Source organism: Protopterus annectens, chromosome 1.part2, assembly GCF_019279795.1.
Source record: "Protopterus annectens isolate FY-2018-M chromosome 1.part2, PAN1.0, whole genome shotgun sequence".
NCBI lineage: Eukaryota > Metazoa > Chordata > Ceratodontiformes > Protopteridae > Protopterus > Protopterus annectens.
In genome coordinates, this window is record NC_056727.1 from 264206002 (window position 1) to 264350180 (window position 144179).

A 144179-nucleotide genomic window follows, 5' to 3' on the forward strand; every position below is an offset into this window, starting at 1 on the left:
AGGGAATATTCAACCGGAAAACCCTACGTGAACTACCTAGTCTCTCCTTGCTCAGCCTCACAGTGTAGGTGACAATCTACAGTTAATTTAGGTATTTAACTAAATTGTGAGTGCTTTAAAGTTGTACTAATTGTAAAAGCCAGCACACCCGTGGACCTACCCCATAGGCCATCTATTAAGCTATTAATATACTACTTTTTTCCTCCCTTTACCTCCTATATTAGGGAATCTCATGTAATTTCCTATATATACCACTAGAGGGCAGCAGAACTCAAGGCATGTAAAGCTGTTTCTTACTGCCAGCCTAACTCCTCTAGCCCTGCATACTAGCCTCTCTCAGTTACCCCTGTTAGTACTCTTACTACAGGTAACTAACCCCCACCCCTTGAAGGATTGTAAAAAGGAATTTAACCTTGTTAGCCTTAAATATAAATAAACCAAACTGCTTATTCTGTTATCACTTACTACCCCAGTTATAGAACTACTTAATTGACTCTCTAAATAACCTTACTTTTCCTGCTATAGAACTCTTTAATTTTTCCTCTTCCCCTACACATCTATACTAAAAGCTCACCCCCTTATGTCTTATGTTAAGTAAATAAAGAAAGTGCGTCTTCCTACTCAAAGCTTGTAGAACACAGTCTCACTGTATAACTGATTGCCCCCCAGCCTTTCATACCTACTACGTAACTCCTTAAATGTTTTTTTGACTCTCTTCCTGCTAAGTGTTACACCCTCCGCTAAGTAGCCTGTTTTTCCGCTCCCCCTACATTGTTCCGGTACTCTTGTGTCCTTCTCCCTCACAATTAACTAAGCTAAACCTATAAATACAGGTTAGGACTTCAGGTGCCATTTTTAAATTTCCTTGCCATAATTAATAACCCTTGTCCTCTGGGCGGTGTGCGGTCCATAAGTGTGTTTTCTTTGCTTGTTGTGAAATGATCTGTATAACTGAACAATTTTAAAGTGTTACTGATAGCCACATAGGCTCTATATAATTTAAACTGTGCTAACATTGTTAAGTTATGCTGCCATTGTTGAGTGTACTGTCCCACGTGGAGTGCAATCTGGCTTGAGGGTTTCATCTGTTTTGTTTTGCATTTTTCTGAGCTAATGTACACTACAAAGAGCTCCAGCTAGGTTTGTCAGAGTATATAATTGGTAATTACTGTCTGTTAGCTGTCCTCGTTGTGATCTTAACCAGTCACTCTTCTTTCTTGAGCCCTGGTGTAGGGTAGCACTCTAATATGCTAAACATGAAATAAGAGGATTTATCTCCTTTGCAGCCACTGTACTTATTAACCTGGGAGGTTTTATTTGAATATTGCTTACAACCTACCGAGTGCTTCTAATTGGTTTGTCTGGTTATAAATTGGTATTACAGAAGCTGGCGTCTCTCGCTGAGCTCTAAATCACTTGTACTCCTATCTACTGCTACCCAAAAAGGCTCTTTAACTAAGGTTTTTTACTACAACCTACCGAGAGCTTCTTCTAAGAAGGAATGGTTATTTTTAATGTTGTTTATGGACCATAGCATTACTTGCTACCCGGAGAGGTTCTTTTAACTAAAGATTTTCTCTTACAACTTACCGAGAGCTTCTATAAGGCAGGAGTGGTTATTTTAATGTTGATTATGGACCATAGCGTTACTCGCTATGTCCTAGACCATTTGTGTTGCTATCTTCTGCACTGACACCAGGACAACACTGTAACATATTAAATACTTTAAAGGGGTTATTTAAGTGTAAAGTTTAGTACATAGCGCTACTTACTGTGACCTTAAACTAGTCGCACTCCTATCATATGCCCTGATATAAGGATATCACTATAATTACAGCAATGTACGTTACGGGGGGGGGGTTCATCTGCAGCTACTCTACCTGCTAACCAGAAAGGTTTTTATTGCTTTTAGCCTACTTTATAGTGCTCAGGATCTGAGTGCTGTAGTCTTTCACCTAATTTCAACTTTGGATATTTTTTAGACACATAAATGTGGCTTGGTGTTTCCAATCTGGCTAGTATTATTTGACCTGCTTGCTGCAATTGGTCATGCATTTTAAACTGGTAGCTGTGTTCTGAATACCGCTTTCTGGTCTATGTTATGTGAAATGCATTTGGGGACAATACTGCTGTTTTAGCACATGTATCGTCTAATTTTATTGTCTGATGCTAAATGTACTTGATTACATTATTGCTGTGCTAGCCTATACAAATTACACAGCTATAAACCTCCATATGCTTTCCGTGTAGTGAAGACTAACTATTCTATTTAACTGGTTGTGAAAAGATTTTGCATTAATGTCTGGGCTGAATGTGCAGTAGTCCACAGAAAATGTACTACTGAATATAACATTATTTCATGTATATGAAGGTTGTACAAACTGTAAACCTGTTGGGTTCATTTTTTTACCTTTAACTAATTCTTTCATAGGAATTAGGATTTACTTGCATGTGACTATAATTGTTTCTTCTTTTTCCCTATGTGCCACACAATCAGATGTTTAGGTATCTAATGCTGCCTATCTGCATTTTCACTGTACTGACCTGCACTCCTTCCTTACCATCTCACCTCCCACCTCTGCATAGACTTTAACCTAGTTGCCATCTTATAATCTTACTTTATTTCTGTCTCTTTTTCAGCTTTTCAGCCTTGTGCTTGAGTTACAGGCTGCCCCTTTTCAGCAACCTAGCAAGGCAAAGAAATCCTATCTGAACAGGAGGGAATATCCAACCGGAAAACCCTACGTGAACTACCTAGTCTCTCCTTGCTCAGCCTCACAGTGTAGGTGACAACCTACAGTTAATTTAGGTATTTAACTAAATTGTGAGTGCTTTAAAGTTGTACTAATTGTAAGGGCCAGCACACCCGTGGACCTACCCATAGGCCATCTATTAAGCTATTAATATACTACTTTTTTCCTCCCTTTACCTCCTATACTAGTGAATCTCATGTAATTTCCTATATATACCACTAGAGGGCAGCAGAACTCAAGGCATGTAAAGCTGTTTCTTACTGCCAGCCAAACTCCTCTAGCCCTGCGTACTAGCCTCTCTCAGTTACCCCTGTTAGTACTCTTACTACAGGTAACTACCCCCACCCCTTGATGGATTGTAAAAAGGAATTTAACCTTGTTAGCCTTAAATATAAATAAACCAGACAGCTTATTCTATTATCACTTACTACCTCAGTTACAGAACTAATTCATTGACTCTCTAAATAACCTTACTTTTCCTGCTATAGAACTCTTTAATTTTCCCTCTTCCCCTACACATCTATACTAAAAGCTTACCCCCTTATGTCTTATGTTAAGTAAATAAAGAAAGTGCTTCTTCCTACTCAAAGCTTGTAGAAGACCGTCTCACTGTATAACTGATTGCCCCCCAGCCTCTGTCAGCTGTGACCCGCTCCGATCCCCTACCCTACCCTACCCCCAATTCCCACACACCCCAGTGGTCCTAAACTTATACTTCTTAAACCACACCCTCTCTCCCAATCACCCAATCCCTTTCACCATCCTTCTCACAAAATTAGCCACACCCACACATCTTTTTTCTACCAGTGACTATAACCCTTTTACAATATCCCTTTCCTTCTAGCTAACAAGTATTAATTCCCTTCTCTAAACGCTCTTCTTATCCAATACCACCTTTTTTAATTTTAGACGTAACTCCTAAATCTTCTTATACATATCTCTACAAGATGCCTTTAGTAGTAAAAACTAAAATGACCAAACCAATACTCTTAGCTTTAATTTCAATTGCTCTCACCTCCACCTACCTCATCACCTCCTTTGAAAAACTGTACTATTACCATTTTAATTACTCTCCAAAACAAACAGCTATATATACTCCCATACTCCCTAATATTCAAACTAATATCACTTTTGTTCCCACCTATCTACTATCTAAATACCATAGATTCTCCCACATTAAATACAATAAACCCACAGTAAAGAAAGTAAAATATATAACCAACTTTATAAATACTCCTACAATCAAACTAAGTAATCCCTCCTTAAAAGACGCTGACATCCACCCTAACCCTGGCCCTACCAATCCTGCTACCCTAATAACCCACCCTAAACGACCAAACTCTTTCCTAACAGGACACCTAAATATCCGCAGTATTAAAAACAAAGTAGCCCATTTCCACACCCTTCTAGATATTCACTGCTTTGACATCTTCTGCCTGACAGAAACGTGGTTAAAACCAGACATCATAGACAATGAAATCATTACCCAAGGATATAATATATTAAGACAAGACCGAATAAAAAGCAAGGGTGGTGGAGTAGCAGTTCTATTCAAAGATGGAGTTCAAATCTCCACTTTACCATACAACCAACCTCAGCATAGTAAGGCAGAAGTCCTTATCAACAGATTTCAAATCAACCCAAATAAATCTTTATATATCATTTGTATCTACCTACCCTCCAGTAATAATATCAATACTATAGAGGATATTCTAAGCTGGGTGTCCTCAACCTACCCCCGAGAAACAATAATACTTGGTGATTTTAATACTGACTGGAAAGTTGTTAACGCTGATAATCCTACCTCCCATATCAACCTTCATGGCTTTAGTCAAACTGTCACCTCCACAACTAGAATCAATAAACCAAATAATAAAGAGAGCACCTTAGACTGGATACTTATAAATAAACAGAAACTAGCTTACAAGGTAGGAACTCTGCCAGATGATGTAAGCGATCATTCTTTGACCTACATCCCAAGTCAAAAAAATGATATCTCTAACCCCCCCACATATAGGATTGCACGTACCAACAAACACTTTAACCAAGTACTATTCCAAAATGAACTTAGAGCCTGTGACTGGAAACCTTTAAAAACCCTACCACTTGAAGAAGCTGTTAAATACCTAAACTCTAAATTCTTATCAATCCTAGATAAGCACGCACCCAAACAGTCCATTAGAATGAAGTCCAAGCCTGCCCCCTGGCTTTCTAAAGAAACCAGACAAAAAATTTTACTTAGGAACAAGTCTTGGGCTAAATGGAGAGCTAACAAAAATATCTCAGATGAACAAACTTTTAAGCATTTAAGAAATATTATAAAAAAGGCAATACTTACAGACAAAAAGAATTACTACTGTAAATTACAGCAAAATCACCAAAACAATCCCCAAAAGTTCTGGTCTAGTATAAATAAACTCCTGTTCCCAGGCCACTCACGTACACCTACCCCATCTCACACCGAACAAAATACCCCCCACCAAACTGCCAATACCTTCAATACCTTCTTCACAGAGACCATACAATCACTAGCCAGTCAACAAGTTCCTGACAACTCAAGCCTCCCCACCACCATACCTGGCACTCTACCAACATTCCATCTGCAACCCATCTCAACCACTCTCATCTATAAGTTCATCCAAAAACGTAAACCTTGTACTCCTTCTGCTGACCAGCTACCATCTGAATACCTGCAAAAAGCAGCCAAAGTAATTTCTTATCCCATATCCATCCTCATAAATAGAACCATTAAAGAAGGAATTGTTCCAGATATCTGGAAAATCTCCCATATTATCCCCCTACACAAAGGGGGTACCTCTAATGATTATTCTAACTACTGGCCAATAGCTGTATTATCGCCCTTAGTTGTGGAAAAATGCTTTCACCAACAACTATTAAACCATTTATCTCAACATAACATCATAGCAAACTGTCAGCATGGCTTTAGGCCATCCCATAGCACCACAACTGCCCTATTATCCTTTACAGAAGCCATCAATAGAAATGGTAATAAAAACAACCTCTCTTCTGCATTCTTTATTGACCTCTCAAAAGTGTTTGACATGGTAAACCATGCCCTTCTTATCAACTTTCTTGAATTCCTTTCCCTTGACTGTCTGGCAGTGAAATGGTTCATATCCTACCTTACCAATAGGCAACAGGCAGTTATCTGGGAAAATAATATATCATCCCTTCTGCCTGTCACACTCTGAATCCCTCAGGGCTCTATTCTAGGTCCACTTCTTTTCTCACTGTTTATCAACGACCTCCATGTAGCCATTCCACAAGCCACCTGCATTCAATTTGCAGATGATTCTACACTAATATGCTCAGCAAACTCCCCAACTGATCTACATTCTCTTACTCAGAATGTTTTCAACATAGTTGAAACATGGTTCACAAAATGTTGCCTCCTGCTCAATGCCAAAAAAACTAAACTCCTTCTCTTCACACCCACCAGTAAATCCTCCCTCATAGATTTCTCTGTCATCTCCAGTAATGGCACAACTATATTCCCCGATTCTACTACTAAATTGCTAGGAATAACTATTGACAATAACCTTACATTTGACAGCCACATAAATAACACCATAAAAACTGTCAACAGAAAAACAGGCTCCTTATATAGAATTAAACCTTTCCTAACACCAATAGCCAGAACTAAGATTGCACACTCCCATTTAATTTCAACTCTTCTGTATGCCTCACCAATATACACTAATCTAAAGAAAAATAATCTCATCAAACTAGCTAATTCCTATAATAACATCGCCAGATTTGCCTCCGGAAATCCTTGTAGAACTCACCATTGTCTGAATCTAACGCAGCTAGGCTGGCTTGAATTTCAAAACCAATTGAAACTCTCCCAAGTCACCATTGCCCACAAGATATTTTATAAACCTAACAGCACCCCTATACTTTCCAATCTCATAATCGCCTACAAAAATCTAAATTCTCTTTGCTCTTCCAGCAAGCTTCTTGCTAGCATAAGCAAGTCTTACAACATGGCTGGAGTTTCTCTGTTTTCCAACTCTGTGGGAAAAAACTGGAACTTACTACCTAATGACCTAACTTTAATTTCTTCACTGCCTCTCTTTAAACAAAACCTCAAAAGACACCTCAAATCAAACTGGCTATGCCCCTGCAGCAACCCTGATTAATCTTCTCCTTCACTACAGATACTTCTCCTCTTGAACCTCTACTTATTTCACATTCATTGAAGTAGGACTGTAACTGCTTAACAGAATACATCATACTGGTGTAATCTATCCTGCTTGATGCTCTGAAAGTGTCTATCCTGTTTGATGTACTGACAGTCTACATGTATCTTACTGCATATTGAATTGTCCTGTACATATTGTCACCTTTACTATTGTAAATACCTACTTTACTTTATTAATCCTATTGTATTTTTTTAGTATTCTTATTACTTCCTTTACTTTTAATAATCTTCTATTGAAATCCTTTCATTTACTATGTATTAATATTGATATTTAATTTTTAATTTTAAAATTTCAATTTTTATTTGTTGCCACTGGAACTTTTCTCCCCGGGCCTCTACTGAAAATGGAAATATACCCAGTTAGACTAGCCCGGTTAACAAATGTAAAATAAAATAAAATAAAATAAATAAATAAATAAAACAAAAACATCTACTACATGCCAGTAAATACATATCTGTTACATACCTTTCCTTTGTATGTGTTTGTATTTGTCAGTCCCGTGTGTTTTGTAATTTTTTTTTTATATCTTATTTTTTTTTCAATATATATTTTTTCAATATATATATTTTTTCTTTTTTAATATATTATTTCTTTTTCAATATAAGTTTTTTTTCTTTTTTTTTCAATATATTATTTTTTATTCAATATATTTTATTTTATACCTTTTTTATGTTGCTGTTGTCTGTCTGTCTGTCTCTCTCTCTCTCTCTCTCTCTCTCTCTCCATACCTGCAATGAAATGATTGCATGTGTGGACAGCAAGTACAGACTGCTTTTATAGGTATCTGCACATGTGCATGTGATGGCCTCTGCACCAATTGGTGGCCACCATTTGGCAAGTGCATGCAGCCTGCTGTGTGGTACTTGCAGTACTCACTGTCATAGCAACCCAATGCTATAAATTGCTAAGTCAGGTAGGCATAGCCCTTTCAGCTTTCCAAAGTGGGGACCATGCTTGTTTGCTGTGGACACCATTGTGTAAGTCAGAAGGTTGGTATACTTCTTATATCTGATGCTAGGGGTGTAGCCAGTGATTTGAATGTTGTACTCAGACCTGAATGTTGCCACTTCCAGTACACAGTTGTCAGTGTAGAATTGTACTCATCCCTACAAATGCTAACACAAGATACATGGGAGCATGTAGTTTCTTTTCTACTTATACAATTAGCTGCCATACATACGTAGTTATTGAGATGTTTTCATTTGGCACATGAACTGTTTGTGAACTGCTATACTGTGAATATTAATGTACTCACTTCTGCACAGTTTGTGCTTTTTTTGTTGACATTAGCACAGGATGCTCATGAAAACTGGACAATTCCAGTACTGAGTATACCTACCTACATCCTTGCTGGACCTTGGACACACAGGTATTTTGTATGTTTGGGTGGGGATTGTCCTGCTATGATACTGTGTGGGGGTTGTAAAGTACTGCTGTAACATTATTTACTGCTAGAATGGCTGGTTCTGTTATCACAGTCATGTAATGCAATTCCACAACAACTGCTGGTGAAGGTCCACAGAACACGTTTTGTGTTATGGCATTCCTATCTTTCCTTTACGTTCACTCATTCTGATGCATGATATATCTATTTTAGCAACAACTTGCTGTATATCTACTGTGGCTTAGTGGTACTTCATGCAGTCTAGTATGTCCAGGGTTCGAGACTGACAGTGGTGTTTTATTTTGCTGCTGAGCAGAACAAGGACCCTTACATGCAGGGTGACTAAGGCACTTTTAAGCAGTTGTAAGCGGGTTTGCATGACGGTTAGCAATACTTAGCTAAGCACACACAAGTGCACACTTGCGCAAACCCACTAACTACGGCTTAAAAGTGCTTACTCCCGCTAACCCCCGCGCTAATTTCTTTGAAAGAAAAGAAAATGGGAAGATAGGAAAGTGGTGAAAAAGGGGTCACAAAGAGGGAAAGACAGTAGGGAAAACAGCTCGGGATGTGCAGGACGGGTGTAGGGAAGGTCCATAGCTGCCCATTTCTTTAACAGTAACAGCTGTGCATATACTAGAAATTTGGAGGGAAATTTGAAACCTTCCACCCCTGAGAGAAGGTTGAGCACAACAAAGTATGTTGTACTGCCAATTAAATTTCAGTTTATGTGTCCAGCGGACATGTGTGCAAAATGGACAGCTATGTATGGGGGCGTAATTTTTTTGTGGGAGCAGATTGCCCATTTTTTTTTTCAGGTGAGAGTGGAATGTGGGGTAGGGGAAGTAGGTATATTTGGGGAGGTAGGTTGGGGAGGTAAACAGACAAGACAAACAAGATGCATACAGGGGCGAAATATGACACATGAGGTGGGTGAACACCATTGATGGGGAAGGATGTTTGGAAATCGCAAGCCCATGAGCCCACAGATGGCAACAGTGGAACTGAGATCCCCACCCATGGGCAGTCACCACTGCACCTTCACAGCCCAGAGGGTGACTCTCTGGGGGCTGTGTAGGAGGGGCAGGCTCACCCATGAGCCACGCCACTCTTGCCTCGAGCTGGCGTAGAGGATCAGCGACTGAACGCTTGATTTCCCTAGGCACCACAGCCTGGACCATTCAGAGGGTGATAGGTGGCCTTCCTCCGGCCATGCTTGCATGGGGGAGACGAGCCCCATCCCCTGCAGCATTTCCACCCAAAGGTGGCACATGGCCAATGAAGGAGGAGGTCCCGGGCTGGGCACCGGACTTGCTGGTACCAGGTACCATCGCCAGCTGAGGTGGGACATGTGGATCTGCTGGGACCGGCCTTCCCATACGTTCTATGTTTAGGTGGATTTAATGACAATATGGGTTAATAATAGCCAAAAGCATTCCAAATTAGTTGTAACAGCATGCAGTAGTTTTCCCATTAACCCAACACACCAGAGTTCCAACAGTTGAACAGCAAGCATAACACATGCATATATAGAACAACAGTGGACATTACAACAGCATGCAGGATTGATTGGTGGCAACAGGCCAGTAAGATTATGGTATGTGAACAGGGCACATGCATCAAAGTAAATGCAGATATTTATAAACCAATAGGACATATGTCCCAACAAATGTTTTGAGATTGGACATACCCATTGAGGTGTGGAATTGCATTGTTTATGCACATACAGTAGGGTGTAAAAAGATACCTCCATTAACAACTTATATATACTTATAGTTTACACTACATTCCTATTGACTGCAGTTATATATCCCCTACATGTATTATTACACTAGGCAATGACCATTAAATTGTGAAATGGGTTTTGCTAGTTCTTTATATACCTGACCTGTATCTGACATACAAACTGTCCAGGATGCAGATGTTACTGCTACGTATTTATATATTTCATTTATATTTATATATCTACATATCTGGATGTGTTCAGGTGACATTATCAGGTATATTTTAACAGCCCCCTACATTTCTAGCAGCACACTGACATTTCTAGGGAACACAATAACAAGCTACTCATGTGCCAGATTAACCTGTACATGCCGGCCATGAACCAACAGTTGAGGACTGTATATATGCTAAACAGCTACTGGCACTCCCTTCATTCACTTTATATGGGCCTACCCAAGTGTGGGTTGACTGCGCTTAATACAACAGTACTATTTCTATAATGCAAGGGTACAACAACATATCGAAGAAAGTGACACGGACACACTCCAGGAATTATACCTTTATTAATTACATTACACACTTTTCTAGTGGCTCTCTCATTTATTTGATATATCAGTGCATGCAGAAGACTTTTATTCAAGAAATATTATACCTTTGTTAATGGGTTACAACACCTTTTCATGCTGTCTCACTTATTTTATATTACAGTACATGCAGTGAAATTATTTAAGACTTAGTATACCTTTATTAATGGGTTTTGACACTCTTTTTCAGGCTCTCTCACTTATTTTATATAACAGTACATGCAGAGAAGTTATTCAAGACTTATTATACCTTTATTAATGGGTTACAACACTCTTTTTCAGGCTCTCTCACTTATTTTATATAACAATACATGCAGAATAATTACTAACCTGCCTGGTGGTGCAACCTTAGCAGCCTATCTGCATAGGCTTGCTGATTCGCAGCACGGACACCTGCAGCTGTGAAATAAATTCTTACATACTTCATTCCATAGCTATATACTCAGTAGTGGGGCATTTTCCATTTCACGGGCCTCCTGTATCCGCTGGTTCAGTCGGTCCTCCTTGCGTCTCTCTTCAGGTCTGAGTAGTGGTGTCTAACCTGCTCACCAGTCCGAGGGACACCTGTGGCACTGGTGAGATCATGTGCTAGATGGTTCCAGGCTTCCGCTTTGTACTCAGTGCCTTGAACCTGGCCCTGCAGGAGTCTTGCATCATGATGATGGACGAGGAGCCAAACCATTACTTTTGACTCCTCAATACCCCACCGTTGCACTCGAAAATGAGAGCCCTCTCCAACACCAGCCATGCTGACTGTAGATGAGAGTTACAACCGGTTATGGCAATTATTCCCACCTATGGAGCTTAAATATGCCTCATTTCCCACACTTATTTGTGATTGACCGGTTTTGAAAAATCTCAGCTAAAAGCAAACCTGCTTAGCAATGGGTAAACCTCCATTGATATGTATGAGTGTGTTGGAAGTGCATCCATATGAAAAGCTGTCATGGCTTAGTGGTTTAGTACTGTGATTATGGTGCACAGTATCCCGGGTTCGAGGCCTGTCATTGCTTTTTATTTTACTACTGGCCAGACCGGCTAGGAGGTGTGACTGTGTTTAGCCGACTTTGCTCAACTTTGCCCAACGTTGCTCGACGTTGCACCAGTTAGCGCGGTGTGCAGCTCTGCGCAAACATGTTTTGTTTGCGCTAGTTGGCATGATGCGCAGCTCTGCGCAAAGCCATTGCGCTAGTTAAAGCAGTGCTAAGCTATAAGAAATTATATTTAACTGTGCTTAATACTGGTAAACTTTGCTTAGCAGTGCTTCACATTGCTTAAGATACGTTACTTATGCATTCATCAGTATGCATGACCATTTCACCTTCATATATATATATATATATATATATATATAAAATATCGTTCTCTACTACATAGGCCATTTCAATGCATTTTACTAAAATTTAAAAGGTAAATGTCAGGAATTATTTTTATGCACACATTTCCTACAGAAAATGGAAAGGGGAGTGGTGGGACTCGAACCGGGAATGCCTCCTCTTTGTGCGGAGGCTCTACCACTACGCTATTGCTATTTGGCTTAATTTGCATATAAGTAGTTTATTATCCTCTTCGATGTCTAAACTGCTAACTGTAGCTAAGCAATGGGCAATGTCATACTCTTAGGCTGCAGTTTCCGTGTAAGACTTATTTATTCTTACACGGAGGATTACTGAATCCTGGCCTTTATCACAGTCCTTTATATATCAAAATTGCCCCAATTAACAATTAACCAAATTTAAATAAATTAAGACATCACACCAATCATAAAGTGACAAAGCACCCAAATACAATGCATATAAAAAACCCACTACATAGCATTCAACATTTGAATAATGCACATTGAATAAAATTGGTTATCCAACATTAATATTTGCTTCTTGATTTAAGCCATTAGGATATAAAATTCCAAAATTAATAATAAACTTAGCTTCAACCTGAAATAATTTATTTAAATAATCTTCTCCTTGGTTAAAAAGGGGTTTGGCCAAAACACAAAAGAAAAAACTTGCATCAGAACCACCATGTGTTAAATTGAAATGTTGGGCCACAGGATTTTCTAACCTAACATTTCTGATGTTCTGTGACTAGGATAAGCAATATTCCCTTTCTAAATTTGCAAGACAGAGTAGAAAGGACGATATACAGTTTGTTGAAATGCAAGTATTTTTCTTTTCTGTATTGTGATGCATTTACTGAGCTAATATAATTTGTCAAATGGTGTCGGTATACAAATTGCTTGCTCCTGCATGAAACTTTATTTGTGAGTCATTTCCACTTCACAGTCCTGCAAATGCAATAATATGCATTCAAGACAAATGCATTCAAGACAAAGTAACTGATTTGTCCTGGATTCTGTCATTAGTAATTAAGGAAAAGGTGAAAAATATGCATCAGATACCTACACTGTGGCAACTGGGTCTTGATAGTCAATACATCTATGATCTATTTTCATACCTCTCAACTCTTTATATTTTTCAGAATGTCTAGAGTTTTGCCTTATACTTTCAGTCTAAAATTTGTGGTTTTCTGGCAAATCATTAACAAATGGCTTCACTAGATAATGACAGGGATTTGAATATTATATTTCATATCCATCATAAAATGCATGTTAATGCAAAACGTTGGTATTCTATCAAGTTTTTAAGTTTGCAAGAACCTATTTTTTGGTCCTTTATTCCCCCATTCGTTTTGGTTTAGTCCAGATTTCTTGCACTAAGAATCCCAACAGGTATGTTTATATTTTAAGCAAAAAACAAATTATTTTAGTTTAAATTATGTAAAATAAATATGTTAAACTAAATTAGGGAAAACTAGACTGATGTGTATAATTTACCAAGCTTAAAAACACTATTAAAATGATACAGAATGAAAACACTGTTTTCTTTTAATTTTACTTCATATTTTTATGTATAATGAGGACATTTTTTCATATGGCCATTGTGTGGGATTGCTAGACTGAGTTGGCGTTGTCAAGCTGTATCTTGATGGAATTATACACAGATGGCTACTTGTTCATTTTTTCCTACTTGACCTGCTTTGCTACTGTTTCTTTTAGAACAAGGAATGTTTTTGATTAGCATATAAAATCACAAAAGGATTGTTGGAGAATTTTTTATAGGAAATTATTGCTATTTCTTCTAATTATCCTTGGCTGCAGGAAGAAATAGTTTTTAATCTAAGATTTTCATTCTGCTGTCCATAGTTCACAGTTTATATAGATGTCTTGCATTTTGAAGGAAATATCCTAATTAAGCTTGTCATCTGTGTCACATGAAACGTGCTGCTTCACTGTCAGCAATTGTTGTTTTTTTTATAGTCTAAAAATTGTCAGAGTTCAGACACAAACCTAGTTTTGTCTTTAAACTGACTATAAGCAAGCTGAGATTTCCTTTCCACATGTAAATATATATTTGAAAGAGCATAACAACAACTGTTTTACTTAGATGCTGCATAGGGAAATCAATATCTCTCTGAAAAATAACTATCACCATTTAAAAATCTGAGAATGTTTTTGTATTGCATATTGACTACTGCAGGCTTTTTCACAGCTATGAAGTTCCACAAAAAAATTATTTTAAATTTTACATGACATTTTCTGTAATACATTGTTTAAAGCTGAGCTAGGTGCAAAAATATTTGATTTGCTATTTAGAAACAGATCTTCCTATTATATACTGCAACATTCCAACATAAAAATACAGCTCAGTATTGATTTTCTAATGGGGACAAAAGTATATATCTCCTAGTGTTTGAGGTTTATATTTAAGCAAATAATTATGTTACTGAAGATGAAGGTATTTTGCTTCTAAAAAAAACAAACATATTATTGTTAAAAAGAGAGTACAATAAAAAGAGCACTTATGGTGGTATACTGCTTCATCATCTTAACCTACATTGGGATCAATAACCCACTATGAATAAAAATGAGGTGCCTCTCAGATTCGTGTTTGATGTGTGAAAGCTTCACTGGTTACAAGGGAGTGGTGTATCCTGCTTGCTCTGTCTGAGATGATTTCATGTCATTGAAATAATGAAGCATGCAAGATAACCTGATGTGGTTTCATTAGAACATATGCATGAGGGCTGATGTGCCAAAGAAGACAGTTATTATCACGTTGTATGTCCTTCCAAAGCATCAGTTATTTGTTCTTCCATATGTTATTTCGCAAAATATAATGACACAAACATAACTCATACATTTGAGCAGACTGGGCTTTCTGAGCCTAAAGCACCAATCTCTGACTGTACTGCAGTGTGAGAAAAATCAGACCCGAATTAGAAATAAGAATAAACTAAATGCATTTGTTTCTATCATAGGTAGGTACTAGGCTATTGGCCCTAGGGCCTATATAAGCCTAGCCAAAAAAGGTACCCTGGCTTTCGCCACCCAAGAAAATTATTTTCCTGTGTTCTGGCCATTGCTGTCTCAGGTGATTGAAGCTTCATTTTTTCATTTCCAAAAAGGTAAAGTGCATAGTTGCACTACATAAAGTGAAGGCTAGAATACAGTATGTTCTGAAAGACCAGTACAGGTAACTGTGTGAGGCTATGCAGTTTTCAAAGCTTTAAAATCACATACTTTATAATGTATGTTACTTTTTCTCTGACAGAACAGTGAGCACATAACTCAAATGCAGTAGTAATTTCAATTCACAAGGTTCATAAATAGGTACAAGCCATGCAATCTAGGAGTTGATTAAGGGGCATCATCCAATTTCTCTATTACCTCAGAGAACGATCTGGTTAAGTGACATGTTTAGAGTCATACAGTAGGCAAATTAAGGCTGAGGAAATCAAATCCTGAAATAAGGAAAGTACTCAATAACAGATCATAACCTTAATCTTTTGTGCTGTGGACAGAACTGAAAAATGAAGTGGCCCAATAAACACACTCCTTTCATTGCATAAACCCAAAATCCTGACATTGGCAAACATTTCAAAAGTTTTGCATGAGTACCTTGCATTCCAGTGCACAGTGTTTTCAGACCTGGTCATCTGGTCCTTTAACCACCAATGCAAAAACATCTCTCCACCTTACCAAGAAAGGAGCTTGCAGCCCTATGCCTTTTTACTGACTGGGGGCATACATCTTCCATCAATGCAATAAGCAACAAACAACTTTTATAGCCATCCAAACAAAACAACCAAGTTTTACTACCATTCCAGTCAAAATAAAATAATAATTTTTTATTTCCATTTCAGTTTAAGTACTAAAATGTTGTTACACATTTTTAATCCTGCTTCCATATCACAATGCATAGTTATCCAGCTAAATGTCATGATATTCATATACAGTTTAATTCACTATACTGACACCAGCATAGGTGGTAAAATTATTGTTTGGTCTGTACTATATAGAAAGTCTACCATCATGTTCCCTGTAAGAGAGGAAATTTACTGGATGTCTGAGATTTCAGCTTTTATAAGATAAATTTGTTTTCAGTTTTATTTTATTAACTTCCATCAAGAAAAAGACTAATCAGGATCCATTAAGAGCTCAAACATGAGCCATATAGCCTGCAGCAAAAAAGGCCTGCTTCCATGATGTGGTATTTTGTGCTTCAGAGATACATTAGCCACAGTGAAGGAAAGCCCTCATTGTGGGCTAACTTGCATTTCTCTGAATCATGAAGACAGATGTACCTCCCCATGTTTACTCTTCCCTACTCAGTTTGCTATATTCAAACACATACACACACACACAGATACACAGGCACACAAACACACATGCACACATTCTCACACACACACACACACACACACACACACACACACACACACACACACACACACACACACACACACACACACACACTACAGACTCCATATTTGTCCATAAATTGTCTGAACATCCCCAATGTTTCTTTTACCTGCCCTTGTAAATCAGAAAAGATTATAGCCATACATTGATGCTAGACATTATGGTTTCCTATAACATTTCTTACTAAATATTCCCTAGTGTTTTAGTCCAATCCCTGTAGAGTTAAAGTGCCATTAAACCAAAAGAGAATTACGTCTGGTGTGTGCGGGATCTCCCCAATTCCTGTACTGTCCAGGCACAAGATAGAGAATTATTCTTGGTGCCTAGTGGTTCCCTCAGATCCTAATACTGTTAAAGTGCCATTAAGGCAAAACAGATTTATCCCTAGTGGTCCTCCTAATCCCTTTACCACTAAAGTACTAGAATTATCCCTAGTGTCTAGTGGATCCCCCCCACCTCCAATCCCTGTTCTAAGTGTCACACAGCCACAACTTTTAAGAGTTACCCCTGCTGCTAGTGGTTCCTCCCAACCAATGTTGCAGGGTCTGCTTGATAGGCTAGGGGTGTGTGTTGAAGTATGACAGCCAACCCCCCAAACACACACACACACACACACACACACACACACACACACACACACACACGCACACACAAAGTTCTAAAGAATAAGGGAGCATAAACATTAGGTACTATGCACATAAAAAATACTCAGTTACTACAAGTACAGATAACATGGAGATTAATCTTACATTGTGAAAATATCCTGGAAGGAATTAGTCTCCATACTGTATACTGGGGACGGTTGTATTGACATTGGGGATCCTAATGATATGATTACCTTTCCTACTGCAAATAGTTGGAATAAACAGAAAATCTACTAGTAATAAGAGAGGGCTTAGGGACAATAATCTGAGAGGGCTGACCATGAAGTCACTGAAATGGTTTAGAAAACCTGCAGAAGAGCATTAGGTGGCTCAGGTAGTGCTAATGTTAATGGAAACTCAGAAGTTATACTTACTGAGAATTTGGAAGATGTCTTAACACTCACCTATAAAGTAAACAGACACTAATCCATACTTTAAGTAAACAGACACCAACTCATAATTTAAGTAAACAGACACCAACTCATAATTTAAGTAAATGGACACAAACACATACTTTAAGTAAATGGACACTATCCTGTACTTTAAGTAAACAGCTACTAACTCATACTTTAAGTAATAGACACTAACCAATACGTTAAGTAAACAGACAGTATTCCTAAAGGATTCAGTGATTAGAAGTATAAAAAATATACTGCCAAAAATAGATATGGACTCACTCATGGTTATCTCACTATCAGGGGTTAGAATGAAGGGCATCAGTACAGCTTTGTACAGACTATTTAGGGAAACAACAGGTATTATGGGCAGGTTATAATTGTCTGTGGTACAAATAATATTACAAGAACAAATACGTTTGAGTTTTTGAGATAAAATAAAACAAAAATGTTTGGTTAAGTAAGGAAAAATGTTTTTCACTTGTAATGACAAACATAATCCCCCTCTTTACAATTTTAGAAGCCTCTGAAGAATGTGGCCCATGCATTTACCATCTTAATAAGAAGAGAATGCTTAGGAACCTATGTTAAAAAAATAACAGTTTAGAAAGATATGGTAATGCATGACAACTCTTTTTTGCAAAGATAATCTACATTTGAGTCACACTGGGAAGAGGATCATCCTGGGTAAACTAATTAAGCAAATACAAATTGTTTATAAAGAAGGTAGATGGGATGGTAGATAGAGGCCAAAAAGAATGCACATATTTTTCCCCCTGAACAATGCTAGGTTTAAACAATAAGTTATATTTTTGGAAGCTAGAGGTATTGGTGAAGACTTGGGTGTAGACCCTATAACTGAAACTTGGTTCTGAAACCTAAACAGGCTCTTATCGATTAATGGATATAGTAGCCTTCATATTGTAGAATCAATAGGAATGGAAGTAGAAAATCAATCTATTCAAACATTTGCACCATCTACTTTTGTTACTTAAGAGGCCTGGTGTTGAATTATAGTTTGTTAAGATCATATGGAATGGTTCATCCATGAAAATATGCTTGTTCGATCAGCCCCATAATCAGTCAATGATTAAGTGAGGAAATTTAAAAGAGCATTGGTCTGGATTCTTTACTGACAATCTTGCCATAATAGCTGGAGATCTGAAAGAAACAAGTACTGATTGAAAGGACTTGTCCTCATACAATGGTCCTTTAACTGACATCATAGTGTGAGGTAGTACATGTGGCTGTTTTCAAATTGCCAACAAACCTACAAAAATAATACTATTCTGAATGTGATATGAGTGATGGTGAGAATCAGGATCTCTTCCCTTTCAATTTTACCTGAACTTTGTGGTTCAAAACCATTTCTCTGTAAACTGCGTAATAAGTGGTTACATGCAGAATAAGAAATGTATAGTAGATAATATAAAGCTTATTATAGAGCAGATTTGCATTCTATAAATAATCTGAGAGAAGAGAAACAGGGAGATAGTATGAGGCTACTAGATATTGCAGATTCCTGGAATTGTTTTATAATGTTATAAATAGAAATGTGGTTAGGTTCATATCAGAATTAAAGGAAAGGAAAATAGGTTTGATATGGTAGATGAGGCAGTTAGAAGAGCTAAGAAACAAGATATATATATATATATATATATATATATATATATATATATATATATATATATATATATATATATATAGAGAGAGAGAGAGAGAGAGATTATGAAGAAAATATAAGTCCCATCCCATGAATAAATACCATAAGAGCAAAGTGGAATTAAGAAATATCTGTTAGGAAAACACTCTGTATCTCTGTGAAATATCTTGCTATATATATTACAGATAACAAGAAGGCATTTTCAAGGACATAACTCAGTATAAATAAGCAATCAAGGTGTAAATATTTTTGAAAATAACTGTTTAGTAACAGAGATTAGTGCCTCCCTTAAATTGTTTAGAGACAAGATTACTGGCAATCAACCATTAGCCAATATTTGCAATGATGCAGATGAATTTGAAGACGATGATATGTGCCCTGTAATTACCCTATGAATCTTAGAAAAGAAGAAGAAACATTAGGGGTAATAAAAACTGCAACTTCAGCAGGACCAGATGTCCTGAATTAATACTATTTTGGTAAATATTGTTGATCGTTTAAGTGGATGCTGACTTCTTCTAGTTCATGAAACCTTAAAGAGCAGTTATGTCCTGGAATTATGGAGGGAGGCAATTGTTGTGCCTATTCCAAAGGGAGTTGCTAATTCCCTGGACAACTATAGACTCATAAGCTTTACCTGCATTTTGTGTAAGTTCTTTAAGAATAGTCATAGAGCTGTTAGATAACAAAGTAGCCATGCATAAAGTCATTTCTCAACACGGCTTTACAGGAAATAGATCATGTATCAAAAACTCTTTTAACTTCTGCTAATATGTTTGTAAAGTTAAGGATCATAGCTTGGCAGTGGACATAGTTTATCTTGATTTGACAAAGGCATTTGACACTATCCCTAACAGTCAAATTATGAGCCTTTTGTCCAAATACAAGGTGAACTTAATTCTATGGAGGTAGATAGCTAATTGGCTTGAGAACAGAACTGCAAAATTAGAATAGGTGCTAATTATTTAGATAGTTATAAAAATAGGTCAGGAGTTCCCAAGGGCTTGTACTTGGTCCCCCACTGTTTATTAGTGTTATGTCGGGATGTCCACTGGTAAAAGACATTGCTGCCAGTAAGTTTTCAGATGACATGAAAATGGGAGCTATAGTAAACTCTGTAAATGATCAGTTTAAACTACAGAATGTGTTGGACAAGCTTATTCACTGGGCTAAATTCAATAATATGGAATTTTATGCCAAAAAATTAAAATGATACATTTAGGCAAACCAAATAATTGTTATCCTTATGCAACTGGCAATCACATACTAGAGGAGGCAGAAATTGTGTGACACCTGGGAGTGCTGGTAGATGTTTACTTTTGATCCATACATGAATTGTATCATTAAGTAGTGTTACTTTAAAATAACAACAAAAGCACCATCAACAGCAGGGCAGCTGCAGTATTTTTTCATCCACAAATCTATTATAAGCCCTATCTTGGAATATGGAGTGACCATTTGCATTTATAATAAGAAAGCTATAAACAGGTTGGAAAGAATCCAAAGTTGTTTCCCAAGGCAGCCTTACTCTGTGAAGCATCTAAGTTACAGGGAAAGATTAAAAACAAATCTCTATGTTCACAATCAAAAAACAGACTTGCAAGAGAAGATTTAATTTTGATTTATAAAAAGTAATGACAATGATATGTATAGAGCTACAACAGGGATTTAATGTTTTCTCTCCATAATTTAACTTTAGGAATACAAACCATTTAGTAACGGTTTCATGAACGAATTTTAAATTCCTTGCTTTGACTTTCAGTATCAGAGCTGGAAGGTGTTGGAATTATGTATCACTGAATTTAAGAGGCTTGGATTCCTTGGTGTCCTTTAAGAAAGAACTAGCTTGAATGAGGGAAAGTGTATTTGACCCTAGATTTGTAAGGAAGTGGACTCTTTGAAGGACTAAATTAAGGCTCAGAGTCTAGAACTTAAAACACTGAAATGCATGAAACAGCCTCCTCCCCATCTGATGGCATTCACACACACACTCATCACTTACCAGTCACCCATTCACACACACACACACACACGCTTGCCGACGCATGCACGCACTGCACATGCACACACACACACACACACACACACACACACACACACACACACACACACACACACACACACACACCAATGCAACCCAACACTGCCCCCGCCTCCAGTCCTACCTGTCAGGTAGGCACACACACTCATACACCCACACATGCAGCTCCTTGCATACACTCATGCACTCACCTCTTCACCCTGTCTTATCACTAAACTCCAAAGTACTTGCCTCTACCATGATGGATGAACATGGGCCATGTTTACTGCTGCAATGTGCAAGGAGTATTCACACTAATCTACATGGCTGATTGCTCAGCATGTAGACGCCTTCAGGCAGGCAGTACTTTTGGGGGGGGGCATATTGCTAATTAGCATATGCCTCTTCCACAAAATACCTTTTTAGCATGTAGCATGATTGTGGAGGCGGCCCAATGTAGCACTGCATGTGTTCATACAGAAATCTGAGTAACAAAATGTTGCTGGAAGGTGTACACCTTATATGCACTTCTCAATAAGCTTTAAGAATCCAGCCCAAAGTTTTATAATAGCCATCAAAAGGAGACTTGGGGACATATATTAGACCAGGCCAAATGACTTTAGAACTCATTACTGGGGTGAGCAAGGGTGACACACATCTTGTATTTTGATCATAGGTAGGTTGTGTATTATTCAATCATGTTGCATTATATTGCTAGAAGCTTTCAGAGTAAGGACAGGAGATGGGTATATACATGAGGCTGCTGTTTCTGCAGTGTCCCTGTACTTTCATTAACTGTGGTGGCAAATTTAATCTAAAAATACTTTAACAATAATTAAAACATAAAAATGTGCTCCTAGAAGGCTTCCACTATGACTCATTTTTTTACAACTTGTTAAGAAGCAAACTCACTGAGCACAACTGATTGGGAAATCAACTCAACAAAAGATGTACATCTATACATTTTTAAAGAGGGATAAGCCCCCCTTGCACATCCCAAGTAGGGGTCAAGCCTTCCCTGAATTTTATATACCACCCTCCTAGTTGCACAAACATGAAAAGGGAAGAAATCTTCTGAAAGAAAGGAATTATTATTGGTGCATTGCTAAAACCACATCACCAGTGTCTCCGGTGTCTTCCCATGAAAAACACCATAGTAGAGACTGAGAAGAAGTTCACAGAGTTGTGTTTCATGAATTAGAACCTCATCAGGTTTGTTGTCAATGACCTCTAAAACAGCTTCCTAGAAGAACAGATTGTTAAGCACCTGCCTAACATTCCTATTATGGCCAGGTTTGCCCATTTCTTTAATTGCAACATTGTTTCCAATATACTGAACAGAATAGTCTTTGGCTGCTCAGTTCTATGGGTATCATCTATTTTTGGCATCCACTTCCTGCCGCAGAGTAAGAATATTCTAAATTTAATAAGCTCCCAATTATTACAATGCCCGTTAAAGTAAAACGTCATTGTATATAAGTGAGTACATGAATTTGGGAAAGGACTTTTAAAAAAGGAAAACAATTAACTTCTACAAGCTATAAATTTGTTATGTCAGTTTTTCAAAAACAAAAACATCAACCTTCTAAAAATGAGTGTGAGATGAAAACATAATTTCATAGTTTCACAGCTTGGCTCATTCCACGTTTAGGCCACAAAGCCATCAAAGAATACAGGATTCATAATCCATGCATAATAATGATAATAATAATTCCTTTATTATCATCTAACCTTATTTTGAAAGCAGTGAATGATATTGTCATATGTATATTCAGTGACAACTTATTACATAAGTATAAAATATAGAATACATTGAGATAAATTAGTGCCCCTTTTCCTAGACTTGTTTCTATAAAATGTAATAAAAATGGACCTTTGGGTCTGTTGTTGTCTTGTTCTGTTTTAATTCAAACCTAAAGCCATGCTGAATTGAACATTACTGACAACTTTACATGTAAGATATAACTTGACCATAAGAGATCTATACCTTTAACCGAGTAACTGTAATTTCTGAAGACTCATTATATGCTTTTAGGAATTCATCTGAATAATCATCATATTCTACAGATCTCCTATTGTTAAATGACAAAAGGCCAAGTTGTACTCAAGAATAAGCCTCAAAATCTAAGCCAACTATATTAGAAGTAGTGACTATAGTAACAGATATAAAACAACTGGACTTGAGATCTTTAGAATAGGGCAGGAGCAAACTACATAGGAAACATAGAAATTATGGGAACAATACATACAGGGGAATGAGGTTTAAAAGAAGGCAGGACTTAAATAAGATATGTAATGTCTGACTGAAAATGAGGGGCAGATTATAAGTGCAACTGGGAGTGTGTCAGTATGGTTTGTGATGTAAAATAGTTGCAACTGGCATTGTGTCAGCGTGGTTTGTGTTCATTTATGTAAACAGATGCCCTAAGCAGACCATCTCAAAAAACTCCAGCTTTACTCTGTCGCATATTGCCTACTCAGAGGCGATCTCTGCCTGACATACAAAGCTATGTAAAACCCAGAGCTGTTGGACATGCTCCACGTAAAGAAATCCCAATCTCTCTGAGCTACATGCTCCAGGGACATAAACCTTGTCACCACAATAAACAAAATATGCTGGAGGGATAGATTCCTGTCCCAGAGACTTCCCATACTACCTATCTATATCAAACAAAGCTCCTCATTAGCACTCTTCAAGAAAAATCTTGATGATTTGATGGGAGATAGGAAATTCTCCCTAGGGATCACTTCTGTGGCTCTGCTTGACAGGGGCACAGGAAAATAATTTTCTTGGGTGGCAAAAGCCAGGGTACCGTTTGGCTAGGCTTATATAGGCCCTAGGGCCAATAGCCTAGTACCTACCTATGAACCTATGAACCTAAATGTATGAGTGCCTTTGTCATACGTGATGATTTAATAAAATGTTTCTTATTATAAAAGAGCAGGAACTGAATAATTTATGTTATGTTGCTTAGGTTATATGATATATAGTAATTTATGTGAAGTATAATGTCTGTAAATTTGAACTTGTTAATACAGTTTGATTACATTTATATAAATGTAAATTTACCTTTGTCACAAGTGATAATTCAATAAAGGTGCTTAAAAATAAGCATAACTATATATATAAACACAAAGAATGGTGAGGCGTCTTTTATTTTATATTGTTAGAAATAGCAGCCCTAATTGCTTTAATGCCTTATTCTTAGTGTTTGACACATGCAGTTTAAATTTTAGTCCTTGCTCTATTTGATTAATACAGTCTACAATTTCAAGCTGGTGAGTAACATTCAGACATACCAGAAATCAGACTAGAATGTTACCTTATATGATGATTACTCTCTTGTCATGAATTAAAAACAGGTGCCAACATTCCACAAACACCAGCAATCGTTAAAAGTGCTGTTAACTTTATGAGACAGTCAATATTTTAGATTCAGGGTAAAATAATCATTAAGACATGCATTGCCAAGAAAACGAACATTTCCGGCTCTTTGATGTACATAATTTGTGCCCACAGTTAGTTGCGAAGAGGGAAGAGTTCTTAAGTGTCGTAATGTCTGAAAAAAACAAAAGGACAGACCATCAATCATAAATTACATCTGGTTGCATTTCTTTTCTACATTTAACTAATCTTATTTGATTTATCTGCCCAATACATATCAGAGTAGTTGACCTGAGCTAATATTTTCTTCGATCCTATATAAACACTGACTAATAACTTGACCTTCTGAAGTTTTAGGGCTGTACATTTATGCAAACACCACACACACACACACACACACACACACACACACACACACACACACACACACACACACACACACACACACACACACACACACACGTCTGTCTCTGTGGAATATTTGTCATATTAAGCATCTGAGCTGCTGAAGACATTACACACAAATGATACAGTATAAATTACCTTTGCATTCCTTGTCAAAAAAGAACATTCTGGCATTTGGCAACATCCCACACTCTCACACCTTTATAGACTACTGATGGGCAGCATCTAAATGTTGATAAAACTCTCACATCAAACTCAATAAGCAACTGTGAGGGCAAATTAGATCAAACAAAGCCAACACTGAAGTTAAGATAGCCTCCCAGGTGAAAGATACCTATAAAGCATTCTTCAGCTATGTCAGAAACCTCAAAGGCAGTACACAGCGATGTGCTGAACTGGTGGTTAATGATGGCATATTCACCAAGCCCGGATATAGTATACCTGTTAGAAAACAAAGTTCCAACTTTCACTCCCTCTTACCCTCAACCATCCCCAAGAAATACCCTCAAAGATAATCCCTCCAACTCTAAACTAGCGAACATGTCCCCACTGTGCTTGCTAAAGCCAAGAACACCAGGAACACAGCTTCAAGTGAGTCCCAGCAACATTATGGCATGCCTCTTGAACAGTATAAAATATGACTTATCAGGACTCCTGGAGTCAGTATTTAATTATATTCTTAAAACAGGTGGTGTGACATAGGAATGAAGGACTGTGATATTCATCTACCTTTACAAGGGAGGACCTTTAACAGATCCTGTAAACTACAGAAATAGTAGTTTGACTACTCTTATTATCAAAACAGTGGAAAGAAGTATCACAGAAATTATCAACAAGGACATAAGGGACCTCAAAACACTGGATCTATCCCAGTTTGGCTTTGTCAAATGAAAGTCATGCTTACTGAACCTGGTGGACTTCTTTGAAAAGGTCACTAAGGCGATGGAAAAGGGGAAAGTGGTGCATGCTGCCCAGCTAGATCTGACTAAAGTATCTGATACAATACCACACTTGAGCATGGTTAACAAACTTATGGAACTAAGCATAACCCCCTTTATAACACCCTGGATAGCTAACTGGCTCATGGCTAGGACCCAAGAGGTTAGGACTGGGGCTCTGTGTTGGGCCTGTTCTGATCTGGCATCTTCTTCTTGGAGGTCAAAGCCAATGTCAAAGGCCTCTGGCTGACCAAATTCCCAAATTATTGCAAACTGAGAGCAATCTTTGAATCCTTCCAAAATGAAAACACCCTTTAGGAAGGTCTAAAAGATACAAGCACTCTGTCAACACTATGGTTTAAACTCAATGGCAAGAAATATACTGTGGTACCTTTTTGGAAGCTGGCTACCCAGGATATGTATGTCATCAATAAAACACCCCTAAAGGTTGATTCACTATTCAGGGATCTGGGAACTCATGTAGATAGTAACCTAGCCATCGACTAACATGTGTCCATAGTAATAAAAAAATCCTTCTATGTTGCTCAAATCATATGTAAGGGCATGGCATCAAGGTCTAGAAATGTCATCATGACACTGTACACAGCTGTCATCAGGTCCATCGGAGTTTAATGCCACCTTTGGTGTGTACCTGACCAGACACATGCAACAACTGGAATTTCCACAGAGGTTTCTTACAAAAAGAATACAATATCATATGCCGATCACCTGAATGCCTTGTCTCTTTACTTGGTATAATACATACTTGGTATAATACAGATCTCTGAGAGATGATCTTTGCCTGGTGTACAAGGCATCCCCGGACCCTGTTTTGATGAACAATTTGCACGTCTACAAAACAACAGCATCAGAACTAATAAATCAAAAGACCCCATCCATGTGAAGCAGAATTCCTCTTTAACCCTATTTAGTGCAACTTGGAGCAATGGATAGGTAATTGGAAATTCACCCTTGGTCAGACACGTATGTATGTGATGGACAGAGGTAGTTAGTAAATCCTCCCTATATAAATCAAATTTGTGGGTCACATTTGGGTTGCATGGTTAAGCTTATTAGGACCCTAGTGGTTGTTAGGCTAGTATACATCTGTGAACTTATAAATAGTAAAAGGCCTTAGACTTCTTGTAGATAATTATCTTTCATTTGATACCCTTACAGTTGCTACCATCCATAAAACAAATGGAGTTGTACTCATGATCTTCTGTGGGAGTTGAGAGACATGCCAGAGAAGTAATTGCACCCTTTATATACAGCTCTTATAAAACCAACTGTAGAATAGTATATTGTGTTTTGTATCTTATTAATACAAAGTCTACTACAACTTCTGTTCCTATTGTTCTTAATATTGCACTTATAATCCTCAACATACAGTGGGTACCCATGTACTATGATTTCTTATACAAAGAATAAAAAGGATTTAAGTCTTGTCTTACAACCAAAAGCTACATAATTTCTGTTTCTGTTTCTCTCTCGTCTCTGCATTTACTTGCCTTCCTAGGAGAGCTGTATGCCTGACATACAGAGCATTAAAGTATCCCTTACTATTTGAACCCCTTTCTTAGAGTACCCACTTGTGACTTGATCACAAAATGACACTCGACCTCAATAAAAATTAACAAACCAATAAAACTCATAAACAAAAACAAACCAAAAATGAAACACTGGCAACTGATTCAGGCAAATAAAACAGTAGACTCCAGATGAAATAATGGATAAAATAAAGTGTTTTTCGTCCAGTATATTAACTTGAACTTCCTCAGCTGAAGAAGTTCAAGTTAATATACTGGATGAAAAGTACAAAAAATTAACAAACCAAACCAAATTGTATGACTGAGAATGCAGGAGCGTATCAAATCACAATGGCCACCACAAGTAGAATCCCATGAAGAAGACAACTCAAAACCAGCTACAAAAGACTTTAATAAATAAACTAAAGTAGTAAAAGCATCAAAAGTCATGAATAATGTTAAGGACTTTCATCCAGTACGCTGTTATAATGGACTTCATCAGAACAAAATAGTAGTGTATCAAGTGGTTTAAATACAAATATGTTACAAGCAGTAAACTTGAATTAAAGTCACAAGCACATTAAAACATTAAATAATAAGTGAGTAGTAGGTAAAGGCTCAGTATATGCAAAAAAAAATCCTAGCAAGGAAAATATGACCTGTGCCTGTACAGAATATAAATAAATGTCATGTGACACATAAGCTGATTAAAGTTTGGTGGCCCTCAGTTTTAAAACAAGGTGGACAGAAATACATTCATTAATGCCTGGTTTACAGCTTGTGTCAACCTGTTATGAAAACACTCTTCTTCTCGAACCTTGGGGTTTTCTGGCTTTACTATCCTGTTGACCATCAAACAAGATGGCTGGATTCATTTTCCGAGTGAACATTTTTAGCTCTGACAGAGTATCCACAAGATTGAATTCCTGACTTGGAATAAAAGTGAAGCCCTTTTCAAATAAGGAAAAGTGATCTAAAGTGCTATCAAAGTTTTCATACCACCCAAGCATCTACTCATTCACACTTTTGAGAAGGCTTGCGAAACTCAACTTGTACCGACTACAAAAGAAAGTCAGGTTCACCCCTTTTAGGAATTTATCTATTGGAAAAAAGGATACTTTCTATTCCCTCAGAAACAACAGATCCATTAGGGTCATGAAATCTGACAAAGGGGGTGACACAGTGATATCTGACTACATTGATTATGTAAGCAACATGTTTACCATTCTTCATGATTCTGACACATACATGCAAGTGTCTTTAAATGAGGTTAACATTGCCTACAGAAGAATCAACATTCACCTCCAGGACCTGTTGTTGCAAGGAGTGATTAATGAAGATTTTTTTAAATTTTCTCCACACCAACTCAGTGACCACAACTGTCTTTGGAATACCAAAAGTGAATACAAATATGTTTGATCCCCCTGTGAGGCCAATTGTAGCAGCACAACAGTCTAAAACTTAGTCACTAGATGTTTACATTGACTGTGCATTAATGCCCATTTTTCTAACACCCCACACCTACTCAAGGATTCTTGGGATTTTTTAAGCAGTTTCTAAGTTTTGTTGTGACTGCCTGGAGTTTCTCATCATTGCTGTTGTTGACCTATTCACTTGTATACCCCAGAGCCTTGGCTTGAAATTCTTTGGTGAAACTCTCCTTTAATACACCTTTCTATCAAGGAAGGACATTACATTGTTCGCTGACCTCATGGGTCTTCTTTTAGACAACAACTTTTTATTTTTTTAGAGTGAATTTTACAGAAAGATCCAAGGGGTAGCCAATTTTCCAATTTAGTATTGTGCCACTGGGAAACTCTTTTTGTCTACATAGACAATGAATATTTTCATTACTGCAAAATGTATCTCAAGGTAACTGGATGATATTTTCATAATATGGAATGGACCCCAAAAATGGTGGAATAATTTATGGGGTTCTTAAACTCTACCACTGAATTATTGCACTTCAGTTACACCTACAATGAGGAATTGATAAATTATCTAGATGTTATGATCTACAACAGCGAAGGTAGATTTGTATCCAACATTTACCATAAACCAACCTTCATTAACTCCTATTTGCACTGCACAAGTTTTTATCCTCACAAACAAAAGATCAGATTAGTGAAAAAACAACTAGTTGGGCTATCCTGCATGATTTCCAATGATACTCTTTATCTAAAGAAGATTAATATACTGAAGAGGATGTTTTTAGAAAGGGTTACCCAGGTCCCCTCTTGGACAAACTTATTAAAGAAGTGTCACTGCAGAGATCCTCTGGGTTTAGAACCTTATTAGGCCACACCTTGGAGTTCCTGACTTCCAACAATTTACTTGGTGACAGGAGGACCCCCCAATTCTTGTGACAGGCCCTTGTTCTAATATTTCAAGGACATACACAGAAGATTTTAGTATCATTCACATTAACTGAAATATTTTTAAAACCAACATGGATATTTTCAGGAAATTGAAGGGCAGCCACTCTTTGTCCACAAAACCAGTAAACGTTTAAAGAATTTACTAGAAAAACCTTCAGCCACCCAGTATGAGAACTATGGGGATAGAAAGGGTACCATCACATGTTAGAGATGTGCCTATTTCTCCTATATATTGGAAAGAGATGGTATATCTTTGGACAATACTTTGGGACACAGTGTCCAGTTATGTAGCGGCAACTACAATAACAGTAAAGTTGTATACTTAGCAAAATGTGACACCTGCCCCACATTCTATATTGGTAAAACTGAATGAGCTCTCAAAAAGAGAATTTATGAACATTTATATGATGTAAGAACAAAAAAACTTAAAAAATGTCCTGTATAAACATTCTATGTCATGTGAACAATTCAACAAGTTTTCATTTGGGATTTTTGATACAGTGATGCCCAGTTTGAAGAGTGGTATATGGGTAATTAGCCTGGGGTATAGGGAATTCTACTGGCAAATCAGGTTAGATGCAAGCTGTAAACCAGGCATTCTTCTTCTTCTTCTTTTTGCTTCTCCCATCAGGGGTAGCCACAGCAGATCACCTGTTTCCATTTCTTCCTGTCCTCTGCATCTTGCTCTGTCACACCAACCACCTGCATGTCCTCTCTCACCACATCCATAAACCTTATCTTAGGCCTTCCTCTTTTCCTGTTACCTGGAAGCTTCATCCTTAGCATCTTTTTCCCAATATACTCTGCATCCCTCCTCAGCACATGTCCAAACCAACGTAATCTTGCCTCTCTGGCTTTGTCTCCAAAGCTTCCAACCTGGGCTGACCCTCTAACATACTTATTCCTAATCCTGTCCATCCTCATCACACCCAGTGCAAATCTTAACATCTTCAACTCTGCCACGTCAAGCTCTGACTCCTGCCTTTTTGTCAGTGCCACCGCCACTGCCACCAACCCATATAACATAGCTGGTCTCACTACCCTCTTGTAGACCTTCCCTTTCACTCTTACTGGTACTCGTCTGTCACAAATCACTCCTGACACTCTTCTCCACCCACTCCATTCTGCCTGTACTCTCTTCTTCACCTCTCTACCACACTCACCATTACTCTGAATTGTTGATCCCAAGTATTTAAACTCATCCTCCTTTGCCACCTCTACTCCCTGCATCCTCACTATTTCTCTATCCTCCCACTCATTCACATGCATATATTCTGTCTTAGTCCTGCTGACCTTCATTCCTCTTCTCTCTAGAGCATATCTCCACCTCTCCAGGGTCTCCTCCACCTGTTCCCTACTCTCACTACAGATCACAATGTCATCTGCAAACATCATAGTCCACAGGGATTCTTGTCTGATCTCATCTGTCAACCTGTCCATCACCATTACAAATAAGAAAAGGCTCAGAGCTGAACATTGATGTAATCCCACGTCCACCTTAAATGCATCCGTCACTCCCACCACAGGCCTCACCATTGTCACACTACCCTCGTACATATCCTGTACCACTCTTACATACTTCTGTGATACTCCTGACTTCATCATGCAATACCACAACTCCTCTCTAGGCACCCTGTCATATGATTTCTCTAAATCCACAAAGACACAATGCAACTCCTTCTGACATTCTCTGTACTTCTCCATCAACACTCTCAAAGCAAACATCGCACCTGTAGTGCTCTTTCCTGGCATGAAACCATACAGCTGATCACTAATAATCACCTCCCTTCTTAACCTAGCTTCCACTACTCTTTCCCATAACTTCATGCTGTGACTGATCAGTTTAATCCCTCTGTAGTTACTACAGCTCTACACATCACCCTTATTCTTAAAAATTGGTACCAAAGCACTTTTTCTCCATTCCTCAGGCATCCTCTCACTTTCCAAGATTTCATTAAACAATCTAGTTAAAAACTCCACTGCCATTTCACCTAAACACCTCCATGCTTCCACTGGTATGTCATCTGGACCAACAGGCATTAATGGATATATTTCTCTCCATCCTGTTTTAAAACTGATAGCCACCAAAGTTTAATCATCTTATGCTTCACATGACTTTTATTTATATTCCATAAAAGGCACAGGCCATGATCTTCCTTGCTAGGATTTTTTTTCCATTTACTGAGCCTTTACCTACTACTTACTTATTATTTAATGTTTTAATGTGCTTGTGACTTTAAACAAAGTTTATTACTTGTGAAGTATTTGTATTTAAACTACTTGGCACACTAATATCTTGTTCTGAGGAAGCCTGTTGTAACAGCGTACCAGACAAAAGCACTTTAAGATATTCATGATTTTTGATGCTTTTACTACTTTAATGTATTTATTAAAGTCTTTTTTGCTGGTTTTGAATTGTCTTCTTCACAGGATTCTACTTGTGGTGGCCATTGTGATTTGACAAGCTCTAGCTTTCTGAGTTGCATGGTTTGGTTTGGTTTGTGAGTTTGTTATGGAAAGATCTGCCTCTAGTATGCAGTTCAATAAAATGAGTTCTGAGTGTACTATAAACCACGACAACAGCATATCAAAAGGACTTCATCAGCTATGGAATAAGACTTAGTAAATGCTAACTCTCTTGTAAAAACAACTAACCAGCCCATTAGCAGTCAAAAACATCTTAATCTCTAACATTGCACCTCCTTGCACCTACTTCCTATAGTATAGCCACCTCTAGTTAAATCCAATCACATATTAGTAATCCCTCCTTCATGGATTTCAAACCCACCACCATGAATATCTCTGAATTCAAGGACTATAAAAAGCAAACCTATTAAAACTATATGATGAACTTTCAAAATTCACGCATAATATTTCCAGCCCCCCATGTAGCCTCAGCTGCTCCTTTCATTAAGAACTTCTGCCCCCATCTAACGAACAACATAAATTAAGCAGCCCCATTCATAATCACATATATTAAAGAATGGTGCCATGCCAACATTAATAACCATTATAATTAAAAAAGCTAAGTAAACTGTAGAATGCATCAAAATCCACCTGCATTAAAGGCTGTATCAAAGATCAGCAAAACTCTGAAAGTTACCACAAGGAAGATCTAAGGGGGACACACATTTAAATTATCATCCACAATCTAGAATAACCATAAGTCTTTCAATAACTACATCAAATAATTAAGAAATCACAAACAGAAATGCTCTGAATTCATTCATAATGACATTACCCACTATGCCCCTAAAGCTATTGCTAATACATTTGCAGATACATTTTTTGCCAACTTAATACCAGAAGCATTTGAAACTCCATAAATTCCTGAGTCACTTACTCCTTCCAAGGTTATTATAGGACATGTCATAGCCAAACTCTCTAAAGCTAAAATGCCATCTCTGTGGGCCCTAACAATATACCTGGTTATTTAATGAATAACAATAAAAATTTCCCTCTCATCATCTTTGAACCTCTCCTAAAGCTATTCAAGTTAAGCACATCCATAGGGTGAGTTCTTAAGGTACGGAAAGCAGCTATTATTATAACACATATAAAAAGGCTCCTGTCTTAGACCCTGTGAACTATACACCCATCAGCCAAACAAGCTTAAAAGCTTAATTTGCAAGGCCATGGTACTTATCATATTTGAATTAATAAGCTTTGATATAAAAAAGTTATTGCTCTAGACCCACTAGACTCACAGCAATATGGGTTTGTCAAATGTGATCATGTGACTTAATTAATAATGCTGTTGGAGAAAGTCATTCAAGCTATAGATAGTAGCTATTCTGTTCATACAATGTACTTAGAGCAGGCCAAAGCTGTTGATACCATTCTTTATGCTGGAATTGTATATTAGCTTAAAGGCCTAAATTTAGGCCACTATGTTTGTATGATGGATAACAAACTGGCTGGTAGATAGAACCCAATTATTTAAACTAGCAGTTGTCACCTGAGAAAGAAAAAGGTGACTCGTGGCATTCCTGACTGCTTAGTACTAGGACCTCTGCTGTTCAGCATCTACCTCAAAGATTTACAAACCACTGTCTCGGACATATGGCTAATTAAATTTGCCGATGACTGCAAGATAGGTGTTTTACACTCAGCAGCCAAAATCATATTACTACAGCAAGGGCTAAACCATACAAACCAATAGTGTATTAGAAACAGTCTTAAATTAAATGCAAAGAAGTATAGTATAATCATGTTTAGTAAGAAAATCTTAACTGTAGCTTGCATAAACAGTATACCAATAAAGGCAAATATAGTCATCAGAGATCTCAGCACTTTTATTGGCAATTCCCTATGTTTTGACTACCATGCAACAATAGTAGTGATGAAATCCATTTGTCTAGCCCAATTCATAACTAAAGGCATCACACCTGGGACAAAAGAGATTATCATTCCTGGTGGTGGATTACTTGTACCTTTTCCTCCAGTCTGTTTTCAAACAGTGAGTCTCTCTACATACATTTTGTTTTAGGTCATGCATAAATATATGTATTCTTTTGGATTCACCATTCTGGTTGTGTGTATTGCTATACGCCAGATTGTTTTACATTATAATTATTATTTACTAAAGGCTATTTATAGCAATGCACATTTTTAGCAAGAAATGAAAAAAAATGTTAGCCAATAATAAGAAAATTGGCCATTTCAGAAATTTTCAACCATGAAATGACCACATGAGTTGCTATTATAATTCACCTGTTTTAATAATCATAACTTGCAGCTACTTTATTGGCTGTATACACCTCACATGTCTGGTTATAACATGACCACAGTAAAGTATTCCAGCCTGCCTTACACAAATACACACTAGTCCCAGAAAGACAGACAGACTAATGACTGTTTAACTTTATCAGCTCAGTGGGGTCATTTATTGCAATCTATACATAGCCCTTTACTCAACAACTATAGACACATTGTTGACTGCTTGTAACTCAGATGTGTTATTGTGATAATTAGTATTATTATAACCAGTAACATATTTCATGTTTGTTTCAGTGACTAGTCTCAATAAAGTATTCCAAATTACTTCACACAAATTCATACTAGTCCTGCCAATCAAGATTGAATATTTAAATGAGCAAATGACAACATGGTAAGTTACTTTGATTCACCAATAACCTGACTGTATACACCTCAAATGTCTGAGTGTGATGAAAGATAATGGGCATAGTAATGTATTTCAGTTTTGTTTCATGCACATAGTAACCATACTAAAGTATTTTTACTTAACACAGATGCACACTAGTCCTGCAAATCCACATTAATGACTGTTTAGAATAATTAAATTCTAGAAGTGTAATGTACATTCATTCACCGAAAGCCCCCACCTCCCATCCAACAGTTATAGCTATTTTGTTGACTGTGTGAACATATTTTTGTTGTAAAAAAAGAAATTACATTTTCCTTCTTGGTAGCTTTAGTTGAAACACATGAAACTGTATAAAGTCTATACATTTCACACTATAGGACCCAGACATGTGTAATGCAGTGTAAAGTGAAAAGTAACCATGATGAGTACATAAGAAGACATTTTAACCATCTGACCATATATGGTAAGTTGGTATGGATAATATCTGCAGAAGCAAAAGGAGCCATGTTGCTTATTCTGATATTGCTGATAGCAGACAGCTTTGCATTTCAGTACTTTATCCACATATGTAGTGTCTGCTACATTTAAAGAATAAACAGCTTGTACTGCATTAAAATTGATGTGCTGATGATATGGCTATGACATTCCTTAACTAGATCGCTATATAACAGGGAATAGTAAACAAAATAAACATTTAAAAAAATGATTAAACCTTTCAAAATCTGATTTTGTAGAGGAGCCTGCATCAGAATAATATGCAACAATAGCTATACAATGTTTTCTGAAGATCAGCCAGTTATGAACATTAGATAAAATAATACAAGACTATACTGAACTGACAAATATTAATCTCTTCACAGTTGCTGAAGGCTTTAAAAGAGGTACTGCAAAATATACCATTAAATGTAACACCTTTTGGCTATATTGCACAACCCAGGCCTATCACTGAATTCGATCATTCTTCATTGCAATGAATAAAGTAATATAATTAAAACCATATAAATGCTGCTGCAGCAGCTTTTGTTCACCAACTCATGAAGTACGCAAAAAGATGTGTCCAGAAAACTATGCAACATGTTTGTAAAAGTAGTGCAACATGCAGATAGTAATTCATATTCATCAGTCACTTTAATATAAAATCTCTCTGTTATATGTATACCGTTACATTTCTAGGAATGTTACTTTCAGGGAAATTGATATACTAAACCTGCTTTCCATATATTTATATATATATAAAACGGAAACTTTTCCATTTTTTTCATATACCATATACTATTATACACTTAGTTTAGCTGTCTACATAATGGAAAGTGGTTATCTGTCTAAGAGTGCTCCTTTATAGGTTTATAAACTTTAGAACTAGCACTGACTCTAAAAACAGTTTGGGTTTATATAAAACAGAAGGTAGCTTGAACACTTTAACATTTTTTACTACTATGTGACCGTAACAGATATGTTTCCTATAATAAACATCACTAATGCAGTCCTTCCTGTAAGATGTACACTACTGCTTCAGTGAAACGTATCAAACCTTTAGCAAGTAAGCAAATGCTTTGTTGTGGAAATGTGATCTACTTGTTGAATTTTAGTAGGCTAGAGGTGATGAAATTGAGTAGAACATTAGCACTGTTTATGAATATTATTTTATTTAACCACTTTGATGCGTATTTCCTTGTTTGTATTTTGTTAAGTTTAAAACTTTTACACAGGTTTATTAAACATTTGTCTTATTTATTGTAGTGTTTCATTAACAAACAAACAAACAAACAACTTCCATACACTGGAACTTGAATTTGACATCTATATTCTCTAGGCAATCTGTTTGGAAACTAAAAGAAAGAAATAGAAGCAGGACTCTGTTGAGACTTATTTAGGCATTATTATCTAACTGTATGTTTTAGACTACATTTATTGCTGGCCCTATATAAATTGTTCAGTAATTTAAAAATGGAAAAGGATCTTAATTTATTTAAACTGCTTGTGTAATATCCTCTAATCAAGTTCAGGTGCTACCTGCAGTTTTCTTCTGTGCTGGCTGATAGAAAAATCTGAAATATTACTGCATAAGACAGATATTTGACTGTCAGGAAATAATGGCCACACCAAAGTAGTCTGACTTGCTTCACAAAAATTACTTTGCTCCTCAACACCTAGAATTATAACAAATCAATAGGAGTCAATAATTTTAATTTATGAACAGCCTCTGTACCCTGCAACAAACCTCACAACCTCTTAGAGCATGAAATCTGGGCAAAGCCTAAAACAATTGGGGGGGGGGGGTGGCAGGCTCAAAAATACAGACACATTTTAAATATTGCTCTAAAAAACTTAAAAAGTTGCTATAATAACAGGATTTGTGATAACATGGATTTTCTGAAGGATATGAAGTCTGAAACTCAAATGTACATCATTATTTAGTGACTTCAATCTTCGGTTATTTGCCAAAAAACACACATTTTTATGAGCAACAAACCAAAAATAAGAGGCAAAAATCTAAACATTCTGCAAATATCTGGAAAGTTGAGAGGTATGCCTTACAATTATATCTACTTTGTTGTTTGTGGAAATTTCAAATGTCTGAGGGCAATTAGATGTAACAACAAAACAAAATAAAATGATTGCCACACAATGTATTTCAAATGTCATTTTACACTAGCAAACAGTTGGTTACCAGGTACTACAGCCCATATCTGGTTGAATAAGAGGAATAATTAAAAAAAAACTTCCATCGCTCTACCATCACTGCTGCTCTTTTGCACTGCAACCATCCTTTCACTGCTATTTGTGGGCTTTTTTCTTGCTATTGGTATACCATGATTTGTGCGGTGGCATACAGAAATCCCATGAATAAATCAATTAAGTACACTGACCATCTCTATAGGGCACTGCAGCTGTAGCTACTTAGAATATGGCTGCCATGGGTAGCTCGATTATTTATTTATTTCTAAGAAATGTTTCTTTTTGTTATTTAAAAATAACTGTTTAACTAACTAACCAACTAACTAACCAACGAACTAACTAACTAACTAACTAACTAACTAACTAACTAACTAACTAACTAACTAACTAACTAAATAAATAAGTGAATGTTACAAGGTATCCCTGTATAAAGCAAACACAGCTATAGGATGCTACCCCTGCATTGGTCTTGCCATGGCTCAGAGTTATAGCTTTCATTTTTTTGTACCCAGGGAGAGGCACTGAACTGCTGCAAGCTGAGGATGGAAAAAAATTAGCTCTACTAATCTGAAAAGACCCAAGATAGTAGTCAAACAGGCAGTCTTGGTAAATAAAATAATTTCTTTCACTTTGCTCATTTTTTGGTGTCTTGCTACTATATTGAGTCATTGATGTACAGGATGCAAACAAATTACTTTAACACATGACAGATACAGAGCAAGTAGTTTTATTATATTAAATCACAATCTGACAGATCAAACTAATGTGGTTTGGTGTAATAAAAGCAATTAGTTTTACTTACATTTTAAAGCAGTTTATTTGCCCCCTCAATGGCAATATCTGATTGAAAATGGACAGAGAGGAGAGAAACATATTTTCTTGTTGTTTTATCCTTTCTGCGAAATGAGGAGAGAGTGTAACATATAAACAATGAATACACTTCCAGTAATCTTTGCTCACACAGTCTTCCACTGCAGAAAACAGCTTGGGCAGGATTCACGATGGCTTGCACGGAGTCTAAGAGTAGTGTAAGACTCCATGCAGCCATCGCTATCCAGGAACAGCCTGTATGTGCGTGTAAGAGAGCACCTAAAATGGCTCTTACACGGACAGGGCGTGGATATGCTAATTACCTCACTTGCAGCTGAAAGGCATGCAAATGAGGTAATTTTGCGATCCAGGAAGCAGAAACCTGCCCGTGTAAGAGCCGTGTTATTTGCAGAAATGTACTCAGTTGATAACTGAGTACTGTTCTGCAAATAACACAATGGAGCCTTGTCAGCTCCAAATAAAGATTGCAAATGTTCCAGGCAGCATGCCAATAGCCAAATATATGGCCACTGGCAACGTACCCCGATGCAAAAATAAAATAAAAATGGTTAAACGTAGCGCATCGCTGCGCAAATAGGCTGCGCTATAAAAAACAGCATGAATTTACAATGTAAGGGAATAGCAGGTTGAAAACAACATGGCCACCGAGTAGGGGTTGCTAAGGGGGGAAGCTGAGTGTAAGACATGTAACTAAGCATTAGTAGGCAATCCTATGTAAATGAGTGGTAGGATAGTGAATCGTACTGTCACATAGCAAATGAGCACATTCTGTGCAGTGTAGGAGTAGGATAAGGGGGAGTAACAGAGTAGGAGATAGGTGACATCACAGGGGGGAATGTATAAAAGAAATGAAGCTCAATGGAGCACAGTGGCATGTGAAAGATGTCAGTCACACATCATGGAAAGTGGAGTGTCAACAAGTAGGCATGGGAAAGCCAAGAAATGGAAGGTGTACACTATGGATAGCACCAAAGTTTCTTGCTGGGCGTGCATGCTTGCATGTGCGCGCTAGTAGGCACGAGTAAGATAGAGTGTGCACGTGTAAGCGTGAGTGCGCACATTTAAGACAGAGTAAGCATGTGGGAGCCTGTTGAAAGACCTGTAAGCTTGTTTGCGCTAGTGTGCATGCATTTTAACCCGGATAAGCAGATTGTAGCCCGTCTAAGCATGTGTGTGCGCGTGTTAGCCGCTGTGAGTGTGTTTTCGCTGGAATGCGCGTCGCTCCCCCCTGAGGAAACAGAAGGGAAAAAGGAAGCAGGAGAAATAGTAGGAAGCTAGCAGGGAATACTGGCAGAGCTAGCAGGTGAAAACAATCAGAAGCAGGCAATTACGCAGGCAGAACAGTAGCCCAGCCCAGCACGTAAAACTCTGCAAACAACAGTGCAGTATGTTTCTCTCAAGAGACACTGCAACAGAGGAGTAAGCTATTAGAAGTGAAAACTGAAAAAGCTTCACTCAGACCAAAAATGCTAGGGGCTGCCATAGCTGTTATAAGGAGACATATGCAACTTGCTGAGGGTGGTGGCTATGCAAATGCTGCCGTACAACCCACAGTGAGGAGACGGAGAAGAGTGTACAAGCCCAGGGTCACCTACCAGGGGTTACATGAGCTGGAGATAGTGGAGCGCTATAGAGTGGACAGAGACCTCCTACAGCAAATTGTTGAGCTGTGCAGGCCACACCTCACACACAGAACCAACATAGGGGAACCCATCCCAGTGGAAACCAAGGTATGTGTTGGCCTAAGAATACTAGCAACAGGTACGTTCCAGAGACCAACTGGTGATATGATGGGGATATCACAGGCATCAGCATCCAGGGTACTGCACCAGTTCCTGGATGCCATGTCAGCACATGTCAGTGATCATGTATATTTCCCCAATTCCCATGAGGTATTGGCCAGCAATATGTATCTCTTCCAGCAAATAGCGGAATACCCTGAGGTAGTGCGTGCAATAGACTGCACGCATATACGTATCAAAGCACCAGCTGGTGAGCAGGGTAGGGCCTACATTAACCGCAAGGGCTTCCCCTCCATCAACTGCCAGGTCATGTGTGATGCCCAGGGCATAATAATGAATGTGTGTGCTGGCTGCTCTGGAAGCTACCATGATTCCCATATCTGGCATTTGATGCAGCTGTACCAGACATTTGCCAATGGGGACATCCCACATGGTCACTTAGTGGGGGATGCTGGCTACGCACTGGAGCCGTGGCTGATGACACCCATCAGAAATGCACACACACCTGAACAAGAATGCCATAATGAGGCACACGCACAAACACGAAATGTAATCGAGCGTGTGTTTGGGCTGCTCAAGTCACGGTTCTGGTGCCTGGACACATTTGGTGGAGCCTTGCAGTACTCACCAACTGCATGTACCCAAATTGTCATGGTATGTGCTATGCTACATAATATGATTCTGAGAAAACAGCTGCAGCAGGACCAGCATAGGGCTGGGCCAAACAGCCCCCCACCATTGCAAAGCCAACCACAGGCAGCGTGACTCGGAGGAGGAACAACCTGAGCCTGCCCCAGTAGGCAGAAGAAGGCGTGCCCAGTATGCCTTGGCCTTGGCAAAGAGGCAACGCATAGCACATACACTGGCTCAGTAGGAACCCTGGAAATGATACCTCTCTCTGACTCACACATATAGTAAAAGGGATGCCTAAGTTGACATAACCTGCTTTCAAACATGTACAGGGAGTGTAGTATGTGCATTCAACATAGACAGCCCTGCAGCACCACCTGAGGCATGATTGCCATGTGTTAAGCAATGTAACACCATGTAGTATATGCAAACTTGATGACCCTGACTAACATCCTACCCTCACCAAGCATGATGCCACAATATGAAGACAAGATGATCAATTACAATAATTGGCTTAAGTATTGCTGTTCGTCAAAGGGGATCCAATGTGTGTCAGCCTGGGATGACATGCTGAACAAGACATGATGCTCCACCTGCTAGGGATGGCGTGCACCTATCACTCCTGGCCTTTTGGATACTGGCAAAGGCTGTTTTCACCCCCACCGTGCCTTGAATAGGTAAGGCTCAAAACACAAACCCACATCCATAGGTATCACAAGGGATAAGAACCTAGACGTAATGCTACCCAATGCCAGAAGTCTAAACTGCAAGATGCATGCAGTCCAAACTCTCCTCAGCATGGAGAATGTTGATATCTGTTCTGTAAAAGAAACCTGGGTCAAGGTTCACAAGAGCACCCTAACACTACCTGGTTACACCTCATACCATGCTTTACAGCTCCAAAACATGGAACAAACTACAAAAGGAGGGCGACTATCAATAATTGTCAAGGATAACAAAAAAAAACAAACAAAAAAAAAATTATCTGCTTTTACTGTATTTGTGTTTTTTCCTACTTTATTTTGCTTTTGCGTCATCTTAAAAGTACTCAATTGTATTTATTACTGCTTGGTGTAACTCATTCTAAGTCTTTTAGTTTAAGCACCTGGGCTTCAGACCAGTTTTACATTAAGAAGGTTTGTGGTCTGCACTGTAGTGGCAGAACAGGTAGCTTACATCCTTCTAAGTTGGGAACTGCTGATTGAGGGCTCAGTGTCTGTTATTCTAAAAGTGTATTAATTCTGGTTTAAGCACTTGGGCTTGAGGCCAGTTATTTTACATTAAGAGGGTTCGTGTTCTGCACTCTTGTGGGAGGAGAGGCTGGACCCTGTCCTTCTGAGCTGGGAATTTCTGATTAAAGGCTTATAGTGCCTGCATATTTGAACTGCTTCTTACTGAAATTGGTACACCTTGTTTGCTGTAGCATAGACTAGATCCAGGCCTGCTGAATCTAGCTTTGTTTGTATAACTTGAGCATTAATCCAGGCATTCTTTAAAGTATTCAGTTGTATTTATTACTGCTTGGTAGTAACTTGATTAAAGTGTAGCTATCATTTCTAAGTCTTTTGGATTAAGCACTTGGGCTTCAGACCAGTTGTTTTACATTAGGAAGGTTTGTGGCCTGCACTGTGGTGGCAGGACAGGTAGCTTACATCCTTCTAAGTTGGAAACTGCTGATTGAGGGCTCAGTGTCTGTTATTCTAAAAGTGTATTAGTTCTGGTTTAAGCACTTGGGCTTCAGGCCAGTTATTTTACATTAAGAAGGATCTCGGTCTGCACTCTTGTGGGAGGAGAGGCTGGACTCTGCCCTTCTGAGCTGGGAATTTCTGGTTAAAGGCTTATAGTGCCTGCAGATTCTAACTGTTTCTTACTGAAATTGGTACACCTTGTTTGCTGTAGCATAGACTAGATCCAGGCCTGCTGAATCTAGCTTTGTTTGTATGCTTGTTGTTTGTTTATTTCCCTGAAACGCTAATTCCACCTAAAATGTGGCCTTTTAGCACTTCTGTGGATCCCTAGTGATATCTGCATTGCTTACTGTACTTATTTCCTTGTTTCACTTGAAAGAAAGTTCCTGTTTGTCGTTTTTGCATTTAAGTTACCTGTAACACATTGCATTTAAATGACCTGGCACTTGCTCACTAAAGCAATTATATAAGTCAGCTCTAAAAAATTAAAAGCACTACACCCTCACAAACTCCCCTTGAGTACCTTGTTCCCCATTGGCCCTTTTTTTCAATTATAAAGGAATTCCCAATACTATTCTAGCATGTCCAAAGGTCAGTTGTAAATCTCCTCTCTGGTCCAGCTGGTGAATATGGGAATCTTGAGGCAATGTTACAACTGCCTCATGTACACAGACAACCCTCTCCTCCTCCCAACAAATTCCAACACATGTGAGAGATGCAACCATACAGCCAAACTGGAGGCTAAGCTCTCTCAACTCAGTACTGGCGTAACCAGTCAGGAGGAGAAGGAAACTACACTCACTACAATTCCAGTCTCACATAGACCTACCACAACAACAAACCAAACACATAAACACACAAAAACATACTTGGAGGCTCTAAATAAAAATCTGCCTAAGCAGCAGAGACCTCCATAGCAGACACCCAAGCAACCGCTACCCCAAAACAAAACACGTGCAACACATAGCTCACAAAGCCAGTGTGCCGAACAGTCACAGCCCTTAAGGCTAAACAACACACCTGATACACTTGTAATAGGTGACTCTATCATCAGGCACACTGACGTCCCGCTCACCAGGCTGAACAAGGAGAAGGTCACTGTGAGCTGCCTGTCGGGTGCTAGGATCCGCCACATAACACAAGCACTCAGGTCATTCCAAGGCAAGTACAAATATGACTCAGTCATTGTCCATGCTGGTGTGAATGACCTGAGACGTACCTCCCTGGACTACATGAAAAGAGACATAGAGGAGCTCTCTGAGCATGTAGCCCAGGCCGGTATGACCCTGACCTTGAGTAGCATCTTACCCTCACCAAGAATGATGCCACAATATGAAGACAAGATGATCAATTTCAACAATTGGCTTAAGTATTGGTGTCATTCCAAGGGGATCCAATGCCTGTCAGCCAGGGATGACATGCTTGACAAGCCATGATGCTTCGCTAGGGACGGCTTGCACCTGTCACCCCTGGGCTTTTGGATATTGGCAAAGGCTCTTGCTACCCCCATAGTGCCTTTTTTAGGCAAGGCTCAAAAGATAAACCCACCTCCATAGGTATCACAAGGGATAAGAAACTAAGAGTAATGCTACTCAACGCCAGAAGTCTAAACCTCAAGATGCACACACTCGAAACTCTCCTTAGCATGGAGAACATCGATATCTGTGCAGTAACAGAAACCTGGTTCAAGGCTCCCGAGAGCACCCCAGCACTACCAGGTTATACCTCATACCATGCTTTTCGGCCCCAAAACTTGGACCAAACCACAAAAGGAGGGGGAGTATCAATATTCGTCAAAGATACCCATACCTCCAGGTTGATGGCACAGCACGAAGCATTAGAGACTATCCATGTGCAACTAACAGTGGGTAAAACTGCCTTCCAGTTTATAGCCTGCTACCGACCACCCTCCCAAACACAGGAACCCCACTCGGCCTTCCTGAGAATACTGGAAAATATGAAGGTCTCTCCAAACACCATTATATTGGGTGACTTCAACTACCCAAACATAGACTGGGAGCATTACTCTAGCACCAACACCCTAGCCCAAAGGTTCCTAGAATTTATAAACTCAAATGCTATGGAACAACTTGTTACCACTCCCACAAGAGGGGAAAACATACTGGACCTGATCATCACCAACATGGGGACACTATGCTCCAGACCAGAAGTGTATCCCTCACTGGTAAGATCAGACCATAAACTAATCTCACTGGATATTCACATCCCGACCCCACCCCCTGCCCAGAAAACCACAGTGAAAAACTTCTCTAAAGCAAATTTCACATGCCTCAAAACTGAGGCGGAATCCTTCAAAGCCCCCGGGCCTGTGGAAAATATGGCCCAGACTGCAGAATCCTATATAAACCCATTCTATGAACACCTTCAGGAATGCATGGATCATGCAATCCCAAATAAAACCAAGACCCAATCCTCCAAAGGCAGACCAAAGGCCACATGCTCAGAGAGCTCCTCTATGTCTCTTTTCATGTAGTCCAGGGAGGTACGTCTCAGGTCATTCACACCAGCGTGGACAATGACTGAGTCATATTTGTACTTGCCTTAAAGTGACCTGCATGCTTGTGTTATGTGGCGGATCCTAGCGCCTGACAGGCAGCTCACCGTGACCTTCTCCTTGTTCAGCCTGGTGAGCGGGACGTCAGTGTGCCTGACGATAGAGTCACCTATTACAAGTGTATCAGGTGTGTTGTTTAGCCTTAAGGGCTGTGACTGTTCGGTACACTGGCTTTGTGAGCTATGTGTTGCACATGTTTTGTTTTGGGGTAGCGGTTGCTTGGGTGTCTGCTTTAGAGGTCTCTGCTGCTTAGGCAGATTTTTATTTAGAGCCTCCGAGTATGTTTTTGTGTGTTTATGTGTTTGGTTTGTTGTCGTGGTAGGTGTATGTGAGACTGGAATTGTAGTGAGTGTGGTTTCCTTCTCCTCCTGACAGGTTTCACCAGTACTGAGTTGAGAGAGCTTAGCCTCCAGTTTGGCTATATGGCTGCATCTCTCACGTGTTGGAATTTGTTGGGAGGAGGAGAGGGTTGTCTGTGTACATGAGGCAGTTGTAACATTGCCTCAAGATTCCCAGATTCACCAGCTGGACTGGAGAGGAGATTGACAACTGACCTTTGGACATGCTAGAATAGTATTGGGAATTCCTTTATAATTGACAAAAAAGGGCCAATGGGGAACAAGGTACTCAAGTGGAGTTTGTGAGGGTGTAGTGCTTTTAATTTGTTAGTGCTGACTTATATAATTGCTTTAGTGAGCAAGTGCCAGGTAACTTAAATGCAATGTGTTACAGGTAACTTAAATGCAAAAATGACAAACAGTAACTTTCTTTCAAGTGAAACAAGGAAATAAGTACAGTAAGCAATGCAGGTCACTAGGGATTCACAGAAGTGCTGAAAAGCCGCGTTTTAGGTGGAATTAGCGTTTCAGGGAAATAACAAGCAAACAAGCATACAAACAAAGCTACTTTCAGCAGGCCTGGATCTAGTCTATACTACAGCAAACAAGGTGTACCAATTTCAGTAAGAAACAGTTCAAATATGCAGGCACTATAAGCCTTTAACCAGAAATTCCCAGCTCAGAAGGGCAGAGTCCAGCCTCTCCTCCCACAAGAGTGCAGACCATGAACCTTCTTAATTTAAAATAACTGGCCTGAAGCTCAAGTGCTTAAACCAGAACTAATACACTTTTAGAATAACAGACACTGAGCCCTCAATCAGCAGTTCCCAACTTAGAAGGATGTAAGCTACCTGTCCTGCCACCACAGTATCTCTTGACATTTAATGAGACTCACCCTCCTGTCATAGTTAGTTGCGTGTTTTGGGGCTGTCAAGCATGGTATGAGGTGTAACCTGGTAGTGCTAGGGTGCTCTTGGGAGTCTTGAACCTGTTGTCTATTACTGCACAGATATCAACATTCTCCATACAGAGTAGAGTTTGGACTGCATGCATCTTGCGGTTTACATGTCCGGCATTGAGTATCATTACTTCCATTTTCTTATCCCCTGTGCTACCTATCTAGGTGGCCTTGTGTTTTCAGCCTTACCACCAGAATGCAAAGATGTGCAGACATTACACTATGGTAATTAATAGTGGTGTACAAAACAATACAATTACAAACATACTGTTAATGCATCAGGCATGCTGGAATATACCCACAATGATATCATTACACTGTACTGTTAACAACATGATCATATTATTACACATGTATGTAGTCACCCTGTGCATCAGCACCATGTTAACCTGTTCCTGCATCAATGTTACAGATTGCAGGAGGTGGCACAGTTTCATCATATGCACAGGGTGTGTACTTGGTATGCCTGAGTCTGCCACTGATACAACCAATTGACATGTATGTGTGTGTGTGTTAGTGAGGGGCAACAGTACAAGATGGGACAATGTTGATGTGGTGTGTGCGTGTATGTGTTAGCCCTAGGTGTTAGCATTATGCATGTGTGTATGCATGCACACAGTTCCACCTCATGGCTGCCATATACAGGTGTTTGTGGACAGCCACAGACTGTACCTGCCAGGTCATACAGATCACTGTCTCTGGCCACGGACATGGTACCTGTGCCTGGCAGGGGTGCTACGGACAGTATCAGGTACTAAGCCAGACTGGGTACTGTCATCAGAAGCAGTTGGTTGATGACTGGACACATGTCCCTGCTGGGACTGTCCAGAGCCATGTGCACGTGGTCTCCTAGGGCGGTCTGATGACAGCACAGACCCAGCATTGCTGGGGCTGATACTGGCACTATGGGAGCGGCTGCGGGTTTGTTGTCGTCCGCGATGACTGCCAGCTGCTGATGTTGCTGGCATACGTCCACGTCGATGCCTCAACCATCCTGCATTGCCCTGGCTCATGGACATGTAGTTGTGGAACAGATCTAATGTGTCCCCCTAATGTCTGTCACTGATCTTGGTGAAGTTTCGGATGGCAGCCGCAATGTCTCGCATAGTTCATTCATAGTAGTGCGATGTGCTCTAAGCTCCCTCAGACCCTGTCTGGTGTATCGTTCCATACATGCCTTTGCCTGCATTACAGCCCAGAACATAGCTGAGGTTGAAAGACCTCTGTGGGCACGTCTGACAGGGGCAATACGACCACGGATGCTCCCACAAAACCCCCTGGACATCTGCCTGTGTGGTACCATGTCAGGACTCTGACCATGGCTGCTGTGAGGGGATGCATGTGCCACTGATACCACATTATCCTGGTCAATGCCCACTGTATGCTGTCCCTCACCTAAGGACATTGGTGACAATGGATGTATTGGCAGGATGACTGTGCGCATTGATGGGGTTGACTGCTGTGTACTGTCGATTGGCTGACCAACAACAGACCCTGTCACACCTCCCTGTGCCATTACACATGTATCATCATTATCACTATCCCCAGCAGTGGCTTCAGGTTCCCTGCTGCACACCATCAGAGCAACACCAGAACCTGTGAGAGGAAGACAGGAAACACAGTTTACAATGTGTACACAATGTTACCACAGATGCACACGGGCACATGCACACATGGGAACATGTGCACATGCACACATGGGCACATGCGCACATGCACACATGCACACATGGGCACATGCACACATGCACACATGCACAAATGCACACATGCACATGCACACATGCACACATGCACACATGCACACACGCATACATGGGCACATGCACACATGGGCACATGCACACATGCGCACATGCGCACATGGGCACATGCACACATGCACACATGCACACATGGGCACATGCACACTCCTCAGTACATGAGATACAAACACACAGACACAAACACACCTGCAATCCAACACATAGCAATACTGTTTGAGGGTATTATTACTATTATTATCATTAGTATTAAAAGTATTGTTATTACACACTCACCAGCATGGATTGGCTGCCTTGCTGTTACACCAGAGGGACCTGCACAAATAAGACATTTATTGCCAGTGGGCACAACTGTGCCATTGATACTGTGAGTATGATACAGTACAGTAGTACAACAGTTGGCTTTCACAGGTCTACTGCTAATATTGAGAATATCAATCTTGCACAATAATTTCCAGGATAACAGCTACAAACACAGTACACATCTCACACATGCATAAACTACCAGTGTAGAGAACAGTCAACTATAGATATGGCATGTTACCTGCACGCTCCATGTCCACATGCTGGGTGGCTCCAGCCTCCATCATTACACATGTCTGCAGATGTTGTTGTTGTTGGGCTGGAGCCACAACACTTAGGAGGAGCTCCTCCTGTCTGGTGAGGGGGGGTGTATAGCTGCCCCACCACCTGTGGCAAGCTGTTGCCTGTGGATATCAGACGCACGCTGACGGACATTTCTAATTAAATCACTGCAGTGATGGCGTACCTGCTCATATGTCCGGTTATGCATGCCTATGTCATTTACCCGACGGACAAGGTCTTGCCACAGTGCAGCCCTCTCCTGCTGGTTCTGGCTGGTGCGGGAAAAGAGTGTGGCAAAATCCCGCACCAGGCTCTGGTGTATCTCCTCATCCTCTGCAGCTGAGTATAAGGGGTTGCACTGGTGCACCATCACCCTGGAAGGAAAAGAAAAATATGTGAGCAAGTAATATGGCACACATAATACTCTACTGTAGTGATATCACTGAACTGCCATATATAGCATCTGTCTGTCTATTGGGGGATACACATGTAAATGACCACATATCAGTGCTCAGCCAACAACTGTGTGACAGTGCCTGGCACACTCCATACAACAAACTAGTATACACCAGCAGTCGGCACACTGTTTGAGGTCCAATGCACAACCTCACACTTGGGGTATGTATCAAGGTAGTGGATGGGGAACATTGTCAACCCATGCAATGCATGCAATGCACAGTTAAAATTTCAATGGTAATGCACCCTAGTCTTTGCGGCCATACCTCTACCTACACCGCAGTGATATACATGAAACCACAGCACAACATATGGCAATGTAGTATGTTTGTATCCCAATACCTGACACATCTTTCTCTGGCCTCACACCAAGGACACACACTACCATGACAGACACAAAGTCATGCTGAGCAATCACACCATTACAGACCTTGCACACAGTCAGTGGCAAACTCATTCCACCTCACATAGTTGGTATTAGGGTTACCACCTGTCCCACTTTGCGAGGGACAGTCCCTCTTTGGGCAATTGTGTCCTGCAAAATATTGTGAGAAAATGGCAAATGTCCTGAGATTTTAGGACAAAATTATTTTCTATATTGTATGTAATGGTTGCATAAAACAGTTATTCTGTATCTGAAACACCTAAATGTTATACGAAACAGAATAAGGAACAAAAATGCTACAAGAATAAATTTTTATTCAGACAAACAACTGAAGTTCTGTCCTTTGTACTGGCCGTGGGTATGTTTTGCCCTGCAAAATCTGATGTTTGTAGTACAAATGTCCCACTTTGGCCATTTGGAAAGGTGGCAACACTAGTTGGTATTGCAATGAGTACATGTGTGTGTGCATTGTGTCATAAGTAGGTAGTATGCTATTGGCCCTGGGCCTACAGCAGCATACTGTTATGCTACCCTGCCCTTGGGACACATGTAATGTGATTGTACTTGCTCCTGTCAAACAGTTACACAGGGTGACTCATATGGCATATTACCTATCTGCATAACATTCAACAGAGGTATGTCTGACATCTACTAATGAGGAGCCTTGCTTCTTAATGCGCGGTGATTTACTCCAGGGTATGGCTTATTTATGTGTAGGAACCTGTACCTCCACCATGTGCTCTTTACTGCGGTGCCAAGGATGACAGACATAGGTCATTTAGGCTGGGGATATTGTGAGGTGTTACCATGGTTGTTGGACAGCTGTTATGGGTGTGACTTTACTATGTATATCCAGCAGTGGTAACCTCTGTGTAGGTAGTATGAAAGGCACTCTATCTGTGGTTTTGTCAGTCACTCTGCATAGGTAATGTGTTTGAGGGCATTATCACTGTTTGTTAGGTATGACTGTGTCCTTCTCCCTTTCTGTAGTTGTCATGGGAGGTACATACCGTGTAGGACATTGTGAGGTGTAGAGGGGTACAGTGACCTACATTTCCCTAGCTGACACACCATTTGTGCTGACACGTACCATGTACAGGGATTACAAGACTAGTCTGCCACTGTGAATATCAAAGGGGAGGCTACTGTATACTTGTTTCCCATGTTCCCTTCTGACACATCCAGTAGTAGGCAGGCAACCACCTATGTGGTGGTTAGTGTTTTTTTTTTGGAATGGGATATGGTACTCCAGTATCCACACTAGTGTTCAGTCCATGCCTTTGTCACCAGGCACCTGTTGCAATACATCTGCACACATGTGCCTCTCTCTGTATATATATATATATATATATATATATATATATATATATATATATATATATATATATATATGTATATATATATATATATATATATATATAGAGAGAGAGATATTCATATACATACATATCTCTAGACATTCATATATGTCTGTATATGTGTATGCATCTATATATATCTATATATGTATGTGTCTATTACATATATATGTATATACATATTCTATCTATCTATCTATCTATCTATCTATCTATCTATCTATCTATATATGTCTATCTATTTATACATCCCTCTCTATCTATGTACACATATATGCATATATATATATATATATATATATATATATATGTATATATATATATATATATATATATATATTGATATACATATATATATATATATATATATATATATATATATATATATATATATATATATATTTATACATACGAATACACATACTAACATACTGCTAAACATCCATTACTGTACAACCTACATTGTACGTTGCACTACAACCTACATTGATATGTGCACATAGCAACCTTCAAATACATATGTATGTCCAGCCTTCACTAACAGTTGCAGTATGTCCCCTGCCCTATGCACATCTTCATATATATATATATATATATATATATATATATATATATATATATATATATACAGACTGCTAACACATATGGAGGGTTCACAGTATGTAGATTATTAGATTATGTAGTTTACATTACCTTTGTTTCTCACTGCTGTTTGTGATGGCTTGCTGCTTGGTGGCCTGCTGATGGTTAGCTTGATGGTTTTTATTTTTTTTGGTGTCTCTCTCTGTCTCTCTCTCTCTCTGTCTCTCCCTCCAGTTGTTGCAATGAAACTATTGCATGTGTGGACTGGGAGTACAGGCTGCTTTTGTAGGTATCTGCACATGTGCATGTGATGGCCTCTGCACCAATTGTTAGCCAGCATTTACTAAATGCATGCAGCCTGCTGTGTGGTAATTTCAGTTCTCACTGTGATTTCAGGACAGTGCTATAAAATGTTAGGTTAGGTAGGCATAGCCCTTTCAGATTTTCAAGGTGGGGACCATGCTGGTATGCTGTGGATACTGTTCTGTGAGTGTAAAGGTTGGTATGTCTCTCATATTTAAGGCTGTGTTGTAGGCACTGAAATGCATGTTGTACTGAAACCTGACTATTGCTTCCTCCAGTGCATTCTTCTCAGTGTGTATGTTAACTGACACCTAATAATACTAATACTGTTTAAATGGGAGTATGTGCTTTCCTGTGGGACTAGTGGATTAACTGGTATACAGCAGTGGCTCTTGCAATGTGTTGCTATGGCTTCACTATTTAGCCTTTACTTTCACTCCTTGATGACCTGCTAGGTGCCTTTACTGGAATGTGTTGCTATGGCTTTCCTATTTTCCATTTACATTCACTCCTTGTAATGCTTGCTATATTTCTTTCAGCAGCAATTCCTTATATGTTTGGTGTGGTTTGGTGGTACTGCATGCAGTCTGGTCTGGCCAAGGTGTGGGGCTTGACACCTACAAGGGTATTTTATTTTGCTGCTGAGCAGTAGTGGGGCCTTGTACTTTGTACTAACAGTTATGGATAGCAGGCACATGCAGTGCTTTTAAACTGCTATACTGTCCTTATTTTATTAGTTGGCTACATCCTTTGATATTTCTGGGTTGTACTCCTACATGAGGGTGTGCTTGTGGAAGCAATTCTACAGCTATTCACAGAGTGTGTGACAGCAGACAGAATGATATGCCTGTGAGTTTGTGACACTTGAAGGCCTCAGATACTCTCAGGTGTATCTTTTATCAGCCTCAGGGAATGGTACATATCAGTGGGATACACCCGTGATATATTTCAGATATTCTGCAGTTGTGACTGTGGGGTATTTTGAGCATATGTATTACTACACCATTTCTGACATGCAAGTAGTGTATACTTTAAGTAATTGACAGTTACCATTATGTGGGATTCCACACCTTTCTGCCTACTGTTAGTACATTTCACAGGGAGTCAGTGGGGCACAGTTAACATTTGTTTTCAAATCAGGAACATCCCTGTAAATCAGTGACAGTTGCAAGGTCTGGCCTCTTACCTATTCAAATATCGCGGTGTTTATCCTGCTCTGATAGTGTGTGTGATTTGCAAGGTGCTACTGTCACGTTATTACCTACTAGCTACATACTAGCATGGCTGTTTCTCTTCTCACACTAATGTAATGCAAATCCACAAGAATTGCCAGTAAAGATACAAGAAAAGCTTTGTGTAATAGCCTTCCTATATTCCCTTTACATTCAGTCCTACTATTTCATGATATATTGCTTTCAGCACAAAGTTCTTGTATATCAGTCATGACTTAGTGATAAGTCATGCAGACTAGTGTTTCCAAGGTCCTGGGTTCGATACTGACAGAGGAATTTTATTTTGCTGCTGAGCAGACTACAGGCCTTGTCATTCAGAGTGACTAAGGCACTTTTAAGCAGTTTGTAAGCAGGTTAATGCCAGTTTGCACGGAGCTCACGCATGTGCAGTGCCGCTTAGCTTCGCGCACACATGCTTAGCTAAGTGCACACAAGCGCACACCCACTTACAACTGCTTAAAAGTGCTTACTTTCGCGCACACCCGTGCTAATTTCTTTGAAAGAAAAGAAAATGGGGAGACAGGAAAGTGGTGAAAAAGGGGGCACAAAGAGGGTAGGACAGTAGGAAAACAAGCTCAGGATTTGCAGGAAGGATGTAGGAAAGGCCAATAGCTGCCCATTTCTTTATCAGCAACAGCTGTGCACGTGTGTAATTTGGTGTAAAATTTGAAACCTTCCACCCCTGAGAGACGGGTGAGGACAACAAAATATGTTGTACAGCCAATTGTAATTACCAGTTCACATGTCCAGCAGACATGTCTGCAAAATGGGCAGCTATGTATGGGGCGTAATTTTTTTGCGGGAACAGAGTGCCCTTTTTTTTTTTTCAGGTGAGAGTGGAATGTGAGGTACAGGAAGTAGGTATATTTGGGGAGGTAGGTAGGGGAGGTTAACAGACAAGACAAAGAAGATGCATACAGGGGCAGAGTATGACACATGTGGGGGGGGGCACAATTGATGGGGATGGATGTTTGGATATTGCGAACCCATGAGCCCACAGATGGCAACAGTGGAACTGAGATCCCCACCCATGGGCAGTTGCCACTGTGCCTTCACTGCCCAGGACGGGGCTGTGCTGGGGGCTGTGTAGGATGGGCAGCAGGCACACCCGTGAGTTGCGCCACCCGTGCCTCAAGCTGGCGTAGGGGTTCAAGCACAGAATGCCTGATCTTGCTACGCACCACAGACCGGACACTTTGGAGGGTGAGTGGACGTTCTCCTCCGGCCACGCTTGCAGAGGGGGGACGAGCCCCATCCCCTGCAGCACTTCCACCCGAAGGTGGTACAGGGCCAGCAGAGGAGGTTCCGGCCTGGGCACTAGTGCCAGGTGCACTCGCCAGCTGAGGTGGGAGAGGTGGGTCCACTGGAACCCGCCTTCCCTGTTGTCCTATGTTTAGCAATATTTTATGACATTTTGGATTAGTAACAAACAATACCATTCAAAATTAGTTGTAACAGCATGCATCAGTATTCCCATTAACCAAACACCCATGAATTCCAAACATTGAACAGCAAGCATAACACATGCATATTTTGAACAACAGTACACAATCCAACAGCATGCAGGGTTGATTGATGGCAACAGGCCATCAGGTTTGGATATGTGAACAGGGCACATGCATCAACGTACGTGCAAATATGTATGAACCAACAGGACAAATGTCCATAGGAATTAATTGTGAATACACATACCCAGTTTGTTGTGGAATGGCATTATTTGTGAATATAGGGTAGGGTGAAGAAATATTTCATTAACAACTTCAACTACTTCTACATATGCTGTACATCTCTAGTAGCTGCATATATATATACCCTACAGGTCTTAGTACAGTTTCCTATATGTAACCTTAGGAATGTTGGTGATGGGACTGTTACTGCTACATTAATATACATTGCATTTTTATTCATACACGTTCATATCTGGCTGTGTTCAGGTACAGCATCCTGCTACATTTGATTTATATGGCTCTAGACAACTGTGGATGTTCATTATTTCATACAACCATACTATCTCCATATTGCAAGGATACAGCAACATATCCAAATTGTGGGACAGACACATTCCAGCTTCAGTACTTTATGACAAACATTTTGTTTGTGGCTGTCTCATTCATTTCATTATGTACTGACTGCAGTATACTTTATTCAAGAGTTATTACAGCATTCTTGGTGAATTCATACCTCTTTCTCACACTCTCACTTGTTTTATTTTTACAATTCAAGATGGTACTTAATTCTAGGCGTTATTAACATGTCTTACTTGGTTATAACAATCCTTTCCAACAGACTCACTTGTTTCATATGGCAGATTTTAAAAGGGGATGTATTTGACACATGTCTATTGTCTTTAGCTTGTTTACCACTAATTTTCAGGCTGCAGCAGGTTATCTGATATTACAATACAGGTGGAAAATCTCTATTTCAGACTTGTTTAATTTTTATTTCTGGATTACAGGATGCATCACTTATCTAATCATACAGTACTAGCAGAATCTTTCTTCTAGTGTTATTTGAACTTTATTAATATGTAACTACACTGAACTGTTTTACAAGCTGTCTCACTTATATTGTATAACAATTACAGAAAAATAATTACTAACCTGCCTGGTGGCGCAACTGCACCAGCCTATCACCATAGGCTCGCCGATTCGCGGAATGCACACCTGCAGCTGTAATATAAATGAAGTAATATTGGAACATACATCTACATAATATCAGCTAGGATAATTTCTTACATACGTAATTACATGGATACTTACTCAGTAGTGGGGCGTTGGGCATTTGCCGGGCCTCCTGGATCCAACGGTTCAGTTGGTCCTGCTTTCGTCTCTTCAGGTCCGCATGGTGGTGACGGACCTGTTCACTTGTCCTTGGTATGCCTGTGGCACTGGTGAGATCATGTGCCAACCGGTTCCATGCCTCTGCCTTGTACGCGCCCCACAGAACCTGGCCCTGCATGAGTTGAGCCTCATGATCGTGGACTAGGAGCCAAACCATATATTTGGACTCCTCAACAACCCACCTCTGTGCTCAGAAGCGACTGCCCTCTCCTACACCTGCCATCCTGACTGCAAATAGGTTCCACAATCAGTTATGCTGTGTATTCCTGCCTATGGGGCTTATATATGCCATTTTTCCCACACTTATCTGTGATTGGCCATTTTGGAAATGTATCAGCTTAAAGAAACTTGCTTTGTCATGCTTCTATTTCCATTCATTCCTATATATATGCTAATACTGCATTTCTCAGTACAACTGTCATGGCTTAGTGGTTCAGTACTTTGACTATGTTGCACAGTATCCTGGGTTCGAGCCTGGGCATTGCTTTTTTTATTTTACTACTGTATAGACAGGCTAGGAGGTGTGTCTGTGTAAAGATGGCTTTGATACAGCTTGCTCAACGTTGCCCACTGGTAAGCCGGTTGGTGCGCTGCGCAGCTCCGTGCAAATGGGTCACGCTGGTTTACGCATCATTTGGCTATGAGCATGCATATTACGCTGTGTGAGGCGTTGTTCAGCTATGGGCACACAGTTTCAGCGTGTTAAAGTGCCGCTCAACTCTAGGCACTCATATTACACCTGTTAAACCACTGCTCACCTGCAGGCAGTCATACTCAGCTTGGTAAAGCGCTGCTCAGCTATGGGCACTTATAAATTTTTTTTTTATTGTATCAGATTTCTTCAAAAATACATGGCCCATTTCATTACATTTTACTTAAATTATAGTTGTATATATGTACAATATATGTCAGGGGATTGTTTTGTGCTTATTTCACTAAACATAGAAAATGATGTTGTTGGGGCTTGAACCGTGACTACCTCCTCTTTGGCCAACGTCTCTACTGCTACGCTATTGCTACTTGGCTTAATTTGCATATTTAGATCTTTTATGCTTTTCCAATGACTACTAACTGTGGCTGAGCGAAGGGCACACCCGCGCAAACGAGCGCAATTACGGGCAAACTATTTTGAAATTATAAAAAAAAAAATAAACTGTTAATTTTTACTTTTTACATTACAGTTGGGATTATAGTCTGTGGGGGAATGTGTGGTGTTGTGTTTCTTGACATTTCCACGGACTCGCTCATGGGAGTTTCCTTTCAGGACTGTGATTCTTCTGGGGGCATGTCCCTTTGCAGGACTCGCCGTGCGGACACGCCCCCTACTTTCCTACATGGACCATATTAGCCTAGGGTGTGATTCAGCATGCCCTCATGAATATGCATGGCATGCTGACATCACCCCGTTTAACTGCAGCCTCCATGTAAGACTTGCTAACTCTTACACGGAGGTTTCGTGAATCCTGCCCCTTGAGTTTCAGTGCAGTATGTGACCACTTTTGTGGTTCTAATGCACAACCTGCACTTCTAGAAACAGTTTGAAAGACCATTTTTTTTTCATTTCACCCCTCCTCCCCCACTTTAGAAATCAAAGCAGAAGTATGGTGCTCAGATGGCTTAGACAACCTGCAACAATAGTGTAGACATCTGTAATATTTCCTTCTTATAACAACATGACTTGTGGCCCGGCACAGACCAATGTGCCTCAAACAAATACAATTAAGTACTTGCTACACTGGTGTAGCATCTCATTCATGTCATCAGCTGAATCTTCAATTTTGTTTTTTTTTCTCCTTCTTAGGCAAAATAAGTAAATAAACATGCAAATAAATTAGAAACTAAAATAGTACTTTCCAAGCAACATCTAGTTAGTGTTTTATATGCATGTGCTGCTCTTCCAGCTAGTTGAATTGGACCATTGCTTACTCCCTGCTAAATAAACAAACACATCATAGTTTTCAGTGTCCCACCTCTTGCACCCAGATACCCAAACAGAAGACTTGCCTCTGTTTTAGGCTAGTGCCTGAGACTCATTCCTTATGTAAAATGCAGGGATGCCTGCACATTTGTCTTTGTTGGGCTGAAAAGAAAATTGGTCAGAGTGGAGGCAGGCACCAACAAAGTTGCTCACAGTGCTCCAAACAGCTGCAGTTCAACTTTTTTTTAATAGGAATAAATAAATAAATAAATAAATAAATAAATAAATAAATAAAAGCAATAGTTGCTAGCTTGTGAGTTCTGTGACCTGTCAAGCTGGTGCCCAGAATTGCTGTTCTTTTCACTTCAAATTCCTATGGCTGTGATCCCCTCAGAGCTGTGGGGCCTAGGCAGTCACCTGAATTGTCTCTGTTATAATCTGTGATTGATCATTCCTGTATACTCTGCCCTCATCAGATTAGTTATAGAATATAATGCTCCTTTTAGTATATATCTGTCTTAACACATCCTGCAGCTAGTAGGACTCTCGAGGTCTCTAACTAAAAGATCACCAAACTAATAACCCTCAACATCCAATAAAGGTTTGAAGCTCTATCCATATGGTATTTCTGTAGACTCTTGTGCAGTGATTTATATCAAGTAATCCATACTGTTAGAGTCTGGACCTGCATTGATCTTGTACACATTCAGAAAATAAAATACTTGAACTAAAGATTTGAATGACCCTCATCAAATAAATAAGACATGGTTGAGTGACAGTTATGTTGTTCCACACTTCCCTTATTTCCTTTAAGGCAAGCCTTGAAGACTGGATGGCAGCCATAGAGTCTTCCTTGGCCTGTCTTGTTTTGCCCTTCTGGAGGCAGGAGGTGCCATTTGAGGGTGGGGTCAAGGTGATTATAGTCCATGGACTGATTCTGTCTTGTAAACTCTACGGATCTATGGATGAATCTACAAACTACTCTATCAAGTAAACTCATCCAATCAAGTCATACCTTCAAGAAAGAACTGGATGACTATATGATTACCTGTAATTTCCAGTGGGGATCCAACACGTCAAGCTCCTTGACAGCCAATAGGCCTTGGGCTTGTTTATTGAACCTATGATCCAATCACTTGTGAACATATGAACTTAAGGAGAATTTTTGGCAAAAAACACTGGCCCTTTTAGTATGTGAGCAATCTGTATTGTAGAGAATTCCCTGGCACAGATGATCTCAATGTTCGCTGCAAGTGAGGGGGAATGACTGACCCAAGGTAGAAGCTTATTTTTCGTGTGTGAAGGTAGATGTGATCAGGTAACTGATTGGCAGCTGGCTGCAGCAATGGTAATACTGCAGAAAATGTATCAGGCTGTGATGGTGAAGTGCAAGCTGACAAGGCAACAGGATGAAGCTCTCCACTTAAAAGTCAACGTATACCTCCATCCTCAGCTATGATTGTCTCTTAAAGGATGATACAAGCACAGAAGTAAGGCTCCTTTAAACATTGTTGGGTTCACTCACTGTAACAGAGCTAAGATTCTGGCAGCCCAGGAAGATGTTAGAGTAAAGTTTCTGTTCCTTGATAAAATCCATTTGAGGTGATGCGGAGGTGATGTGCTTATCTAATAATGATTCCCTCTTCTTGTCTCTCATAGAAGGCATGCCAGGCAATGCCCAATGGGAAGAGCTCCAGTCACAGATCCTTGACAAGCTAGAGAGAAAGGGAGAGAGAGTGAAATATTATTTGTCACATCTTACTTAGGAATGTCTAGATATCCCCTAAGATAGGCAGGATATTTTAGAAATTATGTAGCCTGTATCTCACTTCCTGTGTGTAATATGATCCCAGGAGTAATACAAGCATTTAAGCCATGTGAGTTACTTTACATCAGAGTATATTACAGGTGATGGAAGCATGGTCTGCTTTGTTTCCCAGACAAGTCATGTTTGAGTATTCCATTGCAAAGTTTTTTCTTAATATGTTAGTGGGCACAAATGCACTGAAACTCCATATAATTAATAATACTTTACAATATATCCGATGCAGGTGTTCACACCACTGCTGTGCAGAAACACCAGGTTGTGCGGAGCACAAGAAATACTTTGGTTCACACATCAGCTAGCCTATACATGCATAAGGGCAGTTAAGTATAAGGCCATGGAATGGAAATTATTATTGTATAGAATCCCCACGCAATGTGAGGCACACTAGTGAATACATCAGGTCTCACTATATCAAACTTAATATAGCATAATTTGGAACAATATGATGCACTAGGATAAAGGTCTCTTGCCATACATCATTTGGTCTACATATCACTTGAGACAGAATGCTACAGCTACTGGGATTCATAGTATTCAGGCACAGTAAACTAGGTGCAAATGTGCACTTCAGATGCTCAATTTAAAATCTATCTTGTAAAATAAAAGTGTATTTCTGCATTTCTACTATTTGCTTCTGTGCCAAGCTTTTTATTGGAGACATGTTAAGAATGATGAAGTATAGCACACAATAGCATAAAAGTTCTGGCTAAACAAAAGAAGCATATTGCAAAGTGCAATAGTTTATTTTCCTTGTTTCAGTAACATACTTCTTAACAAGTTCCTATATACGAATGCGAAGTAACCAGTATCTCATTACTGCCAAATGCAATACCCCACTGCTACAGATAAACCTGACTAACCAAACAATGATTTAGAATACAAGGCATCAGTGGTACAGGAAATGGCATTTTTACTTCTGTCTTATCATTCTTTCTGCCAGTGTATTGCATGTGGTGACAGAATTCTGAGAATTAAATTAAAGACCAGTACATCCATATAAAAAAAATAAATAAATAAAAATGATCCCTAATGAAAATGGCAGCCTAGGTAGTAATTTATTTATTCATTTTAGTTTATTGACAGTATGACTGTACCCTTGAAGGGTACCCTTTTTAGCCATGATTGCATGTACAAACAGATGCAGATGGTAACTCAGGAACAAGATAGTAAGCAGAAAAATAAAACTGCAGCATAGCAGAAGTCTTGTATTCAAACTATGTAAGCAGTATTATGCTATAGAAGTACAGTATACAGAGATACAAACAATAAAGAAATCAGAAAAGCAATTTTCTTGAAAAAATATGCTAATTTACTTTAAAGTGCAATTTTATGTAATCAGAGAATAACCTGGAGACACTATTGATGTAAAATGTAGCTTTATTTACTTTTCTCTGATGCTATACTCATATTCTTCTCATACATTATGTATTTCTTAGTGTGACCCCAGTTGGAACAGTTCAGTAAGAACCTCATTAAATGTTTATAATGACTTAGTGTTCACATTTATCACAAAGAAGTTCTAATACTTTGGCTGCATGCAACACAAGACGAATTACTGCAGCTGAATGCATATATGTGACCCAGAAAGCCATAGAAAACTGTCAGAACTAGCACAAAATTATTTTCCCTGATGTTCCATATATATATATATATATATATATATATATATATATATGTATGTTAAACAGCACTGTTGATGAAATAAAGCAATTTGGTATAAATGATTCCACAGAAGCTGCTTACAGGGAGTTATTCAACATATATCTGCCAATAAACTACATTTAAGAAGACATATTTCTATACATTATTTAGCTGCCAAAACATAAAAACAATATCACATAATTACGGCCTACAGTTCTGTTCTTAAGAAGAATGCAGATCTGCCAGTCAAATTTGGAGATCTGTTAGATGAATCAATTATTATAGCAATAACCCATGGCTGGGTGTGGGTTATGCTGGATTTACCAGCTGTTGGTGTGGTTTGGTCAAGGCCGAGGCCCGAGTGACCAAATAAAGCCAACCATGGATAAACACAGCATTACCCACACCCACCCATGGGTTATTGCTATTATACAGTGACATAATGTAAGAAAAAAAGTTACTTCATTTTCTAAAATAATGTCCTTGTGTAATAGCACAGTAATGCTCCTTCATGTTTTTCCCAAAGTATCATGGGGCTTTCCCGATGTACTGCACATGCACATGGGACTTACATTCCCATGGTTACACAGTATATCAGTGCTGTGGAAAGGAAGCAATGGAGATAGGCACTGTTCAGATTTACAAGTGAAACAGGGTATAGAAAATACAAGGATAACCGGGTATGTTTCTCTAGTTTTGCATAATGTACCTGATTATCCTTATATTTTCTTTGTCCCGTCTCTCTCATATTAATAGACGAAAGTCCGGATGACTAGACTTTTTTCTATTGGTATATGTTGGATTTTACAACAGGCATGCTAGTTGGGTTGACCAATCAGAATGCATATTTTTTAATTTCAATGGCCAGTCATTGTATTATCTGAAATTTGTTATGCTGGCAGGATGACTCTTCTTCACAACTTTTGCTGACAAGATGCCACGTTTTTCACAGCAGGTAAATGAATGTCATGCCAAAGAAATGCAATGCTTCATTTAAAATGTATTGCAGTTGACATGTTTGTCTTCCAAAGTTACCAGTTTTCATCACACAGTATTGCACAGTGACATCTTTCTACTGTCATCTCTGCAGATTTAGTTAAAGCCTTCTGACCATGCCATTACATGGAGTTTAGGCTGTCAATGCATTTTTGTTGCCTAATTGTTTTCCTTTTCTTCATATCCCAGGCTATAAAATGAAGAAATATGTTGTCTGTTGACACAGAAGTAGTTACTGAAGTACTTAGGTTTGTATGCTTAATGTGATTTTTCTTAAATTTTATGAACTCTCCCCTAAACATAATTTTATGCACAAATGATGATAAAGCTCTACCAAAATAAAAATAACAGAATGATTTATAATGAAGGCGTGGTAAGATATGTGAAGTAACATTCCAGAATTTTGTAGAAAGCAGTACTTTTGAATGTGAAAAATGTAAATACTAGTCATTTGATATAGTGATAGATGTACCACTTCCTCATCTTTAAAGTCAATGCAGTCAGACACAAACATGGAAATAACTAAATTCTCTTGGTCATAGATTGACAAAGTATTATTTGTCCAGAACTATAACCAGGCATCTATTTTTCTTGTGAGTTATGCTTTAAGAAATTCCCTTCAGTACAGATTATTTTGGGCTGTTATACGAAATTATGATATATTGCCTAGGGTAAAAATGTGTCCTAGATTGGCTTGTCACTTTTCAGTCCGAACATAAGCATGTACATGCAGTATGTTCTCTAGGCAAGCCAGACAAATTGCATTTTACCCATGTACAGCTTCATACAATGCTGCTTGAGGATAAAGATGGATTAACTGGACAGTTCACTCAAGTGCTACTGTCATTTTTATTTTTTCAAAATAATCAGAAATAAATATGATACATTAGCTATGGTAGGCACATTTGTTTTTATTTGCTGAAATGTTCAACTACAACTAGCCAGTGTTTTGTAAGATTTATGAAAATTAAGGAGGGTGTGCTGAGTGATTACAATAGCCACTTTTTTTTTCCAGCCCAGCTGGAAGAGACACTTAGCAATTTTAACATAGCCTTTATTTTGCAATGCACACTTTCTCTTTGAAAGATTTTTGTACTAGTGTAGTCTTATACAGTACATAATTAATATATAATTCATAAACTGTAATTATTATAAGGCTTTGAAATAAAAGATTTTGATGTTTGTTGAGATCAATAGACATTTATATTAATGAACATGAGAGTCGTTAAAAAAGATTAGATAACAAGAATAAAATATAAAACCCACATAAAAGAAACAGTAGGGAATTCCAACGGGTTACATTAATGTACATGTTAAACAACCTCTAGCCACAATATGGCACTCGCTTATAAATGACAACCTGCTGCCCCACCTCAAATTTCACTACCTTTACTAACAACTACGGAACATTCTTCTTCAGAACCATCCTGGAAATAGCCAAGAAATTTCCTCCTCTGCCAAACAACTTAACTCCAACCCAACTGGTGAGAACAGAGAATGGTATACTCTGGCTTGATACAGTGCAACATTTTACTTCAGGTTAGTAGTGGTAAAGGAAGTAACTATTTTTCATGGCAGTTCTGGAACACTTTTGTCTAAATTCTACTCCTCCTTTATTGTGAAACCCCTTATGCATATTTACAACCCATCGCTCACAGCTGGCACTTTCCCCTGAAGCTTTTAAGCAAACTATAATAATCTGTCTCTGTAAGACCAATCACCAAAAGAAATGAAAAGACTAGAGACCCACTGCAAATTTCTACCCTCTAGTTGAATTATTCAAGAAGATTCTTTACAAGTAAATATTTGAACTCTTACATAAATGCGGCCTCCTTTTTAAGCAATGCATTCAGCACAGTGACTGCATTGTATAAAGCTACAGACACCATTTACAATAACAAAAACAGCTCCCTTCTCACAGGAGGTGTATTCACTGACAAGGTCAGGGCCTTCAAAACTGTGAAACGTACTCTGCAGCTTCACAAACTCAGAAAACTTAACACTGGACCTCCAGTAGTACTATGGTTTCAAGTTACCTACAAAACAGAACATTTCAAGTCCACTCCAATAAAATATTCTCAGAAACAGGGCAGCTTTAAAATTTGAGTTCCACAGGGATCAGTCCTGGGCCCCTTGTTATATTCTCTCTTTTTAAATGATCTCACCTATGATATTGCTAGCCTAGATCTGATCATGAATTCTGATGATCGGTCCACTGCTAGAGTCTAGCCAGTCTCACAATGACCTACAGCAAAAGATCCAAATGAACTTCACAAAACTTTGCAAGCAGGCACCTAGCAATCTAAACTTGATGCCTCAGTAACCTACACAGAACTATATAAATCACTCCCTAAGTTGCAGTAAAGCCTGTCTGGGATATCTACATCCTAGTCTGAGAAATTAGGTATAGCCCTCCCTGCTGATTAATAAGTCTACCTAATCTAACCCTGCATTCCAAACACCAACCTAGCTTAAAGCAGTTATAGTCCTCCTAGACCCTAAATCATTCCTGTCTAAACCATGGGCTAGCACTTCCCCACAACTTCTGTAACCAGCCTGATTGTGATGGGTATCTTAAGACAATGTAAGAATTGTTTTGTGCTGTCTGATGATCATCTATTACTCAGAGACCGTAACACAGTGTGTGAAAGGTGTACATATGTAATGCCACTGGAAGCAAAAACCTCACACACAGGCAACTTGGGCATCAGGATGGTCAGCAGTGCACCATGTACCACAGCTCACCATGACCATCATGTAAGATTATGCTCAATAGGGTTTTAAGGTTGAAAATAATTCTGTTACAAATATGTAACATAAATAAGGTATAAAATAAAGCTTGTTTAAATGCAGAAACAGAGTTTATTAATATGTGATCAGCATCCATACTAAATGACTGTGACTTAGAAAATAAGGAATCTGCTGAATTTACATTTTTTCCTTAAAAACAGGATGTATGCAAGAGCAAAAATGCAAAATCTGCTCTTAAAGAACACTGTGACAATGTGTTTCCTTTCTGCATATAAAAAATGGACACAGTATATTTCCTTAAAAAAACATGTTTTTCTGCATATAAAAAAATGGACAACAGGACATGTTTATGACACTGTTACAATGTGTTTCCTTAAAAACACGGTTTTCTACATTTGGCACAAGAACAGATGTTCTTATGCAAAGATACAAATAGAATACTAAAGACAAAAAAAAGGATGTTCACACTGTCAGAAAAGCTGAACAATAATATTATTAAGTCAGCATTTGCATCAGCATCTGCAACAATTAGTATTGTTTCTACAGGATGAGCAATTCTCCAAAACAGAATACCAAGAGGAAATGTATATGTATGTGCATGACTAAAATTGTATATAAAGATCTGCATTAGTCCAGTTAGGTTAGGGGTATTGGTAGGTACACATTTGTCCTGAGGTAAATGTTATATCTCTCACATCACCTGTACTATATGAGAAGTAAAGTGGAACAGTACTTTAAGCTGCAACGTTAGTCCGTCTGGTTTATTATAAAAAGTTATTTGTTACTGCTCTAAGTTGATGCTGCAAAGTATATTCTCTCATCAGTGTATATTCTGCAAGCTTTTGTATGCAACAGACTGTGAATGCAAATATAACCAGACTCTGATTTCAGCAAAATCCAGCCAGCAAGACTGAGTGTTTTAAGAAGATTTCAAATCCATCACAGTAAGCAGCACCATATATTTTTTCACATCATACTAGACATAATTCTTCATATGCTGAGGTTATAGTGATCAACTTGCCTAAACCTCAAATACCTTCCAAAATATAACAGAAGCACAAAGCACTCTCAGCAACACCATCTGTCTGTTAAGCCAACTGCCTCACATAGTGCAAGGAGTCCTAGAGTTAAGGATGCTAAGCCCACAAGGCAGGCATCCACTCATCCAGACATACTTGTTATAGGTGACTTCACTGTAAGAGCTTCAGAAGTACCTCTTATTTGGATGGCCAAGAAAAGAGAAATGGTTAGTTGTCTGTGTCTTGCCAGGATCCATCAGATTATACATGCACTCAAGTTTTTGGCTAACAAGTACTGGTATGACTCTGTCATAGTACATGTGGGTGTCAAAGACTTGAGACATACCTCCTTAGATATGAAGACAGACATGAAGGACCTCTCAGGCTATGTGTCCCAAGCAGGTATGAATCTAGCATTGAGCAGCATTATACCTTCTCAAAGGATGATGCCACAATGTCACGAAAAAAACTAATTGACTTCAATAATTGGCACATTTTTGGTGTCATGTGAAGAAGGAAATCCAATATTTGTCAGCCTGAGAGGGCATGACTGACAGACCATGCTGGTTTACCAAGGATGGCTTGCAGTAGTCCCCCTTGGCTCATCAGTAGTAGCAGAGACATTATCTAATGTCATGGTGCCTTTTTTTCACACTGCCAACCAGATATACATACCAATATAACGAAACAAGCAAAGGAAACTGTGATGATATTACTGATCAATGCTAGGAACCTGAATAAGAAACTCCACTCTCTACAATCACTCTCATCCTGGAGGAAATAAGCATCTGTGTAATGACTGAAACATGGTTTAAAATGGTGGAGAGTGCTCTGCCTGTGCAGTGCTATAATGCCTTCCACACTTTTAAGCCCGCCACTGTGCAGGAGGGGAAAAAGGTGGAGATGTCTCAATTTTCATTCAGAAGAGACTTGCATCAAGGCTGGTTAAGCAACATGATGCACTAGAGCTTTTTCATGAGCAAATCACCATCAGAAAGGTCCCTTACCACATATTGACTAGCTATAAAACTCTCTCTCTCTCTCTATGACCCAAGAAAACCATAATGCTACAAGAACTACAACAATTCAATATTAAACCCACTATTATTTTCATGGGTGATTTGAACTATCTACTAGAGACTGGGAAACCTATACCACCACTAGTGTGTAAGCACAGAGATTCCTATACTTTGTCAATACAAATGCCCTGGGACAACTAGCCAGAGTTTGCACTAGGGGAAATAACATTTTAGATCTTGTACTTACTGATATGGGGACATCCATTGCATAGCTTTGTCACTTGCTAGGTCTGACCATAAAGCAGTCTCCTTCAAAATAAAATTGAATACAGGAAACACTTCCACACCTGGTACCTTTACAATTTTCTCTATGACAAATTACCTACTCCTAAGTGATATATTGGCAAGCTTAAAATCTCTGCCAAATCCAGTTAACATTACTGAATATATGGAAACATGCATCACTAAATTAAACCAACATGTTACATGTCACAAAGACATGCATCTGGAGCATTTTTCCCTGGGCCTCCGCTGAAAATTGGCTTCATTCCAAGTCGGACTTTCCCGGTTAACAAATGTTAAATAACATAAATAAATAATAATAAAATGTAAATAGCTACATAAATGCTGCTGTATCTGATAGTCACAAGTGAAAGGTATACCAGAAAAACAACCCATCCCATTTGGAACTTTAATATCAACAAGTTTTACAATAAAATAAAGGGATTATTGGTTAAATGTAAGCACATTACACAAAATAATAGATCCCCTGTCATTGAATTAAACAAGCAACTCAGAAGATAAATTAAATTTACCAAAGCCAATTTTGACGTGAAAATAAATAGCCCCCCAATTAAAGGACAATCACAAAGAGTTTCTTAGTTATGTTCATAATCTCTGGCACACAATGCAACAATGTGCTGAGCTGATTCTGAACTATGTTACCTGCACCAAAACTGAAAATATACTGCTAACCTACGTACTGATAATTTCAGCTCAAATGTTACTCCTGCAAACTATCTTACATGAAATATTTGAAACCATCTTGCCTTGCACAGTCACAAGTCCTGAAAGTACATCATTGCATCCTGACAATATCCTAGGATGCATCTTGAATAACATGAAGCATGATTTAGCTATAGCCCTAACAACACTGTTGAACCTAGCCTCCATACAGGTTTTGTATGAAGTGAATGGAGAACTGCAACCATTATTCTCCTGCATAAGGGAGGATCTATCACAAACCTTAGCAATTATAGACTGATATGTCTGACCAGCCTCATATGCAAAGCCATGGAAAGAATTATCATGGCATTAATCAATAACAACATAAGGAACCTACCTCCTAGCACTGACTCTATCTCAGGTTGGATTAGTCAAAGGCAAGTCATGCTTACTTAACCTGGTGGACTTTTTTGAGAAGGTCACCAAAGCAATGGACAAACTTAAAACATTACACAACACCTACATTGAGCTAGCCAAGGCTTTTGACACAATCCACCACTCAGGTATAGTAGAAAAAGCTTAATAAAGTAGGAATGGATCCCTTTGTCACCCAATTGAATTGCCAGCTAGGTCACAAATAGGGCACAGGAGATCAAAATAGGGGAAACTACCACCACAAAAGGACTAGTCACCAGTTGAGTCCCCCAAAATCTGGTGCTGAGACCTCTTCTGTGTAACATCTGCAACTCAGAAGTCAAAGCTAATACCAAAGGGGTTAGGCTAACTAAGTCTACAGATGACTGCAAACCAGGAGTTGTGATTGAATCCCTACAAGATGCAGCTATGCCACAGGAAGGTTTGTGCAAAACAAATAACTGGTTGCAGACTCATAGACTAAAGCTAAATGCTGAAAAATGCATTATCATCTCCTTTGGAATGTAGACTCCACTAGGAAACTACCACATTGACAACATGCCTCTAAGAGTTGGCACAGTAGTTTGGGATTTGGGAACTTGTGTGGACAGTGACCTAACTTTTGACCAGCATGTGCCCACTGTGATAAGGAAATCCTTCCATACTGTTCAGCTAATAAACAAGGGGATTGCTTTTAGATCCAGGGATGCCACTGCCCCCCTTTATTTATCCCTCATTAGGCCAATCATTGGGTATAATGCCCATTTTGGCATGTATCTGTCCATGCACATGTAATAACTGGAACACCCACAGAGCTACCCTACAAAAAGGGATACAAGACCAGTACAATATGTCCAACATCAAAGCCCTATCTCTATATTTGGTCCATTACAGACTGCTAAGAGGATACCTGTGTCTAGCATACAGGGCATCCTTTGACCCTTTACTGATGGATTTACTTTGCGTCCACAAGTCAAATGGTATCAGAAATACTTGATCAAGGGAAATAAATATCTTTTGCAACATTTACAGAATCTTCTGGATGGAGAGGTATATCTCACAGATGTTATCACTGCTTAGGAATAGAATCTCCATCCCCATAAAACAAAGCTCATCCCTGACCACATACAAGTGTAACTTGGATCAGTGGATGGGAAACAGGAAATTATTTATCCCCTCCAAATATCTATGTTTGGATCTAATAATTATCACTAGAGTAATATATTAATATAGATTTTGGAAAGGGTTGGAATTTAAACTCCAACAGGGTAGGTTAATTTTAAGAATGAAATGGGATAATTGTATGTGTTTAAATGGCCCACAAGGTGGTTAGTCTAGTACTAACCTATGAACCTATAACACAACAAAAGAGACACTTGACTGATGCATCAAAATCCAACATTATGTTGTCTGCCACTACGAAAAAAAAAACTGCAAAAAATATGTCTAATACTAATAAAGGACAGCAACAGCAACCTCTTACTACAGGTTAGTGAACAAAAGTGTCTTGGTTTAATATTTGACACATCACTTACATTCAAACAACATACAGACAAAGCTGTGAAGAAAGAACTTAGGCAACTAAAATTGCTGTATAGATTATTTCACATCCTCTCACCCTCAGCTTGGCACTCTCTTGCCAGAAATGTGCTCATACATAAAAGAGAATATAGCCAACCCATAATATCTTTTTATTCAGCTAATAACACCCACAATCTATAGATAACAGTAAACAAGATCTGCAGATTTGTCCTTTTGGCTGGCAACAACACCCATCATTGCTCGTGATAGAAGTATTCAATTGGCTACCTATGTATAGAAGGGAAGTACTACCAATCAGGTACAATTATTTAAGCTAATCAAACTCCAATATCCACCATTAAAAACAAATAGCATACAAGACAACAAATATACAACTTCAAAGAAACTTTCAGTTAATCATTAACTCTCACCAGACCAAATTATTAAACTGCATTTTGGGAATGAGCATTTTTCAAACTGGGGTCCACTGCATGTAATCACACTGCAGTAGATAGCAAGACAAATAACACTCTAGAGCTCTTTAAATTAAAACTAAAAGAGTACCTCATAGGTTCATAAGCAAGTAACAGGCTAATGACCACAGAGGGCATTTTCAGCATAGCCATGCTTCCCAAATGTATCTGGCAAGTTTTGATACCCTAGGGTTATTTTAAGGGGTATATGTAGGTCTGAAGTTTGAACATAGTTGTTCAAGCATTTAGAAGCTATCTCTGTCTAATAGAAACACAGTTGCCAGACGAGGGGTACATTTCTGGTTCCCCATCCTCTGTTCAATGTTACTGTGAAATGAGGGAATAATGCTTCCCGTGGATGGGAAACCAGTTCCAGAGACGTGGTTGTGTCTTGAGACACATACCTGTACCTCCAACATGTCTTGTTTATATTGCAGATGAGGTTTAGGTCTCTAAATTGGATAATTGTGATGCTATTTGTTTTGCAGATGTGCAACAGGTCTATCAGAGCGGGATCAGATTATGCTTTGTAGAACAGTTATAGATCACCCCTCAGCAGTCTGTAAGAGACTTGAGTACAGAGATAGGGCTTTGAGGCATTCTGTATAGGACATGTTGTTTATGACCTGTATTCTTTTTGTGAGGAGCCTCAGTGGATACTCCAGTTATAGCATATGCCGGATCAGTTGCATACCATGGGGAGTGTTCACAGGTTCATAGGTTCATAGGTAGGTACTAGGCTATTGGCCCAAGGGCCTATGTAAGCCTAGCCAACAAGGTTCCCTGGCTTACACCACCCAAGAAAGATATTTTCCTGTGCCACTTTTGAGCAGAGACACAGAAGTGATCCCTGGGGTGTATTTCCTATTTTCCATCCACTCATCAAGATTTTTCTTGAAGAGTGCTAATGAAGATACGTTCATAGGACTGGTTGTACTTGGTTGGTTTTATGAGGGCTCAGTACACCATAACAATGACATCCTTAGACCTAGATACCTTAGTTTTGCTTATAAGTTGCAGAACATAGAATGATTTCTTTACTACCTTAGATACATGATGGTTAAAGTCCAGGTTACTGTCTACATGCATTCCAAAATCCCTGACAACTGGGTCTAATCTTAGGGGTGTATTATCACTGTGCTAGTTTTCAGGACTGGCCATCTTACCAAAGGATACCGTGACAAAGTGAGATACTGCCAGCACAGCTGTCTGGAATTTTGTAAATAATTATATGTCATTTGTGAATATCAACATGATCTATATAAGATGCTTTACTTCCCGGGCCTCCGCTGAAAAAGGGCTTTGGCCCAGTCGGACACTCCTGGTCAAGAAATGTAAAATAAAAATAAAATAAATAAATAAAAATTGTGTTACAACTGTATTAGAACTGTATGCCATGTGTATATCAAACTGGTCTCTACAGACGTGTGTTAAAAAAGTATTTTATAAAGTGCTTGTGCTTAAAATGTAACCACAGTGTGCCATGCTGGAAGAGAACAGAAATATACATGCAGTATTGTAACTGTTTAAATGTATATTTTTTAATAGTGGAAACTGGAATAAAGAGGTTAATTTCAGAAAATAGCTGAACTTAAATTAATTTATAGGTTAGACCAGGGACATAATATATGTACTAGGGAACTTTCCATATTGTCTTTGGAGTGAACTAATTACTACCTCTGAAAGTATGAAGGAATGCAATTGTTTTATGACTTCCAGCATCTGCCAAAGATCTGAGGTCTATGTATTTTTACAGGTAGATGCTAAATACTGATAAGCTTCCAGGAGTGGGGGTTTCACCTGGGATGGAGTCAGATGACAAGAAATTATCTCATTCTGCAAACTATCCAAGCAGTAATATTTGCAACATTAATTTGAGGAGTCTCTTAGTGAGACAGAGCATTCTGTATTCTGTCTTGGATCTGACAAGATTCATTCGCCACACATCTGCCTTGATTTGCAAGTAGGTTTCTACAGTATAGTAACTGTTTTAGATATAGTTAGGAATATAGCAAAGCTTAGTTTAGATATTTTTCTTTATTTATTTGAGACTGCCTTGCAATGTTGTTTTAAATATTCCTGTGATTTTGAACTCTGATGTCACTATGAATATATACTGAGTACTTTCTTGTTCTTTTATTAGTTATTATTAAATGTATTTAAATCTTTCATTGTGACTGGTCTGTCTAGAGATATTTAAGCTTTGAGAGTACTTCCATATTTATTTGGTGACACTGTGTGGGCCACTCCTAACTGTCTTGTTTTTGGTCAAACTACCATTTGCATTAATATTAATATTACACAGTAAGATTGGACACCCTTTGTTAAGGACATTAAAGTAGCTGATAAGGAGTTGGCTGGTGGCAGTGATAACTACCTTATAGTCTAGGAAAAAGGGAATAGCTAGTAAACTTGTGCCAGCCATTCCCAGGTGTGTGTGTGTGTGTGTGTGTGTGTGTGTGTGTGTGTGTGTGTGTGTGTGTGTGTGTGTGTGTGTGTGTGTGTGTGTGTGTGTGTGTGTGTGTGTGTGTGTGTGTGTGTGTGTGTATGTGTGTATGTGTGTGTAAATCAAACCTTAAAGAGAGTGTGTGTGTCAGCTACTTGAGCAGGGACATGAAGCACTGGTTGGGAAGAGAGGTTGCTGGGGATCTTGACTTGGCCACTCAGCTGAGATCTTAACTCTATAGCTGTGCCAGTGGCGAGTCTTACTGGGGATCTGGAGAAAGAGGGAGAAATCAGCCCTGGGCTGATTGTAGTCTCTGTGTGCTCTTAAGGGAAATTGCACTTGATGTAGAGAGCTGCATCTGGAAATACTGTGTGTGTACCTGTTATCCTTCCAGTGTACACCCCACTGTTGCCAGTGGTGAGGATTGAGGCTCCTTGATTACTGGTCCAGTGGTGGGTCATCCCATTATTGATGGCAGTGGTGGGCTATCCATATATTGGGATTCAGTGGTGTGGATATTGAACTCCTGTAGCCTATAAACAGTCACTAAAGAAGGTGTTTGTACTCTCAAGTGGCCACATGGTAGACATTCAGAGTTTCATATCACAATAGTTTTATTTATGTTTTGTTAGTTAGTTAGGGAGAGCAGGCAAAGATGTCAGCAGAGGATTATGGCAAGCTGACAAGGAGTCAGTTGACTGAGATGTGCCAAGCCAAAGGATTGGTGCATGCCAGCCTGACTAAAACAGAAATGGTTGCAGCCTTAGTCACAGCTGCGTCATGGACCAGCAACCAGGAAGACAGCCAGACTGGCCTTGGGGATGTACAACTCTCAGAAAATGGACAGTCCAGCTTTGCCTCATGGGATGCAAAAGTCTGTCTGAGTTAAAGAGACTTGAACTGGAGGCCAAATGTTTGGAAATAGAATCAGCAGAGAGATTGCAGCATTTGGAGGTTGAAGAAAAGGAGAAATGGAAACAAATGGAATTAGAATCAGCTGACAAACTGAGATATCTGGAAGCTGAAGAAAAGGAGAAGCAGAGGCAACATGAAAAGGAAATACTGACTCTTTGCCAGGATCATGGAGATAACAGGGAAGGGAGTAACTGAACCCCAGAAGCTATAAAGATCAGTAATTTTTTTTTCCATAATTTACAGAGGGTGATTATTTTGATAGCTTTATTCATATATTTGAAATGGTATGTAAACAGTATAATGTTAAACAAGGGCTCTGGGTATGGTTCCTGGCCCCCTTATTCCATGGTAAAGCTGTAACTGCTGTTTCTAAATTGTCTGATACTGATTGCTTAAATTATAATACAGCTAAAAATTGTTTATTGAAATGTTTTAAGTTAACACCTGAAGCTTATAGAGAAAAGTTTTGTAGGCATAGATGCAAGGCAGACAAAGATGTGCCTGAATATACTGCTGAACTAAGCACTTATTTTCATGGGTGAGTGAGTGGGTGTCAGGTCACCACTTTTGAAGGGCTGGCAGACCTTTTGGTGAGGGAACACGAACTTAGCACTTTGCCTGAAGACATGAGAATCTGGTTGGCAGATAGAGAATTCAATAATGCAGATGAGTTAGGGAAAAAGGGACCCCTATACCTAGCAAGCAGGGCATCACTGCACAGGAAAGAGATATCAAGTGCTGCTCATGGGTCTAAGGGAACCCATGGTGGGCAGCCTAAACCACCCCAGCACAGTCTGCCAGTAACAGGGGAAGCCAATAGTTCATGTACATGGCCAAGATCAAGGGTTAAATGTTTTAAATGTAACCAGCAGGGCCATGTAGCCTATAGATGTTCACAGCGGTAAGGTGGGGAACAGAATGCCAGTGGTAAGTTGTCTTTAGATAACAAGGGTACCAACTACCACAAGAGGTTATATCCTGTCTTAGTAAATGGGAAACAGGCTAATGCTAAGAGAGACACAGCCTTTGACCTAACCGTTGTGAAACCTGCAATGGTTAAAGAGGAGCACTACTTGCTTGGGCAGTCTACTCCAGTAAGAGCCTTAGTAGGGACCCCATTCCAAATACCTTTGGCTAGGGTTCACCTTGACAGGGAGGATGTAAAAGGAAGCAAGCATGTAGGTGTGTTTGAGGATATGTCTACAGATGCCATGATAGGGAATTATTTTGATAATACAGTACCTTGTGTGCATGCAATTACATGCAGTCAGACTTTGAGACAAGCACGTGGGTCTGGTAGCCTGGGGGGACCCAGATAGACCACACACTTGAAGCCAGGACTGGTGAGGTGGCTACTTCAGGGAGGGAGCTATCCTGTAGCAGTGAGAGTGAATGTGAGCCACAGCTGTTTGTGGGTGTTGATGTTCTCTTGGACAGAGTGACTGCAAGGGCAGAGGTGAGTAATAGTACCTAGGTTGGCAGTGAGGCACTGCTGTCAGAGGATACCAGACTTCCTGTGGAAAGAGAGTTGGGAAGGGTTACAAAGACAGAGTTGAGACAGGCTCAGCTCTCAGACCCTACATTACAAGGCTAGAGGGGAGTAGCCATGAAGGCACCTGATTGTCAAGGAAAAGGGGAATCTGTATACTGGAACAAAGGCTTATTGTATAAAGAGTGAACCCCTGAGTGAGGGCTAGAGGGTGAGAGAATACAGCAGTTGGTAGTGCCCAGAGCCTAACATCTGGCACTTCTATCCATATCCCATGACATTCTCTTTGCAGGTCATATGGACATGAAGTGTACAAAAAGACATATTATGCAGGACCTTTATTGGCCTGGGATTTCCAGGGATGTAACAGGGTACTGCTTGACCTGTGAGCAATGCCAAAAGGTAGGCAAGGCAGGAGACAAGTACAAAGCTCCCTTGGTGCCTTTGCCTGTGATTGAGGAGACATTCCAGAGGGTTGTTATGGATATTGTGGGGCCTCTGAGTACCCCAAGTCCCACAGGAAAGCAGTAGATTATGCTACCAAATACCCTGAGGTGGTGGCTCTGTCCCCTCTTAAGGCAGAAAAGTTAGAAAATGCTTTGTTTGAGATTTTCAGCAGGGTAGGTTTCTCAAAAGGAATACTGACTGATAGAGGTGCCAGTTTCATGTCAGACCTGCTGGATTGTCTGTGGAAGCACTGTGGAGTGAAGCACATAAAGACCACCCCCTACCATCCCCAGACTAATGGTCTGGTGGAGAGGTTAAACTCTGCACTAAAGACCATGCTATGGGCATTTGCACACCAGTTTAAGAGGGAGTGGGACAAATATTTGCCCCTTTTGTTGTTTGCTTACAGAGAGGTGTCCAAGGAATCCACAGGTTTTTCACCCTTTGAGTTGCTGTATGGGCATAATGCGAGGGGACCTCTAGATATGATTCATGATGAATGAGAGGGTGAGTGTGAATCCCACAAGGAGTCTGTTGTGGCATATGTCCTAAACCTCAGGACAAGGCTCAGGGAACTCATGGACTTGGCCCAGGGGGAACCTGGCAGAAGCCCAACAGCAGAAAAAGGTCTGGTATGACAGGAATGCTCAAGATAGAGAGTATGCTGTGGGGCAGCAGGTTATAGTTTTCATTCCTGTCAGACATAAGAAGCTGCAGGCAGCTTGGGAAGGACCCTTCAAAGTAGTAAGGAAGGTCAGTGATGTTAACTACATGGGAGAACTGCTAGGCAGGAGGCAGGGGCACAAATTGTATCATGTTAACATGATGAAATCTTACCATGCTAGAGAGGCCCTTGTGCTGAGTATTTGCAGTGGATAGCAGGAGGAGTCTGAGAGGATCTGTTGACTGATCTCTTCAGTGAGACTAGGACTGACCCCTCAGTGGAAAGGGTAGCAATGTCCCAGCAGCTATCCCCTATCCAAGTTTGAGAAATCAGAACAGTGTTACAAGAATTTGGGGCATGTTTACTGGAAAACTAGGGTGCACCCACCTGGTGCAGCACCATGTGGATACAGGACCCCAAAGGCCTATTAAGCAGGCCACTTATAGGGTGCCTGAGAGAGTCAAACAGGCTCTGAGGGAGGAGATGCAGGAAATGTTGGAACTAGGGGTAATCCAGGAGTCCAGCAGTCCATGGGCCTCCCCGGTGGTGCTGGTACCAAAGAAGGATGGCAGCACCAGATTCTGTGTGGACTACAGGAAACTAAATGGTCACACAAAGTCAGATGCTTATCCCATGCCTAGGACTGATGAAGCCCTAGAGCAACTGGGTGGGGCTAAGCATCCTACCACTACTAATCTTACCAAGGGCTACAGGCAAGTGCCCTTGACTCCAAATGCTAGAGACAGGTCAGTCTTGGTAACTCCTTTTGGCTTGTATGACTTGATGAAGATGCCCTTTGGGATGAAAAATGCCCCAGCAACTTTCCAGAGGCTGGTAGATCATATCCTGGTAGGAGCAGGAGATTTTGCCCTTGCTTACCTGGATGATATTGCCATCTACAGTCATTTCTGGCAAGAGCACCTTCAGCAGGTCAGGGAGGTGCTGAGCAGACTACAGAGAGCAGGGTTGACTACTAAGCCCAATAAGTGTCAGATGGGTATGGCAGAGGTCTCCTACCTGGGGCATAGATTGGGGAGTGGTAAAATCAGACCAGAACCTGCCAAAGTGGAAGCCATTCAGGCATGGCCTGCCCTGTTATGAAAAAGCAGGTGAGGGCATTCTTATGGACTGCAAGGTACTACAATTTGTCCCCAATTATAGTATCATAGCTGCTTACCTAACAGACCTGACAAGGAAAAACAGGCCAGATAAGTTATTGTGGACCCCAGCATGTAAGCAGGCATTCCGGAAGCTTAAAGGAGCTTTGGGAGAAGCCCCTGTGCTAGCCATTCCAGATTACAGTAAAGAATTTGTTATACAGGTGGATGCTTAAAACCATGGGGTGGAGGTTGTACTTAGCCAGGTTTCCTCAGAGGGAGAAGAGGACCCCAGTGGTATATCTCAGCTGTAGGCTTCAACCCAAAGAGGAATTCTATGCAACTGTAGAAAAGGAATGTCTAGCCATAGTGTGGGCACTGAAGAAACTTCAGCCTTATTTATATGGAAGGAAATTCACTGCAGTTACAGACCACACTCCCTTAACATGGCTACAATGAACCAGCCAGCAAAATTCTAATCTACTAAGGTGAAGCCTAGGGTTGCAGGCATATTATATGACAGTGCAGCATTACAGTTGGATTAGCAATGCCAACGCAGATGGGCTCTCAAGACAGGGTATGTGGTAATGTGCTCCCTGATAGGTTCATCACTCTCAAGCAGCATTTCTCAAGGGTCACTTGAAAAACTAGCTTAAGTTGTCGAGGGAGGGACAAAGTGTGATGAAGCGAGATACTGCCAGCACAGCTTTCTGGAGTTATAAATAATAATATGTCATTTGTGAATATCAATACGATCTATATAAGATGCTTTGTTACAAGTGCATTAGAACTGTATCTGTGTAGATCAAACTGGTTTGTACAGACATGCGTTAAAAAGGTATTTTATAAAGTGCTTGTGCTTAAAATGTAACCACCGTGTGCTCTGCTAAAAGAGAACAGAAATATACATGCTCTGTTGTAACTGTTTAAATGTATATATTCTAATAGTGGAAACTGGAATACTGGAGGTTAACTTCAGAAAAATTGCTGAAATTAAATTACTTTCTAGGCTAGGCCAGAGACATAATGTCTGCACTAGGGAGCTTTCTGTATTGTCTTAGGAGTGAACTAATTACTACCTCTGAAAGTATGAAGGAATGGAATTGTTTTATGACTTTCAGCATCTGCCAGAGATCTGAGGTCTAAGTATTTTTACAGGTAGATGCTAAATACTACCAAGCTTCAAGCAGTGAGGGGTTTCAACTGGGATGGAGTCAGATGACAGGAAATGATGTCATTCTGCAAGCTATCCCAGCAGTAATATTTGAGATATTAATTTGAGGAGTCTCGTAGTGAGGCAGAACATTCTGTATTCTGTCTTGGACCTGACAAGATCCATTCACCACACATCTGCCTTGCTTTGTAAGTAAGTTTATAGGGTACAATAACTGTCTTAGATATAGTCAGGAATATAGCAAAGCTTAGTTTAGATATTTTTCTTTATTTATTTGAGAATGTCCTACAATGTTGTTTTAAATATTCATGTGATTTTGAACTCTGATGTCGCTGCGAATATATACAGAATATTTCTTGTTCTTTTATTATGTATTATTACATATAATTAAATCTTTCATTGTGGCTGATCTGTCTAGAGATATTTAAGTTTGGAGAGTACTTGCATATTTATTTGGTGACACTGTGTGGGCCATCTGAATAGTCTTGCTCTTGGTCAAACTACCATTTGTATTAATATTAATATTACACAGTAACACTGGATGGGTCTATATTACCAAAGCGAAAACCCTATTTCTGAATACCTAAACATCAACACCTATACCGTGAACTGTGAAAATCCTGAATGCACTAAACCGTGAAAAAAAAATATCGAACTGTCATAGTCGGCCAACCCCACCACCCACTACATACTACCTACCCAAAGAAAATAAATAAACCACGCACATACACTAACCAAACCCTACTTCTAACCTAAGGTAAAGCACCAAAACCCTACCTCTAACCCTACACTAAACCCCACATACACAACTAAGTATGCACTATCCTTAACCCCTCCCTAACCCTAACGTCCGTAACTAATGCACACGTCCCCTACACACATGCACCCAAACAAAATAAATAATCCACATACATACATTTAACAAAACCCTACCTCCAACACTACACTAAACCCCACATACACAACTATCTATGCACTATCCTTAACCCCTCCCTAACCCTAAGGTCCGTAACTACTGCACACTTCCCCTACAGACATACACCCAAACAAAATAAATAATACATAGTAGTAGAAAAACCTCTTCGGCTCAGGATGGGGGTCTGTACACGCATGCCATCAGCATTATTGGAACACATGAAGCACCACACGCCACATCACAGTGCTTCCACAACCGGACTGTATTATAGCATTATGCCTTCTTTGGAGTGGTGATCTTTGTTTTAACAATACACATACATACACTTAAAATAACCCTACTCCTAACACTACACTAAACCTTATATACATTACCTATCTATACACTTACCTTAACCCAAATCCTAACACTAAAGTCCTATCTATAGCACACATACCTTATGGAACTATACCACAGACGGGCCAACCAAAACAAATCAACATTTCGGAATTCGAGGTTTTGTACATTTGGGCTTTCCATACTTCACACAATACATGTCGACGTCTTCATATTTGCTCATACAGTTTTTCATGTTTGTAATATAGACCCACACTGGACACCCTTTGTTAAGGGCCTTAAAGTAGCTGATAAGGAGATGGCTGGTGGCAGTGATAACTATCTTATAGTCTGGGCAAAAGGAGACATAGCTAGTAAACTTGTGCCAGCTTTTCCCAGGTGTGTGTATGTATGTGTGTGTGTGTGTGTGTGTGTGTGTGTAAATCAAACCTCAAAGAGTGTGTGTGTGTGTGTGTGTGTGTGTGTGTGTGTGTGTGTGTGTGTGTGTGTGTGTGTCAGTTACTTGCGCACAGACACAAAGCACTGGTTGGACAGAGAGAGTGCTGGAGGTCATGGCTTGGCCACTCAACTGAGATCTCAACTCTATAGCTGTGCCAGTGGGGAGTCTTACTGGGGATCTGGAGAAAGAGCCCCAGACTGACTGTGGTCTCTGTGTGCTCTTAAAGGAAATTGCACTTGATGTAGAGAGCTTCATCTGGAAATACTGTCTGTGTACCTGTTATCCTAACAGTGTACGTCCCCCACTGTTGCCAGTGATGAGGATTGAGGCTCATAGGTTCATAGGTTCATAGGTAGGTACTAGGCTATCGGCCCAAGGGCCTACGCAAGCCTAGCCAACAAGGTTCCCTGGCTTAAGCCACCGAAGAAAGTTATTTTCCTGTGCCATTGACGAGCAGAGACAAAGACTCTTTAATTATTGGTGCAGTGGTGGGTCATCACAGGTACTATTATGTATTTCTTGGCATTGAGTTTTAGACTCTGGTTCTGGCACAATGCATACCATATGGCATAGGCATACTTGTCTAAGTCAGCCCATCTTGGAGTTTATGTATTTGGGGGGCTCTATGACTGTTCCTAGTTTGCAATTGTCTGCAGACTTGGTCAACTAGAGGCAGTTGATGCTGGCATTGATTTCAGAGAAGCAGATGCCAAAAAGGAGCATACACAGCTCCGAGTCTTGAGGCACTCTGTTAGTGATTGGGCTTTCTGTGAAGGTAGATCCCCCCAGACTAACTTCAGGGATCTTATCTTTGAGATAGTTGACTATCCAATGGGTGACATAAGGGTTTTATACTTAATTGTGTGAGTTTGTCTACAATGCCTCAGTGGGGTATTGTGTTGAATACTTTGGTCAGGTCAAGGTAGGCAGAATGCACCATTTTGCTGTAGTCCATTGCTTTGGTGACCCTCTCAAAGAAGTCCATCAGGCTAAGTAGTCATGACCTGGCCTTGATGAAACCAGTGTCTTAAGGTTTGCTATGTCACTGTTTATCATTTCCATGATAATTCTTTCCATGGCTTTGCATATGAGGCTACTCAGACTTATGGGTCTGTAGTTTCCCATAGATACTCATAAGACCATAGATAGCCTGCCTTGTGCAGAGAAGTGACAGTTGCAGTCATCCGTTCGCTTGACACAAAGCCTACTTGTTGGCTACTGTTATTCCAGTGTTCTTGACAGGTCATATGTCATGCTATTAAGGAGGCATCCTGGTATGTTATCTAGGCCCACTGATGTAGTATTCTTGGCCTTCCTCATAAAGGAATCTACTTGTACATGCTTCAAGGATCATGATTATAGAAGTCAATATATGTGAGTAGTCAGCTTTGAAAGACTATGACTACACCTACCTCTGGGATCATTTCAATATATCATCCATGTAGAACAATCAAGTGCATAATGGCTACTCTTTTAAGATATTCTTTATGGGATTAGTAATGCATTATTTTTCTCAAAACTGTAAATGTTTATCCAGATACTTCTACATAAAGACAAATCCCATCTATATGTCAATGGGTCTATATTATAACATCGAAATCTACAAAGATCGAATGTTATAATATCGAACCCTAAACACCGAAATTCGCAAATATTGAACAGTCAGAATAGCGATTTTTTTCCCCAGGGAAAAAAAAAATCGCCGTTCCGAGAAACATACACACAACACAACACAAACACACACAAAAAACAGCAATCCACACACATACACTTAAAATCCTATACCTAAACCTAAACTAAACTTTACATACACTACTAGCTATCCACTTACCTTAACCCAAACCTAACCCTAAGGTCTGTCACTATCGCACATTCACCTCACCCGCGCCCTAACCCTAACTCACCTAACCCGCCTCCTAACCCTAACCTACACACAACCGCACACTTATGTGACCCGCTCCCTAACCCTAACTCACCTAACCCGCCCCCTAACCCTAACCTACACACAATCGCACACGTACCTGAACCTGACCCGTAACATTCCAACATATTGAACGCTGAAAACAGTGAAGCCACAGCAACTGCCCACCGAATTCTTTCCCTGGGAAAGAATTTGGTGTCCTGCACCTTCGCTATTTTCAGCATTCTACAAAACTGGTTCGATATTATAACATTCAAACTTTATAAAATTCAATGTTATAATATAGACCTATGTCAATATGGTATACTTATGTATGGTACTGTGTTTATTAACATTAATTGTCCTTATTTTTTTACTTGCATATATTGTATTGTCACAGTGGCCTGGGTCACGGCTGAAGAGAGTATCTCAATCTATTTATCTGGTTAACAAAATAAATATAAATAAATAAATCTCATGGTTTGATTAAATAACATAGTAACATAACCCCTGATCATACCATAGTGCTTAAAAATGCTAAGGAAATTTAAATATCCTTTGAATAAAGAGATTAGACATTATAACTTCTTCAGAAATGGTGCTTGTTTTTAAGGCTTCCCAAACCAGGAGCCCTGCTATTTGTTGCTGGCCAGTTGATTGATGCTCAGACCTTCAAATGTGAAAGATCACTAATATCCTGTAAGTGCTGTATTATCATAGGGAGTTGGTAGGGATGTGGTCAAGGAGACCATTATGGGACTTAGACCAAATTCCCAATTGATCCAAAGCATTGTCTGAGTCAGTGACTTGCTTAAGGTCACATAATAGGGAAAATGAAGGTGGAAAGGTTCAAACCCTGTACCTCTTGACACATGAAATCACTCATTAATAAGTCAGACCTTTACTGCATTACTCTAATTACCCAAGCAATATATACTTTCTCCCTCTTCTTTGAGTTTCTGTGACATTTCAGTTGATATATATTATAATTGTGTATCTTCATTCCTCCTAGACCTAGCCCTAAGTTCTTTGAAACTGTATCATACAAGCAAACTCCAACACAAAATATCTTCCTTGGTCTCTCAAACCCTGTTCTCACATGGTTCAGAAGCTACTTGTCTGACAGATAATCTATTAATTGGATCTGCACCCTATTCTCTACCAGCTACCACAGATACACCCCAAGGCTCTACTGTCAGTAGCCTGATGTTTAATATATTCACCAGCAATCTTTGTATTTCTTCCCAACAAGCATCTCTCATACAATATGCAGATGATTCTACTTTCATTTGCTCCTGTGATAACCTGACTCATCTTCAACAATAACACAAGAAGCCTTTAACAACATTGAAATATTGCTCTAACATGCTGAAGTACTGCTGAACCTTAACAAATAAAACAGCTACTCCTGTTTTTCCCAACTCATATAGCTTAGAAGAAATTTTGAAATCATCTCCCTAACCATACTGACATTGAAATAGTATCTCATACTAACTTTCTTGATATGACACTAGATAACAGCCTAACCTTTGACCTTCATGCTCTAAATTCAATTAAAAAAATCAAAAGTAGGAATGCTCTACGAAAAGAATTATCACAATTAATACTAAAGCAACTCTAGCTAACACTTACCTATTACCATCCTTACAAACTTTCACAATTTTAGAAGCTAAACTTGAGTAATCTTATAGACAAGACTGCACGCTTTGCTGCAAAGAAACCCAATCAAAGCCAACACTGTACCACACTAAAATAACTAAATTGGTTAGAACTGCCCCCCAATTGTACATGCACCCAATTAATGACAGCACAGAATTAATAAAAAGTGCCAAAGCCTGCACAACAGTCAATTCTGAAAAAATATACTCCACAATGTTCCTTAAGATCAAATTATAAACCACTTGTTATTATACACAAACCAAAAAAAGCTGCAGAATACTCGCTATACTCTAACAGTGAAGTTAAAACCTAGAACTCACTCGTAGCAATTAGGTCATTACCCAACCTCCACATGTTCAAAGTGTCTTTATAAACATTCCTATTTCCTGGCTTTGCTCATGCTCCACACCAGGCTAGTCCTATCCCATAATCAATTTTTTCTTTCTCATCCAACTCATAGCTCTCAACTTCTTAGCACAAGAGATTAGGACAAAGCCAAAAATAATGGGGGAAACAAAGGCCCAAAAATTGCTCTTATAAACTTAGAACGTTGTTAGAATAATATGTTATGTGTTAGCATGCATTTTCTGAAGGATATGAAGAGTAAGACTCAAATGACTGACATTATTTACTGACTTCAATCCTCAATGCTTTGCCAGAAAGCCACACATTGTATGAGGAACAGACCAAAAATATAAGCCAAAAATCTGGACATTCTGCAAAAAATGTGGACAGTTGAGAGGTATCCTCTACCTCCATCTTCTAAGCTGAATTTTATGTCTCACATCAGTTTCTTGCAACTGTCCCCTGCCTTCACTTCCTCCAGCTTTAATAATTTGTTATTCTTCTCACCTACTATCTCTTACCATACATTACTACCATTCCTGCTCCACTACTGAAAATATTACTAACCTATGCTACCAAACTACATAGCCTTCAAATACTCATTTGTAATTTTAAATATCTCTTTCTCTACCAACTTTATACACATACCTTCAGCCAGATTCAATAAAGCCTACATGGTCTGTTTCCATGTGTGCATGTTGCGGTAGTGCACCATTTTAGATTCAGTAAGTGGTGTGCATGCTGCGCAAACACGATAAACAACGTGGCATGCTAATTACAGCATAAGCAACTGAATTGTATGCTAATCAACCAATCCAAGATGGAGGAGCTATTCAACAAGCTATAAAGCAACCGTGTAGACTTAGTGCTGGTTTTCCCTGCAATTCCAAAACCTATTGGAATACAGCCATGGAAAAGAGTTTATACAGAAACAATATTAGGGGCTGCTGTTGCTTTAATTCATGTGTATGTGCCACAGGCTGAAGTCTTTGCTGCTGCTGCTAACAGACCAAGGCCAAGAAGGAGAAGAGTTTTCAGACCCTGGGTAACTTATCTCAACCTACATGATGTGGAAATTGTAGAACGCTACAGGGTGGATAGAGACACACTAGGAACTTTGCAACCTCTGTCGTCCTCAACTCAGAGCCAGGGAAAATCAAATGTAATCCATTCCAGTGGAGACAAAGGTATGTGTAGCACTTAGACTCTTAGCTACAGGTACCTTTCAGAGACTAACAGGGGACATGCTGGGGGGTGTCACAGGCATCATCATCCAGGATCCTCCATAATTTCCTGAATGCTATGCCCCAACATGCCAGTGATCACATATAATTTCCTCATAATTCTGAGGAGAGGGCCAGAAACATACAGGGGTTCTACCCTGTAGCACACTAATTTGAAATACTGGGTGCCATAGATTACACAAATATAGAAATTAAGACACCACCTAGGGAACAGGGAAGGCTCTACATTAATAGAAAAGGCTTTTACTCTACTAACTGCCCAAGTTGTGTGTAATGCTAAAGGAGTCATCTTGAACATGTGTGCTGTCAACCTAACAGTAACCATGACTCAAACATCTGACACCCCCCCCAACTGTATCAGATGTTCGCTAGGGAGGATATCCCATGGGGTCATTTACTGGGGGATGCAGGTTATGTACTGGAACCATGGCTGATGACAGCCATTAGGAATGCACACACACTTGCTGAGCAATGCCATAATGAGGCACATACTCAAACCAGAAATATCAAACAGCATGTGCTTGGGCTGCTGAAGTCACAGTTCCAGTGCCTAGATACGTCTGGTGGAGCCCTGCAGTACAATCCATGGACATGTAGTGAAATATTCACAGTATGTGCTATGCACACAACATCATCCAGAGAAAACAGCTTCAGCTATGCCATGGTCACCATAGCCACATGCAGATGAAAAGTCAGAAGGGGAACCAGCAGCTGCTGTGGGTGTAGGCAGTCATAGGCATTCTCATAATGCCCTCTCATTGGCTAAGAGACAATGCATAACACACTCACTCACCACCTAGAGGCCTAAAACTTTCCTCCTATGCATATACATATAATAACATTGATGCCAGGCAACTCTCACAGCCTATACCTACCCATATATTGGCTGTGTACTACTTGCATCAGAAAGAGTCAGCCCTGAACAAAAACTGTTGCAACTGCTGCATTTACAAGGTAAGTGTTGAACCTGGAGTGTAATAATATGAATAAGTGCCATATCCTTGCATTTTATTACATGGTAGTGTTTACTATCTCTCAACCTCTTAGAGCAAAAAATCTGGACAAAGCCTAAAATGATGGGGGACAAATAGGGACAGATTTTAAATATTGCTCTTACAAACTTAGAAAGTTGATTGAATAATAGGTTTTGCATTAGAATGCATTTTATGAAGGATGTGAAGTCTTAAACTCAAATGTTTGTCATTATTTAATGACTTCAGTCCTCAGCTATTTGCCAGAAAGGTACAGATTTTAGGAGGAACACACCAAAAATATGAAGCAAAAATCTGGACATTCTGCAAAAATCTGTACAGTTGAGAGGTAGTACAGAAATGACCTTAACATGTGACAGCAGAGACTTATTTGACTTACATGCACCCATTATTAAGTAGTAGGCCTCAGGCTTCAAAGATTTACACAGTTATACCTCATAAAAGTAGTGCTGGTCACTGCATGCCCTCAGTTTAGCACCATACATTTGTACTTGAAAATCATTAAAGAGAAAAGTTAGAAATTAATGATACATATTACAGTTTCAGACTTCACAACACTCATAGGATCATTAACAATAAAGATGGAATGTTGATGCTATCAACTGTCTAACTTTCTAAGACCAACATAAGTCAAAGGTACAGTTACCAGTTCAACATCACAAGTACAGATATACTAAGCACTAAGTCAGCTATGTACACTGAGCATCAGGCACAAAACTTATGTATCCCTGAATCCAAACCAAAAGATACAAAACAGGAATATGGCACAGTTATCATCACTTGCACACGGTGTTGGGAGAGCAGGAAGCCTAGGCTGACACCAAAGGTCGGTGAGTGTGTGTGAACAAGAAAGAAAATCAGGCAGCCATTTGGATAAACCAACAAATGGCCAGTGAGACAAAATTAGTTTTACGCTGCATGGCTGAAGCATGTAACCAGTGTGTGTGTGTGTGTGTGTGTGTGTGTGTGTGTGTGTGTGTGTGTGTGTGTGTGTGTGTGTGTGTGTGTGTGTCTGTGTGTGTATGCATGTATGCAGGGGTCCTCCAGGCAAACTTGGTGTGTGAGTGTCTGCATGAACACAGCCAAGCTCTCTGTTAGCACTACATCTTGGTATGTTGGACAGGTCTGAGCTGTGCATGGTAGAGGTGGCAGTTCATCATTAGAGTTCCTGACCACAAGAACTGGCTTTGCCAGGAGTTGCACTGGCATGTTCTTGCCCATGGTCAGATGCACTGCTGTTACCTGAACATGACTGATGTCTACTGGATGAGATTGACTCATGAGAACACCCAGGCCATGACCTCATGGCCTGCCATGTCTGAGTGTGGACAGTTCACCCACTGATGGAACAATGGAAGTACTGCTAGTATGGGAGCTTGATTGGGCATGGCCATATGGGCTAACAACAGATGATGTGTCTGACCTATGCCTACAAGGATGTCACCCCCCCCTCCCATGGTTACCTTTTCATATGGTGTAGATTCAGGGCTGTTAGCATAGTGAAGACACACATTAGGTATGAACCGATTAGAATTGCTGAATCCCAAGTTCTTGATTTCATGTTGCAGATATAAACATAGTGCAGGCACTCCCTCAGTGTTTGTTTTTAATGGATTGCAACTGTGAATGATTGCTGGTTGGGAGAAGGAAAACACAACAGCACTGCAGGCTGCCCTACATCTAGTTGGTGTGTCAGGTTAGACTAACAAAGTGTTAGATTTAAGGTTGGAAATGTAAGTAAGTAGTACACAGTTCAGAGGTCTTGTTCATTAACATCCAACCTCCCCTTTGTTTGTTGGCAAATGCATATGGTATTATTTCCATTTAATATCCTCACACATTTTTAAGGACAACGATATAGAATAACTTACAGATTGCATGTCTCAGATTACTGATCAGATAACAGAAGAATGACCAACAGTCCACAGAGAGGTAAGACAGAGCTGTATATTTGCAAGCAAGAGTTATAACTGGTTGTGTGATCACTTAGTGCACTATATGCAAAAATAGTAAATAAAAAATATATATAATGAAAACTTCCGACTCTGCCACGTAACAATTTTTGACTTTTTATTGTTAGAACAAAACAGAAGGTAAGCGCTTTCGCGTATGCTACCATACGCTTCATCAGACAATTTGAAAATGTTAACATCAATGTATTTAAGGGGAGGCTTAGCCTATCAGCAGATGAATTAAATTAATCAATTAACCACAGAGAAACATTTAAAAACTAAGCTTAAAACATTTAGTATTTAAAAAGAAAACTGCACTTGAAAACTGAGTGATTTAAAAATTAAGAACAATCAAAGTAAAACGTTATGTGTATACCATCAATTCATATCAGATTAAAGGTACATATATAAATTTAATAAATAAATTAAAAATAGTAGCATATATTCTACGTAGTGCTTCAGAGAAAACTTGTTTCAATAAACATTGCAACATAGTAGCTAACTCTTGAACAAAATATAATAGCTGTAGATGCAGGTACATTTAGTAGTTCATCAAAAGCCATATTAGCATTTCTTAGTTCTGAAGTGTATTAAAAAGTCTAAGCAAGCTAAATATTTATGTATAAAACTTCAGGATGTAAATCAAACAGAGAACTTTGGGCCTGTGCAATTCATTTGAAGTGTATTAATTTGAATATATTTTGTGTTATTCAAAAGCTTAAAAGTGATCTCACTAGTATATGCTGAAATACAGTTAAATTAAATGTTAAATATATATATATAAATATGAAGCTGATTGTCAAAACACCATATGAATAAATAAATAAATAAATAAATAAATAAATAAATAAATAAATAGATGAATATGTATGTAAGCTTATAAGTATATGAACTATATATAAAATATGTAGAATGGACGCATAAGATGATGATAAAAAATGTAATGAATTACATATAATATTCTTGAAATGAATTCAGTGCAAATATGTTTATATTAGGTTAAAAAATGTATAAATATATATGTATGTAAATATGAATAATAATAAATATATATGAATGCAAATAAAAATATAATATCCATCATGAATTTCTTAAAATAAAATCTTTTATGCATGAAGTAGTGAACTTTGAATAGATACCAAGCAACTATATATTAAATGAAACAGTATAAAGAACAGACTAAAAAATAAGCATGTATAAAATACTGAATAAAAGTAATTTTTCATAATTGAGCATGGATGATAGTTAGAGGCTACTGAACAAATTTATCCATTCTGAAATAAACTCATCTTCGATTATTTAGAAAGGATCTAATACTAATATAGTTGTTCAGACCTGGCAAGTAATGGCCCCTTAATCTAAGTATCCATTTAAGTTCATTTAATTCTAACTGGTTTAGATAATCACCACCTCGTTCTGTAGCTTCTACCACCTGCAGCACCCTGAACACAAAGGAATGCGATGGATTAGAAATCACATGCTTAGCCAAAGCATTCAACTCATTTTTCTTTCTTATATCGTATTGATGATTATATATCCTGTTCTTGAGTTTCCTTTTTGTGAGGCCTATGTAAAATGCATTGCAATCTTCACATGTGGCTAAATATACTAAGCCCGAGGTGTCACAATTAGCTCTAAACCTAGGTGTAAATGTAAAATCAAGTTCTGGATGCACAAAGACTTGATTTTTGGTGATGAACTTACAATAATTACAACTGTAACAGGGGTAAGTTCCAGGAAGTTCATTATTACTTAAATTGTTGTAAAGCAATCTTGGCTTTCTGTCACATAACAGAGATTTTAAATTTTGGTTGCTCCTATACACTATATGTGGAGAGTGACCTACTATTCTTTTAGTAGGTTCATCCAACGTTAAAACTCTCCAATTGTTAACTAATATTCTCTTAATATTCATAAAATCATTGGTATATGTTGTAATGAATGAAACTCTTTCAGTATGATTGAATTTATGACCAATGTTTATGAAATTGACAGCCTGGTAGTTGGTTTTGGCTTCATATGGAGTCAGAGATTCTAGAGGCAAAATACTGTTTCTGACTTCCATAACTAAATCATGGTTATATCCTCTTGATAGAAACATGTTCACCATTTCATCAGCTTTCTTAGTCAAATCTTGCTTGTCAAGGCATATTTTACTAAGTCTAACAAACTGACTTTTCAAAATGCCTTTGAATATATGGCGGGGATGCATGCTGTTGTATTTCAAAATGGTGTTCTTCCAGCATTCTTTTTTATAAAGTGTGGTTACTAATTTCCCTCCTCTAATAGTAATACATACATCCAAAAAATTAACCAATAAGTAGGAGGTTTCAATTGAAAACCTCAAAAAAGTGGTAGTAGTTTCTAAATGAGTTCTAAAATCATAAAATTCTTTGATAGAGCCATCCCAAACAATCAGAATATCATCCACAAAACGCTTGTATAGTACAACTTTGTTAAAAGAAGGGTGTGTAAAAACATGGTTCAGCTCCCAGTGATGTACAACCAAATTTGCGTACGTGTTTGCACACGGGGTTCCCATAGCTACACCACATGACTGAAGATAAAGTTTATCATTAAAACCAAACACATTGTTATTTAATACTATGTCTAATAGTTGACATATCATGATGGCTTTGTTCCCTTTCAAGTCATGGTGGTATTGTAATAATTCACGGATGGCATCAATCCCTGCATCATTAGGGATTGAGGTAAACAAGCTTTGCACATCCATTGTGATTAAAAGATGTTTGTTCTGTATAAATTCAAAGTCCAAAGACTGTATAAAGTTTATAAGCTGGTATGTGTCTTTAAGGACCGTAGGTATGGCTTCCAAAAGTGGTCTAAGCGTTTTCTCTAAAAAAATGGATATATTTTCGGTGACCCATTTGGCACCAGACACTATCGGTCTCATGGGTGGTGGTAAAATCCCCTTGTGCATTTTTGGTAGTCCTTTAATGACAGGTACTACCGGGTGCTCAACATGAAAGTAATCATATAAAGTCTCAGTTATCTGACAGCACATAAGCATATCATACATATCATCTCTAATATTCTTAATGATGAAATCAAACTTAACTTGATCTATTAAAACATAGGTATTGTCCGCTTCCAACATATTATTCATTAAAATATTATAATCTGCCGTATTAAAAATGACTAAGCCTCCTCCCTTGTCAACTGGCCTAAAAATAAGTGAAACATCATGTCTCAAAGTTTGTAATGAACACATATTTTTACTTGACATATTAAAAAAAGCGCAATGCCTAGTACCATTGTTAAAATAATTATAAAAATCTGCTTCACACAATTTCACAAATGAATCTACATGAGTTGGCATAACAGGTGTAAACGAACTTTTCTTTTTATATGCTGGAATACTGGCAGCATTTAGTATAGGAGTATTTATATCTTTGTTAAAGAGCAGTTTCAAACTGACTGCTCGTGCAAAAGAACGCAAGTCAATCAATAGGTCGGACATTATGCTCCCTCTTGAGGGGACAAAGGAAAGACCATTGTTAAGTAGTTCAATATCGCTATCGGTCAGAGTATAGTCAGACAAATTGAAAAAAAGCGTGCTTACTGTCTTTGCCTTCTCGGCTGATAAGTGTTCATCTCGCCTGATAGTTTGCGTTTCCTGCTCTCCCAGCTGTTTCTTCTTCCCTTCTGAAAGGTTTGTTTCCTGATAGGCAAAGGTAAAAAAGAATTATTCTCATGGTTGTTCTTTTTACTAATGGCTCCCGTGGCGTTTCTTGAAACTTTTGCTGCATTATTTGCTTCTTGGTTCGGAAGTGGTGTTGAGACTAGCGAAGCACTAGTAACCGAAGCAAATGTCTCTGGTGGTGTAGTAAAGGAATCGTGCGACGTGTCAGCAGCAACGCCAGGCTCAGTTGCTGTTGAACCAATAGTATCCGATGCAATGAGTGTGCGATCTAAAGGCGCCAAGTTCAAAGCAGGTTTCTCAGCTGAGTACTGATTGTCAAAGGTTCTCGGCCAAACGAACACATTGCCAGTAGAAAAATCTTTGAAGTCACGTTGGAGCTTCTTGGTTTTAATTTGCTGTAGCTTCAGCGCATATGTATTTACTTGATTATATAGGTTATCTAATTTCAAAGAACAAGAAGGATAGCAAAAGTTTTTTCTAAGGTCTGTATTAAGATCATTTACCTTAGAAATCAGTTCTGCTTCAAGTGGTTCAAAGTACTCTATTAAGAGTTTCATATGCTTGTAGCTCGTTTCAATGTTAATGTCCTGCCATTTTTTCAGAAGCAGGGGATGTGTGTCACCATAAGTAGGCATAACTAGTATGCGCATGCCTCTCGGTATTAGTTTATAGTGAAGACAAGCCTCTAAATGCTTACGTTGCCATGCCATTCTCTGTAGTTTATATAGATCATTTTCTAGTATTTTCATACTAGAATCAAAAAGTTCAATATTAGAAATATCATTGTCCTTTACTGTAGAAGCAGCTACTTTCAGGTCCAGAGCCAATAAAGGGTTCGACTTACTAGAAGTGATGGCTGTCCATTGTTGCTCATTAGTCGATCGCCTCGGTTCCGGATTATAGTCCAACTCCAAATCCATATTTGCCATATACGTGTGCAGGTAGAGGTCCGAAAAACAGCAAGCAAGTAAAAAACAAACATGGATCTCTAGATGCCAAGGAGTCAGTAGTTAGAATCCTGCGTTAAATATATAATGAAAACTTCCGACTCTGCCACGTAACAATTTTTGACTTTTTATTGTTAGAACAAAACAGAAGGTAAGCGCTTTCGCGTATGCTACCATACACTTCATCAGACAATTTGAAAATGTTAACATCAATGAATTTATAGGGAGGCTTAGCCTATCAGCAGATGAATTAAATTAATCAATTAACCACAGAGAAACATTTAAAAACTAAGCTTAAAACATTTAGTATTTAAAAAGGAAGCTGCACTTGAAAACTGAGTGATTTAAAAATTAAGAACAATCAAAGTAAAACGTTATGTGTATACCATCAATTCATATCAGATTAAAGGTACATATATAAATTTAATAAATAAATTAAAAATAGTAGCATATATTCTACGTAGTGCTTCAGAGAAAACTTGTTTCAATAAACATTGCAACATAGTAGCTAACTCTTGAACAAAATATAATAGCTGTAGATGCAGGTACATTTAGTAGTTCATCAAAAGCCATATTAGCATTTCTTAGTTCTGAAGTGTATTAAAAAGTCTAAGCAAGCTAAATATTTATGTATAAAACTTCAGGATGTAAATCAAACAGAGAACTTTGGGCCTGTGCAATTCATTTGAAGTGTATTAATTTGAATATATTTTGTGTTATTCAAAAGCTTAAAAGTGATCTCACTAGTATATGCTGAAATACAGTTAAATTAAATGTTAAATATATATATATAAATATGAAGCTGATTGTCAAAACACCGTATGAATAAATAAATAAATAAATAAATAAATAAATAAATAAATAAATAAATAGATGAATATGTATGTAAGCTTATAAGTATATGAACTATATATAAAATATGTAGAATGGACGCATAAGATGATGATAAAAAATTTAATGAATTACATATAATATTCTTGAAATGAATTCAGTGCAAATATGTTTATATTAGGTTAAAAAATGTATAAATATATATGTATGTAAATATGAATAATAATAAATATATATGAATGCAAATAAAAATATAATATCCATCATGAATTTCTTAAAATAAAATCTTTTATGCATGAAGTAGTGAACTTTGAATAGATACCAAGCAACTATATATTAAATGAAACAGTATAAAGAACAGACTAAAAAATAAGCATGTATAAAATACTGAATAAAAAGTAATTTTTCATAATTGAGCATGGATGATAGTTAGAGGCTACTGAACAAATTTATCCATTCTGAAATAAACTCATCTTCGATTATTTAGAAAGGATCTAATACTAATATAGTTGTTCAGACCTGGCAAGTAATGGCCCCTTAATCTAAGTATCCATTTAAGTTCATTTAATTCTAACTGGTTTAGATAATCACCACCTCGTTCTGTAGCTTCTACCACCTGCAGCACCCTGAACACAAAGGAATGCGATGGATTAGAAATCACATGCTTAGCCAAAGCATTCAACTCATTTTTCTTTCTTATATCGTATTGATGATTATATATCCTGTTCTTGAGTTTCCTTTTTGTGAGGCCTATGTAAAATGCATTGCAATCTTCACATGTGGCTAAATATACTAAGCCCGAGGTGTCACAATTAGCTCTAAACCTAGGTGTAAATGTAAAATCAAGTTCTGGATGCACAAAGACTTGATTTTTGGTGATGAGCTTACAATAATTACAACTGTAACAGGGGTAAGTTCCAGGAAGTTCATTATTACTTAAATTGTTGTAAAGCAATCTTGGCTTTCTGTCACATAACAGAGATTTTAAATTTTGGTTGCTTCTATACACTATATGTGGAGAGTGACCTACTATTCTTTTAGTAGGTTCATCCAACGTTAAAACTCTCCAATTGTTAACTAATATTCTCTTAATATTCATAAAATCATTGGTATATGTTGTAATGAATGAAACTCTTTCAGTATGATTGAATTTATGACCAATGTTTATGAAATTGACAGCCTGGTAGTTGGTTTTGGCTTCATATGGAGTCAGAGATTCTAGAGGCAAAATACTGTTTCTGACTTCCATAACTAAATCATGGTTATATCCTCTTGATAGAAACATGTTCACCATTTCATCAGCTTTCTTAGTCAAATCTTGCTTGTCAAGGCATATTTTACTAAGTCTAACAAACTGACTTTTCAAAATGCCTTTGAATATATGGCGGGGATGCATGCTGTTGTATTTCAAAATGGTGTTCTTCCAGCATTCTTTTTTATAAAGTGTGGTTACTAATTTCCCTCCTCTAATAGTAATGCATACATCCAAAAAATTAACCAATAAGTAGGAGGTTTCAATTGAAAACCTCAAAAAAGTGGTAGTAGTTTCTAAATGAGTTCTAAAATCATAAAATTCTTTGATAGAGCCATCCCAAACAATCAGAATATCATCCACAAAACGCTTGTATAGTACAACTTTGTTAAAAGAAGGGTGTGTAAAAACATGGTTCAGCTCCCAGTGATGTACAACCAAATTATGCGTGTTTGCACACGGGTTCCATAGCTACACCACATGACTGAAGATAAAGTTTATCATTAAAACCAAACACATTGTTATTTAATACTATGTCTAATAGTTGACATATCATGATGGCTTTGTTCCCTTTCAAGTCATGGTGGTATTGTAATAATTCACGGATGGCATCAATCCCTGCATCATTAGGGATTGAGGTAAACAAGCTTTGCACATCCATTGTGATTAAAAGATGTTTGTTCTGTATAAATTCAAAGTCCAAAGACTGTATAAAGTTTATAAGCTGGTATGTGTCTTTAAGGACCGTAGGTATGGCTTCCAAAAGTTATCATCACTTGCACACGGTGTTGGGAGAGCAGGAAGCCTAGGCTGACACCAAAGGTCGGTGAGTGTGTGTGAACAAGAAAGAAAATCAGGCAGCCATTTGGATAAACCAACAAATGGCCAGTGAGACAAAATTAGTTTTACGCTGCATGGCTGAAGCATGTAACCAGTGTGTGTGTGTGTGTGTGTGTGTGTGTGTGTGTGTGTGTGTGTGTGTCTGTGTATGTATGCATGCATGCAGGGGTCCTCCAGACGAACTTGGTGTGTGAGTGTCTGCATGAACACAGCCAAGCTCTCTGTTAGCACTACATCTTGGTATGTTGGACAGGTCTGAGCCGTGCATGGTAGAGGTGGCAGTTCATCATTAGAGTTCCTGACCACAAGAACTGGCTTTGCCAGGAGTTGCACTGGCATGTTCTTGCCCATGGTCAGATGCACTGCTGTTACCTGAACATGACTGATGTCTACTGGATGAGATTGACTCATGAGAACACCCAGGCCATGACCTCATGGCCTGCCATGTCTGAGTGTGGACAGTTCACCCACTGATGGAACAATGGAAGTACTGCTAGTATGGGAGCTTGATTGGGCATGGCCATATGGGCTAACAACAGATGATGTGTCTGACCTATGCCTACAAGGATGTCACCCCCCCTCCCATGGTTACCTTTTCATATGGTGTAGATTCAGGGCTGTTAGCATAGTGAAGACACACATTAGGTATGAACCGATTAGAATTGCTGAATCCCAAGTTCTTGATTTCATGTAGCAGATGTAAGCATAGTGTGGGCACTCCTTCAGTGTTCATTTTTAATGGATTGCAACTGTGAATGATTGCTGGTTGGGAGAAGGAAAATACAACAGCACTGCAGGCTGCCCAACATCTAGTGGGTGTGTCAGGTTAGTCTTACAAAGTATTAGATGTAATTTTGTCCAGGTTGGAAATATAAGTAAGTAGTACACAGTTCAGAGGTCTTGTTCATTAACATCCAACCTCCCCTTTGTTTGTTGGCAAATGCATATGGTATTATTTCCATTTAATATCCTCACACATTTTTAAGGACAACGATATAGAATAACTTACAGATTGCATGTCTCAGATTACTGATCAGATAACAGAAGAATGACCAACAGTCCACAGAGAGGTAAGACAGAGCTGTATATTTGCAAGCAAGAGTTATAACTGGTTGTGTGATCACTTAGTGCACTATATGCAAAAATAGTAAATGTACAAATAACAGTTGTATGGTTTCAAATTACTGTAGATGATGTTGCAGTTGGTTGTATGCAGAATGATTTCAGTTCCTTGCTGCAAAGCTGTTTGTGTGACAAAGAGGGATAAGCCATCCTTTCTGTGTTCTGAAGGTTCATTGGAGTGAGAGTTCAAATCTAGTCCTATGTAGTAATATCTCATGTATACCATTTTCTAGTGTGTATGTCATCGATTGATTTTCCTCATTTCAAATACTTGTCCATATTTTTCTTTTCTTTTCTTTCTTTTTTTTTTTTTGAGGGGGGTAGTGTTTGCACTCTGTGCTGCATAGCACAATCATGGGAAATGGAGGAAAATGAATGTCAGGATTGGCTGTGCTTATCTTGTTTGTGTGAAGTGTGGCAGTGCACAAGCTGAACTAGTGGGCCACCCAGGAAGCAGGCAGAACACCTGCAGAACACCTGCAAACAAGGCTTTTGTAAAAGGGCAAAGGTCAAAAACAATACATTGTTGCAGTTTCTGTGTTTCATCATGCAACTGCGCTTAGCAGTGGTACCCATCAAATACTTGCAGACAGGACCCAGACAGCCAAAAATAGAAACCGGCTACATTCAATTAATTATGTTGGGTAGCACACAAACCCACTAAGTGGCATTGCATGGTGGTTAACACAGAGACCTTAAGAATCATTAGTAAATTAGGGAATGTCATGTAACTAGTCCTCTGGCAGCAGGTGTAAGTGTAGGGCTGGAGTACAGATGGTCTTGTATTCTAGTACAGGGTGTGCAGTATTTTTTCTGTTGTGACAGTGCAGTTTTTAGTAATGAATTGAAGACAAGTCTTACTTCTACATTCTTGTGGCAACAGGTGTAAGTGTAGGACTGCCATGCACATGATCATGGGTTCTACTACAGGATATTCCATGCACTTTTACTGCTGTTCCACTTCCCATTATATTCACTCTCACTTACACTTTAGATAGTGGAGCTGATAAGAATTATAAGTATGAGGGATGAGACATCATTATTGTGTTTTCAGATGTATGGCTGTGGGTATACTGTGCACTATAGTTCTGTAAGTACAATTCTGCTGTCTGGACTTGTATGGGCTTCACATTTCCTAAGACACATACACAACTGGATCTATATCCAATAATCTTGTCAGGTCCCACACATACTTGTGTAACAGCTCATACTGTCACCTGTATTTATGTACGATTCTTGACAATGACTGAGCAGTACTTCTTCTGTAGCAAAGATGGAAAATCAATGCTGTGGAAGAAAATGCTTTGTCCATTATGCCTAGGTTTGAATCCCACAGCATAAAAATCAATTTTCTCAGTGTATAAAGGTAAAAACAAATGTGTTAAGCCATTACATTTATGCTCCCAGTGCATATCTGCAAACCTAACTCGCCTAACAGTTAGCTTTCACTTTCCAATATATATTTCCAGGCTACATCAGTAGAATCCCCTCAAATGAAGGCCAAGTGTCAGATTAACCTTCCAATTGCAATTATGAAATTCCTCACTGCTAGGCATGGCTGTTCTCCGCTTACCATTATGCAAATGCATTGCTCAGGTTTGCACACTACCAATAAACGTGATAACTAGAATTGGCAGGTAAGCATCAGTCTCCATTGCTCTAATTCTGCTGGTAGACATGGCTTACATTAGTGGGGAAGGTGTCAGGTTTAGGGCACAGAGGTGGGATGTCCAGGAGTCCAGGATATTTACTGGACTCTTGGTAAAGTACCACAGCCAAAGGTTTCTGCAGGGGCACTGTTCTTGCTCCCATTACAAGTCTGAGGTGTGGAATAGGTTGGCCCAGTCTGTATTCAGTTCCGCTGGTATCCCGCAGACTGGAGAGCAATGTATGCATTATTCTAATAACCTACACAGGAGAAAATTGGATACGCTCAACTGTTGGTTGGAGGTATTTGAGACTGTGGACATCCCACAGCTGTGTTAGTATCAAATAAAGAGAGTACATGTAAAACTTAGAAAGCTGAATATAGGCAAGTCTGGTATGCATAATGCTCTTCTACTCTTTTCTGCTCTTTGCCCAGCTGCCAGGGAGCATGAATTCAATTTTCAGGCCTATGCTGTAAGATTGGAGAGATTGAAGAAAACAAGTGGTATGTATGCAGCAGAAGATAGGTGTTATTGTAGCATTAAAAGTTAAAGATATTTTTTTTTGGTATTTTATAGAGTTGTATCAAATTGAGCATGTGTATCCCAACTGTAAAAGCAAGTATGCATGCATTAGTCTGTAGCACAAACAAATTGTAAGAGTCCAATACCACACTTTAGTCATAGGTTGTGGGTTCAAATATCACAATTCACAATTATACAATATTGTTATTTCTTCAATAATATTTACCTTAAATTAAAAACTCTATACTGGTGGCACAAATGCCCTGCTGTAAACTGTGATCTGTATAACTGGAACATGCATATGTGGAATATATGCACATTTCAAGGATTACTTTCAGCAATCTGTAGTATAGTGTGTATCTGTTGGGAGGTATACTTAATTCATTGTATGCCACATATGATGGTACTAGTTTTATCTTTTTTCTCTCACCCCAACCCTTATCTCTCTTTTTTTATTTTCTATTATGTGTTGTCAAAATGATCAAAATGTGTCCACATCATCCATGAGTAGCACATCACTAAATGCTCCGCAGCACAATGAGGTAGGCCAGACCCAATGGATCAGCCTGGCCCTGCTCTACAAGATCCAGCACCAATGCCAAACACATTTGGGAGCCAACCTGGCAGCACTGCTTCTGCTGCCCTTGCACTACCTGCACTCCCAGGAAGCTCTGCCCCAGAGGTTGGTACAGTGGTATCCTCTGGGAGCAGTGACAGAGGCAGTGATTTCATCACCTGCAGTGAGTTGCCAAGAATGGTGTATAGGGTCATGCACTGCATCATTGGTTTGACACCTTTGCAGGATGGCGAGGCTGCTGTCCCTCATGTTCCATAGGAGGAGGAGACATCAAGCACTCTAGCCACCAGTGGAGTAAGGTAACAGTAATGACGGTCCAGTGAGTAAGGACTCGATTCTCACTGTCTCCAAGCTTGATGGGCATAGGCCTGGGTTGTCTCCTCCTTCACCCCAATCATGGTGTCCCCCAACCTTTTGTGTCCATCACCATCCCTGCATCTTTTTTGTCTTGTATGTTTGCAATTGCTTCTTCACCAACCCAACTTACCTGACCCAGACATGCCTATGTCCCTTCCCCAATATTCCTCTCTTACTGAAATGAAAAGTAAAAAAAATGAACACCTGTTCCACAAAAAATAGTGCCCCATACATAGGTCTCCATTTTGCACACGTGTTTTCTTGACACACATGATTTGGTACAATTGGCTATAAAACATGATTGTGTTGTGATCACTCCTCTTTGTGGAGGTGACAGTCCAAATTCAGTTAATATTCTGCACATATTTTTAGTTTACACTGTTAAAAAATGGATAGCTATGATTCTTTCCTACCTCCCTCCTGCACATTCTTGCACTGCTTTTCCTTTGTTATACCTCCTGCTTGCTCCCCATTTCACCACTTTCCTATCTACCCCATTTTAACACCTTTAATCTGGTCAAAAAATAGAATCACACACAACACACATAAGCAACAGAAAAAACAATGGATACCTTAACTTTTTGGGATCCATGTATGTACAGAGGTGAGTGGCGGCAAAATGTTGCAGTTATCTCCTCACAATGCCACTTAACCCTACTGTGCTATGCCAACACACAGCAACACATGTACTATAAAGAATTCATGTCATTGCATTATCCATGTTTATATAAAAGTAAAGGAAGTATTAGATACACCTGGAGTTGAACTCAGTATCATCTGGGCTCAAAAAAGAAATGTGTCAATGTCTTCACACCTGCTGTTACAGACTCATTTATACAGCAGGTATGTTTCATAGACTCAATATCAACTCTCAGCCTTTAGCAATGCGGCTCTTGTTTGCACACTGCTTAGCTACGAGCAAACATGAATAGTATTTGAAATGTGTATCTCACATGTGGAAACACTTTGTTGACCATCTCACAAACCTGCTGCTCACCACAGTATGGAAAAGTAAATATTAGTATGTATTACTTCTGTTTACTGTCCATTTCATGCCTATGACATGAAATTACATGTGGAAACATAACAAACTGAAGGCCCTATCTAACAATGTCACATATTTACAATACAGCCATGTGTTGCCTCCCCCCAGGCACTGCAACCCTGGTGTCTGAGTACTTTTTCTACACGTATATCACCTATACTACTGACATCAATACCAAATGTTGTGTGATATGCAATGCATATCAATTTGATAACATGCAAAACTAGAACTATTGACCCATAAGCCTAAAAAGACTTATCTGCAAAGCTAGGGAAGGAATCAGCATGGACCTTATTCACACGGACACAGGTGACCTTCAGTACACTTGACCAATCCATTTTGGTTTTGTCAAGGGTAGATCTTGCTTATTAAACCTAGTGGACGTCTTTGATACTGACCCCAAAGACCTGGATGAGGGATAACAGGACATACTGTCTATGATGAGTTATCCAAGGCCTTTGACAGTATCCATACTTAATTTGTCATAGAGAAAAATTCCCATCTGGGAATTAACCCATACATTACTAGATGGATAGCCAACTGGCTCACCAAAAGAGCACACACTGTCAAAGTTGGGAACTGCATCTCCACCACTAGACTACTTACCAGTGGAATACCACAAGGGTCTATGCTGGACCCTCAACTGTTTGGAAACTATTTCTCTGAATCCCAGGCAAAGGTAGATGGTCTGTGGTTTACCAAATTTTCAGACTGCTAACTGGACAAGGTCATATAGAGTCCCTCAATGATGGTAAAATATTACAGAATGGACTGACACAGACAAATGATTGGTGCCAGACTCACAGACTGAACCTTAAAGCTAAGAATGCCTCATTGTCATCTTTGGCAATGAAGTATTCCTGCTAATTATGATATGCATAGCACCCCTCTAAGCTCAAACACAGTGTTGCAAGACATGGGAACACATGGTGATGGCAATCTACACTTCAATCACTGTGTGTCCACTACATTGAGCATTCACAAATAAGGCCATCACATACAATACCAGGGAAGTCATAGTGCTAACCTTATCAGACCACTAACTGAGTACAATGCTCCCTTCTGTCTGTATGTCATCAGACATCTGCAGCAACTGGAGGAAACACAGAGGTTTGTGACCAGGAGAATCTAGGGCCTCCAAAACATGACATACATGGGAAGACTGAAAGACCTGTCACTGTACTCAGTACAATGCAGGCTTCTGAGAGGTGACCTTTGCCTGGCCTACAGAGCAGTCTGAGTCCCTGCTGCTCTACTGGACATGTTGGACATCTGTAAATCAAATGGGACAAGAATAACTTGCTCCAGTGATGTCATTCTAGCCTTTGACATGCTCAGAACATGCTGGTGAGACAGATATATCTCCCAGAGATTGACACTTCTCTGTAATAGGCTCCCACTGCATGCAAAGTAGTTTTCATTAATGAACCTATTCAAGTGCAACCTTGACAACTGGATGGTTGAGTATAAATTCACCCCTGGGGTGGCACCTATATCCCTCATGGACAGGGGCCATTTGGTGCTGTTCACAAAATCACCCTAGGGCTATTAGGCCATTAACCTCCTGTGAACTTATGAAACTATGAATCTATGCAGGCCTCCCAACATCTTGTCTCCCACATGGCCTGATGATGCCATTTACTATAAGTTGACCTTCAGTCTTGTAAAACTGAGACTTGTGCTGTATTGCTTGCATAAAATACTGTTTTCTGTAATCTGTGTATTTACATACCTAGAGGGAATCAGTTCTCACTGTAGTCAACTGACTATATGTTTGTCTAGACAGAAGAGCAGAAGTCTGTTTCCTATAGTTCCTGCTCCAATGCCATGGATTGACAGCATTTTGGTACTTGCACATGCCTACACATCCTTTTCATGCAGGCCTCCCAAAAGCTTCTCTGCAACATGGCCTGCTGATGTCATCCAGTATAAATTAACCTGCAGTCTTATAGTAGTTAGACTTGTGCCATGCCGCTTGAGTAACATACTGAGTTCTGTAGTCTGTGTACTTAGGTAGGGATTCTTTTCTCACTGCAATAAATTGGGTCCATTTCATGCAGGCCCTCAAACATCTCCTCTCAAACATGGTTCATAGGTTCATAGGTTGGTACTAGGCTATCGGCCCTTGGGCCTGTACAAGCCTAGCCATAACAATTCCCTGTCTATTTCTTCCTACACGGTTTACTTCCCTGGACCACTGTCTAGCTGGCCTGCTGTTGTCATTGACTATAGGATGACCTGTAGTCTTAAAAAAAGTTAAATTTATGCCATGGCACTTGCGTAAAGTATTGAGTTCTGTAGTTTGTGCAGTTGGATAGGTGGGTTTCTATTCTCACTGCGGTCAACTGGATGTGTTTGTGTTTTTGCTTGACATTACATAGAGCCTTTTGCACCAGAATGTGGGACACTGTTATTACTATATTCTCCTTAACAGACACTGCTGATGTTATCAGCTATAAAGTGTTGTTTGAGACACTAAAATTCAGACTTCTGCTATGGTGCTTGTGCAAAGTACTGAGTTTTGTAGTATGTGTACTTAGATAGGTAGAGGTTTTATTCTCACTGCAGTCAACTGTGTGTGTGTGTGTGTGTGTGTGTGTGTGTGTGTGTGTGTGTGTGTGTGTGTGTTTGTGTGTGTTTGTGCTCTTGCTTGACATTACACAGAGCCTTTTACATCAGCATGTCGGACACTGTTATTACCATATTCTCCTCAACAGATACTGCTGATGTCATCAGCTATAAAGTGTTGTCTAAGACACTCCAAATCAGACTTGAGCTGTAGAACTTGCATTAAATACAGTGGTCTGTAGTCTGTGTACTTAGGTAGGGGCTATATTCTCACTGCAGTCAAGTGTGTGTGTGTGTGTGTGTGTGTGTGTGTGTGTGTGTGCACACTTGTTATTGCTTGACATTAAACAAAGCCTTTTACACCCACATGTGGGAGACTGTTGTTACCATATTCTCCTCAATAGGCACTGCTGAATCCTAAGCTATAAAGTGTTGTCTGAGACACTCCAAGTCAGATTTGAAGTGGTGCTTGCCTTAACTCATTACATTCCAGCGGCACTTCAAGGTGCATCTGTAGCTAACACCTACCAATGCCTCTAGGTGTCAAATATTGCTTGTTCATATTTGCATCAATAATTCCAAAACCATGCTATGTACAAGGTTTTAAAAGATTTCATCTTAAAGCTTACAGAATGGCAAACTGAACTACATTAATATTTGACCTCTCTCTAGTGCAGGTAAAACAATATTAACTGTTGTTTTGTGATAGTAATTTATATAGATATACTTTTTACATTTTCTTCTAAATATCTCAAGAGCCAAGTAACACAGCAGAACTCCTTAGCATCTAATGAAAGCTCTCAGTTAGATGAATAAAATGTTGCTAACAGTAGGTGTGTAACTTGAGTGGTTGCTGCGATATTGTAAGCTGTTTACAAAAGAGTCCAAACGTAACATTTACTGTGTTTACTGTGACTCATAAAATTCAGTTTAAGATGTAGAACCTACAGAATACTACCACTATTAAAATAATTTGTGGTGAAATGTTTGCCATTTATACTACTTTCAGAACCCTTATGGTTCCAGAGATATGAGCATGTGTTTTGAAATGTGACTACGGAATTTGATTCTGTCAAAAAGCTTAGGCTCCACCCATTGGAAGTTACAGTGCAAACATCTGGACTTCCAGTCGAGTGAATGAGTTAAAAACAGAGGTCTGTAGTCTGTATACTTAGATAGGTAGGGGTTCTTTTCTCACTGCAGTCAACTGTGTGTGTGTGTGTGTTTGTGTTCTTGCTTGACATTAAACAGAGCCTTTTACACCCACATGTGGGGCACTGTTATTACCATATTCTCCTCAACAGGCACTGCTGATGTAATCAGCTATAAAGTGTTGTCTGAGACACTCCAAGTCAGATTTGAGCTGTGGTGCTTGCCTTAACTGATTACATTTGAGTGACTCTTCAAGGTGCATCTGCAGCTAACACCTTCTGATGCCTCTAGGTGTCAAATATTGCTCGTTCATATTTGCATCAATAATTCCAAAACCATGCTATGTACAAGGTTTTAAAAGATTTCATCTTAAAGCTTACAGAATGGCAAACTCAACTGAATTAATATTTGACCTCTTTCTAGTGTATGTAAAGAGATAACTGTTGTTTTGTGATAGTAATTTATATAGATATAATTTTCACATTTTCTTCTGAATATCTCAACAGCCAAGTAACACAGACAGAACTCCTTGGCCTCTAATGAAAGGTCCCAACTAGATGAATAAAATGTTGCTAACAGTAGGTGTGTAACTTGAGTGGTTGCTGGGATATTGTAAGTTGTTTACAAAATATTACAAGCATAATAGTTACTGTGTTTACTGTGACTCATACAATTCAGTTTAAGACCTAGAACCTAAAGAATACTACCATTATAAAAATAGCTTCTGCTGAAATGTCTGCCACTCATACTACTTTCATAACCCTTATGGTTCCAGAGATATGATCATTTGTTTTGGAATATGATTACAGAATTTGATTCTGTCAAAAGGCTTAGGCTCCACCCATTGGAAGTTGCAGTGCAAACTTCCAGACCTCCGGTGGAGTGAATGAGTTAAATACAGAAGTCTGTAGTCTGTGTGATTAGGTAGGGGTTCTATTCTCACTGATATCAGCTGGGATTGTGTGTGTGTTTGTGCTCTTGCTTGACATTACATGGAGCCTTTTACACCAGCATGTGGGACACATTTATTACAATATTCTCCTCACCAGACATTGCTGATATCATCAGCTATATCTGATTTGTGCATATGCATGATTCCCAGCAGGAGAGGGTCAGAGACTGGCCTTGAGGCCAGGCAGAAGTCACCTCATCTTATACGATACAGATTACAGTGACATGGCTTTCAGTCTATCCACATATATCATGACATGGTTTATAGGCCCTGTGTTTTCTTCAAGAGAAAGGCCTGTGGTCTTTCCATCTGCTGCATGTATCTGGTGAGGTACCTGCAAAACAGAGCATTATGCACTATTAGTGTTCTGATGAGGTTCAAGTACATTGCTGTCATACAATCCTAAGATATGAATTTGATGGCATGACTTATGATGTGCACAACATAAGCTTTCAATACCAGTGTGGCCACTTGGTGGTTGAAGTACAGATTGCTATCAACATGTGTTCCCAGTGTTTGCATTACTGCGTTGCAGCATAGCAGGACTGTTGTCAATGCTGTAATTAACATGGAATTCCACCTTTTAGAAGGGCAACATAAAGACATATTTCTGCATTTATTTGTAGATCGTGTGGCTTTGTCACAAATCATTTGGCTGTGTTAGCTCTTTTTGTAGTATAAAAAAGGTGACAGAAAATGGAGAAAAACAGACTAATAAACACAATAATCCCTGTTGTACAGAACCCAATGAAGGCAGTCCCACAAGCGTTAGTGTTGGTAGTAGTATAGGCAGGCTCTTCAGTCCAAAAAAGTCTCAAACACCAAGTTTATTGACAAAAGCAGTAATTCCATTAAGCGCTTTCATTTCCAAATACACAGAAACTTCATCAGAATAAAACTGCCATTGTATCAACCCACATATATAACAGAAAATCAATTAATCCAATGAAGTTATTAAGTCAAAATGCATAAATTTAAAGGTACATAGTGCAAACTGTGGTTATTATGTCATTCCAATTTTATGTACATAATAAATGTTTTAACAATACAAAAAGAACACTACCTAAAACCACATAAAACCAATAAATACTTTCAATACAAATACCTAATGTATACATAAAAATAACAAAATGAAATAAAAGCACTAAATTTCCAAATTTCCAAATAGGGCATATTGGTAAAAGTTCTAATAAAGTTGAATCTCTAATGATATAATATTTCTATCACCTGAAATATACAGATGAGTTAAAAAGTGTATAAGGGAATGTATGTAAATATTATTTTATTATTTTATTAATATTAGGTGTTGACTGTAAAGATATAAAACTATTACTATTGTACTTCATTGTAATATTAAGGTTAGAAATATAACAACAAAATAATTGGTGTTTGAGACTTTTTTGGACTGAAGAGCCTGCCTATACTACTACCAACACTAACGCTTGTGGGACTGCCATCTTTCTGTAGTATGTTATCATCACCAGTGGACTCAATGATTGCACCTAATATGCAAGAATTAGCAAACCTGGTAAGCCAAAGGCCATGCACTTTTGCCAGAACTGTCAAGAAATAGAGTCCAAACAGTAAAGGGCCAAGCACAGATCCCTGGCATTTGCCAATGGTGACAGCTCTACTGGTACAGGTTGATTCACCAACTTTCACAGTATTTGTTCTGTTGATGAGTCAATCGGTTACCCATCTAGTGACGTATGGGTTAATCCTCAGCTAGGAGAGTTTATTAATGATAGCTGCATGGGGTATTGTGTCAAAATCCTAGGCCATATCATGATAGGCAGTATGCATTGTCTTACCTTCATCCAGGCCTATCACACAGAATCAGTGGGCTGTGATAACATCACAGATCACCTATGGCGTGACTCACCACATACACCTTCCTTATATGGTTGAATACACCCTTCAGCACACCCTCCACATGGACTATGTTTTATTTATTTATTTATTTATTTATTTATTTACAGTTTGATTACCGAGGAAGTCCACTGGGCCCAAGGGACACGTTTTCAGTGGAGGCCCGGGGAGAAAAGCTCCAAATACAGTATACAGTACAGATATAGTAATACAGAAATGTAAAGATACATTATCTAGAACAAACTGCAACAAAGGTACATACAGTGTTGCACAATAGTCAGACAAACATCATTGTAGGTGATCTTAAAGGTTATGCAGGTTCATTTATGAGAGCACTCAATAGTATGTGGGAAAACACTTTACATACACACATTTAAAGTAAAAATATAAAACATTTACAAGCACACATTTAAAGTATGAAACTATTTACACAGTTGTGATGAGGGTTAGGTAGCTCTAGGAATTAAAGAGAGCTTGGATACAGTCATAGAAAAACAAGCTATGGGAGATTTAGAGAGCTTAGGAACCTGGGAGAGAAGAAACAAAAACATTTTTTTGGGCAAGTAGTTGGGAGAATTTAGGTAGGATGAAGGCAGGTACATTTCCATTTAGTGGGCAGGTGTTTGAAAAGCTGGGTTTTGAAGTTTTCTGAGTTTGGTATAGTTCTTAGAGTGGAGGGGAGAGAATTCCATTTTTTACCTAGTGAGAAAGAGAGGAGGAGTTGGCCAGCAGGACGTTTGGGCTTATGGATAGCTATCAAGTTTTGATGTTCAGATCTGAGATTTCTATTAGGGGTATAAGGGGGAAGGATATTCGCTAGAGCTGGACATTTGGAAGGGTGAAATATGAGTCTATGAGCAGTGGTGAGTTGGAGGTAGTTTAGGTAGTTTGGGAGTTCTAGCCAATTCAGAGATTGCAGGTTGCGGCAATGATGGGTGGAATATTTGGGTTTGGTGACAAATTTAGAGATTTTATTATAGCAGTTTTCTAGTTTGGAAGTGATAGAGGAGGTCAGGCTGGTAAGGAAAGGAGCTCCATATAGTAAGGAGGGCAGAAGATAGGTAGTGGCCAGAGTGTGCCTAATAGAGTGTGAGAGAAAGTGATTATTCCTGTATATCATACCAAGTGTTTGGTGGGTTCTCTTAATATTTTGCAGAATGTGGATGTCGAACTTAAGGTATTCATCTATAGTAATTCCGAGTAGTTTGGCGGATGGAACCACTTCTATAGGTGAGTTGGTTTGACTCAGAACTCTGAAAGTATCTTTGTTATAGGAATGAGTCTTTGTTGGGGGGAACAGTAAAATTTTAGATTTATTGGCATTGAGAGAGAGGTGGTTTGGCGCATCCAGTTTTCAGTGGTTGAAAAAGCAGTTTGAGTTTTAGTGACCAATTCAGCTCCCATAGAAGGGTTTACATTAATATGCATCCATCTGAGTTGGGGGAACAGCACCTAATGCATGCATGTATAGACACATCCTGACTCTCCTCAACAGTGACTTAGAAAAAAATGTCATCATGGACCTTTTCTAAATGGACACTGGTAATATCCCAGCTGTGTGGAACAGAGCTGTGTAAGTTGTTAATGCTACATCATGTCTGTTACATCAGATAGATGTCCTCAAAGAGATCATCAAGGGCATGCATAATGTCAACACTATCATCTTGTAGAACGTGACCAGGTCAAAGCATTTGACACAAATCCACACAGATGTGTTCAATCAACACTGTCAGAGTTGACCATAAATTGCTATATTACCAAGTGGGTAGACCAGTGTATCACATATGTGGCATCTCAGTATGTTGAAATGTGTGAAGTGACCTATATCTCAGGTCCAGTGATCTGGTCCATACATCAGGGCTGTCTGCTGGGCCCTTTCCTGTCCATTATTTAAGTTATGAACATCACAGAGGACATACACATCCTGTGTCCAAACAGCTGTCTGAAGGACTACAGATTGTGGGCAATCAGTGACTCCAGCATAGATAGTAGTATAATATAGACAGTATCAACACATATCAAAGATCGCTGCCACAGCCATGACAACACCTGCATACAAGAAAACATGGGGGATTTGATAAAAACTTGGGGGATTTGATAAGTCAGGAAAACAAACACACAACACAAGTATAATGTGGACATCACACCCTATAATCACACCAATAGGTATGTGACCTATGTCCTTGGGTAGATTGTAAGTGGAACGTCCACTAGCATGTGGTCACAGTGCTGGCTACCCCTTGTATGTAACACAAGTACTGAGTATGTGAAGGACATCCACATCAGAGGCCATAATATCTCCATAGTTCCCAGCCTTCATCACACCAATAACTGAGTACAATGCACCCTTCTTCATGTACCCCCTACACATCTTCCAGTGATGTGTAACTGAAGTGTACCACCTTTGTCACAGTGAGCTGTCACACACTTATTGGCCATACCTATGTTCATAGGTTCATAGGTTTATAGGTGTGAACTAGGCTAATGGCCCTGGGGCTTTTACAAGCCTAGCCCATAGGATTACTCTGGCATCATGCCATCTGACCTTAGTTCCCAGTGCCTCTGTCGAGTAAATCCACTGCAGTGATCCCTGGGGTGAATTTTCTATTTCCCATCCACTCATCAAGATTTCTCTTGAAGAGGGCCAGTGAGGGGCTCTGCTTAACATGTATGGGAAGTCTATTCCATAGCATGGGCAGTCTCTGGGTTATGAACCTGTCCCTCCAGCATGTTCTGTTGATTTTGGTAATAAGGTTCAGGTCTCTGGAGCATGTGGTGTGGAGGGATTGAGATTTCTTTCGATGTAGCATTTCTATCAGAGCTGGGTCAGACATGGCTTTGCAAGTCAAGCAGAGATTGCCTCTAAGTAGGTGATATGAGACAGAGAATAGTTGGAGTTTTTTTAGTCTGTCCCATATAGGACAAATGTTTAAGGCCTAGGATCCCTTTGTGAGGTACTTTGTGGCCTCTCCAGTTCTTGCAGGTGTTTAGTGAGGTACATGCCAAATGGGGCATTGTACTCAATGATTGGTCTAATGAGGGAAGAGTAGAGGGAGACAATGACCTCTTTCTTCCTGGATGCAAAACCCTTAGTAATGAGATGTGCCACATAGCAGGACTTTCTGACCACAGTGGCAATGTGGTGGTCAAAAGAGAGGTTGCTGTCAACCTATGTTCCCAGATCTCTTGTAACTCCTTCTGTGCTCAGTGGACTACCATCAATGTGGTAATTCATGGCAACTGGGTTTTTCCCAAAGGGGATGATGGCACATTTTTGGCATTGAGCTTAAGGCCATGGTTCTGACACCAGTTGTTGGTCTCAGTGAGGCCTTTCTGTATGATGTCAACATCACTCGGGGAGTTAATAATAGCTCCCAACTTGCAATCATCTGCAAACCTTGTCAGCCAGAGTCTCTTCGTGTTGGCCTGGACTTCAGAGAAGTAGATACCAAAAAGGAGAGTACCCAAGACCAAACCCTGTGGGACTCCACTTATGACTAGTCAGCAGTCTAACTTGGAGTCAGCTACTTTCACACTGTGGGTTCTGTCTGTGAGCTAGTTTGCAACCCACCTAGTGATATAGGGGTTGATGCCTAGCTTAGTGAGTTTTTCTATGATTCCTGAGGGGGGAGTGGTATCAAAGGCCTTGGCCAGATCAAGGTAGGCTGTACGAACCACCTTGCCTTCATCCACAGCTCTGGTGACTGAATCAAAGAAGTTGACCAAGTTGAGCAGGCATGATTTACCCTTCACAAAACCAAACTGTGTGGGATCCAGAGTTTGGAGATTCCCTATATCCTTGTTTATTAGGTCCATGATGATGCATTTTTGTGACATAAACACGAGTGTCCAATGGTGCACAACACCAATCAAGTTGTTACAGCAGATGCCTGTGTACTACCTGTTCTGGTGATGCACACACTACATACATAGGTGTTTGACAGCATTAATAGTATGGACATCATTCGTGACAGTGTGGATTGTGCCATATTTATATATGTGTTCCATGCACGCCAGTCAGCTAGCCTGTATTGCTCATAATGTCGCATACAGGTATAGCAGTGTCCTTCCTAACACTGCACCAGGACAGTTTGAGTGATTACCCCCATAGAATGTGTATGTATCATAATAATTGTACAAGTGTGTTTGTTCAGAATCATCTCTTATCACTCTAAATCACATATGTTATGTCAGAGGCATGGGATTGCTGGTGGTATTATTCTGATATTGTCCATCATTGAGGTTGGTTCTTTTAGTGTTATCCATGAGACCTTACCTATGTCCCACTTGCTGGAGACCTCTGCTAAGATTACACTCATTTTCAGGCAACTCAGTTTGCACAGCTTCACAATATGCACCCTACCCCAATTGTATGTCAGATCCCTGATAGATGTCCTCTGTATTATTCACATAAGAATCTTATCTCAAACAGGCATCCTCCCCATTGTTGTGTCATTTTGTGTGACAGTCACATAATAGACATTTTCATTTTGCAGGCTCTACTGTACCATTTAGATATGTGATTGGTGCTGCTGCTACAACCTTCTTCCATTGACATGCCCTCATCTACTCTACATTAGGTTGTTTCACCTGTCTTCTTTCCCTGTTTTCATTCCTACAATTCATCTGTGTGCCTCTATTCAATAAATACACTTCACCCGAGTGTTTAGTTTACATGGCAGTCCATGTACAGTTACAGATCATTTACACAGTTTCAGTACAGAATGCCAGGAATGGGATATCATGATACTCTGCACTGTAGATACACTGTCCTGTACTGTGCTTGAACCATATACTTCTCATACCTCTCAACTGTCCAGATTTTCACAGAATGTTCAGATGTGTTCCTTATCAAATATATGGCTTTATGCCAAATCACTGGGATGATCTTAGGACTAATGTGACACATTATTACATACATTTGAGTTTCAGACTTCATATCCTTTAGAACATGTATCTTAACATAACTCCCTGGTTATTCTAGCACATTTCTATAGGGCATCTATATGTCAAATATCCCCCTACTTCTAAGTCATTGTCCCCCATTATGTTGGCCTTAGTCCAGATGTCTTGCAGTAAGATATTGAGAGCTATCTGTGAAGCCCTGGTGATCATTGTGGCATTTTGTGCAAAACCACAGACTATCAGTGCTCTGATTTAAACAAGAGTGCTATCCATGTATGCTTACATGGTTTCCTGGCTGGCAACACTGTTGTCAGCCATGAAACCTTGCTTAAATGTGGTGCACTGCATGAATATGCATTGCGCTGCTGCTCACCACACACCACCATTCATACATGTACACTCTGTGTAGGCTTTGTGCAAAGCCTACAGAGAGTTTATTGAATCCCAGGGTTTGTCTTCTCATGTATACACATATTCCTTTCTGCACTAATCAATCCTTGCTCTCAAACATCTCTGACACTCTTTTATCAACTTATTAATAATCTTTTTCTCAACTAACCACTGCCTCTCTCTTTCTATTGAATTCATGTATTTTCCTACTTAGCTCACATTTATTTCCACCTCTCTGTCTTCTCTTCTAATGAAACACTTTAATCTTTGTTCTTTCACCAGACAATCTTACTACCTTTGTTTACACTGTATTATATTCTAGTATATTAAACTTGTAAAAATGAAAACATTTACAACTCATAATATTGTCCTTATAAAGATGACAATCTATATTAAAATTTATATTTTCTGTAGTCTATTGTTTTGCTTACATGTAGTATGTAGAAGTTTTTCTCCCTGGTCCTCTGCTGAAAACAGGTTACTGCACAGTTGAGCTTTCCTGGTAAACAAAAATCAATCAATCAATCAATCAATCAATCAATACATTCCTGTATTTTTTTTTCTTTTCTTTTCTGTGATTTGCCACCTTGAGAATGTTGCTGTTTTGAAAAGCAGGGTTTAGATGTTTTGGGTTTGAATCACAACTACTTATTTATGAATAGCGTACTTTCATGGAGAGGCTGTTTTGCATATTTGTACTGTCCATGGAGTACAATGCCTACGTAGTGGGGAAAGACAGAGTATTATGTTTTACCTCACTGTACGGCAACTTTTATGAATTAGAAAAAGGCTTTGGTACACCGTTCTATGGCTGGCAAAGCTTCTCCATGGTGTACAGTATTTATGAATAGATTCCAAGGGCAATTAGCATAGTGCATTAAAGTCAATGGAAAAATTCAGAGAAACACATCTTTAGGATCAGCTGGAATATTATAAAGAATTAGATGTGACATATCTTTTTAACTGATTAATGAGATACTTTCAGTTGTCTATGTTTTATATTAATAGTGATTTTTTTCATATTTATAGGATCATAGGAGGTTACTAGGCTAGCCAAGTTCAACCCATGTTCCTAAGGGTGTCTGGTTCAAGCAGACACTAAAATCAGAGGGACACAGGTGGAATATATGATGTTTGTGGTGCAAATCATCATTGTCCCATGGAGCTACAGACCTTGGAAGGTGTATTGAGGGGGGGTAGTGTATTATTTATAGGGCAGGAAGGATGTAGACTGAACATTTTTGGTGGAGTGGTGGTGAAATTCATCTTTGTTGCTTCCCTGAATGACCTGGTGAGCCGGTTTGCTAACAGTGGTAAGATGTCCCCATTTTTGCTTCAGATTTTGCCATTCATCTTAATTCCCTCTTATAGTGATTTTACGAGAAATGTGATAGATTATACTTAATAATTATGGACAATAATTAAGGGCTTAAACTATGGCTGTCCCCTGTTTGTATGTCCACCGTGGAACATTCTTTTTTAAGAAACATGAGATTTTGCAGGACAAACCTTACTTCCCCAAACATTTTTCATTTTTCTAGCCTTAATAAAGTTCTTTACTGCAGACGTTGAATTGTTTCTGTGGTTTCATATAATATTAAGGTTTCAGATTCAAAATAGTTTTTTATGCCTCGATTAGTGGAGACTTAAAACACCTTTCATTGTCTTGTCATGTTATTGCAAGATGCAACTGCCAAATTAGGGACTATCCATGGTAAAGATGGACAGGTGGTAACCCTAGGACAGACTTCTTTTACTTTATAAAATATATGATAACACACATTCTCTTGTTCTGGCAACTTTGTAAGTTTGTAGATCTAATATTTTACAAGGGCCTCTGATTTGTAACCAATTCTGGACATAAGAAGTTACTTGCTATAGGGGACAGACTGGAGCAAGGAGCTAGAAGTATACCCCCAACTGTCTGAGATTATACATAGTGCCTGATCATATCATGGTTTGGACCAGTTAAAAATAGGGAATTTGATAGGCAATAGCAAAAAGTAAATAAATAGACAGACAGATAAAATTAAATAAATAAATAAATAAAAGTAAATATGTAAAATAAAGTGGCCATTGTGATCCCACAGCAGTAGGTTATGATGGCTCAGTCACATTATGGAGTGGGGTGGGCTGTCATATTTTGAGGTTTGGTTGAACTGTAGCTGCTAGTAGCTCAACAGGTAACACACTTGTTTCTGATGCTGGATGCTCAGAACCAAGTGGCTTAATACCAACCCCTTTGATAGGATTCACTTTCTTCTTCCATCATTGGCTTAATGGGAGGTTTGGTTGGTTGGGATACTAAGGCTGATTGTAATGTGGCAGGGAGCCATGCCCACAGCATTTAGGGGAGACAGTTTGATATAGATAAAAAATATATGTAATAAAAAGGATGCATGCACATCAGATAATATAACAGAAATATAAATTAAGGGATGTGATATCAACCTGACTTTCAGGCTACATGAAGTTGCTCTCCCCTCCTTGCTGTTTATTCCTTTATCCTACCCCAGGTGGTTTTAGTCAATTGGCAATTTTTAGCAGGTTGAGGAGAGGCTGTGATAAGATACATATCTTGTACTGACTTGATTTTCTTCAGTTTTTGGGGTGTGATGGCTGCATTAGATGAGAGTCCACCATACTGGACACTGTGGCATGGGTATAAGCCTTATTCCAGAGTTTGCTATAGAGGTACAAGAAATTGTGGAACCCACCCAATTAAATAAGGCTAGGAAGGCTCAGAGACAGCCAGCCGGTGTGCTGGCAGATGATGGAGAATCTGTGCGGAAGGAAAATAGGTGGAGATCTCATAAGGGTACTGCAGCAATGCAGGATGAAGGGCAGCTACAGGGGCCTTCAACAGGTAATGAAGCTCAGCTTCATTGTTTTAATGAGGGTGAGGCACAAAGTTAGTTAGTGGATGATTATTTGGTATTTTTATTGAGGCTTTGAATAAGGAGAGGAGGGCTAGATTTAGTGAGATAGTAGCCAAAAAGGGTTAGTTCAGAAGTCAGTAGCAGACAGTGAGGGTATCACACAAGTAGCAGGTCCAAGTGGTTTAACTTTTCCCCAACTTCTGCTCACTTTTACTCAGGTGCATGGGGGAGTGTTGACTCTACAAGATCAGATGACTATGTGTTGGAGACAGGTAGTCTGCAGGGTAAAACTTTTGGTGGAAAAGGGGTATCTATTATTGCTCATGTCTTTATGTCATTGTAAATATGGCAAAGTGAATATGTTAACATCTTTGATCTAGTGGATGCTGATGGGGCCCGGGGCTAATGACCTAGCATCAGTGTTAGTGGCTTTAAGTAAGAGACAGATGAGGATATTCAAAGCTAAGACCTGGGATAACTGGGCCATTTGTTTTGTCCATTTTATAGTGGTAGTTTTGAATGGAAGCAACAGCAAGTGCTACCATTAATAACCTATTTTATGACTCTGAAGGAGGTCCAGAGGCATGGGTTGCTCAGCATGGCTGTAATATGACCAGATATTTCAAATGTTGAGAACAGTAGTTAAGTCACTGTGATGGGAGGAGAGGCACTCTGTCACATGGTTGGGCATGATGAGCAACTAGCTGATGTTGGCTGTGCTTGAGAGTGGCAATTAGACCTAAGGCTTGCTGGGCCTTAATCGTTAGTAAAAATGTCTAACATGTGGATTCACTCACATCTGTTCACATTATGGAGGTGCTCACTCAGCAGCAAGATGCTGATCCAGAGAAGGGGCCAATGCACAGAAAATGGATCTTGGATCATCTCAAGATGCAGGGAGATTAAGTATCCCTCTAGATCATGCTGTGAGAGGCAGGGGTGCTTCTCATGGTGGTGGTGGGGAACTACCTTTCAAGTCTTTCACCAGAAGTAGAGTAACATATTCACCCATTAGACCAGACACTTTAGGTAACTTGTTACAACATTATTCTGATCAGCAGGTGGTGCAAAAGTTGTTGGAGGGATCTGCAAGGGAATTTTCAATTAAATCAGTGACAGCTAAGATGGTGGCACACGTAAGAATTTAAGATCAGTTATGAGTAAAGTAGAAATAGTAAAGGAATTGTTGGACAAAAAGGTGTGAGTGGGGGAGGATAGCTGGTCCCTTCTGAGGGGCTTTCCTTTGAGCCCTTTAGAATTTCTCCATTAGGGGTGGTTCTCAAGAAAGGACAGGGGGAATACCACTTACTTCAACACTTGTCCTTTCCCTAGGGTACCTTAGTGAATGACAACATTAACAAGTTGAAGGTCTGGTTGCATTGTGTGTCTTTGGATGATGTAGTCGTGATCATCAGGCATTTCAGGGACCCATTGCTAGTGAAACTGGACATAGAGTCTGATTTTCAGCTGCGATTAGTTCAGGAAGAGGACTGGTCATTCCTAAGTATGCAGCTTGGAGGCAGTTTTACTTCAATAAGGTGATGCCTATGGGCTGTGGAACTTTTCAAAAAAATCAGTATGGCACTGCATTAGAGTTAGCAGCAGAGAACACCTTGCCAAAGATGAGTCCATTACCTTTATTTATTTATTTATTTATTTATTTATTTATTTTTGATTGAGGGGGATGGTTGACTGTGAACTAAAGAAGGGATTAATGAGTTTCTGGATATATGCCAGGAAGGTGGGAGGCCACCACTGCTTGAAAATATGAAAGAGCTGGAAAATCTTTGGTATTCTTGGGGTTTGAAGTTGATATGGTGTCCTTGTTATTCAGGCTGCCTCAATCTATGCTGGAATGATTGACTGTGACAATCAAGAAGTTGTTGGAAGCTAAGAAGGTGAGGGTTAGGGTGGAGATGGAGCTTCTAGGGCTTCATAATTTTGCTTGCAAAACAGTTGCACATAGGAAGTCATTATGAGATCCCAAATACCATAGAGTGAGTGTGACCGGGTGAGTGAAAGAAGATCTCTGATTGTGAGCTGTCTTCTAGCAGTTGCAATGGGGTTATTCAAATTGAGAGAAGAATGATTGTGACCATACCTCTCAACCATACTGAATTCCTTGATATTTACCAGTTTTGAGGTTAAAATAATGGAGTGAAAATGAATTCCTGAGTGTCCCCTTTAATTCTTGAATTTTCCATTTTTTTTCAATTTTTTTTTGTGAGTTTTTGCTGATGTCATCACGTGTAGGGAGGTGCGAGATGATGTCAGCTTCATAAGCAGACAACCTGTTGGAATTTGGCTGAGGGCTTGAGGGTGTGTGTACTGTACTCTGTTTGTGTTTATCTTTTTCTGTACGGTAAGTCGGCAACATGTTTCGGTTGCAGCAGCATTAGAGAGAGAGTCAACAAGTAACGAACATGACTGGATGGCTGAGAGCAGCTGTACTGTGCTAGTGCTACTGTAGTGTATTTTGTTTTAATTTAAATTAATTAGAGCAAAGAAGACAAGCCGTTTGTTAATCGTTACTAGTGCAGCAAGCAGCAGTCACTGACTGGACTTTTGTTCTGAAGAAACCTTGAGAAAATGTATCACCACCAGGCAGCAGTTCTTCCCTAAAATAACAAAACAAAAAAGAAAATGACAATGCTTCTAGTCTAGCTAGGTCAGGTCGGTATCTGTGTTGATGTTGTTGTACTGTGTTTTTCTCCTTTGCCACCACTTTCATTGTCATCCTGAAAGTCCGTGGTGGTTTGCTTATTGTAGCACTGTTCTTCAGTCTTCAGTAGTTTAGTTTATAAAAAGAGAAGATTATTTCACTGCTTCTTAATAAAATAAGATGATGGACATGCTTTCCAGTAAAGTCACCTGCTTTTAGTTGTAATGGAGGGTGCCGGAAGTTTGATTTTGAACTTATAATGGTTGGCTGTAGTGCACAAGCTTTCACTTCCCTGAACATAGACATTGTCTTTATGTGATAGTATTAATTTTTCAGTGACGGGAAAGGCAATGGTGTGATGAGGCACCTTATATCATGCAAGAAACATAGTATAGAAGTGAATTAACATGTCTGTAAAATGTGACAGGTTGCGGGTGTGATTAGTATTATTTATTTTGCAAATGTTGCTAAATCCTGCATTCCAAAGTTGTGAGTTAGCTCAGAAGTTTTGTTCTGGGGGCAGAGCCTAGATGGACAAGTGGTAGCAGCAACTTTTTAGAGCTCCACAAAACTATACTAGAATACAGGAAAATAATTAATCTATTAAAACAAAAATAGAGAAATCTTATTAAGGAACTTCTAAACTACAAAAATTCTTCGAGATTTTCCTGTCAAAATATCGTGGAGATTACTTCAATTGTGTTGAAATGAACAACTCAAAGATCTCCCATCCTGAAACTACACTGAAAAAGGAAGTTCAACTGATTTCAGCCACTCTACATGAACTATCTCAGAAAATGGACAGATTCACAGATAATCTAGAAAACCTTAAAGAAAATTGCCAAAAACTAATGTTCTCAAGGAAATTCTGCAACAACAACAAACTAAAATATTAGCTATTGAAACTTCTCTAAGTGACATAGATGGGAGACTTAAAGAAGAAGAGAATTAGTATGAATTCCTTCTACAGCAGAACAACTGGCTAATCAACAAAATAGATGATCTAGAGAACAGGGAAAGGAGAACTAATATAAGGATATTTGGTCTTCCAGAAAAAAATGAAGGCGAGGGCATTATCTTATTCTTAAATTCTTGGCTACCTGAAATATTAGATCTAAAATAAGGTCTATCCAATGGAATAGAGAGAGCACATAGGGCCTTAGGAAAACCAATACCCTCCTCACATAATGCACCTCCAAGGTCTAGTGTAGTAAAATTTCTATCATACCTGGATAAAAAACCTGTACTTAAGTTAGCATGGAGGAAAAGTCCCTAGATTTAACAATGACTATTCTTCAAGAGTGTTAGAAATAAGGAAAAAACTTGGCCACTTGTGAAACTTCTTAAGCAAAATAAAATAAAAGCACAACTTGTCTATCCTGCAAAAATCAGAATTTTTTACTCTAATGACATGAGAAGCTTCAATAACTTTGAGAAAGCATCTTCTTTCATGAATAACAATAATATAATTACAATTCCAGAAGAAATGGACTGTTCAACTTCTTCCACTTTGAAAAGATCTTCTGAAAAAAATACTTGGACTGATGTGAGGAAGAAGAAACGAAGAACTGAACATAAAAATATAGAAGCCACCAAAACTCTCAAAGTTTCAACTAAGGTATGCATTTCATGTCTAAGCAATCAAAAGTATGTATACTTTATTTATCATCTCTTGCCATCCGGAATTCATAGACTTCCTTTCATTTATGTCTTTGTATATGACACATAACATAAGATATCTGCCAATAACATTTTAAAAAGGTCATACTATTATAACTGTAAAATTATTCAGCTATTATTATTTGTGTGACAGGAATCATTAGATTTCAATGTCTTTACAATGTATACTGTCATGCAGGTTCGTATGACATTGTAATAGTTTGCGCTCACTTAGACTTAGATGTATAGTGCTTTTTGACTTGAGAAAAGCACATTTATAGAGAGTTAACTTCTTTATTATTGATTTTTCTTTGAACTAACACTTTGTTCACGATTTAAGGCTTTAAATTATTAATGGCTTCTCAGATAAAAAATAAATATAGTAAATCTGTTTAACTAACTGGGTAATGTTCTGAGAAGCCATTTGTTGTCAGTCTTCTATCTGCATACAGTCATGAACATTACTAGTGCTGTTTTCACCTTGCAGTTAGAAGTTTTAATCACATAAATGCGTTACTTTGATTTGCATTTGGTAGAACTCAGTCTGCTTAGAGACGCGAAATACACTTGGTTAGTTTTAGCGAGAATCTTGTTAAACATCACACACTGTTCCCACTTAACCTGGTTAACACGACAACCTTTGAAGTGTACTATGCCCGTTTTACACCGTAAAGACAGAGTTCTTTTTCTATATAAAGATTATACTTGATAAAGAGTTAATAGGTACGGAGGTTCCCTATATGGAATTCCTTGATAACTGAAAATAAGAACAAGGTATGTACGCATGTATTTCCTTGTTTGATGTTTTTTTCCTTCCTTTCTTACATTTAATTGTTTGATATAATTTAAACAGGTTAATTAGGGTCATTCTGCTTCCACTATCAAATTTGTATCTCTATAAGCAGAAGAGCTTCAGGCTAAAAATAATAGTGATTCAAACTATTGTATACATCATAATTTTAGGTGTTAATAAGAATGGTATTACCATGTTTGCCAAAGCACTTATTAACTTAAGCATGATAACTAATTACAAGGAAAATTGGTAAGCGCTTCTGTAAGCAGTTTTGAGATTATATACTATATAATATATCAATGCTCAATGGTCTGAACTCGGAATAGTAGTAATTTCTTTTTGTTTGAACTAGGAATACTTTGTTCTCTTATTTCCAAAAATCATAAAGGACAGGCATTTGATGCATATTAGTAATTTAGTTGTTGTAGTGTTATTTGTATTCAAGATGCAAAGTCTAGATAGAAATATAGATGTAACATAAAAGTAATGCAGTGTTGTTAGTACCATATGTTTATACAAGTATTGCAACACTAATGTATTGTTAAGATGTCTATTTTTGTCTTCTAAAGTAATAGTCCATGGCAATGGTTTATTCATAATTTTGTTTTAACAATAGAATATAAATTGAGCAAAACTAATAATAGTTACAAAAAGTTTATGCTGGCACTCTATGTAAAAGAAAACTCACTCAAATGCACATAATTATCCGAAAGCTGTATTGACAGAGTATAGTTATTTCTGTACTATAAGCTGATTCTTAATTCATCTCATAAATATCACATACATAAAAAAGTGATATGCTTTACTACATCTGTATATAACTGGTATTAACTCAATGTTAATTTAATTTGGCATTATTGCATAAGGCACATTGTGTTGTAGAATGAGAATATTAATGTCTAATATACAATTATTCAAAAATTCCCTTTCTGCAATGCTGTTATTAGCATTCCTAATTAAAGGAAAGCTTATTAATCTATAAGGAAACACTAACATGGAAATGAACTAACAGATACTCTAATAGGGATATTATTATTGCACTATGCATCATTTATAAATGTATGCAATTAAAGTTACTAGAGCTCTAGAAATGTTAGTTACTTGCAGGAGGGAACACCTAATCATGTCATTTGTATTTCTAATGACTAAGGTAACTACAAGAATTCATCAGTTATAATAAATTAAAATTATTTCAAGAATTTGCAATTAAATTTCCATACTAAGTTTATATATAATGTTACTTATTTTGATAATTAACTTTATTAAATATTATTACCTCATTATAAATAACATATCTTCAGGAATTCCAAAGTGGAGCTCAGGGACACTTGTATTTCTTTAATCCTGCTGTTAGATTTGAGGGATAATCTGACTGAACATTTAAAATTTGAGGATATATTGCAATTAATAAAGATGGTATTACTCCCAAAAATAAATTACACAGCTCAAGCTTTTCCCAGGATTCCTAATAAAAAGCTTTTAAAGGAGATAAATAAAATTATTTTAGACTTTCTCTGGTTTCCAAAAAGGAATAGAATAACCTTCTCACATCACATTAGACCTTGGAAACTGGGAGGAATTAATTTTCCAGATTTAGAGACATACATGGAAGCATCTATTTTCAAAATAGTCATAAATTGGATAGATCCAAATTTCTCTTCCACTTGTAAGACTCTGCAAACTATCATCTTTCTAAAAGAAAAGAAAATGTCAAAAAATCTATTACTAAATGATCAAAATAATAAACTTTGGCATATACTATGTGTCAACTTTCAATACAATGCAATACAATAAAACCTACTAATCTAAGATATACAAATTATATTTACAACGTATTTCAAAGTTTTAGTAACACCAATACAGGTATAAAACTATGGTTGGAGCTGTTAATGCCCTTTAGTGCTGAAAAGAATTCTGTAATAAAATTCATAAAAGTACCCTTACTAACTGGGAAATTAAAAAAAAAACTTTAGTTGCTGGCAGCACTGTATAAAGAACCAGATAGTGCTAGATAGTCAACAAATAAAAAATACATATGATATATCAAATACAGACTGGCTAGTACTTCAAAGTATGCTATCTTACGCACAAGATCTATGCAGAATAATTTATAATTCATCCTTTAAATCTAGGCCTAAGCTCATAATTTACATGCACGAAGTAATATATAACAATTATAATTGGACAAATTTAATATCAAAATTATATAAAATCCTAGTTAATTATAAAGTTAAACCCAATCAAAATTATTGGAATTTCATTACTAAAGGGCATTCAATAAATGTATCAATTGAAAGTAAAACTAATCTATTATACTCCATTAAATTAACCTCCAATTTACAAGTTTGGAAGATATTTACATGGAAATTTCTGCATAGAGCCTTTTACACATCCAATAAGATAGCTAAAATTAATTCATCCAAAAATGTTACATGTTGGAGGTGTTCATTAAGATGTGAAGCAGAATGGTCACATATTCTATATGATTGTATTAACACTAAAAATATTGGGAAGAGATTAATAATTTCTTCATGCTATCTATAGAGATTTCTTTGTATTAACAGAGTCATTGATTCTTTTGAATGTTAATAAAAAAAAACAGAAATTAAGAAAAATGATATTTATCTTCTTAGGAATACACTAGCTGTAGCTAGGAAGTGCATCACTAGAAAATGGAAATCCTCCTCTGAACCCACCATTGAAGATTTCCTGAATTTAATGAAAGAAGCAGAGCTGATGGAAATGAAAGTCAAGAAATTGAGAATCTCTCCTAAAACATGGATCAATAATCCTTGGGAGAAAATTATCTTTATTATTGAGACATTAAAAATGGTCAAATTCTCTTCTGTAAGAGAATAGAGAGAAAAATAATTACTTAACAATGTGCAACTTAAATATCTTCACAGATTGTTTTTCCTTTTTTTATTTACGCCAGTTGTAAACATTGTATAGGATGTTATAATATTTTATTAATTTAGATAAATGTAATCATAATTCTTGTTATATCTGAAAAATAATAAAAACTTGTTTGAGCAAAAAAAAAGAGGTTTTGTTTTGCTCCCATGTAAGCTGTTCACTAGTAACCACATGCAGACTGCGCATAGCCTAATTACTGTTAGTTTTTTTTCTGTAGTACATGGTTGTATTACACATCGGCACCATAACCCGTTGCATAGTGGAGTGTGGATTGTGGTGCAAGTCAGACAAGACCAATGAAAGGAGCAGTGGAATACAACTCTTCTGAATCTTGAGCTGTTTTTTTGTTTTAATTTTAAATTAATATGGAGCAATCTGAATCAAGCCCACCAGCAGTTACTACTTAAGTGCAGCAGTTGAGCTGCAGAGTCGGACTGGTTCGCCCAGCACCAGCATCTAAGACAAGTCTTCTGTTCTTGCAGTGGACAGAGATGACTCAGAAAGAAAGAGAATGAGAAAATTTATCTTGACTTCCTCCAGGTAAAAGAAAAAAAAAATGACTCTAGATAATTCATCAGTAGGAATGAGGGCAAGAAAACATAACTGAAACTTTCAAGAAGCTATTTCTTTTTCTAAATAATGATCTTGACTAGAGGTCAAACAAAAATATCAATGCACTGCATTTAGTAAAAAATGTAGGTCTGATGATCTTTCATTTGTAAGGAGATGACAATATAAATCAATTCCACATTATATGCTGAAAACAGTCAGCATACAAGTGTTCCCTTGCTATCTAAGATTTACATGTTCAGACCATATAGTGATGCCTGACTATATGCAGGTAGTGAAGTGATTATGTATGTTGTGATCATGTTAAAAGCTTTATGCATGAAATCCTCCATCTACTTTTTCACATGCCAGGCAAGGCACGAGTGATACTGCAGCTCCCTGGATAATTAACTGATTTACTTGCACTGCAGGCAGCAGACATTTTCAGACTTCATTATTCAGAAAATTCATGCTATACAAAACCTGTTATTCTCTCAACAGTCTAAGTTTGGAAGAGCAATATTTAAAATGTGTCAGTATTTTTGTAACTTTGATTTGTACCCCAATTATTTTTGGCTTTGTCCAGATTTCTTGCTCTAAGACACTGAAGGTATGCTGTTTAGTCAGTGTAATATCATCATGTTTATTATTCTTTGTTTCTTACTTCTATTTTGTGATTAATTTGTTTTAACTCACATGATAGTGTTATGGTAAGATTCCTCCAGCCTTTCCTTGTTATTTCCATCTGCAATCCTTTGCTCTGCCAGTGCCTATTTTTACAATAAATCTTTTTTCAGCTACATTTTCTTGTAACAGTTTTAAACTATGCTTTATTTATATTCTGAATCCGTTTTTTTGAGCAGGAGTTCTGTGCATATAAAATTGCATCTTTTACTATATGCAGCCTGTACTTCTAAGTGACCACAGCTGCATTTATAAATGCACCTGAGGTGCTTTGCTTTTCAAACTGGAGCACATAGGATCTGTATATCTGTTTTTTTCTGGATAGCTCAGAGAATCCTGCAGTTGTTGAAGCCAGATATTTGTTAGTGTTTAGGACAACACTGGAAAAGCATTGTGACTTTGGATATGTGTTAGAGATTGGGACACCAAAAGAAAAACATTCTATATTAGTAATGGAGAATGTACAGGTTGTTTGTTCTTGCTTTCACCCACTTCATTATTGTCTGCAGGTTTTTATCATTGGCCATTTCTCAGTATTTGAACTTAAAATTTTGGCTGAATAGGCAGCTATTTAACCCAGTGGATATGAACCTTGTGTTCCACAAAAGGATCTTGCGTGCTCCAGCATTTTGAATTTCTCTCTCAAAATAGTTTTCAGTCTAAATCTTGACAGACTTTGTACACTTGTTGAGCTTTATTAACATCACATAATTTGCACATGAGGACAGCCAAATCCAGATAATTAACTTAGAAAACAATACAACTTAGCTAGTGTAGAAGCAGTTAATTTTATTTTTATAAAATTTATTTTAGTTTTGCACAAGTTCGAAGTCTGGTACAACTTCAGCTATTAATATAAACAAAACACTATTGTTCTTCTGTTTATTTTGTGTTTAATATTTTGTCTGTTCTTCAGTTGATGCTTAAAAGCTGGCATCCCACAATTCCAATGGAGAGGGTGGGGGTTACATAATTATGCATGTAAATTTTATGTTAATCAGTGTACAGATTTTTGGACATTTATACCTATTTTTCATGGGCCTTTGTCCAGATTTTTATGATTCCAGGTTGAGAGGAATGGTTGTGACAGGGAGTCACAGTATGAGGGTTGGTTTTAAAGGGCAGTGGTTTTCTGCCCCCTGGCCTGTTTGTTGGTCACAAGACAGAAGACAGGTTATTACTTTCTTGGAGCTTATACCAATTTGCCCAACAGCTGCCAGATGGCTGGATGAGCTGAATAACAAGAGAGTCATATTTCATTCTGATAATCAGGTGGTGCCGAAGGTCTTGGCTAAGAAGCCTCCCATAGAGGGATGGGTACAGACATTACTCAAGTAAATGATTATACATAGCCTTTATACAAACATATAAATTATTGCCCTGTATATCTCAGATCAAACTAATATTTTAGCAGATAACCATTCTGATTTAGGGATTCCCAAGTTTCATCATTTAGGCCAAAATGCAGAGGAGTACCCTTTGCATATCTCAGAGGAGAAGCAGGTAATTGTAGAGGCATAGCAGGGTGGCCATTGGGGAATTCATGGGTGCTCATCATTAAAAAAGTATATGGGATGGTGCTCTTGGAATTATGGTTCTTTCGAAGGACTTTACCAAGTGAGGAGAGGTCTTGGTTAGTCCACCTAATAATTTTATGTGGTAACATGTTGGAAGAAAGAAGAAGCGGCAAAGACAAACAGGGTGCACTCAGAAGCACTGAGTTTGTTAGCTAGTTGGGCAGGTTTGAGGGATGTTACTGAATAATGGTTTGCTGCCAGACTGTTTTAAGGCTGGGACAGATTGATAGTCGTTTCTAAAAATGCATTGGGGCCCATTGGGAAGAATTTATTAATATGTTATTCTGCGGGATGTACACACTGTTCTGACCAATATTGTTAACTTGGTCATATGCAGGTCCTTTTCAGGTTAATGAAGTTTTTATGTAATTCTGAGTTGGGGAGATATGAGTATATTTTATAATGCAGTTTTTTGTATGGATTGGGGGATCCAATGTGCATCAAAAGAGTGAGAGGCATCATGGGATATTGAATAAGACATCCTTAATATTACTTTTGTCAGATAAAGTGGATACTTATGTGTTGAGCCCAGTCATCCAGTACGGGGAAAGATAAGTTGATATTTGTGTTTCCCAGGGGGGCACCTAAGTCCTTAAGGATTTGGATTGCCTGTTACAGTGTGCGTTTGGCATGCAAAGCTTGTTGGGATAACTGTATTCATATCATTCATATAGAATAGAGAGAGTTTGGATTTAGCCAAAGAGGAATAATCTGTTAAAGTGATTAGAAGGACAGGCAGATGGTATACCAAAACCTTTCTGAGCTACATTTGATAGGGTTTTTCAGTGTAGTCAGAGGTGGGATGGTTGTTGTTACTGTACTTTGATATATTATGTCTTCCCCACTCACAAGTACAAGACCATTCTTTTATATTTTGGGTGACCAAGAGAGAGGTAATAAGACAAGTAGGTGTTTACTTAGATCTAGATCTTGGCAGATGGGACATAGCGTGAATACTCAGAGGAACCATGTTTAATAAGATGTTTGCTAGTGATAAATCAAGTAGCTGATGAGCTAAAACAGCCATGCATTTTGATAATTCATTATGGACAATGATACTGGTAAACTGCCTATACAAAGGCTGTTATATAGAATGCTGAGGGATTTGGTTTTATTGCAGCAGTTATACCCAAATACAGGGGTGGTCTGGGATGTGATAACACCAAAGTTAAGTGTGAGAAAGCGCTTTGAAAGTGGTGGCATTAGAAGCAGCCCAAAAATTTGCAAATCATAGAGTTGCCAGGGCAGTGTCTAATCTTGATGTCCATGTCTTGGAGCACTGGAACATTACTGACAAGGATCTAGTCTGTATATAGAAGGTACAGTACAACTTGTGACATTGACCTGGACTGAAATTAATCTTCATGTTGCATCTTTTATATAAGATTTGTTAAGGACATGTGGGACTGAGGCATATATCTATATGTTTCTATAAATATAGACATAGGGGGGGATTCAATAAAGCCTACAAAGAGTGATTTTCCATGTAAGCATAGTGGCATGGAACTTGCATGTAAGTAAGCAGCGGTGTGATTCGGTAAACAGAGCAGAGGGGCGTGCATGAGTGTGCGGACACGGAAGTGTCTGTGGCATGCAAATCACCTCATAAGCAGGTAAATTGCATGCAAATGAGGGTGCTGGAGTGATCCAGCAAGCAGATGGGCAGTCGTGCAGACCCTGTGTTGGTGTCCAAAGTGTACACGGAAAATTTCTGTGTACAAGTAAATAAAAATTGAACAGGGGCTGAAAAAGCCCATGTAGAAGGTCAGAAATTGCATAGTAGGCACAGATATGTGCAAAACTATATCCTGTGTGTCCAAAATGTAATGGTAAATAATTTAAAATAATTATTTTGTTTAATACCATACTATGTTTGAGCAGAGTGCAGCAGTGAGCAAAGATGCTGTTATGAAAAAAATATATATTTAAAAGTTTAAAAACGAAAAATAAAAAATATGTGACAATAATGCATTATAGGGCCTTGTATGCAGTATGTACAATGGTAGATATCTGTGGTTGCTAAGGAAGCAGGCCCTGGAATAGTGTAGTATCCATGTTGTGTGCACAGATCTGTATGCAACTGAGCTGGGGTTACTGAATAGGAAAAATGGGTTACCGTGCCCACAGATAAAATCTGTGTAGCCCCAGAACCATGTTGGTGTCTGCAGGAGAGGTATCTGACATCAAAAGGGGGTGTGTCACCATGTGTTTAAGCACATTGGAGCTCAGCGGTACCCGTTTGCATGGTGTGCCTCTCAGCTAAAAAGGGGGTGTGTGTCCAGTGCTGCTAAGCTTTGTTTAGCTTTGGGGCACGTGTTTTAGCTGGTTTGAGCATGTTTGCTTGGAGCGCCACTTTGTTGAGTGTGCCCGTCCATGGGGGAGTATCTACTGACTGCTAAGCATTGTTTATATGAGTGACATGGGTTTGCATGCCATGCTGCAGTGCTTAGCAGGGAAGGCAGTTAAAAAAAAAGGAAATTGCCTCTGAAAGCCAATCATGTATAAACTACTGATAACCCCTGTTCCACTTACAGTGGGCCATTCAAACCCTTCAATGATGTACCTGGCAGGTGGAATGCATCATAGTTACACAAGCTGGATCTGTAGCAGAGCACTATAAATTATGCACACACCCTACAATCTGATTTTACCCCATACTCTGCACCACTGGAGTACTGACTTGGGAATTTTAACTGACAGAGTTATAGGGGCTGCTGCTGCTCTGCTACATCTGTATGTGCTAGATGCTGAGTTCACTGCTGCTGCTGCTGCTGCTGACAATAGGCCTAGAATGAGAAGGAGAAGAATGTTCAGGCTCAGGGTAACCCTCCAGGAGCTACACGAGCTGGAGATTGTAGAGCGCTACAGGGTGGACAGGGGTATACTACAAGAACTCACCGAGCTCTGCTGCCCCCCACTTAGATGATGAGCCAACAGAGGGGAATCCATTCCAGTGGAAACAAAGATATGTGTAGCTCTTAGAATACTGGCTACAGCTACTTTTCAAAGACCAACTGAGGACATGATGGGGGTCTCACAGGCATCAGCATCCAGGGTACTCCACCATTTCCTGGCTGCCATGCAAACCATGCCAGTGAGCACATTTATTTACCCTGCACCTCTGAGGAGAGGGCCAGCAGTATGTGACTCTTCTACCATGTAGCACACTACCCTGAGGTACTGGGTGCCATAGACTGTGTTCATGTACATATTAAAGTGCCTCCCAGTGAGGAGAGTAGAATCTACATCAACCACAAGCGGTATCACTCAATCAACTGCCAAGTCATGTGCAATGCCCAGGGCATTATCATGAATGTGTGTGCTGGCAGTCCTGCAATTATCACTACTCCCATATCTGGCACACATCACAGCTGTACCAGATGTTTGCCAGGGGGGACATCCCATACTGCCACCTACTTGAGGTTGGCTATGCACTGAAATCGTGGATGATGACACCCATCAGAAATGTGCATACACCTACCAAAGAATGCCATAACAAGGCACATGCACAAACTAGGAACATCATAGAGCATGTGTTTGGGCTGCTCAAGTTTCGGTTCTGGTGCTCAATATATCTGGTGGAGCCCTGCAGTACATGTGCATGGATGTTCACAGTATGTGCCATGCTACACAATATGATCCTGTGGAAACAGCTGCAGCAGGATCATCACAGGGAAGGGACACACAGCCCCCCACCAGTGCCAAGGTCTCCACAGCCACACCCATGGTGGGACTCAGAGGAGGTACCCCTTGAGGCTGTCCCTGTAGGCAGACATAGGCATGCCCAGTATGCCATGGCCTTGGCAAAGAGGCAATGCATGGCACATGCCCTGACAACCTAGGGTCCTAAGGAGTGACACCTTACTCTGACTCACATCCATACTAAAAAGGATGCCAGCCACACCACACAACTTGTACCTTACCATGTATTGGCTGTGTACTGCATGCATCGGACAGAGTCAGCTCTGAAACACAGGTATCTCAACTGCTGCATTCACAAGGTACGTCATTCTCCTTTACAACATATGTATGGACCTGCGGCATGTATGCAAGGGAATAGAGTGGGCTACTAGGCTACCTACACAGAACTAAAAGTTATGTAGGACAACAGGTACTCTGTCCAGTACTGACTGCCCCATAATATGCATTAGGCCACAAGGAAGCTAAACCCACTGCAGTATGCAAGGGAAATGCCAAACAGCAGGGTCATAGGACAGATGCACATCTTTCAATGCTAGAGTCCCCTACCTGTAACACAGTAGTGTTCCCATACAACTGCAGTAACAGTATGTTTGCAAAGATATAGCAGCAGACCACACAATCCCAGGGCTGTCCCAAGCAACCTGGCTACATGTTCTATTTTCCACATTATGCAAGGGTCAAAGTGTATGCCTGTCTGCTGTTGATAGTGTGAAGAATTAAACCTCACTTTCTGGAGGCTGTTGTGGCTCAGTGGGCTAAGTACATTAACATGGTTGATGGTGTTCATGGTTTGAAGCTGGCTGCACCTACAACTTTTGCATGTGAAGTACTTCTAGGGTGGGAGTCCCAGAGACTGTCAGTATGTCACAATCTGCTACTGCAAGAAAGCTGGATGAAGGCAGAGACAATTGAGGGACAGAGGGCCAAACCTACAGACATTATACATACTCTGAGTAACCTAGAAGGTGGCTAGTATAACAACAGGTTGTAACAAGTCATTATAGCAGCACGATGTAAAGGCCATCACTAACTGTGTCAGTACTTACAACAATTCAGTGGGCTCCAATTAGTAGCATATTACCAGAAAAATGCAACTGTATGAGGAGCAGAGTAGACATATGGGGCAGAATGCTGGCTATCCTGCAAACATTTACAGTCAGAGGTGTGCAGACTTTAACCCTGTGTGTGGTGTTCCATCATGTACCCCAGTCACAGCATACTTACAACCACTTAGAGCAGGAAATCTAGACAAAGCCATGAACAGTAGTGGGACAAAGTCCCAAATATAAGGAAAAGGATTAACTGATGGCCAGATGAATGTAGAAAGTGCAGAGAATAACAGGTCGTGCAGTAGCATGGGTTTTCTGGTTTGTATGGAGTCAGTAACTCAAATGTCTATCATCATTTCTTAACATCAGTCTATAATGATTTGCCACTGATGTACCAGAAAACCACAATGCTGTGTAAAACGTACCATACATATGATGCAAAACTCTGTACAGTCTATTACAATATGTACAGTCATGACATACGTGTCATGTATTACTTTCTGCACACAGCCGGGGAATCCATTGGACAAAATATCAGCTAGGTGCTGGACTGCTGAATCAGGTGCCACAGCTAATTGGCTGTAGCACACAAAATCCCGGACTGGAGTACAGGTAGGTCTGGCCTGGAGTCACCTTGTAAGTACTGACAATCACACTGGGCTTGCTGCTGCACTTAGCTAACTTGAGCCCATATCTGATGCTTCAGCTGTCTAAAGAACTGATATGTGAAAATATGTCTGTACATACAGACAACTATGTATATGTATCTGACTCTCCCTACCCCCCTCAGACATGATTACCCTGACTATCAGTATGCGGCACACACACACACGCACACACACACACACACACATATATATATATATATATATATATATATATATATATATATATATATATATATATATATATATATATATAGATAGATATATAGAGCTACATAAATGTGTAGAGTGATATATACCCTCCACATATATCTAGATAACACAGTCACATAATACACACACACACACACACACACAGAGCTACACCTAAGCTGACATCTCTCTCTCTCTCTATATATATGTATATATATATATATATATATATATATATATATATATATATATATATATACAGACATATACATATACATATACATGTGTATATATACATGTGTATATGTGTGCGGGATGCAGAAATGTCCACACTTACAGGCAGAATGCTGGGGTTATCCGCACCTATAATACAACTATTGTCTGATGGTAAAACACCAATGCCACATAACAACACAATCCACTCAACCACAGAACCCTGTGCCTATGGAATGTCACCCTGTAGACAGACAATGGTAAGCAGGTGGTATAATGTGCAATGGCTTCAATGCAGGACTTGGACAGGCCATATTGGCACTAGCCAATTGTCCACCTGGCAAACTGCAACTGGCCAGAAATGGTGGTACTGGTAACTGTACACACATAGCAGGGGTATTAACAGCTACTCCACTGCTACAACACTAGATACAATAACAGCATAAAGCAGGTTCATTCTGCAGGCCACACAGGCTGTGTAAGACAAGGCCACATTGTGTATCCCAAAAGTACTATGCCTGCAGCCACATGTACACTAGGTGTAACTGGTGGCACATGCAATTAGTACTGCGAGCTGTAATGTGTAATAGTAGATAGGTAGGTGTTGTAATCTCACATCAGCTATCTTTTGTGTGTGTGTAGATATTTCCCTTGCAGCAGTACAGACATGCCCATCAGGCCTATGTCTGTGCAATGGTCAATCATTTTATGGCCCTGTGGCTAGTGTCCTCTTCAACATTGGCCTCCCTGTCAACACCTGCTGATGTCATCCACCTTAACAGCACTGGCTGACAATCTCAAATCAGATCAGCTCTGTGGCATATATAAGTACTTGGTGCTATAGTGTACACTAATAGATAGGTAGGGGTTCTAATCTCAGTAAAGACAGCTGTGTGTGTGAGTGTATGTGCGTGTATGTGTGTGTGTGTGTGTGTGTGTGTGTGTGTGTGTGTGTGTGTATGTGTGTGTGTGTGTGTGTGTGTATATGTATGCCCTTGCAGCAGTGTGCATATCTCTGTGCAGCATTTTAAGGCCCTGTGCCTCCTTGCCTGCCTTCCCATTGGCCTCCTTTACAAGGCCTGTTGATGCTATCCACCTTAAAAGCACAGGCTGACAATCTAAAAACAGATAAGCTCTGGGGTACATGTGGTAAGTACTTAGAGCTGTAGTGTATACTAATACATAGGTAGGGGCTCTAATCTCAATAAGGGCAGCTCTGTGTGTGTGTGTGTGTGTGTGTGTGTGTGTGTGTGTGTGTGTGTGTGTGTGTGTGTGTGTGTGTGTGCATCTGTACATATACCTCTTAGCAGCAGGGTGCCCATCTCTGTGCAATGGTTATGCATTTTAAGGTGCTGTGTCTACCTGCTAGCCTCCCCATTGTCCTCATTTACAAGGCCTGCTGATGTCATTCACCTTAACAGCACTGGTTGACAGTTGCAAAACAGATAAGCTCTGTGATGCATGCGATAAGTACTTAGTGCTATAGTGTGTACTAATAGACAGGTAGGGGTCCTAATCCCAATAAGGGCAATGTCATATGTGTGTGTGTGTGTGTGTGTGTGTGTGTGTGTGTGTGTGTGTGTGTGTGTGTGTGTGTGTGTGTGTGTGTGTGTGTGTGTGTGCCTGTGTGCATATACCCCTTGCAGCAGTGTGCCTATCTCTGTGCAATGGTTATGCATTTCAAGGCCCTGTGCCTACCTGCCAGCCTTCCCATGGGCCTCCTTTACAAGGCCTGCTGATGTCACCCACCTTAACCACACTGGCTGACAATTTCAAAACAGATAAGCTCTGTGACACATGTGATAAGTACTTAATGCTATAGTGTAGACTAATAGATAGGTAGGGATACTAATATCACTAAAGGCAACTCTGTGTGTGTGAGTGCAGAAATATATTCCCATGCAGCAGTACACATCTGACTACATGGGTGTGCAATTGTTATGCATTTTACTGCCCTGTAACTAGCTGCTGGCTTTAAATATCCCACATCTACCTAGGCATAAATGCTATCCGCCACTACCATTTGTATGTACAGAACACTCAGGTCACACCTATCAAGGGTAGCATGCCTTGTCATGGGGTATGCATGCAAGATTACGCTGTCCAATCCCATTGTCCCTGAAACACTGTTCTACACATATGCACCTAGGTAGCTACGCATGTATACAGCCATACCTTGCTGATGTCATATTTTTGCTGTGCTGCCATGCCACCCTGAGCCACTTTATTGCTGCCAAGTCTCCACAGCTTAGCTACTCAAAGCCCTGGAACAGAAACACACACAGTTCTGAGAGACACCTGTCATTCTGCAACACTAACACCATTCTAACATCATGCAAAAAAGGTACACAAATTTTGATGTGCACTCATGAAACATGCCAGCATACAGCATCTGTCATGGCATAACACTACTGCACTCCAAAACATCATGTAATGTAATATAGTCACCCTGCACATCAGACACATATTTGCACATCCCTGCATCGATGGTATGGATGGCAGGGATGTGGTGCAGGTATCATCACTCACACAGGGTGTGGTGCAGGGGTGCCAAAGGCCTAGGCTGTGCCAAACAGTTGACAGCTTGTGTGTGAGTCAGGAAGGGGTGCTGGTCAGCTGGGCCATGGAGAGGTGCAGTGTGTGTCTGTTGGTGACCTGCATGTGACAGTGATGTTTAAGTGTGTGCGTGTACACAGTCAACCAGGTGGTAGCCCTATACATGGGTATGTTGGACAGCTGTGGACCGTACATGGCAGAGTAGACAGTTCATCATCTCTGGCCACAAACATAGGTACTGGCTCTGCCAGGAGTGGCACTGGAACCACCATGCTCAGGGTCAGATGTGGTGCCAGCCGCTGATGGCGACTGGTGTCTGCTGGGCTCGTGTCCCTCATGGGACCACCCAGGACCATGTACCCATGGCCTGTCATGTCATGCTGTAGACAGCACACTCCATTCTGTAGTGCTGGAGGTACTGCCACTATGGGAGTGTGAGTGTGCATGGCCACGTGGACTCTCAGCAGATGGTGTTGCTGACCTAAATCCACATGTCCAATGCCCTACTCCCACCAGATGTTCCAGCACTGGCAATGTGCAGTCAAGGACTGACAATGTCTCACTCCACCGTCTGTGCACTACATCAGTGTAATGATCCATGGAGTCACCAATCTGGTGGAGGGAGTCACAGATGTCAGACTGTGCTGCATCCATGATCCTGAGCATCTGCCTGGCGTTGCATGTGGAACATGCCTGTGCCTCCATGATGGATCAAAACATGCATCGAGTGACCCTTTTTTTAACACCTGTGACAGGTGGTGGATGGGCAACAGTCCTCTTCTGAGCACCCCTGTCAATCTGCTTGCGTGGGACCTCACCAGCTTTCTGGCTATGGCTAGTGTCTACAGTCATTGATGCCATAGTTGTCACACTCTCCTGTTCGATGTTACGACACTCTGGCTGATATCTGTGGCTGCAGAGGAGTGGGTATGTGTGGGCATGCAGACTGTGTGCAGGGGCAATAGGGGAGGAAGTAGGATGTCAACCCATGGGACAGATTTAGCCCTCAACAACCCTACCTGTGCCTCACTATGGCCACCATCATCATCAGAGTCTGATGAGACACTGACATCAGGTTGTGAGGACACACTCCAACCCTCACATTCACCTGTGAGGAGGAAGACAAAATAAGTACATTACTACCTGCACTATTATGTGTGGTAATCCACACACACACACATACAGGTGAGGAGCCACAATTGCATTACACATACCTCATCTTATTTCTGATCCCATGCATGATACGCAAGCAGACTACAACATACACAGACAAGACAGGCTCTTTATAACATGCACTGCAGCTATGTCCAGTTAATGTTGCCAGTACTATACACTTGTGAGATAAGCAATATGTCAGTGTATGTGTTAGACCTACACCTAAAACACAGTGCACCCATCTTGAGCATACTATGCCAGTTCTAGTATCACTGCCTCAGGTATGTACCATCTCCATATTGTGTGCGAATGGGCATCTGTGAGTGATTGCCCCTGTATAGCAGACTGCATAGACCTTCTCAAAAATAAGTGTAAATGTGTTGCTGCTCTTGCAAATACACAACTGTGATTGCCCATTTACTGCACTTCAGTTAACCCCTCCGAAACTGAACATACAAGTATTGTACTCTGGCTAAGCATATCAGTTATGTCTAGGGCAAAATGGCAGCCCTTAACATTCTTAGGGTATATATGATCCATAAAACAACAGTATCACACTTACTGGGTACAAGACCTTGGACTCCAGCCACAACTGATGTACCTATGGAAATATGAGGGAGAGGTATTGTCAGTAATACCAAATGTGGCATTGTTACAGGATAATATGTGCATATATCATCATATACAGTAGCTAATGTGATACTGCCTACAATGCTGACATTCTGAGTATGTGTGCACAACTGTGCATCAAAACTAACCCCCCAATACAGATAGACCTGACACCCACGTATTGGTATGCAGAGGATGCCACAATGACTGATACAGTACTGCAGTGATAAACACAGGAGGCTTACCTGGATGGTCCTCTGCTGTGGATGCTGTGGCACCCACCTTCATGATGTATGGGGTGACAGGTGTTTGGGAGCTGGTGGTTGAACACAGGTTCACCAGGAATTCCTCTGTGACCGAGAGTGGTTGTTCTGCTGCAGGCCCTCCAGTAGTGGCAGCACAGTCCCTGGCCACAGTGGCAGCCTTTTGCCATGCAGCATTGACCATATCTGTTGCCCGGTGTTGGACCTGCTCATAGGTTCTATTCTATAGCCCTACTTGGTTGACTGCTGTGACGAGGTCAGCCCACAGTGAAGCACATTATTCAAGATTCTGGTGATTCCTGAACAGCAGAATGTTATAATGCAGTCCGAGGCCATCCAGGATAACATTATTTTCAGTGTCTGAAAATGGTGGGTGCCTCTTTTGATACATACTTTCTGAAAGACAACAAAAGGTGAACACATCACAGGACCAGATATGTTGCTATCCACTATGTACAGACCCTGCACATCCAAATTGGCCTGCACTATCCACTGCTACCTCCCACATCATACCCCTCAGGCTATCAACACACTATGTATGTGCCTATCACCAACATAGTAGCAATACTGGTTATGTCCCTGTGTGCCATGACAGAGTGTGCTGTATATCTCCACACCTATCAGTGCCATCTACTGTGGTGTGTCTCCTATGGGCAACATCCCACTACTATGTCATACAGCCACTGTCAGAAAAATTATGTGTTATTTCAAGTGTATGGGGACAATCCAGCAACATCAGTGTGCTAGAATGACAGACAACAATGCAAACCTGCTGTGGGTTATCTTCCCTGTAGGCGTCCTACTTCTCCAGTACACAGATGTTTGCAGAATGTGTACATGTGCCTGATATATGTGGTCCTTTTGCCACAAACATTTGGATGTCTGGCAAACAGTTGGCCAATAATTGATGGTTGTTCTCAGAATGTAGAGAATCTGGCTGTCACATGCCAGAACCCTCAGAAAACAGTTATGCTACAGTAATATCTGTTACTCTATTCATACTCTTACTTTGCATGACCAATATGTGCACTCTGTCACTGAGGTTAGGCCTGTGTGCCCCCACTAATAATGGGTATGACCTGAATTCCTGCTCTAGGGGGTTGCCATGTATGTTAGCCATAACTCTCAAGTGATGAGATACCAATGTCAACAAAACAGTGACCTAGCCAGAGTACATCAAGGACAGGCAGGGACACCTTTACAATGTCTGAACTATTCCTGTATGACATTCACAGACTGAGAGGAGCTGAATGCCAGTACATCATGTGATATGACAGCTGTGTCCACCCTTACTTACCGTCAGTATGTCTAACACATAATCCAGTAGCATTCATACAGGAGCTAACCTTTGTAGGAGTGAGTGAAAGGGCCACAGCTGTGATTTAATTCATAGCAGGCACAGTTGAGAGGTATGAAAATACGACCAAAAGGCTGAAGCGCTAGAGACTTGAGATGTTCTTGTTAATAAAGTACAAGCTGTTGATTTTTATATTTTTGACTGGCCTTTTTGTCATATTTTCATACTTTTGGAAGTTTTTTGTTGTATTTTTACAGTTGAGAGGCATGCATGTAGCTGTTGGGCAGCAGAGTATCACTAACATGTCATTCCCAGAGATATACTATAGGCCTACTGTTGAAATCCCTATTCCCCATAACTGCATCATCCCATCTGCATCCCATTATATGGGGACTTATATTACATACCTGGTAGACTGACGTAATCCTTTTGTGAACAAATCCCAAAGAAAAATGCTTACTAAATCACAGTCTGTCTTGGTAAAGCAAGTTACGAACCTGTTTTCCCTAGGTAGTTGCTTGACTTTTGTAGGTAATGCTCATTAACAAGTAATTGCCTGTGCACCAATCCATGGCTCAGACTTGCTAATTGCATCCAGAACAGCTGGGCTGCACATTCATTAGCCAATGATGTGGCACCACAGTGCAAAATTTAAGGCCTTCATGAACGTTTTGGCCCCTTTCTTAGTTTTTTAGATGGAAATTACTAAGGTGTGGAGACTACAGCATCACAGAGGGTAGGTACAGATACTGTCCACTGTTGAGATTTATGAGATATGTCCACAGTTTTTCATACTGTGTTTGGCCATTGTCAAATGACATTGTGATTATCTGGAAGTTCAGTGTTAAACTTTGTGGGTTGAGGTCAGTAAGGGAGAAGAGACATGTGAGTGTCAGATGTCATACCCATCAGATTATTAATGCTGTTGCAGTAGCTGCTGGTCTATCAGCTCACTATGTTTGTAGGGGCAGACTGTGAAACATGCCCTGTCACTTGACCTTTGCCCCCCCACCCCTTTATGTATGGTTGTTGTCTGGATCTCTTGTTCTAGGGGTTGTGAGGTATGGTAGGTCTGTAGCAGGTAGCTTAACATACAGCTGCATATGTTGCAGACTGCATCTGCTGCTTTTAGCCGAGGACTCATAGTGGAGAGTGTGAACACTTTGGAGGACAGCAAGCTGTATGCGTCATTGAGGGAGGAGTGTCAGCTCTGTCATTACAGCAGAGCCAGGGTGAGGGTATCCATAACACTCCAGTTAAAGTATGTGCTTAAGGTACATATCTTATGTAACAGTTCCAATCAGAGAGTAGTTGGCAACATATAGGTAGGCCATACGAATATGTGCAGTGTCCCTACCTACAAGTCTTTGACTTGTAACCATAGGTAGCAGTTAATTCAGTAGCAGCAACCTGTTTTGGTTAAAATTGCATGAGTCAGTCATTATTTGCTGAATTCACAAGAATGTAACTGAAGTGCAACACATTGGATTTGAACCCAGGACTGCGGCTGGCAAAATGTACTGTATACAAGGCATTTAACAGATTGAGGTACTGAGTCAATGCTGGAGCAGGTGTATTTGCCAGATATATGTGCATGCATGCAGTTTGTGACACAGGATTTGCATTAGCATGTGTTTTCTGATGAGTATGACGTGTGACACTCACATGTTTGTCATGATTTCCTAACATTAGTCTTTAATGACTTGCCAGTACTTTAGCAGACAGATATGTTTTTGTGAAAACTGTGCCAAAACTAGGGGGAAAAACTGCAGACATTCTGCAACAGTCTGTACAGTTGACAGATACCTGCTATCCCAGGGCTCACGTACATCCATTATTATTTATTTGGCTGTGTACTGGTGTAGTGTCTGGATCACAGTCATAAGTACACTCCCATTTTTCCATTACATGTACTTACAGTGTGTCAGTGGCAATCAGTATATGTTGCTTGAAACAGCTGTTTTAAGTCAGAGCTGAGTGGCCTAGTGAACAAATGCACTGTGCTGTAGTTGACAGGGGCCCAGGTTTGAAACATGGCAGGGGGATTATTTTGCAGATGTGCCTAACACTGTGAGAAACACATACGCTGATTAAAGCAGTTTTAAGTGGGTTTGTGTGGCACACCACTTAACTCCATTTAAACCCATGCTAAAAATAAAAAAAAGAAAAAGGGGGTGATGGGAATGTGGTGAAATGGGGGAAAGCAGGGGGAAAACATACTGAAAGGCAGGTAGGGTTGTTCAGGAAGGGTGTAGGAAAGGACCATAGCTTTCCATTTCTTGTACACCTACACCTGTGCAGGTTTTGCAGAATTTGGAGTTTGAAGCCTCACACCCCAGAGAGAAGGGTGAGGGCAACATAAATGCATTTATTAATTAATGTAATAATTACTTGTGTCCACATGACATGTGTGTGATATGGAGAGCTTTGTATGGGGCTATATTTTTTTGTGGGACAGGTGCCCTTTTTTAAGGAGAGAGTAGAATGTTGGGAAAGGGATATATGTACATGTGGGGAGATAAGTTGGGTAGGAGAGGTTGCATCTGCAGACACACAAGACAGACAAAACAGCATACAGGGGTGATGTGCACCACATGAGGGGGTAAACAGTTTGGATAGGGAGAGTGCTATGGAATCAGAGGTGCATGTGCCTTCAGGTGGTAGCAGCATGACTAAGATCCTGACCGATGGGCAATGAACACCGCTTCTTCACTGCCCCAAAGGTAGCTGTGCTGGAGACTGGGAGCCAGGGCCTTCAGGCCCCACCAGGTTGTCCAGTCTGCCCTCAATCCGGTGCAGGCATTATTCATAACTGTGATGCACACTCCTGCACACCATGGTCGGTAGTTGTTCCTGGGTGAAAACCTGCCATCTGCCTCTGCTCCCGGGGGGGACAAGCCCCATCCCCTGAGGCAGTTCCACCTGAATGTGGTGCGGAGCCAGTGGAGGGGGCACAACATGCTTGGGTCCTAGACAAGCTGGTACCCTGTGCCATGGCTGGCTGAGGTAGGATAGGTGGATCACCAAGAACTGGCCTTCCCAGATGTGCTGTGGATATGGAGGTAGAGCAATAAACATAGGTGTGTTATCAACAAAACCATTGTTAGTAATAACAGCATGCCAGAATATTGGACATAACCCCATTAAAGTTACCTGCATATTATGTGAAACACAACAATAAACAACAGAACATTCAGTATATTAACACCATTCTAGTAACAGTTACAGCATAAGGCCAACAGAAAAGGTAATTCAACAACATATGTTAATATGCAACCATAATAATACATAACAGTAATAAAACACATGCCTGACATAACATTTATGGAACAACATATGTGAATAGTAAACCATAACCAATATATAACAATAATAAATATATGAAGATAAGGGGTGGGAAGAGAGAAATACAGTCCATTAATACCATCAAGGGCTATATAGCTGACAACAGTAATGCTAGCTACTCTACAGGTCTGTCCTTTCTTTATGTGTAAATGTGCCCTATAGCTGCTGTAGCACATACATACCTCTCAAGCTATCCGCATGGGACACTATGGGCCAAGTAGTAACACCTGCAGGTACAGCTGTTGGGAGAGAAACACACAATTATGCATATCAGTTTGGCAGACATTCAAGGTTAAGTATTGGTGAAACACAGGTAAACATATTTATACATTGGTGAAACATTGCCTGCCCAGAATACTTAGATCCAACCCAGTTGTTTAGGAGTGCCACCTTCCTTCTTTTCAGGTCATCCTGGTGGTGATGACACTGTTCACCTGTGTGGGGGATACCAGTTGCACTGATAACATCCATTACCAGCTGGTCCCAGGCCTCTACTTTGTACTCCGAGCCCTGGTAACCACCCTGTATGAGCCAGTTTTCATGTTTTTTTCACTAGGAGTCTGACCATGACCCTGGACTCCTCAATGCTCCACCACTGTGCCCGAAACCGCATAGCCTCACCAACACCTGCCATAGTATCCTCACAGGTTGAACTCCAACAGATTCTGCAGTATTCCCACCTATTGCACTTAATACACCCTGTTTTCCTGCACTTTAATGCCATTTGGAAGTTTTTTTAAAATGTGGTACATCGCTTAGCACAGCGCAAACCAGCTGAGCTCAGCTGAACAATGCTTAAATTAGCAAGACGTAGCAGTGCCTCGTACTGCTTAGCAGTGAGAAAACCAGATAAGAGGAGCTACAGAGTGCCAAGCAGTGCTAAAACGGATCATATTTAAGTGGTGCTTGGCATGGTTTAACAGGGCTTAGCAGAGTTTAGCTGAGTGCAACACATCAGGATTTAAAAATATTTGGCATAATTTGTATTTGGAAAATAAATGCTTAATAACCCCTCTGTATACTCAAACCCTGCACCTTCTGCACATAAGGCTGTCACTCTAACCATTTAGCTACGTGGCCATGTAGAATGCTGCCATACTTTTACATATATGTATCTGACCTCAGCTACTGAAGACAATGCCTGCCCTATTACTACACCTTCCTACAAATTTACCAACCCTCTTACCATAGCTCACCTAAATATACGTAGTGTTTGTAACAAAATTGCACAACTACATGCACTCCTTGATGTCAACCAATTTGATATCCTCTGCCTATCTGAAACTTGGCTAAAACCCACTATTACAGATTGTGAAATTACTCCACCAGGCTATAATATAATCAGACTAGACCGCACAGCCAAAAAGGGAGGAGGAGTAGCTATTCTCTACAAAACACACCTACAAATCAACACCATTAACCTGAACCTCCCCTTAAACAATAATGCCGAACTTGTATGCACTAAACTTCAAGTAAAACACAAAGTAAAGTAAAGCCATCTATATTATCTGTGCTTATCTCCCCCCAGGAAATAACATTAACACATTTGAGAACTTTCTCAATTGGCTATCGTCCAATATCCCACAAGAAACAATAATACTCGGAGACCTAAATATTGATTGGAATCACTGCAACCAGTCTAACTCCACCTCCCATATAAATCTCCATGGCTTTACTCAACTTATTTCAAACCCAACCAGAATTAACAAAAACAACAATAAAGACTCTATCTTGGACTGGATTCTTGTTAATACTCCCCAACAAACCTACTCTGCAGGTACCCTTCCAGGTGATCTTAGCGATCACCTGTTAACCTTTGTTAGTAGAAAAAAAAACAGCATCATTTTTCCGACCTCCTTCCGCACATTTCGCACAAAAAAAAAAATTAACTCAGAGCTCTTTCTCTCTCAACTATATCACTGTAACTGGACTCCACTAAAATCTCTACCCCTCAACGATGCTGTACAATACTTCAACTCCTTATTCCTATCAATTTTAGACCAGCATGCACCTTTTCGCATGATTAGAACCAAAACCAAGCCCGCCCCCTGGCTTAGCATCAACACTAAACAACTAATCATAACCAGAAACAAATTCTGGGATAAATGGCGTACTTCAAAAAATCATGCTGACCATCAAACCTTTTGTGAATACAGGAACAAAACAAAAAAAGCTATACTTTCTGATAAACAAAACTACTACCTTCATCTTCAACAAATATCCAATAAGGAACCTAAAAAGTTTTGGTCCACCATTAATAATCTTCTATCCCCAGGCCAATCTATCACACCCAACCCACAGGACTTGAATCCTAAATACCCTGTACAAATAGCTAACGCCTTTAATTCCTACTTCACAAATACTATACAAAACCTGGCTAGTCACCTATCTCC